The 144,179-nt window shown below is 36.5% G+C and overlaps 2 pseudogenes; one reads left to right on the forward strand and one right to left on the reverse strand.

Moving 5' to 3' along the window:
- Positions 1 to 39,087: 39,087 nt before the first annotated feature.
- On the reverse strand, positions 39,088 to 90,770 carry LOC116143879 (annotated as a pseudogene).
- A 16,143-nt stretch (positions 90,771 to 106,913) lies between these two features.
- Positions 106,914 to 108,869, forward strand: LOC116143828 (annotated as a pseudogene).
- Positions 108,870 to 144,179: the final 35,310 nt, after the last annotated feature.

Here is a 144,179-nt window from a genome sequence, read left to right on the forward strand (position 1 = left end):
TCAATAGTTGTTGGAATAGCAAGATCAAGGGCATGATCTTGGAATCGCCATACCACTTGGTAGTGCAAGGTAATTGCAACACTTCTTGGATTCAATTCAACACTAGTGATTTGCAACTAGACTTTAAGGGCTTTGGAACAGTGAATGTTTAAGAGTAACATATTGAAATTAGGAAACAATGTCATGATTACGGTTCCAACATTCAAAATGGTTTGCCCTATTCCTATATGGGCATGTTAACAATGGACAAATTGTATATCCAACCGAGTGATTCTGACAGAGACTAGAAGTCCTTTCCTACCATGGTAAGATAAAGCAATTCTTATAGAACCAAAGTACACGTGAGAGTATCCTTCACGAATCCATTGAGAAATGGAGTCTTGAGGCTGTTCTGCTCAAGACTCTTAAACAAGGCCGAAAATTGTAATTTTTTAGTATTTTAGGCTTTATCTAATTTAAATTACATGATTTTATTTTTTAGCCCCAAATAACTTATAATACAAGTTTTTTGAATTAAAAAATTTTTGGGAGAATTTTAAAAAATTTTATTAAATAAAAATGGGCAAATTGGGCTTTTTTACAAAAAGGTAACCTCTTGTTTATTAATGCCAAAAAAACCAATTAGAATCTCCCTAAGTGGGCCTAGTTCAAATAAGTATTTGGCTTTAATAAGTCCTATTAAATATTACTACCTTCTGCACCGTAACTCACTAAGTTGGCCCATGAAGTGGTTGTTGGTGAAAGGATCGATGGCCTGCCCAAGAAGGAGTGAATTAGATCTTTAAAACTGATTCCAAATTTTGCACAAGATTATCCAATTTTTGCTTCATAAATAGTTAACCAATTTTTGTGCAATTTATGGAATTTGAGCAAATATGAAAACCAAGTCAAATAATTAATTGCAAAAATTAAAGAAAATGGGTAGTAAAATCAAATACTCGATATATAGTGGTTCGACAAACCCACCTACGTCGACTCCGTCAAGTATCTACCTTAAAGATTTCCACTATCTACCTTAATTGATCACTCAACCAAACAAATCCAATACAAATACAGTAAAATCTTTCTGTAATGATACTCTATATAAGAATAATCTTTATATAATCATAAAAAATTATAGTCCCAATTTGAAATAGTTATAAATAAGAATAAACTCCACATTGTAATATCTTATAATTTTTCTAATTCTCATCTTTCCCATCTTAAGAAAGTTGTCTTCACATAGTAACAATTATCTATATATTGCAAAAAAAAATAAAAAATGTTATATTACATTAAAGGTTTAAGATGAAATAAAATATTTATCTAAAGTTGTTTGGGATAATGATTTATGTTTTAAAGTTTTTACCATATCTTTTAACTTGCGGGTACATAATAATTGGCTAACATGAACACCTTTTTGTTTAAGCAAAAATATTTCTAACTTCTCAAGCATATTTAGAGCTTCTCGACATGAAACTTTTTGTATTTCCGTAATATCATTCTTAGGATTATTTTCTTTTTCTTTTTGTCTAATTGCATCAATGATTACTAAAACGATGAATTGAAATTCTAATATATACTACTAAAACGTGAATTATAAAGCAAGAAATCAAAACAATGATTTTTGTAATTACACCTGTATTAAGTTATAACCTCCTTATAGTAATAAATTGGTTTGATCCTAACATTATGACTATAGAGAGGTTTTACTGTACCTTTTCTCCAAGTGCTATTAAACATTTACACACAATTCCTTCACAAAGTGCAATTAACTTCTCACAAACACTAGGACTTACTTTCTCTCACTAGAATAGCCTAAAACTCAAATAGTGAACCACAGTCTCAATAACACAAACAAGGAATGTTACTATACCAACAAGAAACTCTCTCATAAATGCAGATAAACAAGTGTTATCTCACATAACCCAACCTACAAGATTTACAAGTGTCGCAATGGTATAGCTCAAGAATATGAAAGTTCACAAATGAAAACTCAAGGTTTATTGAAACGCTTTGGTTTGTGTATATGCAACTTTAGGCTTGGCAAAAGTAGTTACAAAATGAATAGGGATGAGTTTATACAGGAATTAGTCAAAAACTAGCCATTAGAGCCGAAAAATAGCTCACATAGATTGTTGCAGACAGTATGTAATACTTTCTTTCTAGTTAGTATACTCGCAAAATAATCAATAAAACTCATTAAAAATATGTATAAGAAAATACACATATAAACGAGTAATAAAGTATGGGCCCATATTTAATTTTTCTTTATATACAAATATTTACAAAATATACTCAAAATAGCAACTTGACAGTGTAGCCCAACCCTTCCACCATGTGACGTTTTGAGTGACCACAACTCATCTACTACCTGCAAAAACATTGAAAACAACGGAGTGAGCACTAATTGCTTAGTAAGTAAACCCGCTATGCTACCCTTCTCTCTCCGTTGCTTAAATCTTGACTTTTCTTTCCTTACCACTCATTTCCTAAGTATCCTCTATTCTTTCTCTATTCTTCTCTCTATTCTTTCTCTATTCTTGCTCTATTCTTTCTCATTCTTTCTCTGTTTTGCTCACTGTTTTTCTCTCAAGTTTCTAATTTCTCACTACTCATAATAATGAGCATGGTATTATGCATATACATGATGCAAATGCACAAATGCATAGATTATGCATTTTCTTTTCTATTTTTCTTATTCTGTTATTCTGTTTCTTTATTTATTTCTTTCTATTCTTTCTTTTCTTGCCGATCGAACTCGGTTGAGGCATGGATTTGGAGACTCGGCCGTGTGAGTGAATTCTCTAATTCTTGGTACAATCCTCATCCACACGCACTTCTAACGGACTGTACAATTCTTCTTTCTGAATTCTGAGGTCGCTCACTAAAGGTAGCGTGCATGTGAGAGTGGGACTATGTCACTCGCGGGCTCCCCATCACAACAACCTTCTCTTCTTTTTATATTTTTACACTTCTTTAACGAAAATTTCAGATTTGAATATCTTTAATATTCTCATTTCTTTCTATTTTCTCTTTAACACATTTTAGTGATTTTTCATGCTCTTATGAATATGTATACATGTAGATGGTTTCATGCTTATAATTCTTTCTAAATGCAAATGTTTAAATGCAAGGATGCCATGTAGCATAAAAATAAGTTTCTCTCTACCATCTACAAACTCATATCAATTCATAAATGAATAAAACTCATGCATACACTTCTCTTGGACATTTCATCAAACATATTGCATGCATAATCAAACTCTAATCTGACTACAATTCTATCTCTTTCTCAAGCCACCAATATTTGGCGTAAAACTCCCTCAAGGTGAATTGACTTTCTTGTTGGTTCCCCCATTGAAGAATATCCATGTCAAGTTGCTCCTTCATCGTCATAAAAGTCAAGTCCACCTGTAGGTAGCGAGTCATCTCATTTGGTCTATGTATGTATGTGAGCTAGAGTTGGAGCTTCCGCTACGTCCCACATACGCCCACTTGCTCGACCATTGAGGGGGGGCTACATCAAGGTCCTGATCGCCTCTCCCAGATGTTCCACTTCCATTCCACTTGCATTATATCTGTTCTCATATAAAGAAAAAGCCTATCCAATTTGTTTTTAAGTCAGTCAAAAGACGTATATTCATATTCTAATAATGGCCTAGCTCAGTAATTACAACCGTTAACTACGAGATTTAAACCTAGGATCTAGAAAAGGCCTAATCCATTAAGAATGGAATATCTAACCAATATCTCTTATATTTTTCTTCCATACTTGAACAATTTCACTAAAAATGTTATCATGTCATATTGATAAAAAGTTTTAGCAATTTGAACTAAAATATCTAACACTAAATTAGTAGTTGGATAATAAATACCACTTAATGTATTAGTACATGATAAAAAATTTTAAGAAATGAATAAAAAGTTCCACAACCCCCCAATCATCATAATCGACAACTTCCTCTGGATAGGTCTTCCGGTTGACAAATCTGTAATTGTTTCGCGTTTGGCAAAGCTTTTTCCAACATCAAGTAGGTAGATTCCAACGGATAGGCATGTCTGTACATAACTTCAAAGGTCAAACCGTGGGTCCTCTTGGTTACATATTTGACGTACTCCTGCCATCTTTTTGCTACGCAGACGATAAATCCGATAGCTCTACGCACCCTCTCAATCCTTGAATGTATAGTATCTAAACCTGCTTTAACTATCATTTGATGATGTGACAAGCACATCTCTGGTGATAAAATTGCCTTCACCAAGTGGATCCAATTTCTTTTCAAATAAAGATATTGCCGCGGTGTTAGCAGCTGCATTATCAAGCGTTAGTGCTACAACTCTATCAGTTAATAAATATTCTTGCAAACTTCAAGAATCGTAAAATAAATAGTTTCAGCACTATGTTTTTCATATAATGGTTTAAAACCTATCAATTTTTGTTGTAAACTCCAATTATGTCTAAGAAATGTACTGTAACAGTTAAAAAATCGGTTTTTGATCTACAAGCCCAATGTCTGATAAGTGCAATAGATATATTCCTAAAATTTTGAAATTCGTTTTTAAGTTTATTATTTATTTTGTTTAAAGTTTTAGTATATTCTCTTCTACTTGTATTTCACTAACGGGTATATGCGGACAAATGCAGTTTTAACCATATACAAAAAAAAAAGGATTTTCATAAACAAATGGGAGAGTCTGTAGCAACTATATACTGGCTATTTCCTCTCGTGCAACATGTGTATTGTATTGCCATGTTGAGAGTTGAGGATTGTGGATTAAAATTAAGTTGAGTTTGAATTTTGTCTACCTGATCTGCTTGAAGATGCACTTATTTGGGATGCTTCTTCTCTACGTGTCGTCGCATCGTCGAAGTCCCCTTCTCAACCCCAATAATGTTCGCATAAATTACATACCCACACGATTCTTCCCCCTCCCCATTTGTCTTTGGCCTTTTGATTTGGTGAAGTTCGCCAGACATCGGACACGACCCTCTTTAACGGTCGGGGGGGTTGGGCTATGTCCGTGCCTGTTACTCGCAGTCACATGTGTTTGGCTACACCTCATCCCGCCGAATGTGGTTGTGGAATTCACACTGCATCCTCTGGAGGAAATGATGAAAATGGATTGAAGGCTTCATTTCTTCGGTGGATGGAACGTAAAACTCATTTGGGGAAGACATTATAATTTATGATAAAATAATAAATAATTAAAATGAAAAGAAATTAAATATAATATGAAATTATATGATATTGAAAAATAGAAAAAAATTTGAATAATATAAAATAATATAAATATTATAAATATAATTGAATGAGAAATTGATTGGAGATTTGGAGGAGATTGAAGAATGAAAAATGGAGATTAGAGAATGAAAGAATGAGAGATTGAGATTTGAGAGATTGGTGTGAAAAAAATTAAAGGTTTTAGGGTTATTTATAGTGTAGTTGTGAGGGGGAAAATGAAAAAAAAAAACTTATATATATAAATATAAATGTAACCGTTGGCTGCAACGGTTATAAATTAAATATATATATTTTTTTTAATAATTTTGTAAAATATCATTTTAGTCCTTGAATTTATACTAATTTTAGGGGGTTTAATGTAATTTTACAAGGATTAAATTGATAAAAGAAATAAACTTTTGGGCCCAGGCCTGGGACCGGGCCCGGCCCGGGCCTGGAGGAGGGCCCGGTGAGGGCCCGGGCCCTCTTCCTTAGCCTGGTCCCGTTTTGGGACTAGGCCTCCTAGACGGTCCTCCAAGGACCGTCCTAGGCCCGGTTTTTGGAGCTGGGCTTTTGGGCCCGGTCCCAAATGCCCAGCCTATACATAATCAACTAGGCAAAGTATTAGATTCTTCGATCTGATCAAGGAGGAGAATACTTAGCTTGGAATTCAAGGAAATCCTGAAAGAATATGGGATGTATCTCAACAGATGAAAATTGTGAAAACGTGAAAACTGTGGGGTGTCATTGTAACAAATGAAAATTACAAAAATTGTAGGTGTGATAAACAGATGAAAACTGTACTCGCATAGGGTGGGTGCAGGTGTAATGTTTTTTTACACGTTGAGATAGTCCTTTTGGGCTAGTACCAATTGGACTTGTACAGTTGGAACCAACCAGTACCCACCCAGCTCGCTGGTTTTGCCAGGTCTACCTTAAGGCATATCATTATCTACTTCATAGACAAAAGGTTGACTTGAAGGTTTTGTTGGATGGGTCATTAATTAAGGATAAACATCCAAATGTTAATTATGTGTACTATTGTCTAAATCATAGCTATTAAGGAATAAGTCACAATAGAAAGTATGTGCTATTTGATGTTTCAACATGGAAGAAACAGAAGCTTGAGAGACATCTCTTTTGACTCTTCATACTTGTGTCGATCATCACACTCTTTTTGAGTCTGACATACAACTGTTCAGTATTTCTAAAAGCTTGTATGCACCAAAGGCATCTGGGTGAAACTAGGGGTTGACTGGTTTTTGAAATGGTGATAAAGATGGTTGCTAGTTAGGAGAAATCAAAAGACTAGGCACAATAGGTGTTGTAGGAACAAAAGTGTTGTCTAAGTTTTTGTCTTATATACTTTTTTTGGGTGCTAGTAATTGGGTTTTGAGTGATCTCATCTCTGCATCTTTCTGGAGGAATGTGCTAAATGATTGTAGTAGTTCGGGCCATTTGGAGCAATTCTTATGAAGTTGACCAATTTGTTTGATGAGTAATCAACGTGGTGAAATTCTGACTGTGAATCTACCTAAAGATTTTCCTATGTCTATTTTTTTGTTCAATTTTTGGGCATGACTTTGTTCTATGCTAAGGCATTTTCTGTCTGTCAATAAGAACTGCTGCAGCTTGGATATTTTTTGTGTAGAGCCTCAGCTAGAGTGTTTTGGAAAGAACCAATTTTTGCTGTTGTGTGGCAATTTCCTTAAAAGAAGGGAAATCGGTATCATAGAAAAGTTTTGGCCTAAAGTTTGTGGATCAGTCGTTGGAACATCATAATTGATTGGACTAGAGGATGAGAAACATGAGGAGTCATTATCCTTTTTGTCTTCCTTTACAATCCACTTGAGGGCCTGTTGATAACAAGGTAAAGGTTGTTTAAAATAAGAGAGTGTTGAGGAACTGTAGGAGTTGAAGGTTCAAGATCCTTAAAAGAGTCCCATAGAGTTTAGGTAGGTTTGTTCTAGACTGGTTTGATTATTTGACAAATAGTCAAACTTGCCTAAGTTTCACCAAGGAGGCCAATTTCGGGATCTTCTCAAATCTAGAATAAGATATTTCTGGCTGCATCGACCCTTTTTTCTTTTTCATTGTTGTTGATTTCTTCTAGAAAGATAATATCGTTTTGTTCCTCTGTAGGATCCTAAGACAGTCTGAACATTGATAGTTTAGGTCAAGGGGATTATGACCGATGCTGGATCATACCAGTTATACACAGAAGCTTTAGAAGGTTTGAATGAATGGATTGGAAGTTCAAGTTCACAGACTATTGTAGCAGGTGAAATGGGAGTGTTTTGAATTGAGTCCTATAGAAACTCAAAGGTGGAGCACTGGGGGTTATTGAAGACTTGAATTTGATGGTGGTTGTACTATCACCATTGTCATGCATAGTTGAATCTGTAGACTACTAGAGTTTCTTTCTTGTGAAAACTCGTAACTTGTCACCCAAGAGTCGGGTAATAGTTTGATCAACTCTTCTCTAGAGATCCACAAATAATTATATAATGCATCAATAGTTGTTGGAATAGCAAGATCAAGGGCATGATCTTGGAATCGCCATACCACTTGGTAGTGCAAGGTAATTGCACACTTCTTGATTCATTCAACACGAGTGATTTGCAACTAGACTTTAAGGGCTTTGGAACAGTGAATGTTTAAGAGTAACATATTGAAATTAGGAAACAATGTCATGATTACTTTTCCAACATTCAAAATGGTTTGCCCTATTCCTATATGGGCATGTTAACAATGGACAAATTGTATATCCAACCGAGTGATTCTGACAGAGACTAGAAGTCCTTTCCTACCATGGTAAGATAAAGCAATTCTTATAGAACCAAGTACACGTGAGAGTATCCTTCACGAATCCATTGAGAAATGGAGTCTTGAGGCTGTTCTCTCAAGACTCTTAACAAGGCCGAAAATTGTAATTTTTTAGTATTTTAGGCTTATCTAATTTAAATTACATGATTTTATTTTTTAGCCCCAAATAACTTATAAAACAGGTTTTTGAATTAAAATATTTTTGGAGAATTTTAAAAATTTTTTATAATAAAAATGGGCAAATTGGGCTTTTTACAAAGGTAACCTCTTGTTTATTAATGCCAAAAAAACCAATTAGAATCTCCCTAGTGCCTAGTTCAAATAGTATTTGGCTTTAATAAGTCCTATTAAATATTACTACTTCTTCACCATAACTCACTAAGTTGGCCCATGAAGTGGTTGTTGGTGAAAGGATCGATGGCCTGCCCAAGAAGGAGTGAATTAGATCTTTAAAACTGATTCCAAATTTTGCACAAGATTATCCAATTTTTGCTTCATAAATAGTTAAGCAATACATAATTGCTATTAACTCTCTATTCAAGAAAGTTCTCAAATCTCTACTTGGGTTGGGGTTTACGTACCTTGTGATGGAGAGATCTTACTAGCTCTTCCTTTCTCTTGGTTTGCTTGATTTTTCTGTACCCTTTAAACAATTAAACAATTCAACCAAAAGACCTCAATATTCAAATATACATAAAATCTCACAAAACTTCACATCCAAAGCAAGAATCCTTACTTAGGATGCCTTAGATTGATTTTCTACCCCAATTCACTCCAAAAGCCCTCTAAAAATCCTTGAATAATTGGAAGAGAAATTAAAAGGAAGTAAAAAGGAGAGTGGCGGTGGAGAAGAAGAATGAAGGGTTTGCAATGACTTAATTCTTTTTAATATAATTTATGCACAAGCATTCCCATTTTGCCCTTGCTCTCCCTTAGGAATTCTATCTATATCCTTTGATTCATTACAAATACATGCCCATATTAGTATATTCTCCAAGCAAATTCCTTACATTTTACTCCCCACTTTTCCTACTAATTAGGGGTAGAATGGTCAAATTGCCCTTAGGGATGAAAATATCTAAAACTTAACAAACATTTTGGTTGGCCCGTCGCTGCGGCTAAGAAGCTTCTGTCGCTGCGGCGAAACTGTCCAGCAGCTTCCCCGGCTTCAACACCTCTTCGCTGCGGCGAAGATTCTTCTTCGCCTCGGCGATGCCTGGAACACTAAACTTCTTCTATTTTCAACCAATTTCAAGGCAAGTATTCAACATACCACTCAATCAAAGGCCAACCAAACAGTAATACTAATAAACCGACTCAAATAAGAGCAAAAGAAGAAACATTAGCTACGTACCTCAAGTGGGGCGTTACATGGACCCATTTAACTTCTTGTCTTATGAGGTATGCGAGTCATGCCTATTAGGCAAATTGACCAAGTCGCCTTTTTCTTAACACAGTGAAAAGGCTACAGAACTGTTAGACATCATCAACAGGGATGTATGTGGTCCATTAACAGTTCAACCTAGAGGTGGCTATTCTTACTTAATCACATTTACTAATGATTTCAGTAGATATGGTTATGTCTATTTCATGAGACATAAATAGGAATCATTTGATAGGTTCAAAAAATTCAAGAATGAAGTACATAATTATACCTGGGCAAGGGACTGGTCCCAAATGGGACCAGTCTCTCATGGGCCTGGGACCGGTCCCAGGCCCATGAGAAAAATCAGGACCCGGACCAGGCCTTACTGGTCCCATGGGCCCAGGACCGGTCCTAGGACCGGTCCCATGGGGTTTGGAAAATTTAATTTTCCTCCCTCAAATTTTTTTATATTTTGGGGGCAAAACGAAATTTTATAGGGGGTTTTTAGTATTTTTTAGGGGTTGATTAGTAAGTTTCTAAAAATTTAATTAATTTTAAAAAATAATAAATTAATAGTTAATTTTAATTTTTAACATAAATATAATATTCACATTTCACACATTCACGCTTCACAAATAAACAATTAAATAATTTTTTTATTAAATTATTCATCTTCATTTTCATCGTCAACACTAGTTACATTATTCAAATCTGTATTCCTAAAGAGTTCGAGTAGTTCGGGATCTTCAGGGTGCTGTTGTAGTCTTCTTTCTCCATGAGTCCAATCCCGTAAACACGTTATCACTTCAATCATCTCATCGGTTAAAGAACATCTTCTGTCTTCAACAATCCGACCACTCGTTGAAAATGTTGACTCGGATGCAATTGTAGAAACCGGCACAGATAAAATGTCACGTGCCATTTGGGATATACTGGGGATTGACTTTCTTGTTGGTTCCACCATTGAAGAATATCCATGTCAAGTTGCTCCTTCATCGTCATAAAAGTCAGTCCACCTGTAGGTAGCGAGTCATCTCATTTGGTCTATGTATGTATGAGCTGGAGCTAGAGTTGGAGCTTCCGCTACGTCCCACATACGCCCACTTGCTCGACCATTGGGGGGGGCTACATCAAGGTCCTGATCGCCTCTCCCAGATGTTCCACTCCACTTCCACTTGCATTATCTGTTCTCATATAAAGAAAAAAGCCTATCCAATTTGTTTTTAAAGTCAGTCAATAAGACGTAATATCATATCTAAATAATGGCCTAGCTCAGTAATTACACCGTTAACTACGGATAATTAAACCTAGGATCTAGAAAAAGGCCTAATCCATATAAGAATGGAATATCTACCAATATCTCTTATATTTTTCTTCCATACTTGAAACAATTTCACTAAAAATTTATCATGTCTATATTGATAAAAAGTTTTAGCAATTTGAACTAAAATATCTAACACTAAATTAGTAGTTGGATAATAAATACCACTTAATGTATTAGTAGCATGATAAAAAATTTTAAGAATGAAGAAAAAAAGTTTACAAACCCCCCAATCATCATAATCGACAACTTCCTCTGGATAGGTCTTCCGGTTGACGAAATCTGTAATTTGTTTCGCGTTTGGCAAAGCTTTTTCCAACATCAAGTAGGTAGGTTCCAACGGATAGGCATGTCTGTACATAACTTCAAAGGTCAAACGGTGGGTCCTCTTGGTTACAATATTGACGTACTCCTGCCATCTTTTATTGCTACGGCAGACGATAAATCCGATAGCTCTACGCACCCTCCAATCTTGAATGTATAGTATCTAAACCTGCTTTAACTATCAAATTGATGATGTGACAAGCACACTCTGGTGATAAAATTTGCCTTCACCAAGTGGATCCAATTTCTTTTCAAATAAAGATATTGCCGCGGTGTTAGCAGCTGCATATCAAGCGTTAGTGCTACAACTCTATCAGTTAATAAATATTCTTGCAAAACTTCAGAATCGTAAAATAAATAGTTTCAGCACTATGTTTTTCATATAATGGTTTAAAACCTATCAATTTGTTGTAAACTCCAATTATGATCTAAGAAATGTACTGTACAGTTAAAAAATCGGTTTTTGATCTACAAGCCCAATGTCTGATGTAAGTGCAATAGATATATTCCTAAAATTTTGAAATTCGTTTTTAAGTTTATTATTTATTTTGTTATAAAGTTTTAGTATATCTCTTCTACTTGTAGTTCTACTAACAGGGGTATATGCGGACAAAATGCAGTTTTAACCATATTAACAAAAAAAGGATTTTCAGATAAACAAATGGGAGAGTCTGTAGCAACTATTATCTTGCTATTCTCTTCGTGCAACATGTGTATTGTATTGCCATGTTGAGAGAGTTGAGGATTGTGGATTAAAATTAAGTTGAGTTTGAATTTGTCTACCTGATCTGCTTGAAGATGCACTTATTTGGGGATGCTTCTTCTCTACGTGTCGTCGCATCGTCGAAGTCCCCTTCTCAACCCCAATAATGGTTCCGCATAAATTACATATCCCACACGATTCTTCCCCTCCCCATTTGTCTTTGGCCGTTTTGATTTGGTGAAGTATCGCCAGACATCGGACACGACCCTCTTTGACGGTCGGGGGGGTGGGCTAGTCCGTGCCTGTTGCTCGCAGCTCACATGTGTTTGGCTACACCTCACCGGCCGAATGTGGTTGTGGAATTACAGTGCCTCCTGGAGGAAATGATGAAAAGGATTGAAGGCTTCAATTTCTTCGGTGGATGGAACGTAAAACTCATTTGGGGAAGAAATTATAAATTTATGATAAAATAATAAATAATTAAAATGAAAGAAATTAAATAATAATATGAAATTATGATGATATTGAAAAATAGAAAAAAATTTGAATAATATAAAAAATAATATAAATTATAATATAAATTGAATGAGAATGATTGGAGATTTGGAGAGATTGAGAGAATGAAAGAATGAGAGATTGAGAGAATGAAAGAATGAGAGATTGAGATTTGAGAGATTGGTGTGAAAAAAATTAAAGGTTTTAGGTTATTTATAGTGTAGTTGTGAGGGGGAAAATGAAAAAAAAAAACTTATATTATATAAATAATAAATGTAACCGTTGGCTGCAACGGTTATAAATTAAATATATATATTTTTTAATAAATTTTGTAAAATATCATTTTAGTCCTGAATTTATACTAATTTTAGGGGGTTTAATGTAATTTTACAAAGGATTAAATTGTAAAAGACAAAAAACTTTTGGGCCAGGCCTGGGACCGGGCCCAGGCCCGGGCCTTGGAGGAGGGCCCGTGGAGGGCCGGGCCCTCTTCCTTAGGCCTGGCCCGTTTTGGGACTAGGCCTCCTAGGACGGTCCTCCAAGGACCGGTCCTAGGCCGGTTTTTGGAGCTGGGCTTTTGGGCCGGTCCAAATGCCCAGCTCTATAAATAATCAACTAGGCAAAAGTATTAAGATTCTTCGATCTGATCAAGGAGGAGAATACTTAAGCTTGGAATTCAAGGAATACCTGAAAGATATGGGATAGTATCTCAACAAGTGAAATTGTGAAAACTGTGAAAACTGTGGGGGTGTCATTGTAACAAATGAAAATTACAAAAATTGTAGGGTGTGTTATAACAGATGAAAACTGTACTCGCATAGGGTGGGGTGCAGGTGTAATTTTTTTACACGTTTAGAATTAGTCCTTTTGGGCTAGTCCAATTGGACTTGTACCAGTTGGAACCAACCAGTACCCACCCAGCTCGCTGGTTTTGCCAGGTCTACCTTAAGGCATATATTATCTACTTCATAGACAAAGGTTGACTTGGGTTTTGTTGGTGGGTCATTAATTAAGGATAAACATCCAAATGTTAATTAGTGTTACTATTGTCTAATCATAGCTATTAAGGAATAAGTCATCAATAGAAAGTATGTGACTATTTGATGTTGTCAACATGGAAGAACAAGAAGCTTGAGAGACATCTCTTTTGATCTCTTCATACTTGTGTCGATCATCACACTCTTTTTGGAGTCTGACACAACTGTTCAGTATTTCTAAAAGCTTGTAATGCACCAGAAGGATCTGGGGTGAAACTAGGGGTGACTGGTTTTTGGAAATGGTGTAAAGAGGTTGTAGTTAGGGAAGAATCAAAGGACTAGGCACAATAGGTGTTGTAGGAACAAAAGTGTTGTCTAAGTTTTTGTCTTATATACTTTTTTGGAGTGCTAGTAATTGGGTTTTGAGTGATCTCATCTCTGCATCTTCTGGAGGAATTGTGCAATGATTGTGGTAGTTCGGGCCATGGAGAATTCTTTATGAAGTTGACCAATTGATTTGATGGAGTAATCACAGTGGTGAAATTCTGGAACTGTGAATCTACCTAAAGAGTTCCATGTCTATTTTTGTTCAATTTTGGGCAGACTTTGTTCTATGCTAAGGCATTTTCTGTCTGTCAATTAAGAACGCTGAGCTAGGATATTTTTTGTGTAGAGCCATCAGGCTAGATGGTTTTGGAAAGAACCAATTTTTGCTGTGTGTGGCAATTTCCTTAAAAGAAGGGAAATCGGTATATAAGAAAGTTTTGGCCTAAAGTTTGTGGATCAGTCGGTTGGAACATCATAATTGATTGGACTAGAGGATGAGAAACATGAGGAGTCATATTCCTTTTTGTCTTCCTTTACAATCCACTTGAGGGCCTGTTGATAACAAGGTAAAGGTTGTTAAAATAAGAGAGTGTTGAGGAACTGTAGGAGTTGAAGGTTCAAGATCCTTAAAAGAGTCCCAAGAGTTTTAGGGTAGGTTTGTTCTAGACTGGTTTAGATTATTTGACATAATAGTCAAACTTGCCTAAGTTTCACCAAGGAGGCCAATTTCGGGATCTTCTAAATCTAGAATAAAGATATGTCTGGCTGCATCGACCCTTTTTTCTTTTTCATTGTTGTTGATTTCTTCTAGAAAGATAATATTCGTTGTGTTCCTCGTAGGATCTCTAAGACAGTCTGAAATTGATATTAGGTCAAGGGGATTATGACCGATGACTGGATCATACCAGTTATACACAGAAGCTTTAGAGTTTGAATGAAATGTGATTGATTCGAGATGTGTCAGTCAGAATAGTTGTAGAGGTGAAGATGGAGTGTGTGAATTGAGTCTATAGAAACTCAAAGGTGGAGCACTGGGGGTTATGAAGACTTGAATTGATGGTGGTTGTACTACTACCCTTGTCATGCATAGTTGAATCTGTAGAAACTACTAGAGTTTCTTTCTTGTGAAAGACTCGTAACTGTCACCCAAGAGGCGGGAAAGTTGATCAACTCTTTCTAGAGATCCCAATAATATATAATGCATACATAGTTGTTGGAATAGCAAGATCAAGGGCATGATCTTGGAATCGCCATACCACTTGGTAGTGCAAGGTAATTGCAACACTTCTTGGATTCAATTCAACACGAGTGATTTGCAACTAGACTTAAGGGCTTTGGAACAGTGAATGTTTAGAGTAACATATTGAAATTAGGAAACAATGTCATGATTACGGTTCCAACATTCAAAATGGTTTGCCTATTCCTATATGGGCATGTTAACAATGGACAAATTGTTATCCAACCGAGGTGATTCTGACAGAGACTAGAAGTCCTTCCTACCATGGTAGATAAAGCAATTCTTATAGAACCAAAGTACACGTGGAGTTCCTTCACGAATCCATTGAGAAATGGATCTTGAGGCTGTTCGCTCAAGACCTTAAACAAGGCCGAAAATTGTAATTTTTTAGTATTTTAGGCTTTATCTAATTTAAATTACATGATTTATTTTTTAGCCCCAAAAATTATAAAACAAGGTTTTTGAATTAAAATATTTTTGGGAGAATTTAAAAATTTTTATTAAATAAAAATGGGCAAATTGGGCTTTTTACAAAAAGGTAACCTCTTGTTTATTAATGCCAAAAAAACCAATTAGAATCTCCCTAAGTGGGCCTAGTTCAAATAAGTATTTGGCTTTAATAAGTCCTATTAAATATTACTACCTTCTTCACCATAACTCACTAAGTGGCCCATGAAGTGGTGTTGGTGAAAGGATCGATGGCCTGCCCAAGAAGGAGTGAATTAGATCTTTAAAACTGATTCCAAATTTTGCACAAGATTATCCAATTTTTGCTTCATAAATAGTTAAGCAATTTTTGGCAATTTATGGAATTTGAGCAAATATGAAAACCAAGTCAAATAATTATTGCAAAAATTAAAGAAAATGGATAGTGAAATCAAATACGCGATGTATAGCGGTTCGACAACCCACCTACGTCGACTCCGTCAAGTATCTACCTTAAAGATTTCCACTATCTACCTTATTGATCACTAACCAAACAAATCCAATACAAATACAGTAAAATTTTCTGTAATGATACTCTATATAAGAAATCTTTATATAATCATAAAAAATATAGTCCCAATTTGAAATAGTATAAATAGATAAACTCCATTGTAATATCTTATAATTTTTCTAATTCTCATCTTTTCCATCTTAAGAAAGTTGTCTTCACATGTAACAATTATACTATATTGCAAAAAAAAATAAAAAATGTTATATTACATTAAAGGTTTAAGATGAAATAAATATTTATCTAAAGTGTTGGGATAATGATTTATGTTTTAAAGTTTTTACCATATCTTTTAACTTGCGGGTACATAATAATTGGCTAACATGAACACCTTTTTGAAGCAAAAATATTTCTAACTTCTCAGCATATTTAGAGCTTCTCGACATGAAACTTTTGTATTTCCTAATATCATTCTTAGGATTATTTTCTTTTTCTTTTGTCTAATTGCACAATGTTACTAAAACGATGAATTGAAATTCTAATATATACTACTAAAACGTGAATTATAAAGCAAGAAATCAAAACAATGATTTTTGTAATTACACCTGTATTAAGTTATAACCCCTTATAGTAATAAATTGGTTGTATCTAACATTATGACTATAGAGAGGTTTTACTGTACCTTTTCTCCAAGTGCTATTAAACCTTTACACACAATTCCTCACAAAGTGCAATTAACTTCTCACAAACACTAGGACTTACTTTCTCTCACTAGATAGCCTAAAACTCAAATAGTGAACCACAGTCTCAATAACACAAACAAGGAATGTTACTATACCAACAAGAAACTCTTCATAAATGCAGATAAACAAGTGTTATCTCACATAACCCAACCTACAAGATTTACAAGTGTCGCAATGGTATAGCTCAAGAATATGAAAGTTCACAAATGAAAACTCAGGTTTATGAAACGCTTTGGTTTGTGTATATGCAACTTTAGGCTTGGCAAAGTAGTTACAAAATGAATAGGGATGAGTTTATACAGGAATTAGTCAAAAACTAGCCATAGAGCCGAAAAATAGCTCACATAGATTGTTGCAGACAGTATGTAATACTTTCTTTCTAGTTAGTATACTCGCAAAATAATCAATAAAACTCATAAAAATATGTATAAGAAAATACACAATAAACGAGATATAAAAGTATGGGCCCTATTTTAATTTTTTTATATACAAAAATTACAAAATATACTCAAAATAGCAACTTGACAGTGTAGCCCAACCCTTCCACCATGTGACGTTTTGAGTGACCACAACTCATCTACTACTGCAAAAACATTGAAAACAACGGAGTGGCACTAATTGCTTAGTAAGGAAACCCGCTATGCTACCCTCTCTCTCCGTTGCTTAAATCTTGACTTTTCTTTCCTTACCACTATTTCCTAAGTATCCTCTATTCTTTCTATTTTCTCTCTATTCTTTCTCTATTCTTGCTCTATTCTTTCTCATTCTTTCTCTGTTTTGCTCACTGTTTTCTCTCAAGTTTCTAATTTCTCACTACTCTAATAATGAGCATGGTATTATGCATACATGATGCAAATGCACAAATGCATAGATTTGCATTTTCTTTTCTATTTTTCTTATTCTGTTATTCTGTTTCTTTATTTATTTCTTTCTATTCTTTCTTTCTTGCCGATCGAACTCGGTGTAGGCATGGATTTGAGGACTCGGCCGTGTGAGTGAATTCTCTAATTCTTGGTACACCTCATCCACACGCACTTCTAACGGACTGTACAATTCTTCTTTCTGAATTCTGAGGTCGCTCACAAAGGTAGCGGCATGTGAGAGTGGGACTAGTCACTCGCGGGTCCCCATCACAACAACCTTCTCTCTTTTTATATTTTTACACTTCTTTAACGAAAATTCAGATTTGAATATCTTTAATATCATTTCTTTCTATTTTCTTTTAAACATTTTAGTGATTTTCATGCTCTTATGAATAGTATACAGATGGTTCATGCTTATAATTCTTCTAAATGCAAATGTTTAAATGCAAGGATGCATGAGCATAAAAATAAGTTTCTCTCTACCATCTACAAACTCATATCAATTCATAAATGAATAAAAACATGCATACACTTCCTTGGACATTTCATCAAACATATTGCATGCATAATCAAACTCTAATCTGACTAAAATCTATCTCTTTCTCAAGCCACCAATATTTTGCGTAAAACTCCCTCAAACAATTACCAAACCTGTCCAAAACAATACACTCCCAAATTCTACTCAACTCTTTCTAACTTCAACCAAACTTCAATTAATCACATACAACCAAAACCACTTCTCATGGCTAAATTCTATTCATCAATAATCATCAAACTCATCAATAATTCATCAATCATCAACAATTCTCAAAATCATAAACATATACAAATGTAAAATCTCTACACACTGATTTTCAAATCATAACTTGGGTGGGTTTACTCACCTTGATATGAGCAATCCAACCTTTAAGAATCTTCTTTGATCAAACTCTCTTTCTTAACTCTATGAGCACAAACCATTAAAAAATCAACACTTTAAAAATGAAAAATCACTTCTGTGCAAGGATCTTACCTAAAGTTGCTTGGGATTGAAAATCCACTCAAAAATACTCAAAACTATGAATTTCCTTTGAAGAAGATGAAGAATTTGAGAGAATAGGAGGTGAAAGTGGCGTGAAAAGGGTAAGAGTGGCTAGGGTTCACTTCAATTTGATATAACATAAAATATATATATAGTTCCCATTTTGCCCTTGCACTTTCTTTAAAATTCCATCTATCTGTCTTTGTCAATTACCATAATGCCCTCATTTTTATTGCATTTCCATGAAACTATTCTTTTTCTCTCCAATTTCAACTAATTTGAGTGAAAGATAATTTACCCTTAATGCAAGTTTAAGGCATTTTCTTCACATTTTCCTTAAAATACTTAAACAAACTCAACTAGGTATAGTGTATAAATTAAATTACGTACCCCCATGGGGGGTTACACAGTAAAACTTAAATTTATTCCAAATGGTTTTTCCTTAATAAGTTAAATGTAATTATTTTTAAATTATGATGGTGTTTTTTAACCATTAACTGAAGTGGTAGCAGGGTATGTGCAAGAGGGTGTCTTCCACTATTAAGCCGTGTGAAGGCCAATACTTCTACGGTATGGCATGTGTGACATCAAACATTATTAGGGCATGTTTGTTTTGTATTATTGCACAACAACGTATTGCACTAAGAGTTGAACAATGTTCCACACACTCCATAAAAAAAAGGGTTAATTGACGCGGATATTTGTGAGAGGTTAACTTCAAGAAGGCTTAGATTGACTTCAGCTAGTCAAACACTCTGGGATGATTTGGAAACCCAAATTAGAATCACATTGGCGATAAGTCAAGGGGAAGTACAACTGCAAAGGTGTTAGAAAAGCTAGCAAGAGGATGGCTTGGTGGAAGCTGATAAACTGTTTTATGAAAACGAGGAGTTTAGAGGAACTGCTTTGCTTTATGGAGCAGGAATTAAAAAATTGAGGTAATGAGAAAATCTCATTGTTTGACATGGTAAATCTCAAACTCGAGAATAAATGATCTAATAGTGAAAGGAAAAGCTAACTTGGCGGATTTGGTCCAAGGTTAGCAGTTTATCCTAATGGCGCTATGGAATTGTACGTTCCAAGGAAAATATTTACAAAAGGTTTTGTAGATGTTAGTAAATGGTCCCGTATACGCAGCGGAAACAAAACAAAATTAATTGAGATCGTTTACATGAGCCAAGATCCAGGGTATAATTTTACAATTTATCATAATAAGAATCTGTAGAAATATTAAACATGAGTTAAGAGAAACAAACGCACATTGGAGGCTTCTCCAAATTTGGTCGACGAATGTTTTGCTACGATCCAAGTGTAGGATCAAACCTGTGTAGTCCACACGAAGACAATCTCAAAAGGAAACAAAGAGGGATATGCTAGATCCTCTTTTGCTTCAAGATTAAGAAGAAAACAAAATCAATTGAATTGATTTTAGGCTAAAAAATGTTACTGCCGTGGGAGTGTTTTTCCAAAAGGGCTGTGTGTGTGTGTTTTTTTTTTTTTAAAGAAAAACTCTACTACATTAATTAACACACTTTCTTTTTATAGTAAAAACAATTTGCTAATCCATAGGAAATGGCTTGGGCTTCAACCCAAATGCCCCATGTTGCCAAACACTCCCAATTTGTTATTTTATTTTCCATCATTATCTCAATAAAACAATTAATATATATTTAAAATATATAACATTTAAATAATGATAATATATTTAAATATGTGTGAGCACACATTTAAACGTAATTTCACTTATTTAATTTTTCTAACAAATTAAATAAAGGCTATGACCTTAGCAAATTTAATTACACTGTGAAATTACCAAAATACCCTTTCGCCTTAAAAGACAAAAACGCCTTCTTCTTCTTGGATCTTAAATTGTCTTCTATGTGTGTGAACCAATAGACTCCTCATCATATCGGCAATGTATAGTATCGCGATTAACCACAATTAATCGTCTCACTAATACACAGACCAAGATTGGCCCCTAGCAAGGCATCACGGCCATCCGATAGATTCAGATTCAGAAAGTAGCTACTGTCAACGATAGGTTACCGTGCAGTTCGATCCTTTCATCATACGTTATCTCGATGAGACAAAGGCATAGAAATAGTGTCAACCTTCGGTTACTCTCGATATTATTTATTCAGTCTCTGGACCAATGACCCGTATTATAAACTGGATAGAGCAACAACTCAATCCCACTGTGGCATAGTTTTAGTGTCATGCCATATACTGAATTGCGCGTGAGATAACTTTCTCCTATAACAAGAGTGATGAATCCTTGTCAATCCACCATAGTCTTGTACACTCCTTGATGCAGCCAATCACCGTATTGATAGCTCTGAAAAGACTGCGTTAGGGAGTGGCAAACTACATCAATCGGTGCACAAGGCGCTTGGTGATCTAAGTCTAAGGATCAATGCACCACCATTCATTAGAGGATTTGTTTCATAGACACTAGGGTTACCATCATATGGAATCCTCTGGTGGGTCAGTCCAGTGAACTTGCTGCAGTGTAATCGCCTACAACAAGCACCCATGTGTTGCACCAGGTTGTCACCAAACAACCTTGACAAGTGAGATCAGTCACTGCCTTTCGACAGGGTCGTTCAACACTATGATAGCCTTACCGTATTATCTGTGCCCTTACTTCAGAATAATACTAGGGCTACGGATGTTTCTAGAATGGCCACCATATGTGCTCATAGGGTTCTCACTATCAAGATTTGAAACACTTGATACCCTTGTCACGGTTCTACCATTCTAAGGACATATATCAATACATATTGCAATAATAATGATTTACGCGATATAGAATAAGAATGCCTTTTATTGATTAATGAACATTATTACAAAGAGTCAATTTCACAATAATTGATTGGCTCTAGGGCACCTACTCCAATAGTAGAAACCTTTTGAATAGAAGATGGATCGATACAATGGAAATTGATGTACAGGAAGCGATGGTGGACCCAAATATGCCAGACACAGTTAAACAAACGTTCTGTGTATTGAATAGAAAGGTTGACACTTTCACTTGCATGATTACTTCCGCATTGCAAGAGAACTATAATGTTCAACCTGTACAGATATGGGAATTTTTTGTAGGAGAACCATGGTACCGAATTATGTTAGATAACGAGGTAAGAATGAGTTCTTATGCATTAGAAGAAATTCAAAGGAAAGAAGAGGAAGACTGGACCAGGTTGCATATTACCAAATTACTACTGGTTAAATCCAAACTGGAGGAGCTTGTTAAAGCAAATGCTACTATCCATATCCATAATAGGATAGTGGTAGTTTTACTAGATAGGTATGCGACAATCCATGATACACTTTTCAAGCATAACCAAGCCTAGCTAAGAACGTTTGATTGAACCCTTCTATCAAAGCAGGCTTTAATGGAAAGTACTATTGATCTTCTAAGATTGGTCTTAACCAATGACCAGAAAGCCCAAGAAGATGAGACTCTAAAAGATTTTATTGATCTTATAGAAGTGGATAACTTCAAAGATTGACAAAAATCTAGAGGATGGAGATTTGGACAACCGAAAATGTCCAACACGTAATACGCTAACATGTATCAAACAAGCGGAAGATAATGCTTGGACATCCAGGATTTTGTCGACAGAATTCAACGATCCAAATTAAAAGAAGGCATTGGATGTTGTCGTTTGTAATAATATCTTAGTGTGTAAAATATGTAATAATTTATCTTTGTATGACATGTGAACCCCAGTGTCATTATCTTTAAGATACGTATTATTTTCTTATTAGTTTGTTAGTCAAGCCCTCTTTAGTTGACTAGACCTTTTGTTTTGTTTTGTTTTGTTCTACAGATTCAATTCGTTTGAAATCCGGACTTCTCTATATAAAGATAAGCTTATGTACATTTTTAATCAGAGAAAAATTAATAATATTTTCAGTTTGTGAAATATTCATTCTCTCAATCTCTTGCTTTACTTTTGAATTGCAAACTTGAAGCAAAGAAAAAAGGTTCATTCAAGAAGATTGATACCCAGGTATGAATTAATCTTTAAAACTGAATCTATGTGTTTTTCTCTCAAATTAATCAACTAGGTTGTTTAGTTATTAATTGTAATAATATTTGTTAGACTGGGTATAACAAATATTATGTTGGGGTAAATGGTATCAGAGCATTGGAAGACGGGGGGTATTTAGGCCAAATACTTGTTAACCTGTTAACAAGTTCTATAGCATGAATAATGATTCTAATGATGAAGTCTTTATGAATAAGACTTGTTTTCATTTGGATCATGGACTCGAGGGAAAACCGGAGATCAGTTTGTTAAATACTGTCATTGATAAGTTAGAGCTTTTGACCCAGAAGCTTGATAACTTAGACATGAGAGTGAATTATATGGTGTATCGTATATTTGCTCTAAACGAAGAATTGATCCAAATCGAAAAACAGAATGAAAAGGTCAATTCTGCACATCAAAAGGTCAAGACACTAGAACACATCCTAACTATTTTACTAAGCCAGTAAAATAGGAGATGTCTTTGGTTCTAAGTGACATTGAGCAAGTGTGGCCTATTGAAGGGTATACAGAATAAGAGGTTAAACGGGTTGTGTTAGACCTCTGTAACGGAAACCCAGATATTCGAGAAGAGTATCTGACTTTGCTAGGAGTAAAGCGACTTTTGGATGTTATCCAAAAGGCCTTTAGTCAAGGGTGCACAAAGATTTTGTGCTTTATCTGCTGAATTTTGACCATTGAAGTTGCCGAGTTGGAACTTCAGAACAAGTGGTTAGAGGAGGCTGAGGCGGTAATTCCTTATTGGTACAGCAAATCCCAATCAGATCCAGATCCGGATCTTGAGCCATATAAGGAGTCAGACTTTGCAGTTAGCTTAAGGATTGATTCAGATTGACCATGGGTGGTCAGGACGTTCTAGATCAGTTTGCAGCAAGTCTGTAGGAAAAATATCCTGGATTGCCTCTAGGGTATACAGAGTTCGTGGCCAAAGAAACCCAAGGTGATTGGGAAAAGGCGGAAAAGCTCTTTATGAAAGGAGTAAAGGAAGAAGACTTTATTTCTAAAGCGGATGACAAACAAAAGGTTGATATTCCAGAAATTTCTACCTTTGATGCTAAAAGAATCAGCAGGTATTATGGGAAAGAAATGAAGAAACAAAGGAAATGGGAAGAAACTGGAGGTTTGAAAATTACTCCAGGACCTAAAAAGGCGAAGCTCGATGAGCTAATCTCTAGACTCAAGGAATCTGAGTTTAAAGATGACCCGCTTGAAGGAATTCGTAACCCTTTAAATTCTTTCAGAGGATTTCTTAAGGAAATCTCCAAACCCGAATATAAACAAACTTATCCCACAAAGATAAGGTCGGAGTTTATACCTAGAGGAATACCTAGAATGGTGGAGATATCATCCAGTGGAAGTTTCCTAAACATCGATTGTGTCACGAATGTTACGGATGAAATTGAGGCATGGGAAACTATTAACTGGGTTCATGTGCAAAATAAGGGTTTTGGATTCAGTGATACTTATAGATTTCTAAGATCCATACTGTAGGGAGCTATAGGATGCTTCTGGAGAAATTCAAAAGCTAGTACGGGTCTGTTAGATACGGCGAGGGACTTGCAGAATGCAAAGGCTATTTTTGCACTCTTCAAGGATATGCTATGTCGAGAATTTATTGAGATAACCATAACCAGTAGGAATCTCATAGAGGTAGTTGCCTTAGAAGCTTTGACAAAGCTTAGGCTTTGTGACATGTGTCTGTTTGAAAATTTCATCTGCGAATATAAATAATATTTCTATTAGTTGCCTAGTGGCACACAGGAAGTCATGAAAACTACTTTCTTTGCTAAGCTTCCCCAAGGATGGGATAAGGCAGCAAACGAGGCATTTAAGCTTCTAGTCGAAAAGAATCAGGTTGTTGATTCTTTGGGAGGAAGGATAGAAGTTGTTAGACAACTTGTGAGAACAAGACGTTTGAACGCGAAATTGGATAAAGAGGCCAAAAGACTTGAGTTCAATGAATCTTGTTGTCAAAACTTTGATGGAGTGCCAAGACAATATGGCTGTGAGTTGAGGAGTTCGACTAAACATCAAGGTTGGAAAAACCATATAAAACAGAAAGAATCATTCGATAAAAAGAATTTTAGGCCGAAACGTTTCCATGATATGGTAAAAAGACATGTTACTAATAAATTGAATCTTCTTGATCTTGGAAGGTTGATTAGGCGAACAGGGAAAGGTAGACTTAATGCTAAGGAATGCAGAGCGCGTAAGTATTATGCTACCTGCCCATCTGGCAAAAACACAAAAGATTGTAATTGTTGCTGGATTTGTGGAAGATTTGGATTCTTCGGAGGATGACTCAAAAGGTATGACTTTTGAGGAACAATCTTCAACACATAGGTATGTTCATGCAAAGGACTATAAGTCTTAGTGAATATCCTAGGAATAGCGGAATTGGTGATGAGGATGATCTTATCCCAATCAGAAATGAAGATGAAAATCCTAACTCGGTAATTAGTTCGTCATCTAATTACGAGGATCATTCGGGTAACCTAGATAATTGGGTAATTCCGAGGTTAACACCTAGAGAAGTTTTCGAGAAACGCTCTAAGTGGTTATTTAAAGCTGAAGGCTTGGAAGATGTACACGAAAAACCTGTTCGTGTAGCTTTATCTTTGCCTCGAGAAGGTGAATTGGTACTGTCGAACGATGAGTGGCTACGGAAGGTTAGAAATCTTGCCAAACGGGCAAATAGCAAGTATAATTATGTACAACTTGGTGTTGTACAGATACTTTCGTGGAGGAATGAATGTACCAGTTCAGGTTGCTTTACTGGACAGAAGATGGCTTACGTTTGAAAAAGCTCTAGTTGGCAGTTTTCATGCTAACCTGGCTTTGGATGCCTACGGGATTGTTAAACCAGGATATATGGTTAGTCTCCAGGATCCAAATCTTAAACAGATTATGGTTCTTTGAATTTATACTTCAGGGCTAGAAGACTTATTGGCTTCTAGTGACGGAATAATAATTAAGTATAGATTGATTTATCTATTGATAAATTCTGTTAATCCTATACGAATGAACTCCAGTGCAGATACTGAGGTTCATGGCCCAGGATAGGATTTTGTAATTCCAATTCGACCTACGGTAGTCAACACTAAGGCTCTTGCGCGGCCGAAACTATGGGTTTTAGAATATTCGACGCATCCCAGCGTGGTGGAATTAAACCCAAATGGGGGAATTCAAATCCAAAAACTTGATAATGAGGTTGAAGTTACTCTTCCTACGCCTAGAAATTCGATGTCTTTTGAGCAGAATGAGGAAATTCAACCTATCTTATCAAGGAAAAATATACGGGAAACAGAAGACACTGCTAGTGATGCTGGGAGCAACAGTAGTAGGAAAATAGTTGGATATAAATCTATATAAATTCCAGTATATGAAGACGAAACTCCAAGCACGAAAATGATGATGAGTTATGAAATGCATTGTCATACAATAGTTCAAGGAACTATTGACACTTGGATTCGTGCTAAACTATGTTTTCCAGAATATGAGGAATATACTCTAGATGTTCTTGTAGACACAGCAGCAACCAAATGTATTGCAAGAAAAAAATGTTTTCCAGAGGAGCTTTGGAAATCATTGGAAAGACCAATCCTAAATACGATCGCAGATGGAGGTCAAAGTATGATCATTGATGTGGTCGAAAACGTGGTTGTACTATTAAACGAGAAAAAGTTTACTCTAAGGGAAGTCCTAATAGTGGATTACTTAGAAGTAGATTTTATTCTTGGGAATAGCTTTCTGTGAAGGCAAGCAGAAGTTAGACCATTTACTTAGGATAACGACCACATTATCCTTGGAGGTCATAAAATCCCTATTCTTGCTAAGCCTGAAGTTTCGAAAGTTAAAAACGATTTTAGACTGGTGAAACTAAGGCAAGAAGTAGATCACATTGTCTTCCAAATTTTGGAAAAGGAAAAATGGTGGTTGAAAACTTCTAAAGTAGAAGGAGTGGATGAGGCTTATAATGTTTTCTTTTAGAGATTGTATCCTAGTTATCATACAAACCGGATTGCATGGGGTATATCGCAGGAGGTTGGTCCCTTTGGTGCATGCCCTGAGAGGACAGATAAATCAACACATAAGGAGATAATTTTGAAGGCCGAAAACAAAAGCCAAAAGAACTCTTTAAGGATTGAGGAACTTGTAAAATCCTTTAAAGAGAAACTTTCTCCATGCTTTGATGATCAATCGTTAAAGCTATGGGAAAGGAACGGTATATATGCTTCGCTTAAATTAAGGAAGGATGATGATACGACAACTACCAAATCCTATCTTTATACTCCTGATGCAGAGGAGGAATTTAGCAAGCAAATACCGGAATTGCTGGAAAAGCAATTAATACGCTCTAGTAAAAGCCCACACTCTTCGCCAGTTCATGGTCATGAATAGAGCTAAACGGGAAAGAGGAAAAGTGCGGATGGTTATCGATTATAGGCAATTAAATGATAAAACTATTGATGATGCCTATAAGATATCAAACAAATCAGCTTGTTTAAATAAAGCTAGATTTGGAAAAATCTTCTCAAAATTATATCTAAAGTCAGGTTTTCGGCAGATCAGAATGGGGGAGTCAAACATTCCTTTGATGACTTTCACCTGTTCGAAAGGATTATTTGAATGAATGGTTCTGCCTTTTGGGCTTAAATAGGCACCATCAATATTCCAGAGGAAAATGGATAAAGTTTTTGGAGACTTATCTAACTTTTGTGTAGTCTATATCGATGATGTTCTGGTTTTTAGTAAGACCAAAGAAGAGCATGTAAATCATCTTAGACTGGTGATCAAAAGGTTCCTTGATAATGGAATGATTCTATCTCAAAGAAAGGTAGAATGGGTTAAGAACAAGGTGAAGTTCTTAGGCGTTGAGATAGGTGAAAGAGATATTCAACTCTAAGAACATATCTCGAAGAAGTTGCTAGAATTTTTAGATATGTTGGAAGATAAGCACATGTTACAGCAATTTCTTGGATTAGCCAATTATATGCACGAGTATGTTCCTAATCTTGCGAATGTAATCAATGGCTTAAGGCTAGTGATAAAGTGCCCTGGGTTTGGACACTTCAAGATACTAACTGTGTTAAGCGGACCAAAGCCTTAACAAAGCAATTAAAACCTTTAAAACTCCCGGAAGATGAGGATGTGCTTATCATAGAGAGCAATGCGTCTCACTTGTATTGGGGAGGTGTGCTTAAGGCTAAGGGTACTGATAATATTGAACGGATTATTTGACATGCGTCAGGAAAATTCCCTCCTACTGAGATAAACTATCTTGTTCATGAAAAGGAAGTTTTAGTAGCGAAAGAATATATTGACCGATTTTGATTGTTCGTAATCAGTCAGGAATTTACTTTCAAGACAGACTCTAAATATTTAAAAACTTTTATGAAACTGTCTTTAAAGGATGACGAAGCTAGACTAATCAGATGGAAGATTTGGTTTGCAAATTATAGAATCAAATTTGAATATATTTCTGGTAAATCTAACTTTGTTGCTGACTTTTTTTCTAGACATTTCTCTGAAGAATTACAGGATAATGGCAGACAAGAAGGAAACTGGAAATCACTTCTCATGCTCCAAGTGTAGACAACGAGGACACTTGAGAAGGAATTGTCCCTTGAAGATAACTTTGGCTCCAAGGGTTACTGCTAAAAAAGAGAAAACTGTAGATAAGCAGGTGATCTCTACTCCTAAGCAGGTTACTGCAGCAAAGCAGGTTAAAGAAGGAAAGAGTTGGGAGTATGACTGAGATACTTCGAAAAGAAGAAACCCAAAATTTCAACACTTTAATGGTACTTCTACAAAGGAAATTACTTCTGAAAAGGAGGTTACTCCTAAGAAGGAAAAACAGAAAACTCAGAAGAAAGCAATGGTTTGCTGGTCTTGTAAACAGGAAGGACATTAATGGGCTTATTGTCCACTGCCAAAGACAAAAGCTTCTGAGGATTCATCATCAGGCACTGCGAGTGTGGTGATTCCACACACTCCACAAAAAAAGCGGTTAATTGACGTGGATATTTGTGAGAGGTTTAGCTTTCTAGAAGGCTTAAGATTAACTTCAGCTAGTCAAACACTTCGGGAGGATTTGGAAACCCAAATTAGAATCGCATTGGGTACAAGTCAAGGGGAAGTACAACTGCAGAGGTGTTTAGAAAAGCTAGCAAGAAGGATAGCTTGGCTAGAAGCTGATAAACTGTTTTATGAAAACGAGGAGTTTAGAGGAACTACTCTGCTTTATGAAGTAGGAATTTAAAAAATCAAGGTAATGAGAAAATCTCATTTGTTTGACATGGTAAATCTCAAACTCGAGAATTTAAATGATCTAATAGTGAAATTAGGAAAAGTTGACTTGGTGGATTTGGTCCAAGGATTAGCAGTTTATCCTAATGTGCTATAGAATTGTACGTTCCATGGAAAATCTTCAGAAAAGGTTATTGTAGAAACCTTTTGAATAGAGGATGGATCGATACAATGGAAATTGATGTACAGGAAGCGATGGTGGACCTGAATATGTCAGACGCGATTAAACAAACGCTCTGTGTATTAAAAAGAAAGGTCAACACTTTCACTTGCATGATTACTTCTTCATTGCAAGAAAACTATAATGTTCAACTTGTATAGATATGGGAATTTCTTTTAGGAGAACCATGGTACCGAATTATGTTAGATAATGAGGTAAGAATAGGTTCTTATGCACTAGAAGAAATTCAAAGGAAAGAAAAGGAAGATTGGACTAGGTTGTATAATACCAAATTACTACTGGTTAAATCCAAACTGGAGGAGCTTGTTAAAGCAAATGCTATTGTCCATATCTATAATGGAATAGTGGTAGTTTTACTAGAGAAGTATGCGACAATCCAGGATACACTCTTCAAGCATAACCAATGCAATAAAGAATGCTACTAGAAGGGTTTGATTTAGCCCATTTATCAAAGCAGGCGTTAATGGAAGGTACTATTGATCTTTTGAGATTGGTCTTAGCCTATGACCAGGAAGCCCAAGAAGATGAGACTCTGAAAGATTTTATTGATCTTATAGAAATGGACTTCAAAGATTTATAAAAATCTAGAGGATGGAGATTTGGACAACCAAAAATGTCTAACACGTAATACGCTGATGTGTATCAAACAAGTGGAAGATAATGCGTGGACATCTAGGATTTTGCTGACAGAATTCAACGATGCAGATTAAAAGAAGGCATTGGATGTTATGTATTGTTGTTTGTAATAATATCTTGGTGTGTAAAATATGTAATAATTTATCTTTGTATGACATGTGGTCGACATGTGGACCCTAGTGTCATTTTCTTTAAGATAAGTGTTATTTTCTTATTAGTTTGTTAGTCAAGTCATCTTTAGTTTACTAGACCTTTTGTTTTGTTTTGTTTTGTTTTGTTCTACGGATTCAGAGAATCTGAGTTTAAAGATGACCTCCTTGACGGAATTCGTAACCCTTTAAATTCTTTTGAAGGATTTCTTAAGGAAATCTCCAAACCCGAATATAAACAAACTTATCCCACAAAGATAAGGTCAAAGTTTATACCTAGGGGAATACCTAGAATGGTGGAGATACCATCTAGTGGAAGTTTCCTAAACATCGATTGCATCATGAATGTTACGGATACAATTAAAGCATGGGAAACTGTTAACTGGGTTCATGTGAAAAATAAGGGTTTTGGACTTAGTGATACTTATATATTTCTAAGATCCACACTACAGGAAGCTACATGAAGCTTCTAGAGAAATTTAGAAGCTGGTATCGGTCTATTAGATACTGTGAGGGACTTGAAAAATGCAGAAGCTATTTTTGCACTCTTCAAAGATATGCTCTATCGAGAATTTACTGGGATAACCATAACCGGTAGGAATCTCGCAGAGGTAGTTGCCTTAGAAGCTTTGACAAAGCTTAGGCTTTGTGACATGTGTTTTTTTGAAAATTTCATCTACGAATATAGACGATATTTCTATCAGTTGCCTGGTGGCACACAGGAAGTCATGAAAAATACTTTCTTTGCTATGCTTCCCTAATGATGGGATAAGGCAACAAACGAGGCGTTTAAGCTTCTAGTCGAAAAGAATCAGATTGTTGATTCTTTAGGAGGAAGGATAGAAGCAGTTAGACAACTCGTGAGAACAAGATGTTTGAACGCCAAATTGGATAAAGAGGCCAAAAGACCTGAGTTCAATTAATCTTGTTGTCAAAACTTTGATAGAGTGCGAGGACAAGTTGGCTGTGAGTTGAGGAATTCGACTAAACATCAAGGTTGGAAAAACCATATAAAACGGAAATGATCATTCGGTAAAAAGAATTTTAGGCCGAAACGTTTCCGTAATATGGTGAAAAGACCTGTTACTAATAAACAAAATCCTCCTGATCATGGAAGGTTTATTAGGCAAACAAGGAAAGGTAGACTCAATGCTAAGGAACGCGGAGCGCGTAAGTATTGTGCTACCTACCCATTTGGCAAAAACGCAAAAGATTGTAATTATTACTAGATTTGTGGTGACAAAAATCATTTTGTAGATAAATACCCTCATAAGGGAAAGAAGAAGGTAGCGATAAGATTTTTGGAAATCAACGCTGAAAGTCAAACTTCTGAATTTGAGCCAGTTTAGGGATATGAAATTGATTCAGATGATGAGGTTTATGAATTAATTTCGAATTACTCTGAATATTCGGATTCTTCGGAGGATGACTCAAAAGATATGACTTTTGAGGAACAATCTTCAATGCATAGGTATATTCATGTAAATGACTAGAAGTCTTAGTAAATATCCTAGGAATAGCAGAATTGGTGATGAGGACGATCTTATCCCAATTAGAAATGAAGATGAAAATCCTAACTCGGTAATTAGTTCGTCATCTAATTACAAGGATCATTCGGGTAACCTAGATAACTGGGTAATTCCGAGGTTAACACTTAGAGAAGTTTTCGAGAAATGCTCTAAGTGGTTATTTAAAGCTGAAGGCTTGGAAGATGTACACGAAACACCTGTTCATGTAGCTTTATCTCAGTCTCGAGAAGGTGAATTGGTACTCTCGAACGATAAGTAGCTACAGAAGGTTAGAAATCTTGCCAAACGGGCAAATGGAAAGTATAATTATGTACAACTTGGCGTTGTATAGATACATGTACAAAGATTATTCTGTGGAGGAATGAATGTACCTATTCAGATTGCTTTACTGGACAGACGATGACTTACGTTTGAAAAAGCTCTAGTTGGCGGTTTTGACGCTAACCTGGCTTTGAGAGATGCCTATGGGACTGTTAAACCAAGATATATGGTTAGTCTCCAAGATCCAAATCTTAAACGAATTATGGTTCTTCGAATTCATACTTCAAGGCCAAAAGACTTAATGGCTTCTAGTGACGGAATAGCAATTCAGTATAGGTTAATTTATCGATTGATAAATTTTGTTAATCCTATACGAATGAACTCCAATGCAGATACTAAGGTTCATGGCTCGGGACAGGATTCTGTAATTCCAATTCGACCTATGTAGTCAACGCTAAGGCTCTTACGTGATCGAAATTATGGGTTTTAGAATATTCGACGCAACCTAGCGTGGTGGAATTAAACCCAAATCGGGGAATTCAAATCCAGGAACTGATTTTTTAAATTTAAGCATGAGTTTGGTTTGTTTTCACGGGAAAGGAACTGCATCAAAATTTAAAATATTTCAGTACTATTTTACAAAAATTAAGCCCATATTCCCACGTAGGTTTAGTCTACACAGCCTCATTTTCACAATTTTTTTTCAAAATACAATTTTTTTTCGACATTGATTTTAATTTTTTTTTTTTAAATTTGAAAACCACCAACACTATTGGGTAGATCACAAGCTATTTTATCCAATGATGGTAACAAGGAGACCGTCAGCAACGCGATTTCATCGAAAATTGCTAGAAAAAAATTGATCTTTTTTTTTGAACTTTCCAGCTAAACGGAATTATGAGAAGTGCCCTCGTTACCACCATTGGGTAGATCGTCAAGCCAACTACCCAATGGTTCCGACGATGTCGTCGAACACGCTTTTGACAACTTTGTCGACAATTATGCCAACCACTTCTATTTTTTTAATTTGAAAAATTTTTATTTAAAAGATTTATTATCATTGATTTGAACCTTTTTAGATTTTTCAATATTTTGTTTTTTTAAATAGTTATTACTTTTATTTAAATAATTAATTATCTATTTAATCTAGTGTTGTACAAAACTATTAAATTTAATTCACTCCAATCCTATGCAATCCACTCTAATCTAAAAAAAAAAAAAAAATTAGTTTTGTCGATAATACACGCCAAAATGTACCCAAAGTGGCTAAATATCATTGGTCTTATCTTGTGGGTGGCAAAAAGACAGGTAACTAATATCCACCCCACTGAGAGATAGTGAAATATATTAGACATAGAGGGGGACAGGACCGGTCCCAAGCAGGCCTAGGCCTGGGCCTGTAAAGGGATTGGTCCCAAATGGGACCAGTCACTTATGGGACCTGGACCAGGCCTTAGGCCTGGTAGGGACTGGTCTTATAGGCCCAGGACTGATCCTAGGACCAGTCCCATGGGGCTTGGATAATTAATTTTTCCCCCCTCAAATTTTTTTTTTTATATTTCAGGGGCAAAATGAAATTTTATGGGGGGTTTTTAATATTTTTTAGGGGTAAAATTTATAAATTTTTTAGACTTGGAAGATTTTTTTTTTTTTTTTAATATAAATTTTGTAAAATGTCATTTTAGCCCTCTTAATTTATATTTATTTTCAAATTAATAAGGGGTTTTATGTAATTTGGCAGGGGACTATATTAAAAAAATACAAATTTTTTTGGGCCCAGGCCTAGGACCTGTCCCAGGCCCGAGCCTTGGAGGAGGACCCAGTAGAGGGCCCGGGCCCTCCTCCTTAGGCCTGGTCCCTAGGTCCGGTCCTCTCGAGGATCGGTCCTAGGATTGGGTTTTCGAGCTGGGCTTTTGGGCCCGGTCCCAAATGCCCAACTCTAATTAGACACATTCATGATGATAAAAAAAGATCAGAGTATTCCCTATCAAGATTTGAGACTTTTTTCAAGAATGTAAATCATAATTTTAAGGGTCAAATAATAATCAAAGGAGTTATCTATATTTCACTATCTTTGAATGCATTGGAAAATAATAACCGATAGGGTTCGAGGTCATATAAGATTACGAGGATAATTTTCGTTTAATTTTCAATATTCTCTTGTTTGGTTTGCAAGTAATAAAATATTATAGATATCTTTTTGTTACAAATAGTGTTTATTGTTATTAATATATGTAGTAGTCACATTACCCCCCCAAGGTGTGTTATTAAAAGATTATCGAGGTAATCTGAATTTTATACCTATTTTGCCTTTAATTAAAATACCATTTCGAACACAATTATCATTAAATGTCTACCAAATAACCATTAACCGAACCCCCTATGTTTGAGAATTTAGCTAAAACACCCCAACCACAAAAAAAACTTAAAAGTTAACAAAATACCCCTAGCCACCTAAGACCACCACCGACCGACAGCCACAATCGCCATAATGATGTACGACTGGTGGGATTTGACCAGTCGTGTGTTGGTAAGGCCGTTTCTATGGTCGTTTCACGACCACATATTTGGTCGTGAAACGACTATAAAAATGGCCTTACCGACCCACGACTGGTCAGATCCCGCTGATCGTGCATCATTACGATGACTGTCTGGTGGTGGCGAATAGTTGTCAGTATTGGCGTGGGGTGGATGAGGGTGATTTTGCTACAAATTAAAGTTTTAAATGGCTATGGTGTTTTAGCAAAATTTTAAATATAGGGGGTTAAAAGAAATTATTCAAAAAATAATATTATATTAATATTTAAAAAAGAGGACAATTTAGTATCTATATTATATACCCACCCATTTATCATCCTAACCAAACCCACAAATTTATTCCAACCAACCAAACACATTTCCTTAAACATTCTCAATAATCTTCAAGATAATCTATTTTTCCATTAATATAACATTCTCTTAATCAAATGCACCTATAGAAACACTATATAAACCTCTCCACTCTTTGCAAAGTTTTTGTACTAAATTAAAACGATGGTGCCAAAAGAAGAAATAACATGTCAATCCTATATTTTATCTGTTTTTTCATGAGTAATACTACGTTTACAACCCAATCTCACAATCTTCTCTTGCAACCCCAACATGGTTGTTAAGTTGACAACTGTCACATTAGCTCCACCCACACCCAAGACACTAAATGACTCTAACTAGACACAAATGGTTGTTTTTTTATAAAGGAATAGTCGTTCCTTCATCCTGTTAGGATTTAATCGATAGAGAATGCAATAGAAACGAAAAGCTTTTTCAATTAAACCTTTAAACCCAACAAATCCGTATATAGATTGTTATGTTTACATGCATTAAAACATAATCCATTTGAGGATTAGATAACATACCAACGTTTGGAGGCTTCTTCACGTTCAAATTTTGTTACTGTTCATCATCATTGTTTATAGCACTGTTCACCGTCATTGTTCACATACTGTTCATGAGCACTGTTCATAGGCACTATTCACCATCATTGTTTACCGAACTGTTCATTTTCATTGTTCACAAGTATTGTTTATCAAAAAAATTTTTTTCACAATCTGATTCAAAAGAAGAATTGAACCAATGAAGTCGACACAAAGGTAAGAACAACAATCCACAATCAAGGATGTTGCTAGACTAATTGATTGCAAAAAGGTTGAATGAAAAATTGAGAGAAGAAAAATTCTCTCAATTTGTTTTGGGCGGCTAGGGTTAAGAAAATAATAATCTCTCTTATTTTTTCTTTTCCTTTTCTTTATATACTAAGGGATAGACAATCCCTCACTTATTATAGGAAATAACACTATTCTCATAGGAATAGTACTTAAATAATTATATACATTTATTTAATTAAATATATTTCATGTTAATATCAATGTTTTAAATTAATATTAATACACTTATAATTTTGCTAAAATTCAATTTCAATATAAATACTGAATACGAGCAACAATCTCAATGAATTTAATCACATAGCAAAATTACCAAAATACTCATTTCATCTAAAAGACAAAATTGTCATTATGTTCATCATTCACTTTAAGCTACCTTTAATGTGTGTGACTGATAGACTCTTTATTATGTTGGCAATGACCAAAATTGTAATTTAACACCAACTAATTAGCCCTTCGTACACCAACCAAGATAGACCTCTAACAAGGCCTCATAGTTACCCAACAAATAAAGATTTTGCAAAATAGCTACTTGTCAACGATATGGTTATCGTGCAATCAAATCATTCCATCATCAGTTATCCAATCAGGCTAAGACATAGAAATAGTGTCAATCTCAGATATTATCCTAATGTATTAGTATCTAGTTATTGGATCAACGACCAAATTAAAATTGGCTTGAGCAACGACTCAATCCCACTATGGCCATAGATTTATGTTTCGTATCCACTTAACCAAACTGTGTAGTGGGATAACTCTCTCCTGTACCTAGGAGTGATGAATTCTATATTGATCCACCATAGTCTCATTATATTTCTAAATGCAGGTAATCACTACCGTTCGAGTAGCCCTAAATAAGACTATGTTAGACTAATGTCAAACTACACCAATAAGTACACAAGACACTTCGATATTCTCAAGTCTAAGGATCACATGCATTACCATCCGTGAGAGGATTTGTTTCATAGATACTAAGGTTATCATCCACATGGAATCCTCTGGTGGATCAGTCTAGTGAACTTGTAAACAACAAACACTCATGTATTACATAAAGTTGTCACCAAACAACATTGATAAGTGAGAACTATCACTACCTTTTAATAAGATCGTTTAACGCTATGATAACCTTACTATATTATCTATGCCCTTGTTTAGAATAATATTAAGGCTTTTTGAACCTTTTTAGAATAGTCACCACATGCGATCATAGGGTCCTCATAATCAAGATTTAAAACACTTGATTCCCTCATCACGGTTCTACCACTATAAAGGCATATATCAAATCATATAAGGATATAATTTACATGATATAGAAAGAATGTCTTTATTTGATAAATACGATATTATAAAGAGTCAAATATGATTGGCTCTAGGACACCTACTCTAACAATTCTTTCATAAGAAATAACAATTCTTTATGAAAGAACAAATATTCCTTCACAAGAAATGGTTGTTCCTTATCAAGGAACAATGATTCCTTCATAAGGAATAGTTGTTCCTTATGAATGGAACAACAATTCTTAATTAATGAACGATCATTCATTCATAAGAAACTATCGTTCATATTCAGTCAAAGTCGTCAGTTGACATGATAGTGTCAACTCTGCTGTCATGTTAGGGTTGTAAGAGAAGGTTGTGAGATTAGGTTGTAAACGTAGTATTTTTGTTTCTTCATCCCTAAATTTCTTATAGTTATGCAAATTATGATACAACCTAATTTGGTGAAAGAGTTGTAGTTTTAAGGTAGACCTTGGGACTGTGGACTAGACCTGGCAAGCAGGCAAGTATGAGCCGGCTAAAGACAAGTATGGGTCAAACGGGAAGAAAATGTAAACGGGTAAGGGTGAATAGTACCCATACTCGGTCATGTAGGTACAGGTGGACCTACGGGTCACCCGTTTCCCAAATTTGTTTTTGCTTTTTAATTTTTATGCACAATTTTTTAAATTTCAGGTAATATGTTCATTTAACTTGAAGTGATGCCCTTTGATGCAAACATGAAACCAGGACATGATCTACAAAAATGCTTTATTTGTTTTCCATGCCCTGTGCGATTGCTTAAAAGTTTTAATTAATGATTGTTCAAAAGGAACAACTTGAAGAACAAGCACAACTGTGAACTGGAAACTGGAAAAGGTTGACCACGAGAATGCATCAAAGGTGTCAGAAATGGCAGAAAATAATGGAAAATTAGCAAAAGCATAGCAAGAGTTTATATCTGTTTAGTTTCAAAGTACATGGAGATGAGTGTAATAATAATGGAAAATTAGCAAAAGCATAGCAAGAGTTTATATCTGTTTAGTTTCAAAGTACATGGAGATGCATATGTAAACTTAACCTAAAATCAATATTTAAAAATTTTAAGTAGCTAGATCAAATAGAGTATCCAAAACCACAAAACACCCCACCCCACCCCACACAACCCCCCCCACACCACCCCCCAAAAAAAAAAAAAATCTAAAATAAACTTGAACCAAAAGCACTCAGAAAATCCAGAAAACCCACATGGTTTTAATTACATGAGAGCATGTGCTTATGATTTCAGCTATCACAGTTCAAAAGGTAAGTGACAAAGAAAACCATATAAAACATAAACTAAGACTAATCCAAAAAATAAAAACTCATACACACCGTTATTATAGGAAGCAATTAGGACTGAGTTGAGATTGAGAGGAGGAGTATTCGGACCTGAAGAGTTGAGGCTGGAGGGGATAATCGGCGGTGAGCGACGCCGGTGATGGGGACGGCGACGGCGTTGAAGTGCGAATGAAATGGAGTGAAGTATGGGTATGGCAGTTGCCGACTAACTAATGAGGAGAGGAAGAGGAGTAAGTAACCTAACCTAGTAAACCACTACCCCTCAGCGTTTTTACCTTTTTTTCTAGGTACCACGGGGGGATACTATCGGTATAGGGGTTAAACATAACGAGTAATATTAGCCTTACAAAGAGACATACAAAAAAGAATATAAAGAGACAAATCGAAGGGGAAAAAGAAGAGAAGTGAGAGGCAATTATGAATTTTAAGGACGAATTTATCTTTGTATACTCTTTGTGGATTAGTATAACTCTAAACATAACAACCTGTACTAGCTTAAATTACTCAGGCATGGGTGGACTGGTAAGCATAGTACATGTTTTACTAGGTCTTCTATGGACCTCTTTGTAAGATTAGTATAACTCTAAACATAACAACCCGTACCAGCTTAAATTACTCAGGCATGGGTGGACTGGTAAGCATAGTACATGTTTTACTAGGTCTTCTGTGGACTACCATATTCGTTATACCTCGCTGGGAAGTTGGAATAGTAATAATAATAATAATAAAAAAAAAACAGTTTATTTGATTTATACATTTATAACCTTGAGATTATCCAAAATCTCCTATAAAAATATTTTAATTCTCTTTTATGGGAGTATTTAATACTTTTTAATAAATATTAAAACATTCATGACATATATGAAATACATGCGAAAAGTAATGATGGTATACAATTTGAAATGTAGATGAAAGGATAATAAGTCTAGAAGAGAATCTTTCTACTACATGGGTCCTCTTCTGTGTCTTTTGTTTTGATAATTCATCCACATGTTAGGTTCGACCCATTAGAGAAAAAAATTATCTAGTTTAGAGAATTAGCCCAACGGCAATGTATGGGACCAGTAGTGAAATATAATAAATTATCAAAATAGACAAAACTGTGAAACACAAAAGAAGACAACCAAGAAAAAAATGCCATTCTTACTTTGACCAAAAGTCCCCAACACTAACCAGAACACCAGTCATAGCACCAATGAGGAGTCATTACACATATCCACCTTGATGAACAAATAACATTCGCAGCAAAAAGTATGTCTAAACAAAGGAAAATTTCAACTTAACAATTCTAGAATAAATCAAACTCTAAAGAGATAAGGTTAAACCCTTATCTTACTAACACTATTATTGTTATGTCGTACCTGCATAGTACCTTGCACTTGACCACGTTGCCAAAGACATAGAAAACCAGGTGCAACCATGATCCGAACCAAGTTGGAACAAATTTCGAGGCCCTATCTCCACCATATCCTCCATGTAAACAGAATCGAACCTCACCCCTTTATCCACCCTGAAGATTGGCAACCCCGGGTGAACTGAGTTGGCCAAAAGGTGCACTAACAACACCTTTTGATCATTAAAGAAAGCCTGCAATAATGACTCAGGCCAAGCTCTATTTCACCCCAACATGGACACATATCGCTCATTTCCTGTCACCAAAACCTACTGAAATCCTCACTGAAATGCCTTGTCCCTTACTCAAAACCTCCTCCCATGTCAACTCTTTAGAACATGAAACGACGCAAAATTAGCTTATCGATCTATCGGGTGGTCAGGATTTGATTTATAGCATTTTTTTGAAACCCAGTTGATTCAAAATCTTCAAAAAAGGCTTTATTCATCAAAGCTTCAAGATGAAAAACCAGACTCTTTGGGTTCTTAGAGAAGGAAATCCTTATATCATAAGGTTGAAGAAGCACTGATATTCTCTCGTACATTTTGTTCCCATGTGCCTAAGTAGCATAGTAAGCGATCTGCTAAAAAGCCGAACTGTCGAGCGAGCTTCAGATACAAAATAAAAAATGCTCTGTAACTTTACCATTACCAACCAGGAAATCATGATTCTTAATTTTATGGATAGTACTGTTGCAACTCTTTTCAAATTTATAGGGCGAATTGCCGCTACATTCTTCGAGTCCAGACTTCAAATTGTGGCAATAAACTTCAAGTTGTTAAGCTTCTTCTCTAGTCAGCCATTGAGTACTTGAGTCTGGAAGCTTCCGACAATGCTTCATCTCTCTTTCTTGTAGCTTGAATGAGCTTATTTGAAAGCTCTGCGACAGCGATTTTCCATTGCCTCCTTCTGGCAATCGACGTGTTCTTTGATTTCGGACTCTTTCTTCCTAAAGATTGAAAAATTGATTTGAAGATAGCATTTGGGCTAGCAATGAAGGATGAGTTTTGTTTACAGTACTAGCATTGGTGTTTCCGTTATCTAAAGGAACCACAGAAATCTTCTGATCACGAGAGTGCGGCCTGCACTTGTTGCAAGAAACAGAAGAACCATCTTCTTCTTCACAAGACTCGTGCCGTTTCTGGTGCTAGATTTGTAGATTTTGTCACTTGGATGATGAAGAGGTGTTGGGTGGGTGCTTATACGTCACTCCATCGCTGTGCTTTGAAAGTTGCTCTTCTCTTTCACATTCTTGAATCTGCAGTCAAGAAACAAATTCATAATGAGAATAGGAATAATGTTAAAAGACTTCTATATAAAATGCATGGATTATGTTAGTTTCTTGAGAAATAAAGAGAGAACTTACGGGGTGAAATGTGGGGAGTGGTGAGGAGAGGGGGGGGAGGGGATTTGGAGGAAGAAGAGGGAGAAGATGAGGAGGAAGGAGCCATGTTGTCTTGTAATAATTTTACAAATGACACATATATAATTATACGTGGAGTAGTTTGCCTATCTGTGCAAGTGTGCAGTGTTGGATATTGTGAATCTAATCCATCTCATGTTCAAAGGTCTTTAACTCGTCGTCTTGTAATCATGTTCAGAATCAGAGTAACGTTGGTAAAAGTGATTAAGTAATACCACGCGCTGTTATGAAGATGAAGTGCAATACACTATTCATACGCGGGATATCACTTGTCAGTATCAAACAGCATTCAACTATATCCAATATTCCAATTATATAAATAGTAATTTATTTCATTCAACTATATCCAATATTCAAAATATATAAATAGTGTAATTTTATTTCATTTTAGCGACGACATTCTTAAAAATGGGTATAATTAGAGGATGCCATAACCATTTTCAGAACTTGATTGTCAAAGGACTTTTTTTTCAAAAAAAAATTCGCAACCACATGTCAGTTAACGGTAAATCACCGTCAACATTTAACTTAATTTCCTAAAATTACTTAAATACTCATTCATATTATCATTATGATGTCATTTTTAAAGTAATAATAATAAATAAATAACATATGTATAATTATGTAAGTTAAAAAAATAAAAAAAATATTTAAAAAAATTCAAAACTAAGATGAAAAAAAATAATAAAAAGTTTTTGTCAATGAATGTCAATGAAATGAAAGGTACATTTTTATACACAATAAAATCCTTAGCAAGGTTAATGTCAATTGTGTTTTTATTGTTAAGCATCCTCCAATTGTGAATTTTACTTAAAAAGTGTCACTAATCGTCAGCTTCTTAAAATTGTGGTCTCTAATGTGTAATTTTGAAAAAAGTATCCTCTAGATAATATATAATACCCTTAATTTATATTATTGAATGACATAAATTTTTATTTATTATTATATTAGTCATTATATATTTTGGTAAAAAAAAAGTCATTATAGTAATAACTAGGGAAATTGCTTAATACCCTATTTAATACTACATTAACATGCCCATTATTTATATACATCATAATATTTCTTGTGAAGTGTGTGTCTATGTTTTTACTAAGTTGTAGTGCCGATATTAGCAAGGGTTAATCAAACTATTCACCCCGGAGAATATTTCAAGCATATATTAAATTAATACATAAAACCCTATATGACAAATTCCTAGAGGGGGACTTAAAACAACAACAATGATAAGCAATGAATGAGAATGAGAATGATCAACAAAGATAAACAATGGTGAACAATAAATAAGAGAGCAATAAATATGAACAAGTGACAATAATTTTCAGTAATATGCAAGGAAAATAAATGAGTTGAGAGAGAAGAAATGCTCAGAGGTTATAGTATTCGGAGCTATATCCGTATGTTCTGTCTACACTTCTTCAAGGCAACCGCCTTAAAGTTTTACTAGAATCAGATTTCGCCTTTTACACTAATTTGATAGGATTTTACCTCTACAATAGTTTGATAGGATTTCACCTCTAGAATTACAGGATTTCGCCTACAGATGGTTGAAATAAAGCTTGTGAATAATTGCCTCTTAAACAGGCTTAAAACACACAGTAAGAGCAATGCTTCAAAGGTTTTCAATATGATACAAGAGAGTAATAAGGATTTGAATTTTTAGCTCAAAGTATTATGTGATATGTTTTTTTAAGACTTTTGTTTCTCTGATATTCTCTTTGTCTTTCTTTGCAATAAAACACTTTATTTATTACTTGTCTCTCCCTTGAAGTAAAGAGTCGTTGCTACATTTAATGCAAATGAGAAAGCTGCAGTACCAGAGAACGGGCGTTCCACCATCATGAACGGACGTTCCCAACATAACATATACTTTGCTCATCTCTAGGGTTATGGAATGATCATTCCATCGCATACGGTCGTTCCACCACTGCAAACGGTTATTCCACCATGAGGAACGGTCGATCATGGCTCCTTGAAAATCCATAAAATTCCATAAGGATGCACGACTTCCTGAAACGTTGACATTATGCCAAGAACAATCTTTTGAGTGGGAATGGTTATGCAACATGATCGTCCGCTGAAATACTTGAACTTCAACTTGATCTTCAAGGCTTGTTCTTCAAGATTGTCAAAAGGCGCGAAAAAATTTGAATTTTGGTACTTTGACTTTTCAATTGGTCAGAACAGTCTGCAGCTTATAATACCACTGTGAGCGGCTTCACATCATTTTGGGCAGAAGAATGCATGATCATATGGAACGTGGTCGTGCTGTGAGGAACTTTCATTAGGAAACTGTATAACTGCTGGGCCCAAAATTTTCTTGTATTATGTATACATTCTTGTACAAAAGAGTATCATTTACAAAATGCCAATCAAAACAGGGGACAGTGTGGCTATTGCTCCTCGCTTGCCGACGCCCAACGGACTGCAACATCACCTAGATCCGCAACCACAAGGAAAATAATGAGTGAGCACAAAATAATGTTCAGTAAGTAAGTCCTCTACTTGTCTATCCCCGTAACTATTCTCTTAATTCTTTCCTTACACTATTTCTGTTTCTCTACACAACTTTCTTTTTATTAACCTCTAAAATGTCATGACCTTATCTTGCCGGAGGCACGGCGGGGGGAGTTCACACAGTACCACCACTCTTCGTGACTTTGGGTGGAGATACACAAAGCATCAACCCATTTCTCATAACTATCGGGTGGAGATCACAAGCGTCAACCCGTTTCCTCATAGCTCTATGTGGAGATCACAAAGCATCAACCCATTTTCCATAGCACGGGTGGAGATCACAAAGCAATACCCGTTTTTAGTGCTCTTCTCTCTACTGTACTCTAGCACTAGCACTAGCACTTCCATTCTCTTCTCTTAGAGTAGTTCATTCACAAAGTTTTCTACTCTTTCTTAAGTCACTCCTCAATGCAAAGAATGATGGATGGTTCATTTCCCCTAGTGCACTTATGAGATGCCAACATGTAATATTGCAAGAATTTAAGCTTGCTACTATACTCAAACTCTTTTAGGCATTTCATCAAACAACTCAAGGCATATAAATACTTTCTATAACAAAGCTCTATTTCTTCTCTAACCATCCCAAATGGGAGAAACTCCTTCACATAGCTATAAATCCTGCCAAGGAATAACACTTCTAAAAAGGTTTACTCAAAACCTTCCAAACCTTATTCAAATTTCCAAACCTTATCTCAACTACATTTCTCATCAAATATAACACTTCTTTAAATGAAGTGTATTCAATCACAACATGGATAATTAATCTCAATTTCATAGCATATAACAGCACATCAATGCATACATAGCATTAAATCTCTACTCAAGTAAGATCTCAAATCAACTTGGGTGGGGATTTACTTACCTGTAATGGAGAACTCTCACTAGTACTTTATTTTCCTTGCTTGCTTGACTTTTCTCTACCCTTTAAACAATAAAACTATACAACTTAATATACAAATATACACAAAGCCTCACATCCAAAGCAGAATCCTTACCTTAGGATGCCTTAGCTTGATTTTCTACTCCAATCACTCCAAAAAGCCCTCTAAAAACCTTGAACTAATAAAAGAGGAGTTGAGAGGAAATAGGAAAGGAGATGGCGGTGAAGAAGAAGAAGAAGGTTTGCAATGACTTAAATCCTTTTAACTAACTATGGGCAAGCATTCCCATATGCCCTTACTCTTCCTTGGGAATTCCATCTATATCCTTTAATCATCAACAATCACCCCCACCAACATATTTTCAATAAATTTTCTTACATTTACTCCCCACTTTTCCCAATAAATAGGGGTAGAATGGTCAAATTACTTAGGGAAGAAAATATCTAAACTTCCATAAATTTTTCAGCCGACTCGTCGCCGTGGCGAAACACTCCAGTAGCTCACCGCGGGATAAAACACCTTTGCTGTGCGAATCTTCTTCTCACCCCAGCGAAGCCTGTAACCCCAAAATTTCGCCAATTCTTCATAATTTCCAGGGCAAACACTCAACCACACCAATATCTCCATTCAACAGGGCCAACCAAAACATATTAATAATAAACCGACCAAATAGAGCAAAATAAGAAACATTAGCTACATACCTCAAGTAGGGTGTTACAGAAACTCTATGAAACTAGGACGGTTGTTCTTTCTTCCTGCACGGTTAGACCAAATGGGAAAATTGCCTTTTTGTGTAGTTATGACTCTTATTATACTTTGCATGTTTGTTAAAAACCAATAAACTCTTTGATTTGTTTTGGCACATCAAAACACATGAAGGCTCAACAAACATATATTTCCCTAGCATTATAATAGTTATATTATAATGAGATATATATATTAAGCGATTATGATAAGGAAATATGATGATAAAAAATTCTCCTGGATTATCTCCTAAATAGAGAAATCCTCACCCCACTACTTTATCATGCTAATCCCGTACCATGTAAGGACTCCTACATCATTGAGGAAACTCAATCCAAGTCAATCTCCTTCATCTATATAAAGGACAACCACACTAGGTTTTATTCACTTTAAGCCTTCTCAATTAAGCCATAAACTCACTTACTACTTATTTTCGTCTGAAATACTCAATTGACTTATGTGTCGGAGTGCCAACGTTAGCAAAGTTGACGGTGCACCGTTGACCTACGTTTCCTCCGTTGTAGTGTTTCTTTGACTCTATGGCAAAGGCAATTTCCGAAGTTTGTCAAACCACACCAATAAACTAAAAGTCAACCTTACAAAGGGTTTTTTGGGGATTCCATGTTTGGTGCAAAATCTTGCATTAACAGTTGGCACCATTTGTGGGGATTCCTATAAAAAGCCAACTTTACTGACTAAATGGCATGGTTACTCATTCAACCAAATCTAATTGCATTGTGCCCCATTAAAAAATTAATTCCCTTTATATATTTTCTTATTGGATTACTATCCCTCACCTCCCTTGAAGTTTGGGATATAATCAGTGCCATCCTAGATGTATAAAAATATTGTCCATAACCTCCCTGACCTCCCTACTGCTCCACCCCCCACCCCCAATTTTCATTAAATTAATAGCACCTCTCTTATCCTTCATTTACTAACAAAAAAACCATTAACAAAAAAACTAAAATTTCAGTGTTACCCTTATTTTGCCCATTCCCTTTATTTTTCTTGATTCTTCTCTCCCAAAATATAAGAGTTTTCTTGTATCCATCCTTATTCATTAACAAGAAAAACACAATCACAAACTTACAAGGTCCTCATCTCTCCCATTCATACACCTTAAATATTTTGTCCATTATCAATTGCTTTCTCTCTTTCCTTTTGTTGATACGAAAACTTGTAGCAACCAGACAGATTCGATTGACCTTGATGGAATCGGAACCGATGTGTGTGTGATTTAATGAAAATCAGCAATGCAATATGAAAGTGTGTTAAAGTAAAGAACACAAACAATTTTTAAAATGGTTCGGCAAGTTAGAACTTAAGCCTATGTCCATTGTTCCCTTATTGCGTTATAGAGCTTACAAGAGAAATAAATATAATGCCTAGAACAAATTGCTAACCCTTTTCTCATAGTTTGAGGAGGTATTTATACAAGTTTTAGTAAAAGGAAAGAGAGATAAGTTCGAGATTGTGATCAGATTTGGTATGCAATCTTGTGATCTTCGTGATTGAGCATTGAGATTGTGCCGCCAACGGTGTTGATCTTATCCCTTCCGAAATATCTACAATTGAAGCTTATCTTTGATCTGTTGAACAACTGTTAGGATTGGTCGTGGTGACAAGCTTCAACTGGATCGAGGTTACTCTGGATTGTACTGATCTGGGTTGAGCTTGTTCTTAGGTCGAGTTAATTCTAGGTCAAACTACATCTCTGTGAGCGTCTGAGGTTTATTAAACAATTAATGAAGGGAATTTTTTGCAAGTATATTCTTTGGTTTTTCTCTATTGCTATTTATAATTCCTTTGCGAAGTCATAGAAGTCCGTCTAACCAAACTAATTAATAAAGTCGAACTTTGCTCTTAAGTTATGTTCTAAGAACTTTTCACCGAACTCTTGGGAGTCTTTCTTGTGATGACATCGAGTTAGGGTTAGTTACCTGTCTCAAGTCTTAGTCGACAAGTTATTTTTTACTTTCTCATTGACATGCTTTTCTTAGTTGTTATCTGAGTTTCTTTTTCATTAGTTGACGAATACACCCTTGAGCTCGAATTATGGCTTAGCTATACAACTAGGCCGCTTTTCTAGCTTCAAACTTCAAGTTTTTTCAACAGTAACCATTCTAATTGCGATCTCAATGAACACTTAAAATACAAAATAACATATTGAATAATACTTGTTATTTATTGAAAATATATCAACCATAAACGGCCTTACAACTTACCCTAACAATTAAAATCAGAAACTTGAAATTAACAAACTAGACCCGAGCTACTCATTTATAATACATCGGTAGATGTTTGGCGTTCCATGCTCGCAAGATAGCTATGCCATTTAAATACTCCAGTTGAAAGGTTCTTGATGCGAGCTTCTCTAAGATCCTGAAAGGATCTTCCCATTTGGGCCCAAGTGCCCCCAAGTTCACATCTTTTGCTCCGGGAACAACTTTTTTTAGGACCAGCTCCCCAACCTCAAAATTTATGTTTTTGAATTTCAATTCGAAGTATTTTTTCACTTGTTGTTGATATGAGGCTATGCTTAGTTGGGATTTAGTTCGATGCTCCTTAACTAGGTCTAACTTTAAGCTTAAGAGCTCTTCATTGCTATATTTGTCAAAGATTTCTCTCTGCAATGAACTTACTCCAACTTCAGCCGAGGCCATTGCCTCACACCCATAAGCGAGTGAGAATGGGGTCTCGTCTATCGAGCTTCTAGTCATGGTTCTGTATGACCATAAGACTTTGGGTAGCTCGTCCGACCATCTCCCTTTGAAAGAGTCAAGTTTTTTCTTCATAATGTGCTTGATCACTTTGTTTACCGTTTCGACCTGTCTATTGGCTTGAGGTCGATAAACGACCAAGAAACTTTTCTTTATGTTGAGCCAAAACAATTGGAAGTCCTCACAATCGAATTGCTTTCCATTGTCAGTGATAATGGTGTGCGGGATTCCGATCCTACAGATAATACTTTTGTAAACAAAGTCCTTCAGCTTGTTCAACATTATTGTCGCCAAAGGCTTGGCTTCTGCCAACTTAGTGAAATAGTCGACTACAACTACTGCAAATTTCACTCCCTCTTTTTCCTGACGTAGCAGGCCTATCAAATCAATTCCCCATATTGCAAATGACCATGAGCTTGTCAAAGTATTTAGCTCTTGGGGTGGAGCTCGCGGAATGTCGGCAAACCTCTGACATTTATCACATTTTCGAACAAAATCGGTTGCATCCTCATGAACTGTTGGCCAATAGTATCCTTGTTGAAGTACTTTGTATGCCAAAGATCGCCCTCTAGAGTGATTTCCATAGATCCCCTTGTGGATTTCTCTCAGGATATAGTATGCCTTTTCATGGTCAACACACCGCAAGAATGAAGTGTTGAAACCTCACTTGTACAACTTCTCATTAATAAAGGTGAAGCGAGTTTACTTTGCTCGGAGGGTTCTGGCCTCATTTATCTCTTCGAGGACTATTCTGTCTTTCAAGTAGGCAATGATTGAATCCATCTAGCTATACCTCTACCCTATTGCCATTATTGCGTCTTCTGATACGAGGATGCCGGGACTTGGTAGAAACTTGACTGGAACAGAGTTTATAGCTTCCTTACTCATTGCTGAGGCCAGGAGAGCTAAAAGATTGGCCATTGAATTATGTTCCCTGGGAATTTGCTGCACTATATACCTCTTGAAAGGCTCAAGCTCGGATTTTACCTTCTAAAGATAGGATGCCATTCTCTCTTCCTTAGCTTGGTATTTCTTGGAGATCTGATGTACGACAAGCTGGGAGTCACTGAAAACCCTGATTGATTCTGCCCCAATCTCTTTGGATTGGCGAATTCCAGCGAGCAAGCCTCATACTCTGCTTCATTATTTGAGGTGAAAAACCGAATCTAACTGCAACCTGAATTGGATCCCTCTCGAGACCTTCGAGCAAGAGCCCTGCCCCCTAATCCTTTTTCATTGGAGGACCCGTCCAGATACAAAGTCCACTGTCTAATTGTCAAGTTGTTCTTTTACAAAACTGCTTCTAGCAAAAGTGCTCGCTTCAGGCGAGCTTAAATCCCCTTTGGGTTGGTAGGAGTATTCTGAGATAAAGTCGACCAATTCTTGACCTTTGATTGTAGTTTGCGAGAAATACTTGATGTCTTATTGGCTCAACTCCATTGTCCACCGAATCAATCTCCCTGATGCCTCAAGCTTCTGCATCACTTTTTGAGTGGGAAATTAGTTAGCACATGCACAGTATGCACTTGAAAATATGGTTAGTTAGCACATGCACAGTATGCACTTGAAAATATGGTCGCAACTTCTTGGCCACCACAAGGTGCAAAAGCGAGCTTCTCTATCTCTGGGTACCTCGTTTCAACATCAAGCAACCGCTTGCTCAAATAGTAAATGAGCCACTGAACTCCCTCTTCCTCGCATATTAAAGCCGCACTGATTTGCGAAATGTGAGACCAAGAGATATAGCAGGAGGGGCTTGCTTGGGACGAGCTTTGATAGTAGTGGAGGTTTCCCTAGGTGCCTCTTCAATTCTTGGAATGCTTTCTCGCACTCTTCTATTGACTTGAAACGCTTATTGCCTTTCAGGGTCTTCAAAAATTGCAAGCATCTATCAGTTGCTCAGGAAACAAACCTGTTGTGCGGCAACTCACCGTATCAAGCTATGAACTTGCTTTGTCTTGGTTGGACTTTGCATGTTTAATGAGGCCTGAATTTTATCTAGGTTGGTCTCAATGCCTCCCTGGTTTACTAAGAATCCCAAGAACTTTCCCGAGCCAACTCTGAAAGCACACTTTAGAAGATTCAGTCGCATTCGGTATTTTCTGAGGATACTGAACATCTCCCCTAGGTGATCGATGTGATTCTTTGTAACCTTTGATTTAACGAGCATGTGGTTTATGTACACCTCCATGGTTTCGCCGATTTGCTCAGCGAACATTTTATTCACTAAGCATTGGTAAGTCACCCTAGCATTCTTTAGTCTAAATGACATAACCTTGTACAATAGATCCCCCATTCAATAATAAAATAGGTGTGTTCCTCATCAAGCTAGTACATTGGGATTTGGTTGTATCCTGAGTACGCATCCATGAAGCTCAATAGTGCGTTCCTTATTGTCGCACCTACTAGTTTGTCAATCTGGGGTAGCGGAAAGCTGTCTTTGGGACATGTTTTATTGAGATCTGTGAAATCAACACAAGTCCACCACTTACCATTTGATTTCTTCACTAATATAGGGTTGGCGAGCCAATCTGGATGTTTTACTTCCCTGATGAAGTTAATATTCAGGAGTTTATCAACTTCATCCTTGAGTGCTTGAGATTGCTCGGAATCCATCGACCTTCTTTTTTGCCTAATTGGTTGGGCTTTTGGGCAAACGTTCAAATGGTGGCTTATCATCTCGGGGCTGATCCCTACCATGCTTGCATGCACCCAAGCAAACACATCGAGGTTTTTTTTAAGAACCCCACCAACCTATCTGCCAACTCACTATCCAGATTATTTCCGATCTTCAGAATACGAGTTAGATCTTTCTCGCTGACAAGAACCTTGTGTGGCTCTTCAGTTGGCCTAGGTGCCGGTTCCTCTTTATGGATGCGAAGATCAATTGTCCAGGGCTAGAGCTTAGGCTCTGTGTCTGTAATAACCATGGTCTTCGGAAGTGACCATTTTTTAGCTACGATCAATGCTTTGTTATAACACTGCTTGGAATCTTTGTGGCAGTTCTTTACCACTTTAATTCCACCTAGAGTGGGGAACTTCATCGCCTGGCATCAAATCGAGGAAACTACATTCAAGTCGTCCAGAAGCAGTCTTCCCAATATAACATTATAGGTGGTTGGGCAGTCAACCACCAAGAACTTTGCCAAGATTATCATTATCTATGGCTCTTCCCCAAGAGTCACGGGCATGTCTATTGTCCCTTTGGAAACTAGGCTATCTCCGGTGAACCCATACAATGGTGATAGGCATTTTTTCAAATCTTACTTAGTGAACCTCATTTCTCGGAAAGCTCCCAAGAAGATGGCATTGAATGCATTGCCATTGTCTACCGTTATCCAGTAAACCCTATTGTTACCAATCCTTACCGTAATTACGATCACATCATGATTATGGCAAGGTACCAGGTCGCCTTTTTCTTTTGTTAAGCCTATTACTTCACCTTTGTCTTGGATTGCTTTGGCGGCCTTGCTTCGTAACTCAGTACTTGGGTAACTGAGTCTGTCCTAGCTTCTCGCGCATATTGCTTGTGAGCATGACTAGAGTTGCCTGCAACTCAAGCCCCCCGTAGATCATTCTTACCATGACGTCATTGACTGGTGAGGGTGGTGGAGGTTGTTCGCTCTAGTCATTCTGCTTGTTGCAAGCTTGGTTTTCTTTGAAAAACTCTTTCAAATGACCCCTCTTTATGAGGTCTTTGATTGCATCTTTTAAAGCTTTGCAATTGTTAGGTGTTGTGCCCGATATCCTTGTGGAATCTACAATACATTTCCTTGGCATTTCGTCGCTTAGGACGAGAATCCCTCTACCGACCACGGTTTTCATTCTCCCCCTTAGGCTGCTTGCCTAGTCGCCTTCCAAGATTGGCTTGTTCCTAGGATCCACCCTCGTGAGCGAAATGTGCCCGTTCTCATCGGGGATGACAATCGCTCCTTGTTGTTGACGAGCCATATTGGTTGCCAGCTGAGTTATTTAGCTTGTTGGGAGTAGGCTATGTGAAGTGTGGCTGATTGAGGTTCTGGTTGACTTGTTGCTTGTTCCTCAACTCTGCCACATTCTATTGCACCACCTATACAAATAGCGACCTTATCATTTCCATCAACTGGCCATTTTCTAGGTTAGAGGTCCCTACCCCTAGCTAATTGATGTCCTACTACGCTGGTGGTATTGGTGGTCGGCCATGAGCAGCGATCTAATTCACCTCTTGGTGAGTGGCTTCCACATTGTCATTGTTTCTGGTGGTTGCCTTGGATCTCGTACGAGTCATTGGGGATTTCAGGTGATCAGTTGTTCATTGAAATTGACTATCTTTGCCAAAAATAGGAGAGCTAGTCGAGGGCCCTCATTCTAGAGTCAAAATGTTGATACGAAAACTCGTAGCAACCAAAGAGATCTGATTGGCCTTGAAAAAATCGGAAACAATGTGTGCGTGATTTAATAAAAATTAGCAATGCAATATGAAAGTGCGTTAAAGTAAAGAACACAAACAATTTTTAAAATGGTCCGGCAAGTTAGAACTTAAGCCTACGTCCATTGTTCCCTTATTGCATTAGAGAGCTTACAAGAGGAATAAATATAATGCCTAGAACAAATTGCTAACCCTTTTCTCATAGTTTGAGGAGATATTTATACAAGTTTTAGTAAAAGGAAAGAGAGATAAGTTCGAGATTGCGATCAGATTTGGTATGCAATCCTGTGATCTTCATGATTGAGAGTTCAGATTGCGCTGCCAAAGGTGTTGATCTTATCCCTTTCGAAATATTTGAGATTGAAGCTTATCTTTGATCTGTCGAACAGTTGTTAGGATTGGTCACTGTGACGAGCTTTCAACTGGATCGAGGTTACTCTAGACTGTATAGATTCTAGGTTGAGCTTGTTCTTGGGTTGAGTTGATTCTGGGTCGAACTACATCTCTGCAAGCTTCTGAGGTCTACAAACTTTCTAGAAAAATCACACACAGCACCTTTGGTTTTTTTTTTTTTTCTACTTTTGTGCCCATTTAATAATCTAAATAGTAGGTGAAATTAGAAGAAAAATGGTGTTGTTGAAAAGGAAAATGCCACCTATGGTTGGTATATTGTGTAGTCAATCATGTAATGAGCATGAATCGCAGAATGGAGTGTATCCGTTGGGTTTAAAAAATGGAGCTCAACTACTTCAATTTAAAAATAATTGAAGCTAAGGTGTTACATAGTGGAATTAAAATTGGTGGAAAGGATTCAATGTTTGTTGGTAGTGCCTTGTCTTGCATTTGAGAATTGTTTGTAGTGTTGGGTTCTAATTAACAAATGTCCATAGAGATGAATAACATATGAACATAAATAATACCACACAAAGGGGCGTTTGGATCATATAATGTTTTATTATAGGAGTATATTATATTAACTAAAAGAAAGATCACCTTAAAGATTAGTAGGAATGTTTAGAAAATGTATTTGGTTGGCTTGAAAAAATTGGTGAATAATATGTTTGGTTGGGAGGATAAATGGCTGGGTATGCTATATAAAGTACTAAAGTGCCTTCATTTTTAAATATTAATATAATAGTATTTTTTATTATTATTTTTTGAATCATTTCTTTTAACCCCCTGCATTTCAAATTTTGCTAAAACACCCCAGCCATATAAAACTTTAATTTGTAGCAAAATCACCCCCACCCACCCTTAAGCCACTGTAGGCAGCTAGCCACCACTGCCGACCACCGCCGATAGTCAGCGGAATGGAGCACGACTGGCCGTATATGGCTGGTCGTGCATTGGCAAAGCCGGAAATGACAATAGAAATGTTAGATCTAGTCATTTCCAAGGCCTTATTGGTGCAAGACTGGCGAGATCCCATCGGTTGTGCACCATTACGGCGACTGAAGCAGGCGGCTAGCGGTGGTGAGTCACGGCCGGTGGTGGTCTTGGGTGGCTGGAGGTATTTTTTTAACTTTAAACTTTTTTGTGGCTGGGATGTTTTAGCTAATTTCTCAAATATAGGGTGCTGGGCTAATTGTTATTTGGTAGACATTTGAGGGCAATTGCGTCCGAAATGGTATTTAATTAAGGGCAAAATGGGTTGAAAAATCAAATAACCGCGGTAATGTTTTAATAACACCCCCTAACAAGGTAATAAGATTACCCCCACATTACCAACAGTAAACACTATTTGCAATAAAAAATTACCGTAATATTTTATTATTTGCAATCTAAATACAGGAATATTGTAAAATTAACAAAGATTACTGCCGTTATCTTTTATATCCCCGATCCAAACGGCTCCAAAGAGACATGATATTTACAGGTTTAGTATAACTTGCTTACATCTACGGATGAGAGAAATCCACTATAATTTCATAAATACAATATACAAGAATACATAACACCATAAACCCAACACATAAATAACAAAGCGGAAACAATCCTAGTTTCTAATCATGCTCAACCCAGTTTCTAAAGCATAAATAATCCTAGTTTCTATTAGCACTCAATCCATAGTGATTAATATCTTTTGGGTAATGCTATGCGTACTAACGGATTTTACTAACCATAGTACAGGTATCAAACGCATAGTACGGATACTATGTGTGATTTTAACAAAGGTTAGTATACTGGTTAGTAAAATCCGTTAGTACGCAAAGTATTATTCATATCTTTTACATCAAATACTCTACCTTCTCACATCCTCCCATATCCTTGATCTAGTTCTTAACCCTATATTTATAGGTGATACATGCGATATTCTGTTCTTCATAGGAATCTTACTCTATTTTAATAAGACTCAAAATTCTATCCCTAATAGGATTCACATCCTTAAAACATTTGTCTTCCTCTTTAAAATAACTTCTTAAAGAGATAACAAATTTACAAGGAAAAAATTAGGAAAACGAGCCACATATCTCAACACATATTGTTTATGTGATGGTGAAGAATATGAGTTTGGCTTTTGGTGATATATATGGGTGTATCCCAACTGTAGGAGATGAACCAAAAGATACTATTTTTAATTCTTTGTCTTCAAAATTTCGCTTCTTTGCCTTCAAACTGTACTCTGTCTCTTTTCTTTCTTTGCGCTTATTTTTTTTTTTTTTTTTTTCTCCTTTACTTACGAAATTAGTCTTGGTCAATTGTTTTGTACTATTACTTCACGGAGGAGAGGGGAGGTCTGAGAGGATTAAAGAAATGTGAGGGGAGGTGAGGAACAATAGTTTTTACATGTGGGGTATCAGTGTTCAAATCCCAAACCTCAAGGGAGGTGAGGGACAATAAGCCTGTCTTATTCCACTTTCAAAATATTTTGTATTCTTAGCTTTTAATTTTTTATTTGTATATTACACTCCTTTTTTTTTTTTTTTTTTTTTAATTTCATCAAACTATTGCTATAATTAAAAAAAAAAGTTCGTTAGTAAGCTTTAATGCACATGTACATAATCATAATTCGGTTTTTATTTTCATTTCTTTATTATTTATTCCTTTCTTTGTTGGAATTAATTATTGATATCTCAAAAGTTATTGGAACAATTTATATTTTTTTGAAAATTCATTTTAGTGTATGATTTTTGAATAGAGTAGAAAGTAGAACCATATCAGGTATGATATAATAAGAATATCCTCCTAAGTTGTTTGAAATAAAAAAAATTCCCCTGTCTTTTGTAAACTATTAGTGAATTTTTGAAATTTGTATTGTTATAAGCTAATAAATATTACCAAATACCCTCCTTCTATTTGTTTTAACATCTAATTTAGTGGCATAAAAATTTCTATTATTTCTAAAACCTAAGGAGCATTTTGTTATTTTTATCAATACAGTCTCTAAGCATCATAAACACTCCCAACCAGTGGCGGATCCAGCCACTTTTTGGGTGGGCCATGGCCCATCCTCAAATTCTTTTTTTTTAATATTAATATGTATAATTTATATATTTTGGCCCACCCTAACCAAAATATTAGTGGATAAAAATAGTAATGTATAATAAATTTTTATTTTGGCCCACCCTAAAAGAAATTCTTGGATCCGCTACTACTCCCAACAAAACACTTCTTTTATGAATTTTTTTGTATCCATTTTCTATATTTTTTAAAATATAAAAGATATTAGAAAATACAAAAAATAAAAATATGTTTGACATGTTTGTCTGAAAATAATATTTGAAAACATGAAAAATAAAAACGTGTTTGACATGATTGTCTAAAAATATAAAGATTAAATAAAAGCTATGAAATTTATCATCTACGCAACTGATAATATTCCTCGAAGTACCACTTGCTTTGTGAGTTTCGAAAACTTGTCTTAAACATGTCAATGTTTTCTTACCATTTATAATTTAGTGTTAAAAATCTTCATTTAAATGAATTTTTTTTTTTTTTTTGTTTAAAGAGAGAAAAGAGAAAATATAAAGAAAGAAAGAAAGAAAGAGAACAAATAATTTTTTATTTAAATTTTAAATTTTTAAATAAAATGCCAAAGCTTTTTTACTATTTCCCAAAAAAAAAAAAACATAAAACGCTAATTTTTTTTTTTTTTAAATTTGTATATACAAATATTATTCAAAGTAAAAAACAATGTAAAGCGTGAGAATCTGATATAATTCTAAAATTTGCGGAAACAGAAAAAACAGTGAACTGAGTGATCACAATCTGTATTTAAGAATATGTTTGTGTAGGTATTCTCATTTATGACCATCTTTAATTTGCATCTCAAATCCTCAACTATCGCATTTATTCCAAGGTTGCGGTGGATGTAAAGGCACCAACCAAGTCTGGAGGGAGATAGCGAATGCAAGAGCAGCATGTGAAGTTAATAAATGAGACGATGGGACTCAGACTCTCCAGAGTAATATTCAAGTGGTCCTCAATTATTTAATTTAATGATCGAGATTGATAAATATGTTGCAGCAAAGTCTAGAAGCTGCCTTGTGAAATGTATCATGAGTATTATTGATTTAGCGAGCCTCACGTGTTTCTGTCCCCCACTTTTCCTTTCTCTGCAGCTGCTCTTTTATAGTTTCACGCTGGTCCGAAGAAAACCCCCTTCTATGTCCCATTCAACTAACACTTTCCGTTTCAAAGTTCAAACATTCTTTCCATTTAGAATTCTGGAGATATGCATGATTAATTGCTCCTGTTAATTAATTATTATTTTTTACCCCAAAAAAGTTATATACAAAATCTTGCACGTATGAAATAACTTGTTACCAGATAAATTAATATAAAAGTTAACTTAATAAACATATATTAAATAAGATTTAATGACGTGATACCAAAAAGTATGAACTTAAATCATTTACCCATTAAAATGGCTTAACATAAAACGAATTATTGCAAAGTATTATATATCTCTATATGATTATCAGAAACTTTCTATAAAAAGGATAATAAATTTCTTAAAATGTTAAAACAAAAGAGTTAATGACTTTTTCCCACCCAAACAAAAAGCTTAATAGCATTTTCCCACTCTCAGACTTTTAAAATACTATTTTAATACCCAAAGCACAATTTTGTTAATAATGTTTATTCTGAGGAAGAGCAAGATAGTCAAAAGTCTGTTATAAGTGAAGGCAGAATAATCAAAAAATATTTTGCATCTGAAATCAAAAAATAAAATTCCAGAAGACAACGAATGGTAGAGGGCGGCGATTCATGATCTACAAACGGTGAGTAATCAAGTACTGGGATTTGAGGGGCTTTGAAGAGGGAAGATCAGAGGTTTAAAGTGTGGTGAAAGATTGGATTTTGGCCCCCGGAATCAAGCGGAATCGGCACAAAAACAATGAAATCCTAGGTGATGAAGAGTGGCAAACAACGTGCAATTGGCATGGGGAAGATTGAGGGTTTTGGAGATGAGGGGTCGATGAGTTGATTGGGTGGTCTAAAAATGGATTTTTGACATCAGAATTAGCCGAAAAAGGGCAAGAATCGTGCGAACCAACCGTGTTGTTCTGCTCGATTTTGTTACCCGCAATCATCCCTGTCACCACCAATCAACTCATTGGATCTTTCTCTCCAAAAGCCCCAACATTTCTGATCCTGTTTGCTCACCAATCGCCAGCGATTAAAGCTCCCTCACCCTAGGGATTTTCGAGTTTCGATCGATTAATTGGGTTTGATCTGATCAATTTTTGTGTTTGTTGGGTTGAAAGACGATTGAAGAATGTTTATTTGTAGTATTTGTGGTTTTTTTATTGATTTTTTGGTTGCCGACACTCCCCAATGTAAGTAGCAATTGCCAGCAATGGAAGAGGTTAAGAAGAGAAGAAAAAGAGAGGTCTTTTTTTTTTTCCCTTCTGTAAATCATTGTATTTTCCACCCAAACTAGAGAGAAACATAATATTGGGTAATAAAAGGTATTTTAAAAGTCTAATGGTGAGAAAGTGTCATTAAGTTCTTTTTTTTTTTTTTTTTTTTTTTTTTTTTTGGGTGAGTCGTTAACTCAAACTAGAAAGACCAGATGACCAGGATGAACCTACCATTGGGCCAGTGGGAGCAGCTACATCCACTGAGCCCAATGTAACGTTTACTTTTTTATTTATTATGAAACATGTTAACATGTGTAATTAATAACTTATTAGTATAATGTCAATTAATAAAATTAAAATATTGCTATTTCTTTTTATTTTAGAAATTTTGTGCTAAAGAATATAAGCGTAAAATATAAATATTAATCACTTATAACATTTATATTATTGATCTTATTAGTTTTATGTATGATAAGACATAATATAAATATTGTAATGAATAACTATCAAAATAGTTTTTTTTTTTTTTTTTTAATATATATCAATAACATTGATATGATGTAAAAAATATATATATTATTGAAATTAAAAAGGCTTTAAATAAATTTATTAATGTTAAAGTTAATCAAAATATGATATTATTATTTTCCAGAGCTATTCTCACTCAAAAAGTTTTGTAAGTTCGTCATTGAAATTGGCCTAAAAGAAAAAGAGAATTATGCAATCTAATAAGTATGGTCATTTCTTTGCCTAGGTAACCAAGGTGAAATTTAATTAAGGTTTTGTCTCTTTTAATGTAATCAAAGTTAACACATATAAGGTTGTTATCGAGTCAAGTCGAGTTTTTGGCTAATCAAGCTAAGCTCAATTAAGGGTTTGGCAAGCTCAAGTTTGAGCCGAGCCAGTCGAGCTTCTCATGGCCTGGCTTGACTCGAGCTCATTAAGGGTGTAGGGCTTTTTGAGCTTGAATTCAAGCTTGATAAATGAGCTCAAATTCGAGTCGGCTAGACAAAGCTCGCAAAATTCAAAAGAAACTGGTGGGGACCTACATGTATATTCGGTGCCAAGCTTTCAATTTCAATGCTACAACCTATTTGGCAAACACAACAACTAAACTTGCATGTATTTGGCAAACAACTCAATCTCAACAAAAATCATTTCATCATACTATTTACCATTTACCATACTGGTTCTGTTACAACAAATTATGAAGTTTTTGTTTGGTTCACTTTACTTATTCATCTTTCATCAAAACAAAATGGGGACTATATACAAATTTAATCCCAAAACATCAAAATCTAATGTTTCAACAAAATATGGCTGTATGTTGGGCAGCTACATCCCAAAACCATTCTTGCCCCACTCCTACAAACAAGTGAAGCACATAAGTACATAAAGATGAATATGCAAACCCAAACAAAAAATTAATTAAGTCAGACCTGCACAATCCTGTTGCCATAGCTAATGACATGCAGGGAATCAAACAATCTACTGATTCCCATCAACTGACGGGATAGGAAGAATAATCTCCAAGCGGTCTTGCTTTTTCTGAAATAAAAATTAAGTTTAGGTTAACATAAAGTAATTGTAAATATTGAATTGCACTAAAAATATAATCAGTGGAACCTACTTTGCACCATTTCTTCACTCCGTTAAGCCGACACCTATCACATCCACATAAAAGCATTTCCACCATGTTGGGAGACAAAGAAGCTCAATAAGTGTCAATAACCCTACTCCCGACACTGAATGCAGACTCTGAAGCAACTGTAGTGATCAGGATGGCTAGTATCTCACGAGCCATCATAGATAATATAGGGTACTTGGTTGAATTTGTCTTCCACCATTATAAAGCATCAAATGACTCATGATCCCCCACACACTTATGACACCCCTCTCCCAAATAATAGTCCAGCTCAGACTTACTTGGCTCAATAGTCTCAACCACGTCCAGAAAATTGCCAAAATTATCGCAACTCGCGACTCCCCTAACCGTTGCCTCCTCACCAACAGCTCCAACTCTATTCCCTACTATTGGAGGCCCCCATAGGCAATCAAGCTTTATTAGCTTCAACATACTCCCCCTATAGCTTATACAATGTATCCCAAACAGTTATAGTATTTGCCTGGGCTTCTAACTCAGAATACATGTAACACCCCATTTGAGGTACGTAGTTAAGAGTTGATGAATGGCTTGAATGTTTATTGATTTATCCTCATTTGAGTCTGTATGTTGTTATTATTGTTTGGTTATCCTTGGATGAAAAGGTGCCTTGGTTTGGTTGAGTGATTCCCTGAAAATTTGTAAGACTTGGAGATATTTTAGGGTTACAGTCTTCGCCGGGTCGAAGAATAATCGCCGCCGCGGTGATGAGGAGGTGCTACAACCCGTGTAGCTTCTGTGAGACTTCGCCGGGGTGAAGAAAATAGCTTCGCCGCGGCGAAGACCCGGCTGAATGTTCCCCTTGAGTTTTTGAGAATTCTTCCTTTTGAGACTCAATGACCATTCTACCCCTTTTTAAGCAGGAAAAGTGGAGAGTGAAATGTAAGGAAATTGCATGGAGAATAGCTTGATTGGGGTTGTGTTTGCAAAGAATGAAAGGTCTTAGATGGAATTTCAAAGAGAGAGTAAGGGTATTTTGGGAAAGAATGGAGAAAAATGTGTGATATTAAGGGTTAGCTTTAGAAACCCTTTCATTTTGTTTCTTCACCACCGCCTCTTTCATCCCTTAATTCTCTCAATTTTTTCATTCAAGTTTCCAAGGATCTTTGAAGAGCTTTTGACTAGAATTTGTTACAAGTTGATCCTAAGCACTAAAAGGTGAGAATCCTTACTCTAAAAGCAAATTTTTCTTATTTGTTGAAAGAGTGGGATCCTTATTAAGTTTTGTATTGAAGGTTAAGAGAAAGTGTCAAGCCATCAAGAGTAGAGAGGTTTAGTGGATTCTACTTGTGTCCAAGGTAAGTAAATTCACCTAAGTTGTGATTTACTTGATTGATGATGTGTAGAGATTTTTAGATATGTGCTTGATGCTTGAATTTCTATGTGTAAAATGAGTTGATGAATTCAAGGTTGTTATAAGAAAGAATTTCCACCATGAGAAGGGTGGATGGTATTGTTAAAGTTGGGAAGAAGTGTGAATAGAATTTGAAGGATTTGAGAAGATTATTTGAAGTGTATTTTTTCCTTGCAGGTTGTATGATGTTTTAAAGGAGTTGAACTCCTATTTTGGATGATTAAGAAAGAAGCATAATTAAAGTTAGAATAGAGTTTATGTATGCACACATTTTGTTTGATGAAATGTCTAAAAGAAGCATGAGTAGAAGTAGAGAACCTTACTTTATGCAACATAGCATATTTGCATGTCATGAATGCATATGAGAAAGATTTTAGGCATGAGCCATCCATATGCATATGTTTAATTAATATGAGAAATGAGAAAGAAACACTCTATGAATAGAGATAAAGAAAAGAACCAATTCTCTTAGAGTAAAGAGAAAGAAAGAGCTAGCACTAGAAGATAAAATGATTATTAAGTGCTACAGAAAAGAAAAGAAAATAGGTGGTGCGATGGGGAACTCGTGAGTGTAGAGTTACCCTCATGTAAACCGTTATGAGAAAGAATGGTCTCCGCCATGAGAGAGCGGAATGCATGTAAATCGCTATGAGAAAGAGCGATCTTCACCATGAGAGAGCGGAATGCATGTGAACCGTTATGAGAAAGAACGGTCTCTGCCATGAGAGAGCGGAATGCTTGTAAACCGCTATGAGAGAGAGAGCGGTCTTCGCCATGAGAAAGCGGAATGAGATTGAGAAAAAGAAAAGAATAGAAAGAAAAGAAAAGAACGAAGAATGAGAATTTGAATTTGAATTAAAAAATTGATAAGAATACCAAGAGAATTTATGAGTAATGCATGGGGATGATAGAGTAAGAGATTTTTACTTACTGGGCATCTTTGTGCTCACTCCGTTGTTTTCTTTGTTGTACAGGAAATAGGTGAGAACCTGGTCAGATGGACGTCGGCAAGCGGGGAGTCTTGGCTGCACTGTCCACTGTTTTTGTTTTTTTGAGAGTCTTGTACACATGATGTTTTGTTTTGTAAAGAATGTAATTACTAAGTAAATAAAATTTTTTGGGCCCAACTGTTTTGATAAATATGCTATTTTTTTTTTTATTAATCTATATTATGATTTTGGTAGAAGAAAGTAGTTGTTACAATACATCTTGGGGAATGCCCACTGAATTACCCTCATTTTCAACTGAGGATCCAATACAACAGCCACAAACATCAGCACATTACATTCCCCCCCAATATTTATCGAACTTCTCCTTCATCTTCCTTACCATGTTTCCAATAAACTCATCTTCATCTTCACTTTTACTATCCAACATCATTTTCACTAGACACACCTCCTTTAGAAATAAATTAGATGTCGGATAATCATTCCCTGAAATGAGATTGATTGTACCACTAAAAACCTTTAAAATGTCACACACTTTCTTCTAATCCTCGTCCTGCAGACAATAATGATAACTTGTATCCCTTTCTTTCAATCTGGGAAAAAAATTTGAACTTAATTTTCATTGCCAACATTTCATATGTCGAATTCCATCTTGTTTTACAATAAAGAATAAGCTTTCAAAATGGAAATTTAAATTGTTGAACAATCTCGGAAAAAACCTTAATCTTACTCTCTAAAGCATTGATATATAAGACACTCTCATGGATGTCATCAATGATAGGCCTAATCCGGTAAAGTCCATCTTGAACAATGTTGTTCAAGATGTGGGCACAACATCTTGTTAGAGTAGGTGCCCTAGAGCCAATCAATTATCGTAAAACTAACTCTGTAATAAATGTTTATTTATCAATAAAAGGTATATTCTTCTATATCATGTATGTAATGATATATGTCCTTAGGATGGTAGAACCGTGACAAGGGTATCAAGTGTTTCAAATCTTGATAGTGAGAACCCTATGATCACATATGGTGGCCATTCTAAAAACGTTGGTAGCCCCAGTGTTATTCTGACCAAGAACACAGATAATACGGTAAGGCTATCATAGTGTTGAACGACCCTGTGGAAAGGCAGTGATTGATCTCACTTGTCAAGGTTGTTTACCGACAACCTGGTGCAACGCATGGGTGCTTGCTAGAGGCAAGTTCACCGGACAGATCCACCAGATGATTTCATATGGACTGTAACCCTAGTGTCTATAGAGTAAATCCTCTAACGGATGGTGGCGCATGTGATCCTTAGACTTGAGATCACTAGAGCGCCTTGTACGCCAATTGGTGTAGTTTGATACTAGCCCAACATAGTTCTATTCAAAGCTATCAATACGGTAGTGATTGGCTACATTGAAAAGTGTATCGAGACTACGGTGGATTGACAAAGGATTCATCACTCCTAGGTATGGGAGAAGTTATCTGACTGTGTTATTCAGTAAATGACAATGACACTAAATCTGTGGCCACAGTGGGATAGAGTATGCTCAATCCAATTTAATATTCCTGTCATTGGTCCAATAACTGAATACAAACATGTCGAGGATATTTGAAGTTGACACTATTTATGTACCTCAGTTTCAATGAGATAACAGTTGATGAAATGATTTGATTGCACGGTAACCATATCGTTGATAGGTTGCGGTTTCGCTGAATCTGAATCTATCGGGTGGCCATGATGCCTTGTTAGGGGCCATTCTTGGTCTGTGTGTAGTGAGATGATTAATTGGTGTTAATCGCGATACTACACACTACCGATATGATGAGGAGTCTGCGGGTCACACACTTAGAAGATAATTTAAGAATCAATTTGTGAGAAGGGTATTTTCGCCTTTCAGGACGAAAGAGTATTTTGGTAATCTCATAGTGCAATTAAATTTGCTGAGGTTGTTGCCTGTATTTAATTTTAATATTAAAATTAAATTAGTGAGATTATATTTAAATATATCTATGTATATATTTAAATGAATTATTATTATTAATTGAATGTTAATATATTATTATATATTAATTGATTTTAATTATAATAATAATTAATTAATTAAAATACCATAAAGAGTGTGTTTGGTTGCAAGGGTGAACTAGAGTTGGAGCCTATGGCTATTCCTAAGTAGAATAGGGTTTTAATTGTTGCACTATATAAGTGCAACTTAAAATTAAAACATTAAGTGAATTATTCATTCAATTAAAACCGTAGTCACCCTATCTCTCTCTCTCTCTCTCTCTCAAGAAGAAAACTTTTCTTGTTCTTTTTTCTTGATTCTTGAAGCCCTTGATTGTTCTAGCAAAATAATCAAGGGTTTTGTAGATTATCTTCGTGTGGACTTCCGTGAGTGTGATCCTACTTTGGATCGATTGTGAAAAATCATGTGAATGGTAGGCGGTGAACAGTACCCATGAACAGTAGACGGTGAACAATGTTCTTGTCCGAAATCAAAGATATTTGAAGGAGCCTCCAAACGTACGTAAGTATTCTAATCCTTGAATGGATTTACTTTATACAGATTTTTGTTTATAAACATGTAAACAGTATAATCTATACTCGGATCTAGGGAAAGAAAGGTAACTAATTTACCGATTGAATTTTTGTTTTCCGCTACATATGGTAGATCAATTACTTACAGTGGTATAAGAGCCTCGGGTATTAGATTATATTGTATAATTTATGTTTGATAACATGTTATTGCATGATTTGAAGTGTTTTTTTAAATCTGGAAAAATTATGTATGTTGAATGTCTTAATTAATCAATTGATTAAATAATGTGTCGATTGAATGTGTATTGGTTGGTTGGTATCTTGTTCGAATGTTTAAGTATTCGATTTGATTTGGATCCGTGTCATTATGTGAAAAATTGCAAAAGACGTTATTGTGCCTGATTCACTGTTTTGCGGCATTAGCCATGGCGAAATAACATTACGCCATGGCGAGATGCAAAAAGTGAATCTAGCCGCGATGAAATAAAACTTTGCCGCAGCGACCATGGTGCATGAACTTCGCCGCGGTAAGAAACCTACTGTTCCGTTTTTGCTTTATGTTTTTCGCACAGGGGCTAAATTGCAGTTTTTGAACCTTTAAAGCCAATATTCATTATGCACGTTTAAGGTGGTAACTTGATAATTCAACCCACCCAATTCAAAAAATTGATTGTTTTTGAATGTATGCAATGTTCTTATTTGATAATTGCATGGTGCCGGTACATGAGCCTTAAACCTATTATTTATTTTTTATTGGGTTTGTTTGTAATTTTTATAAACAAAAAGGACCTGCGTGTACTGCCTCTCTCTCTTAAATCTCCATGTATTTCTTCTCCTCATCTCACTCCCCTCGTATGTAACGCGAGGTTTCTATTTTATTGATGTAAATTAGAATAGGTTTTTTTTATTATAAAATTATTTGTAATGATCGTGAAGAAGAAATGAAGGAAGTATGAAGAGGAATGACTTGAAGACCCAAGTTTAACTTTAAACCCTAGGTTGACCTATCGATTCCTCTAGGATCGAGGAAATCGGTTTTAGTGGGCCATGTACCAGCACATTTAATTTTTTGTTTAGAATGCATGCTAAGGTTGAATGTTCAATAAGATGCCAAACAATGTCATTCTAACAAAGATAATAATCTGATGAGACATTAAATAAAAACCCTTAAATAAGATATATTAAGTCACTTATGCCTTCCATCATCATGCTTTTAATCAAACCACTGTTTGTCGGAACCTTGTTCGCCATAGCGAAGGGTACACTTCTACCAGTGAGAGGTTAAAATTCATTGGTGTTTTCCTTAATGATGATGGGTCGACTTAAAATGACAGTTTTGCTTGTTTGCCACAACGAAGGTTGATAAACACGTCATAGGCATAGTAGAGAAGTACACATGTTGAGTGTATGTGTTGACATGTACTGTCCACTCTACTAATACTGGGAATCACACTTGAGGATGATGGCTAGGCCGTTGGATTGTGTGATTGGCTTGTTGGCTTACTTCACATTTGAGGTTGGTAATGGGAGCTATCAACTGGTGTGGATTAAGTTCGTTGGTCTACCTAATCAACCATTTTGGCTAGTTTGCCATAACGAAGGTTTGAAACGGGCCAGATGGGATCTTAGTCCACTAGGAAAGCCAACGAGCTAGTTAATAGTGAGGGCTATTGGCTTGAGGAAAATAGTGGGAGTGTTTTTTTAATAAAAGACCATATTAGGAAATAATAAACATTTTATTGAATTTATTTTTCTAAATTGTAGATTCACTTAAAAATGAGCATTATGAACTTGCAACCGATAATCGAGAAAGAAAATAGGTTGGATGGATCCAATTTCTCGGCCTGGTATCGTAATCTTCAGATTATACTTAAATTCGGAAAGAAATTGTATATCCTTGATAAGCCATACATGGTTGAGCCTGATCTTGATGCCACTCAGGAAGTAAAGGATACTTATCAAAAGTTCCTTGATGATGTTGATAGCGTTCAATGCTTGATGTTAGCATTGATGCACCAACGCTGCAAAAGCAGCATGAGAATATGGACGCTACTGCCATCATTCTACACCTCAAGGAGCTTTACAAAGGGAATGCTCGACATGAGAGGTACAAGGTGTCAAAAGCACTATTTGGAAGTCGCTTGACCGAGGGAGCCCAAGTTGGCCCTCATGTGCTCAAAATGATCGAGCATATGGAGAGGCTTAAGACTTTGGGGTTTAAGTTGGATGCAAAATTACAAGTGGATTTAATTCTGCAATCCTTGCATGACTCTTATGCACCGTTCATAATGAACTTCAATATGAACGTTATGGTGAAAACCCTATCGAAGCTTTTGAACATGCTAAGGACTGTAGAGCAAGACTTGAAGAAGTCTAATCCTGTTTTACTGGTAGTTGCCAGTAAAGGAAAGGGTAAGGGCAAGGGAAAGGCCAAGGCCAATCCCAAGCCCAAGCCTAAAGGACAGGATGCTCTCAAGCCTGCGGGTGGCATTGGGAAAGGTGGGAAGGTAGTCTGCTTCTATTATGGCAAGCCTAGCCACTAGAGGAAGCACTACAAGGCTTTCCTCGCAAACAAGAAGAAGTCAGATGCTTCGACTTCAGGTATGTTTATGATTGAGATTAACATCTTGGGTCATTGACACATGATGTGGTACTTACATTTGTACTGATGTGCAGAGACTAAGGCAGAGTAGATTGCTCGCCAAAGGAGAAGTGGACCTACGAGTTGGAAATGGAGCACATGTGGTTGCATTAGCTGTAAGGACTTATTGTTAGCCTTTGCCTTCGGGCTTATTATTTCAACTCAAAAACTGTTATTTTGTACTTGCGATTTTGAGAAACATTATTTCAGTATCTGCTTTGGATAATATAGAATATCGTTTTGAGATTTCTAATGGATTGTTGCCTTTAGTTTGAATGGTATTCTATTTGGAATTGCAAGGTTATATAACAGATTATATGTTCTTGATTTGAAAATTAAGGATTGAAACTAAGAAAGCTAAACATAGCGAACAAAACCATAAATACCTCTAGCATTGTAGATTGGGTCATGTTAATCAGACCGCTTTGTAAAACTTCAAAGGTATGGAGTTTTGGACCCTTTTGACTTCCAGTTATTTGAGGTATGCAAGTCATGCCTTTTAGGCAAGATGACCAAGTCACCTTTCATAGGACAAGGTAAAAGGCTACTGAACTATTGGGCATCATCCATAGTGATGTATCTAGTCCACTAACAGTTGAAGCTAGAGGTGGATATTCCTACTTCATCACATTTACTAATGATTTCAGTAGATATGGTTATGTCTACCTCATGAGACATAAATTTGAAGTCTTTGATAAGTTCAAAGAATTCAAGAATGAAGTACAGAATATGTTGGGAAAAAGTATTAAAGCTCTTCGGTCGGATCGAGGAGGTGAATATTTAAGCTCAGGGTTTTCTGAATACTTGAAGGAATGTGGGATGGCATCACAACTCACCCCTCCATATATAGCCCAACACATTGGAGTGTCTGAAAGGAGGAATATGACCTTACTTGACATGATTAGGTCCATGATGAGTTTTAGTGATTTACCTGCATCATTTTCGGGTTATGCCCTAGAGACTACAACTCACATTTTGAACTATGTGCCATCAAAGTTTGTAGACAAGATCCATTTGAACTGTGGAATGGGCGAAAGCCCAATTTGTCTTATCTAAGGATTTGGGGTTGCGAAGCTTTTGTCAAGAAATTGACTTTGAACAAGCTGGGCCCAAAATCCTAAAAATGTATATTTGTGGGGTATTCTAATGAGACCGAATGATACTATTTGTACCATCTAGAAGAGCACAAAATTTTTGTTACTCGTACTGGTGTCTTCTTAGAAAAGGAATTTTTTCTACAAAGTACTAGTGGGAGAAAAGTAGAACTCGATGAAGTTCTAGGGCCACAAGATATACTAGACAAAGGATGGGAAGATGTGCCACAAGCAGTGGTTGAACATCAAGAGAAGGTTACTCCATAACTTGTGGATCAAAGTGAACCACCTTAAGTAGCATAGGAGATACATAGATCTGGGAGAGTACAACATGAGCCTGACAGATACGGTTATCTTGTGACTCAACATGGTGACGTACTTGTCTACCAAGACGATGAACCCAAAACCTACAAAGACGCTATATCGGATCCAGATTCCGTTAAATGGCTTGAAGCCATTAAATTTGAGATGGACTCCATGTACTAGAACCAAGTATGGTCTCTGGCAAAACCACCTGAAGGGGTAAAATCCATAGGGTGTAAATGGGTCTTCGAGAAGAAGATTGACATGGATGGCAAGGTGCACACTTATAAAGCACTATTGGTTGTCAAAGGTTTCAAGCAAATTCATGGTATTGACTATAAGGAAACCTTTTCATCGGTTGCCATGATTAAATTCATCCAGATTATGCTTGCGATTGCCGCATATCATGATTATGAGATTTGGCAAATGGATGTCAAAACGGCTTTCTTGAACAGAAACCTTGAAGAGGATGTGTATATGACACAACCCGATGGTTTCGTTCTTGATAGGCAAGCTAAGAAGGTATGCAAGTTGCAAAGATCCATTTATGGACTCTAGCTAGCTTCAAGAAGTTGGAACATTCGTTTAGATGAAGCCGTAAAAGAATTTGGTTTTATCAAGAACGAAGACGAGCCTTGTGTTTACAAGAAAGTGAGTAGGAGTGCAATGACATTCCTAGTGTTGTATGTCGATGACATACTTCTGATTAGGAATGATATACCGAACTTGTAGTCTGTAAAGACTTGGTTATCCAAGTTTTTCTACATGAAAGACTTAGGAGAAGTAGCCTACATCCTCAGAATAAAGATCTATCGAGATAGATCACATAGGTTGCTTGGCCTAAGTCAAAGTACATACATTGACAAGGTACTGAAGAGATTCAGTATGGAAGAATCCAAGAAGGGATTCCTTCTGATGTCACATGGTGTCTATCTCTCTAAGGATATGTGCCCTAAAACACATGATGAGAGAGATAGAATGAAGAGGATCCCATATGCGTCAGTAATTGGATCTATCATGTATTCCATGTTATGTACTCGAATTGATGTCTCATGTGCGTTAAGTACTTGTAGTAGATATCAATCGGATCTAGGTGAGCGTCACTGGATAGCTGTCAAGAACATCCTTAAGTACCTGAAGAGGACTAAAGACATGTTCTTGGTTTATGGAGGGAAAGATGAGCTCACTGTAAGAGGATATAGTGATGCTAGTTTCCAAACAGATAAAGATGATTATCGATCGTAACCAGGGTTTGTATTTTGTCTCAATGGGGGTGCAGTGAGCTGGAAGAACTCCAAGCAAAACATTGTAGCGGACTCTGCAATGGAGGCTGAGTATATTGCATTATCCGATGCGACTAAGGAGGCAGTATAGATTAAGAAGTTCATCACCGAACTTGGTGTGGTTTCCATGATTGTTGATCAGATATATGTCTTTTGTGACAATAATGGAGCAATTGCTCAAGCAAAGGAACCACAGTCTCACCAGAAGTCCAATCACATACTCAGACGTTTTCATCTCATCAGAGAAACGGTTGAGAGGAGAGATGTACATATCAGTAAAGGGCATATTGATGACAATCTTGTTGATCCACTGATGAAGCCTTTGTCGCAGTAGAAGCATGAAAAACACTTAAGGTCATTCAGTATTAAATACATGAATGATTGGCTATAATGCAAGTGGGAGATTGTTAGAGTAGGTGCCCTAGAGCCAATCAATTATTGTAAAATTGACTTTGTAATAAATGTTTATTTATTGATAAAAAAAGGCATATTCTTCTATATCATGTATGTAATGATATATGTCCTTAGGATGGTAGAACCGTGACGAGGGTATCAAGTGTTTCAAATCTTGATAGTGAGAACCCTATGATCACATATGGTGGCCATTCTTGGAACGTCTGTAGCCCCAATATTATTCTAACCAAGGACACAGATAAAACAGTAAGGCTATCATAGTGTTGAATGACCCTGTCGAAAGGCAGTGACTGATCTCACTTGTCAAGGTTGTTTGCCGACAACCTGGTGCAACGCATAGGTTCTTACTAGAGGCAAGTTCACTAGACAGACCCTCCAGAGGATTCCATATGGATGGTAACCTCAGTGTCTATGGAATAAATCCTCTAACAGATGGTGGCGCATGTGATCCTTAGACTTGAGATCACCAGAGCGCCTTGTGCACCAATTGGTGTATTTTGACACTAGCCCAACATAGTTCTATTAAGAGCTATCAATATAGTAGTGATTGGCTACATTGAGAAGTGTATCGAGACTATGGTGGATCGACAAAGGATTCATCACTCTTGGGTATGGGAGAAGTTATCTCATTGGGTAATTCAGTAAATGGCAATGACAATAAATCTGTGGCCACAGTGGGATTGAGTTGATGCTCAATCCAATTTAATATTCCTGTCATTGGTCTAGTAACTGAATACAAACATGTCAAGGATATATGAGGTTGACACTATTTATGTACCTTAGTCTTGATGAGATAACAGTTGATGAAATGATTTGATTGCTCGGTAACCATACCATTGACAGGCTGTGGTTTCACTGAATCTGAATCTATCGGGTTGCCATGATGCCTTGCTAGGGGCCATTCTTGGTCTATGGGTAGTGAGATGATTAATTGGTGTTAATTGCGATACTACACACTACCGATATGATGAGGAATCTGCGGGTCACACACTTAGAAAATAATTTAAGAATCAATCTGTGAAAAGGATATTTTCGTCTTTTAGTATGCAAAGGTATTTTGGTACTCTCACAGTGCAATTAAATTTGCTAAGGTTGTTGCCTGTATTTAATTTTAATATTAAAATTAAATTAGTGAGATTATATTTAAATATATATATCTCTGTATATGTTTAAATGAATTATTATTATTAATATATTAATTGATTTTAATTATAATAATAATTAATTAATTAAAATACCATAAAGGGTGTGTTTGGTTGTAAGGGTAAACTAGGGTTGGAGCCCATGGCTATTCCTAAGTGGAATAGGGTTTTAATTGTTACACTATATAAGTGCAACTTAAAAATTAAAACAAATAATTATTCATTCAATTAAAACCCTAGCCAACTTATCTCTCTCTCTCTCAAGAAGAAAACTTTTTTTGTTCTTCTTTCTTGATTCTTGAAACCCTTGATTATTCTAGCAAAATAATCAAGGGTTCTGTGGATTATCTTCATGTGGACTTTCGTGAGTACGGTCCTACTTTGGATTGATTGGCAAAAAATCATGTGAACAGTAGATGGTGAACAATAGACATGAACAGTGTTCATGTCCGAAATTAGAGATATTCGAAGGAGCCTCCAAACGTACCGAAGTATTCTAATCCTTGAAAGGAATTACTTTATATAGATTTTGTTTATAAACATGTAAACATTATAATCTATACTTGGATCTTGGCAAAGAAAGGTAATTGATTTACCGTTTAATTTTTGTTTTCTGTTGTGTATGGTAGATCAATTACTAACAATTCCCACGCTTTTCTACGAGTTAACCCACTGTATAAATTGGGCTACTTTACGAACAAGGCTATCCCATGAAGCTGGGCCTTGCCACAGGTCCACTTGGGCTCTAGCCCATTAGACTCCTCCTCACTTCAAAATAGGGTTTGGAGTCCTATCACCTTCCTAATTAATCCAAGATCTAGTATCTTACATGAATTGGTACTCCTAAACTAATAAAAGCAAGTAACATGATTTACTTCCCAAATTGGACTTCTATTCTATGTAGGACTCAAAATTCTACAAGGATTCTAGTCCCTTGGGTTCACTATAAAAATAGAGGCCTACCATCTCATTAGGGATGGAATACCAATATCACCTACTTGCTCCTACAAGTTCTTGCTCTCAAGAACCATCACCTCCCCTTGTTGTAGTTTTAAAACTCTAATTAGATTCTGGTAATATTCACCTTCTACCCTCACTAAATTGCCTTTCAAGCCTTTTTTACTTGAGCATTAGAGTGCCTATGGCAGACACCACACCGGTGTCCCCTGTAAGGTATGTGCTTAACTCTTTGTGTGTGTAGGTCCATAGATCATCAATGGCCTCAACCTCATAAGATCTATCCTTTCCGTAATCATAGATTTTACTGTCTATAGTTTGGCGCCCATCGTGGGGCCTCTAACAATAATCAACCTGGCAACGATCTGCTCCACAAGGACATCATGACTGAATCCACATAAACTGCTTCACCAGACCTCATGGCTCCGGTCGCAACCCTCACCGCCTTAATGCAACAACACATAGACAAAGTCACTGCCTTGGAAGAATGCCAACATCGGAGCCAAAATCTAGACCCTACGAGATAAGGTAAATCAATTTTACTCCCTAAAATTTCCACCAAATCAAGTGCCTACCAACAGCTTCCGCATTCCCATAAACCCCATGTAACCGCTTATGACTCTCGATCCCAAATCCAACCTTTCAAACCCACATTCTTCAAATCTCCAATCAACCCTAAACCATGATTTGACTCTGCTCGGCTCACTTCCAGCCACAGATAACCATTCCCACTTAACCATGCAAACACAACCCTTGTCCAAGATCTCCCAAACATCATAGGCCCTAATGTCCAAGCAACTCAAATTCAGCCATTCCAAGTTACAACAAGCCTCAACCATCCCATTCATCACCATATGATCAATCTCTATTCCTAATCAACACTACTAGGCTTGGCTCATCTATAGGAACCATGTAGTGGCAAGCACAGAATAACAAAAAAAAAAAAAAAAAAAAAAAAAAAATTCTTGCCATGGCATGATTCCATTACCCAAGATCATGATTCAGACTAAATAATCAACATATAAAACCATACAAGGTTATGTGATTTACCTCCGTTGGCGGCTCCTCCTTTGTATCTTTCAAAATAGTCGCTATCAATCCAACGTAGGATTAAGTCCATTGGTATCCACACGAAGGCAGGCTTGGGATCATCCTAGGATTGACTGCTAGATCAATCGGAAGGCTTAAGTGAAGGTGGCAGAAATTTTTGTGAGAAAAATTCACACAAGGTGGCTAGGCTTTGGCATGAATGGGAGAGTTAATTTTGTTATTCAATTTGCAAAAATTAACTTTATGGGAATTACTCTATTAAATCAAAAGCAATCTCAAATAAGAATCCAGTAAGGATTGTAAATCCTTAATTCCTATTTGGATTTGATTACAATCCTTTTAATTCCTATTTGAATTGGATTGCAATCCTTGATATAAGGGATTTGAAAATCTCTTAAAGATATTCTCCTTAAATATGAATCCTAATTAAATAAATATTCTTATTTATTTAATTCCTATATAAATACATATTTTAATTAAATAAGTATTACTATTTATTTAATCCATATACATTCATCATATTTAATATATGGGTTTTAATATATATTAAATTAAATTAAATATATATTCTTCATATTAATTAAAATTAATATTATTCCAATTTTGTTAAAAATTCTCCCAATAATTTGGATAATGGTGTCAATTTGTTAGCCAAATCACCAAAGTGCCATTTTCTCCTATAATGATGAAAATGCCCTTGGACTCCCAAATTACCGAAATACCCTTTTCAACCTAAGGGCAAGATTGTCCTTCCATTTCCATTTCTCACTTAACTACCTTCTATGTGTGTGACCCGAAGGCTCTTCACTTTGCCTGCAGTGTCTCGATAACTAATTAAGCATCAAGCTATTAGTGTTTTCTTATACCAATCAAGATTGACCTCTAGCAAGGCACATGATTCCCCGGTAAGTAAAGAACAGTGATTTAGGCTTACCTTGTCTTTGGTATAGTTATCGTGCAATTCGATTTGTTTCATCATCTTTTATCTCATCAAAGTTTGAGGTACAAAAATAGTGTCTACCTCAAGAGCTACCTTGACATGTTCTATATTTGGTTCTTGAATCTGACAACTATAAAATTGGATTCGAGCACTAACTCAATTCCACTGTGGCCACAGATTTGAGGTCGTAGTTCTTTAACCAAATATCTCGCCGAGATAAAATCTCCTGTAACTATGAGTGATGAATCCTTTGTTGATCTACCATATCCATAGTGTATTTCTTGATGTAACCAATCACCACCGTTCTGGTAATCCCTAAAAGAGACGACGTTAGGCTAGTGTCAAATTATAACGATATTTACACACGGCGCTCTGATGATCTCAAGTCGAAAGACCACATGCACCACCATCCGTAAGAGGATATATTCCATAGACACTATGTTTACCATTTCGTGTGGAATCCTCTGATGGGTCAGTCTAGTGCACTTGCACAAGCAAGCACTCATGCATTGCACCAGGTTGATGCCTGCAACCTTGACATGTGAGATCTTTCACTACCTTTCGATAGGGTCATTCAACGAGATGATAGTCTTTCCATATAATTTATGTCCTTGGTCAGATTTATACTATGACTACAGACGGTTTAAGAAGGGCCGCCATTTGTGCTCATAGGGTTCTCACAATTAAGACTTATAACACTTAATTCCTTCGTCACTAGTTTTTCTAAGGACATATACTATTTTATTTATGCACAGTAAATAGATGCTATAGTATATATGCTCATAAATAAGGGATTCCTTTTATTCATTTATTTGAAATGAGTTTATAAGAGCTAAATCGTTGGCTCTAGTACACCTACTCTAACATCATCACCACGGGCCAAGTGGCATTCCAAATAACCCAATGATCATACATGTCAGTCAAAACACCTGTTCAGTTATGCTTGGCTCAGCTCATCCCAATGGGGCGAGTGGCATCCCTAATCCCCGTGTAAACCTCCATGCCCCACAAAACACCCATTCGATACCACTCAGCTCGGCTCATCCTAACATGCTAAGTGGCACCCAAAACCCACATGTAACCTTTAATACCAACTTAGTGTCTACTGGAACACCTCTCGAGCAAGCGTTGGCCAAAAGATTGGCTAACATGGAAGCCATGATGCAATGCATCCCCAGATTACCAACCCACATCAAGAAAAGTTTGCCCCAAAGCTACGTCGACTCACCCTTTGTTGACTTTATTGCCCTCGTAAAGATGCCCAGAAAGTTCACATTCTCTAGCATGAAGCTCTACAATGGCACAACCAACCTAGACAACCATATCCCCTCCTATAAACAAAAGATGTTTACTGCCACCATCCTTCAGGACTAAGAGAAGCTTGCATGTGTAAGAGTTTTGGTTCAAGCATGATAGGACCAACCCTCCAATGGTACACAAGCCTTCCTAACAACTTCATTGCCTCCTTCGCTCAACTCATTGACACCTTTATTGAGCAGTTCTCTAGTAGCAAGTGCCTTGAGAAATTATTTTGGTGACTTGTTCTCTAGTAGCAAGTGCCTTGAGAAATTATTTTGGTGCCTTGAGAAATTATTTTGGTGCCTTGAGAAATTATCAACACCAGGGAGAGCCACTTCAAGAGTATGTAAGCCGCTTTAACAAAGAGAAGATCACTATCCCCAAATTGCAACCAAAAAAAGGTTGCGGATGAATTTAGAAAGGGACTCGTCCCTAACAGTGAGTTCTACAAAGAACTCACCAAGTTCTATTGCACCACCATGGAGGATGTCTTGGCTCGAGCCATGGTCAAGACAAGGTGGGAAGAAGATGAGGGTAACCGAGCTAAACATTCGACATATAACATGTTAGGATAGGTGCACTAGAGGCAATAATATTAACTCTTGTAATATTATATTTAATATCAATAAAGGCATAAATTCTATATCGTAGCATTTATATATATATGTGTGTCTGAGTGTGTGTGTGTGTGTGTGTCCTTAGAAGGGTTGAATCGTGACGAGGGAATTAAATATTTTAAATTTTAATTGTGAGAACCGTATGATCATGTTAGAGTAGGTGCCCTAGAGCCAATCAATTATTGTAGAATTGACTCTTTGTAATAATGTTCATTAATCAATAAAAGGCATTTTATTCTATATCGTGTAAATCATAATTGTATGTATTGATATATGTCCTTAGGATGGTAGAACCATGACAAGAGAATCAAGTGTTTCAACTCTTGATAGTGAGCACCCTATGATCACATATGGTGGCCATTCTAGAAATGTTCGTAGCCCCAGTATTATTCTAACCAAGGAATAGATAATACAGTAGGGCTATCATAGTGTTGAACAACCCTGTCGAAAGACAGTGACTGATCTCACTTATCAAGGTTGTTTACAGACAACCTGGTGCCACACATGGGTGTTTACTATAGGCAAGTTCACTAGACTGGCTCACCAGAGGATTCCATATAGATGGTAACCCCAGTGTCTATGGAATAAATTCTCTAATAAATGGTGGTGCATGTGATCCTTAGACTTGAGATCACCAAAGCGCCTTGTGCGCCGATTGGTGTAGTTTGACACTAGCCTAACATAGTTCTATTTAGAGCTATCAATACATTAGTGATTGGCTACATCGAGGAGTGTATCAATACTATGGTGGATCAACAGAGGATTCATCACTCCTAGGTACGGGAGAAGTTATCTCATGGCGTAATTTAGTGAATGGTAACGACACTAAAGCTATGGCCACAATGGGATTGAGTTGTTGCTCAATCCAATTTATTATTCCGATCATTGTTGTAGCAATTGAATGCAAAAATATTGAGGATAACTGAGGTTAACACTATTTTTGTACCTTAGTCTCGATGAGATTGATGCATTGAAACTACAACATGCATAAATAGCAAGTGCACTAATTGCACAAAGTAATAAAGTGATGAGTGAATATCGTTCCCACGAGGATTGGTTGCTAAGCACTAAGTTTTCTACTATTTTCAAGTTGAAGCAATCGAGATGTTTGGATTAAAGGGAGAAAATTAAACTTAAAACTAAAACAAGATTTCTAAATATTCAAAACTAAATTATGAAAGCAAGATTAAAAACAAGGTAATATCAGTTTAAAACAACGGGTAGGGTTTTGATTTCATTCGGACTCTATGGATTAAACCTACAAATTATGCTATTTCCATATTCACATGCATTGATTGTAAATCAAATTCTCTAAATTGTAAACATACCTTCTCAGGCTATGTTTTCCTACATTTCCCTATTAAGCTTCCGTACCCAACAAATTGAAGATTAATAGTTCTAAGCTCATTAAGCACCTGGAATCCTAGATTGATTTCATTGATTCTTAAATCTATCTCTAGCATTTAATACTAAAATGGTGATTACACAAGAAGCATAACATAAATTATTTCTCAATCTCATCATGTTCATCAATTAATAACATTAAAAACAGAATAACCCCACAATCATTGCAATAGCATATGAAAATAATAAAAATCAATTGCTTAATCCATGAGAATCTGAACTACATCAAAACCCTAACCCAAAATGGGTTAGTTCATAGCTAAATCAACAAAAGAAACGAAAAACCCAATGTTCAACATAATGAAAATAAGAGAAAGGACAAGAGATCTCCCCAAATGATGAATCCACTAGTTTTAATCTCAAATCTTCACCCTTTTCAATCAAAGTTTGCCCAAAATCAACCTAAGGAAATGAAAATAGCTGCTCTCTACTAAAACGACCCCTTAAAAAATGACTAAGTTTCTCTTTTATACCTTGCCCAAAAACCTAGGAAAATGCATAAAAAATGAAACTGTGCGTTTTGGAATTCGCAGACTTCGCCGCGGCGAAGAAGTATTCTCGCCGCGGCGACGAAGTGAAATAAAACTCTCGGGCGCAACTCTCTTCGCCGCGGTGAACCTTCATGTGGAATTTTAAATTTATAGAATTGCCCTCCGCTTGCTTCTTTACTTGAATCTTCGATCTTCGACGCTCTCCTCATGGAAACAAGCTTCATAGTGCTCCACTGTAATAGCCACTTTCTACTCAAATACTCATAATGAAATACATATAAAATAATGTAAAGAAATTGGGCCCAAAATTTTCTTTTTATTAAATATATATATATTCTTTACAAACATATACATTTTTACACAAACTTATAATGTATACAAAAGATATTAAAACATGGTGGACAGTGTAACCGCTTCCCCTCGCGTGTCGACGTCCATCCGACTGCGTCCTCACCTGGATCCTGCAAAACATAGGAAAACAACTGGGTGAGCACTAAATAATGCTCAGTAAGTAAATCCTCTACTCATTTATCCCCGTAACTCTCTCTCTCTAATTCTTTCCTTACTACTTTCATTCAACTTCTCTTTGGTACTTCTCTCTCTATTTCTCTTTCTCTTTCTTAGAACTCTTTCTATTACTTCTCTTAGTAAGTCACGACCCCATCTTACCGGGGCACGGCCGGGACTCGCTCCCACTCTACGTGACCTCTACTCATTCTAGCCGATCAGACTCGGTTATGCATGGATTCGGAACCCTTGGCCATGTGAGTGTATAATCTCTCTCTCGGGTACTCGAGTATAGCCCTCATCCGCATGCACTCTCACGGGCTACACCACTTCTCTATCTCATACTCTGCCCTCTTTTCAATGCGGCGTACATGGGGAATACTCTACCCATTACTCACGGGTTCCCCATCGCACAACCTACTCTATTCTCTTTCTCTAACTCTTAAAGTAGCTTATACTCAAATTCTTTACTATGTCTCAAGCTATTTCATAAGTGTATAAACAATTGTGTATAGCTAGCTCATCTCACTAATGCACTTATGAAATGCTAAATACAAGATTTCCTCAAAACAGTCATTCTGCACAAGTCACACTAAAAAGGCCATAACTTGCGTTTACACCTCGGATTGCTACGGTTGTGGTCTCGTTTCGAAGCTTAGAAACAGGGCTATAACTTCTATGTTTCGGTCTCAGCCCAGTTCAATCCGTAAGATACCCAAACATTACTCACAAAGTCACGGCTGTGACAGGGCAGTTTCTCACTTAGGCATTTATCAAACAACTCATGTGCATACCAAAGCTCTAATTATCTATAACTCTACTCTTCTCTTAACCATCCAAAATGGGGAAAACTCCCTCATATAGTCATAATTCCTGCCAAGGAAAACACTCCAAAAAATATTCATACACAACTCCTCCAACTTTAACTCAATTTCACTCTCTCATCACACATCAAAAACACTTCTCATAATTTAAGCATACCACAACTATGACTAAGCACACATCTCATCTCAATTTTTCAGTAAGTATAACATACTCATACATATAAATCTCTACTAAATCTCTACTCAAAGATTTCTCAAATCTCAACTTGGTTGGATTTACTTACCTTGTGGAAAGGTGACTTCTTTAGCACTTTTCCTTTCCTTTGTGTCTTCTCTTCCTACAACCCAAAACAACAACAAATAATATAACCAATAAGACTTCACTATAACTATAAGAAAACTCACATCTAAAGCATGAATTCTTACCTTAGATGCTTTAGATGAAATCTCTACTCAAAATTACTCAAAAGCTCTCTTAAATCCCTTAGAAATCTTGGAAGATTGGATGGAGAAATTGAGAGAAATTAGGCAAATGGAAGAGGCGGTGGAATGGAGGAATAAAGGTTTCTCTACACTTTAACTCTTTTTAGCTCATAATATAAGCATCCTTTCCCATTTTGCCCTTGCCCTTCCTTAGAAATTCCATCTATATCCTTTGATTCTTTTCAAATACACCCCCATCCAAACACAATCTCTACTCAATTTCCTTACATTTACTCCCCACTTTTCATACTAATTAGGGGTAGGATGGTCATTATGCCCCAAAAGAAGAATTCTCTAGAAAACTCAAGAAACTTTGTATTAGGCTCGTCGCCGGGCGCAAGCACTTTCCGTCGCCCCGGCGAAACAGGGCAGAACCTACCCGTGGGTGCAACTCCTCCTCACCGCGGCGAAGCTTCTTCTTCGCCCCGGCGAAGATTGGATTTAAAACTTCACCAAAATTCAACCAATTTCAAGGCAACCATTCAACCAACTCAACATGACAACAAACAAATTCAATTGAAACTGAAACAGTAAACTTTTAACTAATACAGCAAATCTTAAGTACGTACCTCAAGTGGGATATTCAATTCTCCCCCCTTTAAAGAATTTTGTCCCCGAAATTCACACGAATAACTCCGGGTACCTTCTTTGCATGTCCTGTTCCGTCTCCCATGTGGCTTCCTCTACTTTGTGAGTCCTCCAAAGAACCTTCACTAATGGAATACTCTTGTTCTGGAGCTCTTTAATCTTCCGATCTAAAATTTGTACAGGGCGCTCCTCATACACAAGATTCTCTACGAGGTCGACATCTTCTATACTCAAGATGTGGGAGGGATCACTTACATACTTTCGCAGCATTGAGACATGGAAGACATCATGTACCTTGTCCATACAGGTGGTAGTGCCAATCTGTAGGCAACTTTCCCAATTCGTTGCAAACCTTAAATGGACCAATAACCTTGGTGCTAACTTTCCTTTATTCCAAGCGCATTACTCGTTTATAAGGGGAAACTTTCAAAAATACCTTATCACCCATTTGGAACTCCACTTCTTTCTCTTTAAGTCGGCATAACTCTTCTGTCTGTCTTGGGCTTGCTTCATTCTGTTTCGGATTAATCTTACATCCTCTATCATTTTCTGAGTCATCTCTGGCCCAAGAGCTGACTCAACTCACTCCTTTCTCCAATCTCATCCCAATGTGTGGAGACCTACATCGTCTACCATACAAAGCCTCGTAGGGCGCCATCTTTATTGTAGACTGATAACTGTTGTTGTAGGCAAACTCCACTAAAGGTAACATTTCATGCCATGTCATTCTATAATCCGTACAGCAGGCTCTCAACATATCCTCAAGCACCTGATTCGTTCTCTCTGCTTGGCCATCTGTTTGAGGATGAAGGCTGTACTGATGCCAAACGGGTACCCAAATTTCTCTGCAAACTAGTCCAGAAAGCTGAAACAAATCTCGAATCTCTGTCTGACACTATTCTTGGGCACACCGGTAACTGGCTATCTCTTTCATATAGATCTGAGCCAACTGATCTAGGTGGTACTTTCCTTTACTAGAAGGAAACGGGCGGACTGTTAATCTATCCAAATCACCCAATAGCATTATAACCTCTCTGTACTCTAGGGAGACCTGTGATAAAATCCATCGAAATACTCTCCATTTCCATTTTGGAATCTAAGTGGATGAAGCAACCCTGACGGCCTTTGGTGTTCTGCTTTTACCTGCTGACAAACCAGGCACTTAGCTACAAATTCTACGATATCCTTCTTCATACCAGGCCACCAGTAGCTTTCTTTACATCTTGATACATCTTGGTTGCTCCAGGATGAACAGTGTATGGTGTGTCATGAGCCTCTGTAAGTATTCCCATTCAACTCATCATTTAGAGGGATACACAACCGATTCCTAAAATAGAGGATACCATCCCGTAAGTGGAACTCCGTTACCTTGCCCTCCTGCATTTGTTGAACTATTCTCTGACACCACTCATCAGCCACTTGGTTAACTCTGACTTCCTCCAGTAAGGTGGACTGACTTCTAACCTGGCAATCCTTTCCGGTATTACTTCAACTGTTCTTACACAATTCTTTTATCAACTCTTTCTGCCTAGTGAGCCGGGACAAATTCTTTCTGCTCAAGGCATCGGCTACTACGTTGGCTTTCCCGGTTGATACTAATCTCACACTCATAATCCTTAACCAGCTCTAACCAGCTCTAACCACCTTCTCTGTCTCATATTCAACTCCTTTTGGTGAAGAAGTACTTTAAACTCTTGTGATCGGTGTAGATATACTCTTGGCACCATAAAGATAATGCCTCCAATCTTTAAAGCGAAGACCACGGCTGCCAATTCCAGGTCATTCGTAGGGTATCTTGTCTCATACTCTTTCAATTGCCGAGAGGCATATGCTATTACCCTACCTAACTGCATTAACATAGCACCAAGTCCTTGCAAAGAGGCATCCTAAAATGTCAATCTACCCCTCCTGTGGTAACACTAACACTGGAGCTGTTTACCTCTTCTTTAACTCTTGAAAACATTCCTCACAATCTCTGACCAAATAAAAGGAGTCTTCTATTTGGTAAGAGCTGTTAATGGTTTAGCCAACTGGGCGAACCCTTCAACAAATCGTCTGTAGTAACCTGCCAGGCCTAAGAAACTTCCGACCTCTTTTACTGTCTCGGCCTCTACCATTCAAGGATAGCTTTTATCTTGCTCGGATCTACTGAAATCCCTTCCTTCGACACAGTATGGCCCAGAAATATCACTTGATTGAGCAAAAACTCACACTTTGAAAATTTAGCATACAACTGCCTTTCTCTCAACCGTTGCAACACTATTCTCAATGTTCCTCATGCTCCTCTCTCGACTTAGAGTAAACTAGGATATCATCTATGAAAACCACTATAATTGATCCAAACAATCATGGAATACCCGGTTCATCAAGTCCATAAAAACGCTGGGGCATTATTCAACCAAACGCATCACTACAAACTCATAATGCCCATACCTTGTATAAAGCAGTCTTAGCTACATCCTCGCAGCCACCTTACCTGATGGTACCTTGACCTCAAATCAATCTTGGAGAACACCGCTGCTCCCTTCACTGATCAAATAAGTCATCTATTCGAGGTAACGGTACTTATTCTCATTGTCACCTTATTCAATTCTCTATAATCAATACACATCCGTATGATCCGTCTTCTTCTTCACAAACAAAATTGGGGCTCCCCAAGGGAATGACTCGGTCGGATAAAGCCTTTATCTAAAAGCTCTTGGAGTTTGCTTCTTTAATTCTTGAACTCTGCTGGGGCCATTCGGTAAGGGCTTTAGATATAGGTGCTGTTCCTGGTGCAAGTTCAATACTAAACTCAACCTCTCTTTCCGCGGCAACCTGGTAAGTCTTCCGAAACACATCCAGTTCTCGAACTATGGCACCTCTGAATTTCTGACTGCGAACATCACCACTCTGTACTACATGAGCAATGTATCCAGAACACCCCTTTCTCAACATCTTCCTAGCTTTTATACTACTGTCAACATACTCAACCGATGGCCCTCTCCAAAACTAAACTTATCTCCATTATCGAGATTAAATCTCGCTTTCTTTTTCTGACAATCAATTTTCACTCCATTCCTCCCTAAGAAATCCAAATATCACATCAAAGTCGGGCATTCGAAGACTATTAAGTTACTACCAACTCTCGACCATGGATCACCACAGACTCTCCTATTACATCTCTTGAGTCAAAACACTAACCCCATCGGGCAACTCTATCTTAATGGTTGACTCACTTTAACAGGTTTCAAATTTATCTCTCTATCATTCCAGAGTATAAAAGAATGAGTGGCTCCAGAATCAATCAAAGCATATAAAGAAACAGCATGAAATAACAACTGACCGGTTACAGCTGATGGACTGGCCTCGGCCTCACCTTGGGCCACTGTAAAAACCCTGGCATTTGTACCTCTAGGGGTCTGAGCCGTCGGTGGAAGGGGAGCTTTACAATCCCTCCACATATGCCTGGCTGTCGGCATCTGTAACACACGTTTTGATCCCTCAAACACTCTCCTGGATGGTTCCTCCCACATTAACACAAGGGGAAACCCTTCTGTTCTGGGGCGCTTGTACTGCCGATCTCTCATATTCTTCCTTGGTTGAAACTTCTTCTTGGCCCTGACTTCTCTATTCTTTGTGACATCTACTCTCTCCCTCTGTAAGGTGGTGGATGGCTCACTAGGTGCTGTTAGAGCCAACCCTTCTGCAATATTTTGTTCACATAGATCTCTGCCTTTAAAGCCCGTGCTAGAGCTTCACGTAGGTATGAGGGGGCTCGACTCCTGTCATTACATCTCGAGCAACATCTGATCTCACCTTGCACAAACTTGTCTCTCCTTAACTCCGGTGTATACACTATTCCGGTGCAAAGCGAGCAAGGGAATTAAATCTTACCGAATATTCCTTTACAGTACTAGTCCCCACTTCAGGTGAATAAACTCTTGGACTTTCTCATGTATCGATCTTTTGTTCTGTACTCAGCCTCAAACAACCTTCTGAATTCCTCCAAGTCATCGAGGCTATATCGTGAGTCTCCTCCATTAATTCCCACCATATCCGGGCATCTCCCTTAAACAAGAAACTAGCATATCTGATCCTCTCTCTATCATTCAGGGGAAACAGTGCCGCCGTCCGCTCTACGGACTTAAACCACTCCTCTGCCTCTAGCGGGTCCCTTGTACCCTTAAATGCTGGCGCTGATGCTGATTTACAAGCCCTAAATCGGACACCCCGAGTCGTACTGGCTGAGGTACCGGCCCTTCTCGCTCTTGTCTTGGAGGCGGTATTCTACTGGGAGTTTCGGTTCTCTCCTGAACAACTCTTCCCTGACTCTCCGCTAAAACCTGCTGTACAATGGCTCGAATCCTCATCTCATCAAGGGTGGGGGAGTCAATTCTGGTGGTCGAGGATTCTCCCTCATTCATCACACTTTTCCCTTCCTTCTGTACTACGCCTCATCTACAACAACCATACTTGATCAATTCAAAAGACACTTAAAGTAAGGAAAGAATTACCTTACACAGTCGGCTATCGGACATCATAGCGAGAAAAGGCACACTGTCAATCCCAAAAATCTTGGCTCTGATACCAAAAATGTACAGCCACTTTCTACTCAAATACTCATAATGAAATACATATAAAATTTAAAGAAATTGGGTCCAAAATTTTCTTTTTATTAAATTATATATATTCTTTACAAACATATACATTTTTACACAAACTTATAATGTATACAAAAGATATTAAAACATGGTGGACAGTGTAACCGCTTCCCCTCGCGTGTCGATGTCCATCCGACTGCGTCCTCACCTGGATCCTGCAAAACATAGGAAAACAATGGGTGAGCACTAAAATAATGCTCAGTAAGTAAATCCTCTACTCATTTACCCCGTAACTCTCTCTCTCTAATTCTTTCCTTACTACTTCTCATTCAACTTCTCTTTGGTACTTCTCTCTCTATTTCTCTTTCTCTTTCTAGAACTCTTTTCTATTACTTCTCTTTAGTAAGTCACACCCCATCTTACCGGGGCACGGCCGGGACTCGCTCCCACTCTACCTGCCTCTACTCATTCTAGCCGATCGGACTTGGTTATGCATGGATTCGACCCTGGCCATGTGAGTGTATAATCTCTCTCTTGGGTACTCGGGTATAGCCCTCATCCGCATGCACTCTCACCGGCTACACCACTTCTCTATCTCATACTCATGCCGCTCTCTCAATGCGGCGTACATGCGGGAATACTCTACCCATTACTCACGGGTTCCCCATCGCAACCTACTCTATTGTCTTTCTCTTAACTCTTAAAGTAGCTTATACTCAATTTATTTACTATGTCTCAAGCTATTTCATAAGTGTATAAACAATTGTGTATAGCTAGCTCATACTCACTATGCACTTATGAAATGCTAAATACAAGATTTCCTCAAAACAGTCATTCTGCACAAGTCACCTAAAAAGGCCATAACTTGCGTTATACACCTCGGATTGCTACGGTTGGAGTCTCGTTTCAAAGCTTAGAAACAGGGCTATAACTTCTATGTTTTGGTCCAGCCCAGTTCAATCCGTAAAATGCCAAACATTACTCACAGTCACGGCGGTGACAGGGCAGTTTCTCACTTAGCATTTCATCAAACAACTCATGTGCATACCAAAGCTATAATTATCTATACTCTACTCTTCTCTTTAACTATCCAAAATGGGAGGAAAACTCCCTCATATAGTCATAATTCCTGCCAAGGAAAACATCCAAAAAATATTCATACACAACTCTCCAACTTTAACTCAATTTCACTCTCTCATCACACATCAAAAACACTTCTCATAATTTAGCATATCCAACACTATGACTAAGCACACATCTCATCTCAATTTTTCAGTAAGTATAACATACTCATACATAATAAATCTCTACTAAACTTTACTCAAAAGATTTCTCAAATCTCAACTTGGTTGGATTTACTTACCTGTGGAAAGGTGACTTCTTTAGCACTTTTCCTTTCCTTTGTTGCTTGTCTCTTCTCTACAACCAAAACAACAACAAGAACAATATACAACCAATAAGACTTCACTATAACTATAAGAAAACTCACATCTAAAGCATGAATTCTTACCTTAGGATGCTTTAGATGAAATCTCTACTCAAAATTACTCAAAGCTCTCTTAATCCCTTAGAAATCTTGGAAGATTGGATGGAGAAATTGAGAGAAATTAGGCAAATGGAAGAGGTGGTGGAATGGAGGAATAAAAGTTTCTCTACACTTTAACTCTTTTTAGCTCATAATATAAGCATCCTTTCCCATTTTGCCCTTGCCATCCTTAGAAATTCCATCTATACCTTTGATTCTTTTCAAATACACCCCCTCCAAACACAATCTCTACTCAATTTCCTTACTTTTACTCCCCACTTTTCCTACTAATTAGGGGTAGGATGGTCATTATGCCCCAAAAGAAGAATTCTCTAGAACTCAGAAACTTTGTATTAGGCTCGTCGCCGCGCGAAGCACTTTCCGTCGCCCCGCGAAAACGGGCAGAACCTACCCTGGGTGCAACTCCTCCTCACCGCGGCGAAGCTTCTTCTTCGCCCCGGCGAAGATTGGATTTCCAACTTCACCAAAATTCAACCAATTTCAAGGCAACCATCAACCAACTCAACATGACAACAAACAAATTCAATTGAAACTGAAACAGTAAACTTTTAACTAATACAGCAAATCTTAAGTACGTACCTCAAGTGGGATATTACATCCACTCTGCTTCAGAACTTTCCCACTTCTGAGATCCGCTCACTTCTGAGTCCAAAACTCCAATTTGCTCATTATTTGCATAAAATGTCCTTTTAGCCTGAAACACAAAATATAAAGAATTAAGTAGCAATTCAGGTCAAAATGAACTAAGAAGTATCTGAAATTTGACTAAAAGTCTAACAAAAACAGTATAATCCACAGTTATCAAATATCCCCAAATTAAGACATGCTCGTCTCGAGCATAAGGTACAAAACTCAACGAAAGAAAACACAAACAACCAAAAACACAAAACATACACAACAAAAATAAACAAAATGAACAAATAAAAATAGACTCAAACTCAACAAGAATTGCCTAGAAATTACACAAGTCTCAAAGGTTGTGTGAAAAATTATTTCAGAAAATGTTCAACACTCCAAAGTTATAAGCTACATCGACTGTCTTCCTCAATCAGTCCACCGGAGTAGGTGATCCCCACTTCAATCCACATTCCAACTTCCCGGATTATTTTATGCAGAAATGAAAAGTTTATCAAATGGTGGCAGACTCCATAAGCCTAAATATCGAATTACTCTCCACTAATGTAGACTAGACATCGCTAAGAATCAACAGGTCTTTACAAGCTTTTAACGTTAGGCTCGGGTGGTGGGTGATGCGTGTTTCTTTCAACATGCAATATGTAGCAAGTATACTAATCGCACAAGTAATATAATGATGAGTGAGTATCGTTCCCACGAGGATTGTTAGCTAAGCACTAAGTGTTCTACCGTTTTCAAGTTGGAGCAGCCGAAATCTTTGGATTGATTGGAGCTATTTCTAATTAAACTGGATAATAAATTTTAAACTAAAGTTAACTATGAATGCAAGATGAAAATCACAGATAGTAATCAATTCAAGTAAAACGGGTAGGGTTTTGACTTCATTCAGATTTTATGGGTTAAACCTAAAAATTACACTACATTCACATTCATATGCATTGGTTGTAAACCGAACTCACTAAGGTGTTAAACATACCTTCTCAGGCTATGTTTTCCTATTCTTCCTTTTCAACCTTCCGCACCCAACAATTTGAAAGTTAACAATTCCAAACTCATTAAGCAAAAGAATCCTACAATGATTTCATTAATTCTTGAATCTATCTCTAGCATCCAATACTATAATGGCGTTTACCCAAGAAGCCTAACATGATTCATTTCTCAATCTCATCATGTTCATCACATAGAGCATTAAAAACTCAGAGCAAACACACAATCAAAGCATAGTCATATGAACATAAAACAATCGATAACTTAACCCATTAAAAATCCGATTTACAATCAAAACCCTAATCCAAAATGGGTTAGTTCATAGCTAAATTAACACTACAAAAAACGAAAAACAATAATATTCAAGTTCAACATAATGAAAAGTAAGAGAAATGACAAGAAATCTCCCCAAATGATGAATCCCTTGGTTCAAAATCAAGTCTTCACCCTTTTAATTGCTAAATTTCTCCAAACTTAATCAAAGAAAATGCAAAAGATGCTAAACCTACTTCCTGAACTACCCTTGGCAAAAAGGTTAAGTGTTTCTTTTACACCTCGCCCCAAATTTTTCAGAAAAACCCACATAAAGTAAAACTGGGCGTTTTACAAAATTGGAAATTACGACTGTCACCGCGGCGAAGAAAGAAGCAGACTTGTTCGTGTCTGGCATACTTCGCCGTGGCGAGGGACAAGTCTTTGCCGCGGCGAAGCTTCTTGAAAAGTTCTGAATTACAGAACTGCCACTCTGCTTGCATCTTCGCTTGATTCTTCGATTCTCGGTGCTCTCCCTTTGGAACAAGCCTCATCGTGCTTTATCCTGCTTCAGAACTCACTTAACTTCTGAGATCCACTAACTTTTGAGTCACAAATAACTGATTTTGTCCTCATTTGCTCAAAAATTTCCATTCTAATCTGAAACACGAAATGTAAAGAATTAAGCCAATTCAGGTCAAAATGCACCAGAAAGTACCTGGAATCCGAATAAAAAGTCTAATGAAAACTATATAATCCACGGATTATCAAATACCCCCAAACTAAAGATACGCTCGTCCTCGAGCATACGGTATAAAACCAATGAAAACAGAAACACAAACAACGAACAAAAACACAAAACGCATACAACAAAACTGGAAAATGAACAAAATCAACAAGACTCAAATTCAACAAACAAATTGCCTAGAATTTGCACAAGTCTCAAAAGTTGTTGAAAAATTATTATAAGGAAATGTTCAACACTCCAAGAAGCTATAAGCATTATCGACTGTCTTCCTCAATCGGTCCACCAACTAGGTGATCCCCACTTCAATCCACATCCCAACTTCCTGGATTATTTTATGCAAAAATGTAAAGTTTATCAAATGGTGGCAGACTCCATAAGCCTAAATATCGAACTACTCTCCATTAGACTGCGGAACATCACCACTCTGTACTACATGAGCAATGTATCCAGAACACCCCTTCTCAACATCTTTCCGCTTTTCATACTAATATCAACTACTCAACGATGGCCCTCTCGAAACTAAACTTACTCCATTATCGAGATTAAATCTCGCTTTCTTTTCGACAATCAATTTCTACTCCATTCCTCCCTAAGAAATCCATACTCATCAAAGTCGGGCATATCGAAGACTATTAAGTAACTACCAACTCCGACCATGGAATCACCAGACTCTCTATTAACATCCTTGAGTCAAAAACAAACCCATCAGGCAACTATCCTAATGGGCTGACTCACTTAACAGGTTTCAAATTAATCTCTCTATCATTCCATGAGAAATAAAAGAATGGTGGCTCCAGAATCAATCAAAGCATATAAAGAAACAGCATGAAATAAAAATGACCAGTGACAGCTGATGGACTGGCCTCGGCTCACCTGTGCCACTGTAAAAAACTGGCATTTGTACCTCTAGGGGTGAGCCGCGGTGGAAGGGGAGCTTTACAATCTCCCACATATGCCTGGCTGTCGGCATTGTAACACACTTTGATCCTCAAACACTCTCCTGGATGGTTCCTCCCACATTAGACACAAGGGGGAAACCTTTGTTCTGGGGCGCTTGTACTGCCGATCTCTCTATTCTTCCTTGGTTGAAACTTCTTCTTGGCCCTACTTTCTTTCTTTGTGACATCTACTCTCTCCTCTGTAAGGTGGTGGATGGCTCACTAGGTTGTAAGCCAACCCTTCTGCAATATACTTGTTCACATAGATCTCTGCCCTTAAAGCCCGTGAAGAGCTTCACTGTAGGTATGAGGGGGCTCGACTCTGTCATTACATCTCGAGCAATATTGATCTAACCCTTGCACAAACTTGTCTCTCCTTAACTCCGGTGTATACACTATTCGGGTGCAAAGGAGCAAGGGGATAATCTTACGAATATTCCTACAGTACTAGTCCTCTCAAGTGAATAAATCTTGGACTTCTCATGTACTCGATCTTTGTTCGGTACTCGGCCTCAAACAACCTTCTATTCTCCAAGTCATCGAGGCTATATCGGGTCTCCTCCATTAATTCCCACCATATCCGGGCATCTCCTTGAAACAGAAACTAGCATATCTGATCCTCTCTCATTCAGGGGAAACAATGCCGCCGTCGCTTACGGACTTAAACCACTCTCTGCCTCTAGCGGGTCCCTTGTACCCTAAATGCTGGCGGCTGTTGATTTACAAGCCCCTGAATCGGATCACCCGAGTCTGTACTGGCTGAGGTACCGGCCCTTCTCGCTCTTGTCTTGGAGGCGGTACTTATTGGGAGTCTCGGTCTCTCGAACAACCTCTCCTGACTCTCCGCTAAAACCGTGGTACATGCTCGAATCCTCTCCATCAAGGGTAGGGGGAGTCATTCTGGTGGGTGGAGGATTCTCCCTCATGCATCACACTTTACCCTTCCTTGTTACTACGCCTCATCTACAAAACAACCATACTTGATCAATTCAAAAGAACACTAAAGTAAGGAAAGAATTACCACCGTCGGCTATCGGAGTCTAGCGAGAAGAATGGCACACTGTCAAATCCCAAAATCTGGCTCTGATACCAAAAATGTAAAGCCACTACTCAAAACGATAATGAAATACATATAAAATAATAAAGAAATTGGGCCAAATTTTCTTTTTTATTAAATTATTATATATTCTTTACAAAAATATACATTTTACACAAACTTATAATGTATACAAAAGATATAAAACATGGGACAGTGTAACGCTCCCCTCGCGCGATCCATACCGACTGTCCTCACCTAGGTCCTGCAAAACATGGAAAACAAGGGGTGAGCACTAAATAATGCTCAGTAAGTAAATCCTCTACTCATACCGTAACTCCTCTCTCTAATTCTTTCTTACTACTCTCATTCAACTTCTCTGGTACTTCTCTCTTTTTCTCTTTCTCTTCTAGAACTCTTTTCTATACTTCTCTTTATAATCACGACCCCATCTTACGGGGGCACGGCCGGGACTCCCCCACTCTACGTGACCTCTACTCATTCTAGCCGATCGGACTGGGTATGCATGGATTCGGAACCCTTGGCCATGTGAGTTATAATCTCTCTCTCTGGGTACTCGGGTATAGCCCTCATCCGCATGCACTCTCACGGCTACACCACTTCTCTATCTATACTCATGCGCTCTCTCAATGCGGCGTACATGCGGGAATACTTACCCATTACTCACGGGTTCCCCATCGCACAACTACTATTTCTTTCTCTTAAATCTAAAGTAGCTTATACTCAATTCTATACTATTCTCAAGCTATTTTAAGTGTATAAACAAGTGTGTAAGCTAGCTCATTCACTAATGCACTATGAAATGCCAATACAAGATTTCCTCAAAACAGTCATTCTGCACAAGTCACACTAAAAAGGCCATAAATTGCTATACACCTCGGTCTACGGTTGGTCTCGTTTCAAAGCTTAGAAACAGGGCTAAACTTCTTGTTTTGGTCTCAGCCCAGTTCGAACCGTAAGATCCCAAAATTACTCAAAAGTACGGCAGTGACAGGGCAGTTTCCTTAGGCATTTCTCAAACAACTCATGTGCATAAAACTACAATTATCTATAACTCACTTTTTTTAACATCCAAAATGGGAAAAACTCCTCAATATCATAATTCTGCAAGGAAAACACTCCAAAAAATATCTACACAAACTCCTCAACTTAACTCAATTTCATCTCTCATCACACATCATAAAACACTTCTCTAATTTAACATATCCAAAACTAGACTAAGCACACATCTCATCTCAATTTTCAGTAAGTATACATACTCTACAATATAATCTTACTAAATCTTACTCAAAAGTTTCATAATCAACTGGTTGGATTTACACTTGTGAAAGAGGTGCTCTTAGCACTTTTCCTTCCTTGTGTGCTTGTCTCTTTCTACAACTCCAAAAAACAACAAGAACAAAACACATAAGACTCACTATAATATAAGAAAACTCAATCTAAAGCATGAATTCTTACCTTAGGAGCTTTAGATGAAATCTCTACTCAAAATCAAAGCCTCTTAAATCCTTAGAAATCTTGGAAATTGGGGGAGAAATTGAGAGAAATTAGGCAATGGAAGAGGCGGTGGAATGGAGGAATAAAGCTTTCTCTACACTTACTCTTTTTAGTCATAATATAAGCTCTTTCCCATTTTGCCCTTGCCTTCTTGAAATTCCATCTATATCCTTTGATTCTTTCAAAATACACCCCATACAAACACAATCTCTACTAATTCCTTCATTTTACTCCCACTTTTCCTACTAATTAGGGGTAGGATGGTCATTGTGCCCCAAAGAAGAATTCTTAGAAAACTCAAGAAACTTTGTTTAGGCTCGTCGCCGCGGCGAAGCATTTTCCGCCTCGGCGAAAAAGGGGAGAACCTACCCTGGTGGCAACTCCTCCTCCCGCGGCGAAGCTTCTTCTTCGCCCGGCGAAGATGGATTTCCAAACTTCACCAAATCAACCAATCAAGGCAACCATTAACCAAATCAACATGACAACAAACAAATTCAATTGAAACTGAAACAGTAAACTTTAACTAATACAGCAAATCTTAAGTACGTACCTCAAGGGGATATTACACACATCTGCTTCAGAACTTTCCCAACTTCTGAGATCCGCCACTTTGAGTCCAAAAACTCCAATTTGCTCATTATTTGCATAAAATGTCCATTTTAGCCTGAAAACAAAATATAAGAATTAAGTAGCAATCAGGTCAAAATGAACTAAGAAGTATCTGAAATTTGACTAAAAAGTCTAACAAAAACAGTATAATCCACAGTTATCAATATCCCCAAATTAAAGACATGCTCGTCTCGAGCAATAAGGTACAAAACTCAACGAAAGAAAAAACACAAACAACCAAAAACACAAAAACAACACAACAAAAATAAACAAAATGAACAAATAAAAAATTAGACTCAAAAATCAACAAGAATTGCCTAGAAATTACCCAAGTCTCAAAGGTTGTGAAAATTATTATCAGAAAATGTTCAACACTCCAAGAAGTTATAAGCTACACTCGATGTCTTCTCAATCAGTACCACACTTCTTTTCTCTTTAAGTCGGCATAACTCTTCTGTCTGTCTTGGGCTTGCTTCATTCTGTTTCGGATTAATCTTACATCCTCTATCATTTTCTGAGTCATCTCTGGCCCAAGAGCTGTACTCAACTCACTCCTTTCTCCAATCTCATCCCAATGTAGTGGAGACCTACATCGTCTACCATACAAAGCCTCGTAGGGCGCCATCTTTATTGTAGACTGATAACTGTTGTTGTAGGCAAACTCCACTAAAGGTAACATTTCATGCCATGTCATTCTATAATCCGTACAGCAGGCTCTCAACATATCCTCAAGCACCTGATTCGTTCTCTCTGCTTGGCCATCTGTTTGAGGATGATAGGCTGTACTGAATGCCAAACGGGTACCCAAATTTCTCTGCAAACTAGTCCAAAAAGCTGAAACAAATCTCGAATCTCTGTCTGACACTATTGTCTTGGGCACACCGTGTAATCTGGCTATCTCTTTCATATAGATCTGAGCCAACTGATCTGAGGTGGTACTTTCCTTTACTAGAAGGAAACGGGCGGACTTAGTTAATCTATCCAGAATCACCCAAATAGCATTATAACCTCTCTGTACTCTAGGGAGACCTGTGATAAAATCCATCGAAATACTCTCCCATTTCCATTTTGGAATTCTAAGTGGATGAAGCAACCCTGACGGCCTTTGGTGTTCTGCTTTTACCTGCTGACAAACCAGGCACTTAGCTACAAATTCTACGATATCCTTCTTCATACCAGGCCACCAGTAGCTTTTCTTTACATCTTGATACATCTTGGTTGCTCCAGGATGAACAGTGTATGGTGTGTCATGAGCCTCTGTAAGTATTCTCCATTCAACTCATCATTTAGAGGGATACACAACCGATTCCTAAAATAGAGGATACCATCCCGTAAGTGGAACTCCGTTACCTTGCCCTCCTGCATTTGTTGAACTATTCTCTGACACCACTCATCAGCCACTTGGTTAACTCTGACTTCCTCCAGTAAGGTGGACTGGACTTCTAACCTGGCAATCCTTTCCGGTATTACTTCAATCTGTTCCTTACACAATTCTTTTATCAACTCTTTCTGCCTAGTGAGCCGGGACAAATAAGCTTTTCTGCTCAAGGCATCGGCTACTACGTTGGCTTTCCCCGGTTGATACTTAATCTCACACTCATAATCCTTAACCAGCTCTAACCAGCTCTAACCACCTTCTCTGTCTCATATTCAACTCCTTTTGAGTGAAGAAGTACTTTAAACTCTTGTGATCGGTGTAGATATTACTCTTGGCACCATAAAGATAATGCCTCCAAATCTTTAAAGCGAAGACCACGGCTGCCAATTCTAGGTCATGCGTAGGGTATCTTGTCTCATACTCTTTCAATTGCCGAGAGGCATATGCTATTACCCTACCTAACTGCATTAACACAGCACCAAGTCCTTGCAAAGAGGCATCCGTATAAATATCATAATCTACACCCTCTTGAGGCAACACTAACACTGGAGCTGTTGTTAACCTCTTCTTTAACTCTTGAAAACATTCCTCACAAGCTTCTGACCATATAAAAGGAGTCTTCTGTTTGGTAAGAGCTGTCAATGGTTTAGCCAACTGGGCGAACCCTTCAACAAATCGTCTGTAGTAACCTGCCAGGCCTAAGAAACTTCGGACCTCTTTTACTGTCTTCGGCCTCTGCCATTCAAGGATTGCCTTTATCTTACTCGGATCTACTGAAATCCCATCCTTCGACACAGTATGGCCCAGAAATATCACTTGATCGAGCCAAAACTCACACTTCGAAAATTTAGCATACAACTGCCTTTCTCTCAACCGTTGCAACACTATTCTCAAATGTTCCTCATGCTCTTCTCTCGACTTAGAATAAACCAGGATATCATCTATGAAAACCACTATAAATTGATCCAAACAATCATGAAATACCCGGTTCATCAAGTCCATAAAGACGGCTGGGGCATTAGTCAAACCAAACGGCATCACTACAAACTCATAATGCCCATACCTTGTACGAAAAGCAGTCTTAGCTACATCCTGCTCAGCCACTCTTACTTGATGGTACCCCGACCTCAAATCAATCTTGGAGAATACTGCTGCTCCCTTCAACTGATCAAACAAATCATCTATTCGAGGTAGCGGGTACTTATTCTTCACTGTCACCTTATTCAATTCTCTGTAATCAATACACATCCGTAGTGATCCATCTTTCTTCTTGACAAACAAAATTGGGGCTCCCCAGGGAGAATGACTCGGTCGGATAAAACCTTTATCTAAAAGTTCCTGGAGTTGCTTCTTTAACTCTTGAAGCTCTGCTGGGGCCATTCGATAAGGGGCTTTAGATATAGGTGCTGTTCCTGGTGCAAGTTCAATACTAAACTCAACCTCTCTTTCCGGCGGCAAACCCGGTAAGTCTTCCGGAAACACATCCAGAAATTCTCGAACTATCGGCACCCTCTGAATTTCTGACTGTGGAACATCACCACTCTGTACTACATGAGCAATGTATCCAGAACACCCCTTTCTCAACATCTTTCTCGCCTTTACACTACTAATCAACATACTCAATCGATGGCCCTCTCCGAAACTAAACTTATCTCCATTATCGAGATTAAATCTCGCTTTCTTTTTCCGACAATCAATTTCTACTCCATTCCTCCCTAGGAAATCCATACCCAAAATTACATCAAAATCGGGCATATCGAAAACTATTAAGTCAACTACCAACTCTCGACCATGAATCACTACAGACTCTCCTATCAACATCTCTTGAGTCAACACACTAACTCCATCAGGCAACTCTATCCTAATGGGCTGACTCACTTTAACAGGTTTCAAGCTTAATCTCTCTATCATTCCATGAGAAATAAAAGAATGCGTGGCTCCAGAATCAATCAAAGCATATAAAGAAACAGCATGAAATAACAACTGACCAGTTACGGCTGATGGACTGGCCTCGGCTTCACCCTGTGCCACTGTAAACACCCTGGCATTCGTACCTCTAGGGATAGGAACCGGCGGTGGAAGGGGAGCTTTACAATCTCTCCACATATGCCCTGGCTGTCGGCACTTGTAACACACATTCTGATCTCTCAAACACTCTCCTGGATGGTTCCTCCCACACTTAGCACAAGGGGGAAACCCTTCTGTTCTGGGCCGCTTAAACTGCCGATCTCTCCTATTCTTCCTTGGTTGAAACTTCTTCTTGGCCCTTACTTCTCTGTTCTTTGTAACATCTACCCTCTCTCTCTGTAATGTGGTGGATGGCTCACTAGGTACTGTCAAAGCCAATCTTTCTGTAATGTATTTGTTCACATAAATCTTTGCCCTTAAAGCCCGTGCTAGAGCTTCACTGTAGGTATGAGGGGGCTCGACTCCTGTTATTACATCTCGAGCAATATCTGACCTCAACCCTTGTACAAACTTGTCTCTCCTTAATTCCGGTGTATACACTATTCCGGGTGCAAAACGAGCAAGGGAGTTGAATCTTACTGAATATTCATTCACCGTACTAGTCCCCTGCTTCAGGTGAATAAACTCTTGGACTTTCTCATGTACTCGATCTTCTGTTCGGTACTCGGCCTCAAACAACCTTCTAAATTCCTCCCAAGTCATCGAGGCTATATCATAAGTCTCCTCCATTAATTCCCACCATATCCGGGCATCTCCCTTAAACAAGAAACTAGCATATCTGATCCTCTCTCTATCATTCAGGGGAAACAATGCCGCCGTCCGCTCTACGGACTTAAACCACTCCTCAGCCTCTAGCGGGTCCCTTGTACCCTTAAATGCTGGCGGCTGGTGCTGATTTACAAGCCCCTGAATCGGATCACCCCGAGTCTGTACTGGCTGAGGTACCGACCCTTCTCGCTCTTGTCTTGGAGGCGGTACTCTAATGGGAGTCTCGGTTCTCTCCTGAACTACTCTCCCCTGACTCTCCGCTAAAACCTGTTATACAATGGCTCGAATCCTCATCTCATCAAAGGTAGGGGGAGTCAATTCAGGTGGGTTGGAGGATTCTCCCTCATTCATCACACTCTTACCCTTCCTTCTGTTACTACGCCTCATCTACAAAATAACCGTACTTGATCAATTCAAAAGAACACTTAAAGTAAGGAAAGAATTAACTTACACAGTCGGCTATCGGACGTCATAGCGAGAAGAATGGCACACTGTCAAATCCCAAAATCTCGGCTCTGATACCAAAAATGTAATAGCCACTACTACTCAAAAGTTATAATGAAATACATATAAAATAACATAAAGAAATTGGGCCAAATTTTCTTTATTAAATATATCATTTTATACAAACATTTACAAAATGTATACAAAAGATCATAAAACATGGGACAGTGTAACCGCTCCTCTCGCACGCGACATCCATCCGAACTGTCCTCACCTAGGTCCTGCAAAACATGGAAAAACAAGGGTGAGCACTAAAATATGCTCAGTAAGTAAATCCTCTACTCACAGCCCGTAACTCTCTTCTCTAATTCTTTCCTTACAACTCCTCATTCAATTCTCTTTGGGTATCTTCTCTTTTCTCTTTCTCTTTCTCTTAGAACTCTTTCTATACTCTCTTATAATCACGACCCCATCTACCGGGGCACGGCCGGGACTCACTCCCACTCTACGTGACCTCTACTCATTCTAGCCGATCGGACTCGGTTTGCATGGATTCGGAACCCTTGCCATGTGAGTGTATAATCTCTCTCTCTCGGGTACTCGGGTATAGCCCTCATCCGCATGCACTCTCACGGGCTACACCACTTCTCTATCTGATACTCATGCGCTCTCTCAATGCGGCGTACATGCGGGAATACTCTACCCTACTACGGGTTCCCCATCGCACAACCTACTCTATTCTCTTCTCTTAACTCTTAAAGACTTATACTCACATTCTTACTATATCTCAAGCTACTTCTACATAGTGATAAACAAGTGTAGAGCTACTCATGCTCCCTAATGCACTAATGAAATGCCAATACAAGATTTCCTCAAAACAGTCATTCTCACAGTCACACTAAAAACGCATAACTTATGCTATACACCTCGGTTCTACGGTTCTGGTCTCGTTTCAAACTTAGAAACAGGGCAACTTCTTGTTTTGGTCTCAGCCCAGTTCGAACCGTAAGATCCAAAAATTACTAGAAAGTTACGGCAGTGACAGGGCAGATTTCACTTAGGCATTTCCTCAAACACTCATGTGCATATAAACACCTACGAAAATTACTACTAAACTTCATTTTCTAGCCATCCAAATTGGGAAAAACTCCCTCAATACCAATCCTGTCAAGAAAGCACTCCAAAAAGGTTACACACTCTCTCAAACTTCATCTCAAATCATTCTCAATACACATTAAAACACTTCTCATAATTAATCTCCAACACTACAAAATAGCACTCCATCTCAATCATTTCAGTTGATCATACTACATACTATTAATATCTCTACTCAAAGCTTAGTCAAACTCAATTGGGTTGGATTTACTTACCTTGTGCAAAGATGCTTCTTAGCACTTTTCCTTCCCTTGTTGTCTTGTCTCTTCTCTACAACTCAAAACAACCACAGGACAGCAACAACCAATAAGACTCACTATAATAAAGAAAACTCACATCTAAAGCATGAATTCTTACCTTAGGAGCTTTAGATGAAATCTTCTACTCAAAACCCTCTTAAATCCCTTAGAAATCTTGGAAAGATTGGTGGAGAAATTGAGGAATAGGCAATGGAAGAGGCGGTGGAATGAAGAAATAAGGCTTCTCTACTTACCTTTTTAGTTCATATTAAGCCATTTCCATTTTGCCTTGTCCTTCTTGAAATTCATCATATCCTTTGATTCTTTACAATACACCCCATCAAACACAATCTCTATAATTTCTTTCATTTTACTCCCCATTCCTACTAATTAGGGGTAGAATGGTCATTGTGCCCAAAGAAGAATTCTCTAGAAAACTCAAGAATCTTGTTTAGGCTCGTCGCCGCGCGAACGAATTTCGTGCCTCGGCGAAAGGCAGAACCTACCCTGTGCAACTCCCTCCTCCGCGCGCGGCGAAGTTCTTCTTCGCCCCGGCGAAGTTGGATTTCCAACTTCACAAAACTCAACCATTTCAAGGCAACAATTCAACCAACTAACATACAAACTCAATTAAGTTAAACAATAAACTTTTAACTAATACAACAAATCTTAATACGTACCTCAAGTGGGATATTACATAATGCATATTCCTTTTTTATGCCATTGTAGATATCTTCGACTAGTGATAACAAACACCCACTTTTGACACTTCACATGACACTCAAGCACTTACACCAAGACCACCCATACCTTCAGGTCCTAAACATGCAAAATCTACTACTAGTAGAAAGAATACGTCTGAAATATGGGATCATTTCACCAAAAATGAGTGTGAGATAATAAGATGATTTACGGCAACATGTAACTATTGTGGGAATGTTCTTGCTGTCCAAGTAAAAGTGGTACAAGTTTTCTAGTAACCACTTAGGTAGGTGTAAAAAGTATCCTTTGAATGTGGTGGATAAGAGACAAAAGACATTATTCTTTCAACAAGTATCACGTGACCTCTCAAGTGAGGCTGCCACCTCTACACAATCGAACTTGTTGTCATGGAAATTTGATCAAGATTTAATTGGAAACTATTCCCAAATATCATTATCGATGGCTACCGTTTAATTTTGTGAGCATGAGGGGTTTCGCCGTGTGATGACTACGACACAGCCTAGATTTCAAATGCCCTCCCGTAGGATTGTGGCTACTGATTGTTTCAAGATTTATCTTCAAGAGAGTGAAAAGCTAAAGAAGTTTTTTAGTAAGTTCAATCACACAGCTTTCTCACTACTGATACATGGACAATTGTCAGAACCTCAACTATATGTGTCTTACGGCTCACTTCATCGATGACAATTGGCAACTACACAAAAGGATTTTAAACTTTTGTCCTATAAGTAGTCATAAAGGCTTAATAATTGGGAAGACAATGGAGAGATACTTACTTGATTGGGGTATTTTCTAAAGTATTCACAGTAACGGTCGACAATGCAAGTTCCAATGATGTGGGTAAAGCTATCTTAGGACTCAGTTATCAAGTTGGCAGGGAAATGTCTTGGTGGTCATTTCTTCACATGAGATGTTGTGCACACATACTAAGTTTGATGTAAGAAGGGGTTAAAAAGTATAGATGACTCCATATTTAGAATTCGTGCTGCTGTAAATTTGTGAGGTCTTCTCCGCAAGGTTAATAGTTTATGGAGTGTGTGGAGAAAGAAAAAATGAAAAGTAGAGTCATTGGTGCTTGATGTAGAAACAGGTGGAACTCTACTTATTTGATGTTGGATACCGCAGTTTTAATCCGAGAGCTTTGAATTTAGAAATAGAAGATAGTAAGTACAAAGATGAGCTTTCTAGTGGGATAGGTCAAAGGATTTGCCTACGTTTAGTGTATTGGGAATATGCCTGTACTTGTTACCATTTCTGAAAATTTTCTATGATGCTACCATACGTGTGTCCGACTCTTTTATGTAATTGGTAATGAGTACATGCGACAGATATATAGCATTGGGATGAAGATTTCAGAATGGTCTCATATTCCTGATCTACTTAAGTTCTATGGCCATAAAGATAAAGGGAAAATTTGACAAATATTGGTCAATGTTGATAATATCAACATAATGTTATTCATTGTGGTATATGTTGAAATATCAACATAATGTTATTCTTGCGGTTGTTTAGACCCTAGGGACAAGTTAGAATATGTTAATTGGGTGATTGATGAGTCCTTGATGTTTTTACTGCTGATAAGTTAAAGAACAAAGTGATGGAAATTTTTGTCTTTATTTAACCATTACAATTTTGTAAGGTGGCTGGGCCTCTTACTACACAGTCAAGTTAGCAATCTTCACGTGCAACTGCAGTTGATCATGGTGATGGTGATATTGATCCTCAAAATATCTGAGGGTTAAGTTTAAAAGAGAAAGATTGAAAGGCAAGCTAATAATCTAAATCAGAGTTGGATAAGTATTTTGCTGATGACGTTGAAAATGACGATGACAAGACATTTGATCTCTTGAAATGGTGGAAGATGATTCAACAAAATATCCAGTTCTCTCTTTATGGCACGCATGTATTGGCTATGCCCGTTTCAACTGTTGCATCTGAGTCGGCTTTTAGTACGGGGGTCACGAATTGGATCCATTTCGTAGCTCCCTTACTACGAAAATGGTGGAAGCTCTTATCTGCACACAGATTGGATTTGGACTACGCGTGCACCATTAGCCATTGGACACCTTGGATGAGTTAACGAAAATTGAGTCGGGTAAAATTTTTGCTTTACTTTCAATTAATTATTATGTATGTGTTGGATTTGTTAATTTACTTTCAATTATTTAATTATGTGTTTATCCAATTTTTGCGGAATTTCCATCTTTCAGAGTAGAAAGTACTCGTCCTCAACTAAATGATTGAAGGCAATCCAAATTTCCAATAACAGGGTATATACTATGACTTTATTTAGTTTCATTGTTCTTCTTCATTTATTAATCTAGATTTGATTGGACAAACTTATAAAAGGAAGAAATTTAAAATGGAAGCTACCTAACAAGTTGTGGAACTTTTTTTGTTTTGACAGTTACTTTTGACAATGGATTGGCATGTGCTTGGAGTTTGACGGTTGACAATGGATTTGTTATATTTATATTTGTCTTTATGAACTTCGTTTGTGTCTTCTAAGTTTGCATTCATTATTTGATTTGGAAATGTGCTTGTTGTGTACTTAGGCTTGTTTTGTGGAAATGTGTTTGTTATGTTTGTTTTGTGGAAATGTGTTTGTTATGTTTTTTTGTGAAATGTGTTTGCTAGTTTAATCATGTGTTTGATTTAGTTTCTAGAAATATGTTTCTTATTTTATTCATGTGTTTGATTTGTAATTTTAGGGTGGAAACTAAGTTGGCAACAGGGGACTATTTTTTAATTTGGATATGTTTGATTTGTAAATGCCTTTGCATTTTATATTTGAAAACAGAGTTTGTATCATGTATTTGTTTTTGCAATCTTTTATTTGTAATTTTAAATTATTAATATTTGATGTACATTAAAATTTTATGAATTCAAATTATTCAATTACAATAAATATAATTTTAATTCAAGTAAAAAAAAAAATGGAAAAAAAAATGGGCCAAAGAGGAGTGTGACCGAATTGGGCCAAAAAAATGCAGTCCATAATTCATAATTGAGCCAAAAAATGCAGTCGATTAACCGAACCGAATTTTCGGTTCGGTTTATAACCGGTTTTAACCGAAATCGGACCGGTTTTGATTCAATATTTTTTTGAACCGAAATTCAGTTCGATTTAAGAATCTGGTTAACCGGATTTTTCCACCCCTATTTATTGCCAACTTATCCCAAATGAGTTTGGGTTATGCTACAAAGGCTTATCTGAGTGAGTTTTGTTCTACCACAAAGGTTGTCCCAAGTAAGTTTTGGGTTCCTTTATCTCCATGAGAATTTATCTCTTATAAAATTGATGCGCACTAAGATGTGTTTTAGCAAGTGTATGCACTAGTCACAACAAGTAATAAAATGATAAGTAAAATATCATTCCACGAGAATAGTGTTACTAAGTATTGAATCCCTAGCTTTAATACTAATGAAGAATCAAACAATCAAGTATGAAATATTGACAATCTAAAGAAAAATTCACAATTAATAAAAATAAAAGAAAATAAAGCAAAACCCAATATCGCAATCAACAAACAATGATAAAAAACACTAGGGTGTTTGATTTCACCTAGTTATGCTAGTTCAATTTATAGATTCTATTACCCAAGCTCTAATTCCTTTGGTTAAAAATCGAATTCCCTATGATGTTTGGTACTCCTTCTCAGGTTATACCACCCCACCTCTTCCTACTAACCTTCTGAACCCATAAATTGAGGTTCAATAGTTCCAAGTCTCTTAAGTTTTGTGGAATTCTACCTAGATTTCAGAGATTGCGTTTATCTATCTCTAGTTTTCGCTTAATATATGATGTTTATCCCAAGAAGCACATATCATGAATAATTTCTCATTCTCATCATGAACAACACATCATTTGAATGATGATCAAATATCCAAAGACAATAAGCATAGAAGAAATAAACACAAATCATGAAATTAGAACTAAAAGCAACTCAAATCATATAAAAAATTGAACTATTGTATCAAAGGTTACATCAAAACCCTAACACAACAGTTTAGCTAATGCTCAAAATTGAAATAAAACAAAAGGAACAAGAAGAATCTAGGTTTATTATTGAAAATGAACACAAAGGATGAAGAATCTTCTCTAGATCATGTTCAATCTTTACTTCTCTTCTTTTTCTTTGTTGATTTCTTCACAAAAATGAACCAGAGACCTTCCAACTTCTCTTTCCCTTCATTTTCATTCCAATTTATACCCCTCTCACTTAAGGATCAAACCCTAGCAAGCCAAAATGTGTCATTTTTTTTTTTTTTTTTTTTTTTGCATCAAACGCAATTTGGCTGCAACAAAACTTTTTCTTTACCGCGGAAGCTTAAATAGCCAAAATGAGCATGATAGCGTTTGAATCTGGAAAAGTTGTAAACATAAGAATTGTATCCCTTTCAATTATATTTTAAATCGTTCAAGAATCATCCCAATCAGAGGTCTATAGCTCAAGTTATAGCCAAAATATTGAAGCATATTCTAAAAGATGTTTTCTTCATTTCGCAACATGCTGTTCACAATTTCAAGCCAAGGTTTCACCCTCTCTTAGTCAAAATTAGGAAAAACCCAAAACATGAAAGTTGTATCTCTGCTACTTAGCTTTCTATAGCTTCTAAATTCAGGTGATTTTGAGTTGTAGAACTGAAGTTACGCCATTTACCTTCAAAACCGTCATTTATGCTCAAATTCATTGTTTTAGGCCCGGAAAGCACAAATAATATAATTAAATATCAATTATGATCCAAAATATATGAAAAGTATTTTAAATCCTATTGAAATTCAATGCAAAATCATTATGAAAAATAGGATTATCAAAAATCCTTTTATTTTAATAATTGTTTTCTCAAATGAACCTAGACACAATTTAGTCTTCATTTATTTCTTCTATTATTTTCTTAATCTTTATATAAATCCTTACTAAGAATTGTCTCTATTTTCCCTAATTATCTCTCTTTAATTGTTTTCTGATTATCTCTCTTTAAATATATTCTTTTAATAATTATTAAGACTTCTATTGCGCCTATTTTATATCATATTTATTACTCTTAAATATATTTTGTTAATTATTTTATTTAATTAATTTTTTTTTAGGTGAATAAATTTGGAAGAATGGAGAAAAGTCTGTAATTCAAGTCAATTACATTAGAAATAAAGTCAATCTAAGTTGAAGAGAAGAAATTAGGCATTATTTGGGCCAAGACAATTAAAAATCCAAGTAGAGATTGAAGCCCAAGGAGAAAAATATGAGAAGAATAAAATAAAAGGATCAAAATGATATTGTTCTATGTGAGTTTTAAGCCAATAATTTTTGTTGGAGTGAACCCTGTCGGCCCAACTCATCATTATACAGATTAGTGATTTCTTTGTATTACTTGATCTCTATATTTATGGTCTAGTCCCTAGTTAGTATATACAGGTATGGTAAAAAAACAGTACGAGAATTTTACGGGTATAATAGGTAAATAGTAAAAAATATATTTGTAAAAATTCGGTCATAAAATTCGGATACAGAAAAAATATGATACGGGTATATACGAGTTTAATATGACACATTGTCAATAATACGTTTTGAAAAATACGGTAATATTAATCCTATTTTTAGCACTTTTCATGGGCCACTTGGTTAAAATCTATATAGCATTTCAAATATACGGGTACAGCAAAAAAAGGGTATAGGAATTTTACGGGTATGATACAGAAAATGGTGAAAAATACGTTTATAAAAATTCGGCAAAAATTCAGATACGGGAATAATTCACGAATAATACGGCTAAGGCATATAATTCGTGAATAACACAGCTGGACTTATAAAATACGGTTGTTCGTGAATAATACATGAATTATACGGGTGGGCGTATAATTCGCGAATTTACTAACTAGGGTCTAGTCAACCAAATTAAAAAAAAAAATGATGAGGAAAAAAAGAAAAAAAAAAAAAAAAGAAAAATGTTATTGCTACGTCTAGTATAAAGAGCAAGTTGATATGGATGACTGATTAGTTTTCTAGGAGATGATAATAAGGCCATCTTTGATCCGTTTGAGACTTTCTTGTCAACCTTTTTATTATTATTTTTTCTCTAGTTGGCACTTTTGAGCCTTATTTTTAAGCTTTTTCTTTTGTTAACCAATCCACCGTAACCTACTCTAATTATGGAGCATCCACCCCATTTCATATTCATCCATTACCCAATTTGTTTTTAGAAAGTTGAGATGAATATTTATTATGAAGAAAATGGTGAAAAAAAAGAAGGAAAATTAAAGAAAAAAAAAAAGAGTGTTTTTAAAGTTTTATATTTTACTCTCTAGTGAAGAAAAGAAAGAAAAAAAAAAAAATGCAAATTAGTGAAGAAATTGAGAAGAAGATGGATAAACCCTAAAGTTGTGAAGAATCATTTCATCCTTGTTAAAAGTCCTTGATTTTAGGGAACTGTGGTCTGAAATTGAAATTAGTGGTATGGATTAGAAGATGTAGGAATAAGAAAAAAAAAAAGATAAAAAAAGAAAGAAAGAAATATTTGGTTTGACTCATACTCAATTCGCAATGAGATCATTTGTTTTTTTTCTTTCTAAGCTACGGGCTTTATGTTATTTGATCTTGGGGGCGGGTGTGCGACATTGTTCTTTTATTTATTTTTGCATTCCTATATTGTGTGAGTAAAAACATATTTCTCTCTGTATATAAATATTTAACTTAAATGTGAAATGTTTGTATTTATGTGATTGAACACATCCACCAAACATCATCTATATTGTTATCAATATGTGTCATTAATACTAAAAAATATCAAACGTCAATTACATTAAACCATATGTAACCAAAACTCTTATATATCAACATATTCTACACATCATCACCAATTATATGTAGTCAAATATACATATCTCATATTATCATCAATTGTATACAATCACATATCGAACAATCTTCTAATATATCAAAATCTAGCAATTTTAGAGTTTTAAAACTCCTACATGTTAGTTAATATATTTTAACCATTAATTGTATTTTGTTATAGAAGTGAACAAATTATACAATAAAATTGTGTTAAAAAAAATAGGGGTTGTTAACACACCCTACACAGATACCTTAACCATTTTAAATGCATGGTTTTCTTTCATTAATTAACATAATAAAGTCATGTTGACAACATTCAGGATTTTCTATTTATATAGTTATCTTTTGTTGTTACTCCACAGAAAGTAATGGCTTCAATTATCCTCCTCCTCCTCCTACTTCTCCCTGTCCTCTTTCTTCTTCAAAGCCTCAAGAAAAACAAAAGAGCCAGCATTCGTTTACCGCCTGGTCCCAAAGGTCTTCCCTTAATCGGAAACTTACACCAAATTGATAACTCAAAACCTCACTACTCTCTTTGGAAACTCTCCAAACAATATGGCCCCCTAATGTCAATGCGTTTTGGTTTCGTACCAACTCTAACAGTTTCCTCAGCAAAAATGGCAAAAGAGATATTCAAAAACCATGATCTTCAATTTTCTAGCAGACCTATTTCGCTTGGCCGCCAAAAGTTATCTTATAATCACTTAGATTTGGCTTTTACGCCATATAACGATTATTGGAGAAAGATGAGAAAAGTATGTGTCATACATCTTTTCAGTTCTACGAAAGTGCGGAGTTTTCGATCAATCCGAGAAGACGAAGTTTCTCGCCTGATAGAAAAGATATCAAAATCATCGGTCGCTTCTGAACCCATCAACTTAAGTGATCTAATGATGTCTGTCACGAGCACAATTATTTGTAGACTTGCTTTTGGAAAGAGATATGAGGATGAAGGAATTGAAAGAAGCAGATTTCATGACCTTTTTAATGAAACCCAGGCCTTATTTGTGAGATCCTTTTTTTCGGACTATTTTCCTGTTATCGGGACATGGCTTGATAATTTACAGGAAACATTGGTCGCCTGGAAAAGAACTTCACGGAATGGGATAAATTCTATCAAGAACTGATCGACGATCATCTCAATCCACAGAGAGCGAAAACTGAGCAAGAGGATATTATTGATGTTTTACTTCAAATTCGGAAAAACCGAGGATTCCGATTTGATCTGACTTGGAATCATATCAAAGGACTACTCATGGTAAGTTTTCTCTATCTCTACACGTATATAATTGGGTTATTCTTTAGTCAGGCGGTGCACATGGTTAAATTCATCTCATTCGACTGAAATATGCAATGGTGTATATTCACACTCGTAACAAAATTATATCAAGGTATTCTGATTAAAGCGGTTACCGATAATATGATATCCTTTTTTGTCTATATTTTTTAAAGTTTTTCAGATATATCTTAACTAAGAGGTAAGAATTGATAAAAGTTATTTTTGTTGTTTTAGCCAATTCAGATTAGCATAACAGACATAATCTTTTACTCGGGACTCTTAGGAGTCGGGCCATATATATATATATATATATATATATATATATATATATAATTATATATATAAATATCAACTATAAGATAAGAATTGGAAAACTAATGATTATTATTTCTCTGCAGAGTATTTGTTGCTGGCACAGACTCAAGTGCATCTGCAGTGGTATGGGCCATGACGTATCTAATGAAGAATCCAAGAGTGATGAAGAGAGCTCAAAGAGAAATTAGAAATTTAATAGGAACTAATAAAGGTTTTGTAGATGAAGATGATGTTCAGAAACTGACTTATCTCAAAGCCACAGTGAAAGAGACAATGGATTGCAACCAGTAGGTCATTATTAGTTCCAAGAGAAACCATTGAAAATTGCATTGTAGATGGGATTGAATAGCATCTAAAACAACGGTTTATGTGAATGCATAGGCAATAGGAAGAGATCCTGCAGTTTGGAAAAACCCTGAAGAATTTGATCCTGATAGATTCATTGAAAGCCCTATTGACTTTAACGGACAACATTATGAACTAAGACCATTTGGTAGTGGCAGAAGAATTTGTCCAGGAATGCTCATGGGAGTTGCAACACTGGAACTATCACTTGCTAATCTTCTTTACAAGTTTAATTGGGAAACGATTAGTGAGGAAGATTTAGATATTGATTCTCTGCCTGGTCTTACCATGCTCAAGAAGAATCCTTTGTGGCTTATGCCTAGGATTTATCTTTGATATATCCAATTTACCATGCATGCACAAAAATAATGTCAATCAATTTTAGATCGTGAGCAATTATGTTTTCACTTTATTTTTCTTTTTTAATCTTTTATGTTTTTATAAGAGTAGTATTACTCTTACAAAATTTGTATACAAACTTAAGCATAAAAGTGACGTGGTATCACCCTTAAATTGACACAATTTATCTTGAAAAAGCTCAAAGTCAAACTTAGCCATCATGAATTCATGTGTAAAGATATTAAAAATTCCGAAATTAAATTAATTTTATATTTAATTTTGAAATTATCTAATACTATTGGCTCCCCACCTTTTATCTTTTTTGATATCTTTTACAATTATTTTTCTAATTCCAATTTATCCTCTCACAATTAATAAATAGGACAAAAAATTAAAAATAATTAACAATTTGTTTTTTTTTCTAATTCCAATTTATCCTCTCTAACAATTAACAATTAATTAACAATTTGGTTAGACTCATACTCAATTTGCAATCAGATAATTTGTTTTCTTCTTTCTAAGCTATGGGCATTATGTTCTTTGATCTTGGTGTGAGCGTGCTATATTGTTCTTTTATTTATTTTTACTCACACTTCTATATTGAGTGAGTGACATTTGTTATATATCTTGGGTATTTTCTTTTAAGAGTGCCATTATCATCTATTCCTTTATCAGATATGGGGTTGACATGTCTTTATAAAGATGATGTTGAAAGTGAAATCAGAAAACATTGACGTATCTGCCTAAAATTAAAACACACATCAAGCCATTGATTCCCAATCAGATCTCACGCCTCTCATTCAGCCACGTCTACAATAATATAAAAGCAGCCTATTTTCCCTAGATTTCAAGTTAAACAAATATTAGATATTCTTTCTCTTTTGCTCATGTTTTTGCTGTGTTTTGAGTGATTATTGCTCTATATTTTTCTGCTCTTCTTTAAAGATATGTTGTAATCAATTGAGTGTGGCTGAAATTCACTCTTAGAGGGTAGATTGCTCTCGGGTTAGGGGTCTCCAGGTTAGAGTTTCTCCTAGGTTTGATTACGGTTATGTTTTGTCTTGAGAAGAGGGATTTTAGCTTGTGTAAACAAATTGAGTCTTGATTGATTGTAACATGGATATTTGAATCGATTAGTGCAGAAAGCCCCATCAGTTGTGAAGCTCAGTGTGAATGTAGCCTATTAACTCTTGAATAGGTGAATCACGGTAATTCTTGTGTGTTGTTTATGTGTGTTTGCTTTGATTTGTTTGCAAGAACTGTTCTAGGTTGTTAATTGGATCAAGTCATGACAATGGTATTAGAGCTAGAAGTTTTAGGGTTAGTCTTTCTTGAATTCTTTTGGGTAAATCAAATTGAACTTTTGGGATTTTAGGGTTTTGTAGAAATTTGGTGCTTTCTTGATCTGATTGTTCCTTAGCACTCTAGGGCTCTTAGATCTTAGATTTAAGTCAAAAGATTCTCTGATTCAAAAATTTCTCTTGAAGATCTAGGGTTTACCCAAATTTTATGGGGGTTTTGAAATTAGACTACTCCTAGATAATCTAGGGTTATTGCTTCGTTCAATTAGTGTTTCAATCGTCTGAGAACAAAATCAATTCATAGATTCTAGGAATCTTAGAGTGATTCTCAACACTGTCTGACAAACACCTCACCATGAGTACCACACGGATGGAAATTTCCCAATACGATGGGAAAATTGACTTCAATAGCTAGAAGAAGAAGATGAAGGTATTACTGTCGCATAACAAGGTTGCAATTGCTCTAGACAAAGACTCAACAAAGTGGCCAGAGGAAAAACTGAAGAAAAAGGCTGAGGTTGATGAGGAAGCCTACAATCTGATCGTGATGAACCTTTTGGACAATGTGTTGAGGAAGGTAGACGGCATGGAAACTCCTCTCACCTTATGGGGTAAACTCGAAACATTGTATGCTTTATAGTTTGCTCCAAATTTCGTTTTTCTTAAAGGTGCATTATTCTCTTATAAAATGGATAACTCAATGTCTTTAGAGGATAATCTAGACAAATTTTTGAAAATGACTCTAATTCTAAAGGAACAGATCAGGAGTTAGGTGATACTAGTTTAGCCATGATTTTATTGAATTCCCTAACTGATGAGTACCTGGTTGTTAAAAATGTACTTCAATACACTGGTACTGTACCCAGTGTTGACCTAATAATTACTGGATTAAAAGCTAGAGAATTAGAGTTAAAGGTCTAAAAGAGGAACGACAATAATTTGTTTGTGAAGGGTAAAGTAGACTCAGGGCAGTCAGGGTATAACATGCAACGTAATAATGGCTCAAAGAATAAGAAGAAATGGAAAGGTGTTAGTAAAACAAAATGGGAGACTAGGAAGTGTTTTTACTATAACAAAACTACGCATTTAAAGAAAAATTGTTGTGGATCAAAAAGCAAAAACAGGGAAACACTGAGAGTAATGTAGCCTCCACTAGTGAAAACATTGTTGTCTCAAATGTCTTCACCGTGTCTAGATCAGACCAGATTTAGAAGTGGGTCCTATACTCTGGTTGTTCCTTCCATATGAGCCCAAATAGGGAGTGGTTTCAAGAGTTTAGAGATGATGAGCATGAGACTATCTTAATGGGTAATAATAATGCATGTAAGGTTAGAGGAATAGGTAACATAACCTTAAAACTAGTAGATGGTAAACTGATAATGCTATCTAAGGTTAGGTTCATTCCTGAACTAAAAAGAAACCTAATATCCCTAGGAACTTTAGATGAAGTTGGCTGTTGTTATAGGGCAGAAAATGGTTGCATCAATGTATACAAGAATAACAACTTAGTGCTAAGGGTGCTGAAAGAAATGGGTTGTATATTTTGCGTGGGGACTATTACTCTGGGAAAAACAATAGTGCACCGATTTCTTCAAACCTGAATGCAATAGAAAAATGACATTTAAGATTAGGTCACATGAGTCAAAGGGGGTCGGATATCTTAGGTTAATAGGGGCTGTTTGGCAAAGATACTATTAAATCTCTGGATTTCTACGAAACATGTGTGTTGGGCAAGCAACACAAGGGTAGTTTCACAAAAGGAACCTATCTAGCAACTAATTGTCTAGAATACCTTCATGTTGATCTGTGGTGACCTGAACAGGTTAGGTCCCATGGAGGAAATAGTTATTTCCTCTTAATTGTGGATGATTTCAATAGAAAAGTCTGGGTTTACTTACTTAGATCTAAGTATGAGGCCTTAACCAAATTTTAAAGCTAGAAATTGTTAGTGGAGAATCAAATTGTTAGAAGGGTTAAGGCTCTTAGGACTAATAATGGCCTGGAGTTTTGTAATGAAAAATTTGGTAAGTATTGTAGTGACTAGGAAATCCTAAGGCATAGGATAATTAGAAGAACACCTCAGCAAAATGGTGTTGCTGAGAGAATGAATAGAACTCTCCTAGAGAAGGTAAGATGTCTTCTGTTTACCTCAGGTCTACCTAAGTCTTTTTAGGAAGAAGCCCTTACCACTGCTTCATACTTAGTAAACAGAAGCCCATCTAGTGCCATAGATTTTAAGTGCCCAGAATCAAAGTGGTCAGGGAGAGATCTGAACTTAAGCCATTTGAAAATCTTTGGGTGTGCTGCTTATGCACACACAAATGATGGAAAGTTAGAACCTAAATATATAAGGTGTGTATTCCTAAGATACCAGGAAGGAACCAAGGGTTATAGACTATGGGATAGGGATACACTAGGGGTTAAAGTCATAATTAGTAGAGATGTGGTGTTTAATGAGAATATTTTTTCAAAGTCTACTATTAGGATTGAAACTGATCCAAATGACAATGCCACTAACCAAAATCAACTGGATGTTACTCCAATTGAGGTGGAGTCAACACCACAGAAAACTGAACCATCTCATCGAGATTTGGAACCTGAACCAGAGGCTGAAACCATACCACATGACCCTGTTCAAGCTGAAGATGTAGAAGAACCTCAACAAGATGACCTGTCCCATTACCAACTAGCAAGGGACAAAACTAGAAGGGAAATAAGAACCTCGACTAGGTTTTCATATGCTAATTTAATCTACACAGCTTTGCTTGCAGGTACAACAGTCCAGAGGTCTGAACCAGAAACATATGATGAGGCCACAAGGTCCAAAGAGAAAGAGAAATGGAAATCAGCAATGGAGGAGGAGATGCAGTCCCTAAAGGTAAATGGCACATGGTTTTTGGTCCCTAAACCCAAAGACCATAAACATGTGGAATGCAAATGGCTATTTAAACTCAAAGAAGGTATGTCTCCTACTGATCCTCCTAGGTATAAGGCCCGTTTGGTTGCTAAGTGCTACACTTAGAGGGTTGGGATAGATTTTAATGAGATTTTTTTCACCTGTTGTCAAATTTAAAACTATAGCAGCACACCATGATTTAGAAATTGAAAGTTAAAACAACTTTTCTACATGGTGAACTCGAAGAAAAAATCTTTATGACTCAACCGGATGGATTCTTAGACAAAAAACGGCCCAATCATGTTTGCATGTTGCATAAATCATTGTATGGTCTAAAGAAATCACCTAGGCAATGGTAGAAACGGTTTGAGACCTTTATATTGAGTATTGGATTTTCTAGGAGATAACTACTTTTGTTACGCTTCCATTGATGATATGCCTATTTACTTGCTTTTATATGTTGATGATATGCTCCTGATTAGTAAGTCTGAATCTATGATAAGTGAATTGAAATCAAAAATGAATTTTGAGTTTGATATAAAAGATCTAGGGTGTGCCAAGAAGATGTTGGGAATGACAATAGATAGAATTAGAAAAAAGCATGAATTTAAAGGTTCATTAATTGTCATATCTGAAAAAACTGGTCATGAAGTTTGGCATGTCTGATTCTAAACCTATTGGTATGCCCTTAGCAAGTAATTTTATCCTAAGTAAATTACAATGCCTTAAATCTGACACAGAGATAATTAGGATGTAAAATATTCCTTATTATAATGTTATAGGGTCTATAATGTATAACATGATTAGTAAAAGGCCTGAGTTAGCATTTGAAATTTCATTACTTAGTCGGTTTATGTCAAATCCAGGCAGTGAACATTAGGTTGCATTGAAATGGGTGTTGAGATATCTTAATGGCCCTTCACATGTTGGTTTAAATTACTCTAAAAGAAGTGACTCACTTGATCTTGTAGGTTTTATAGACTCTGATTTTGCAAATGACAGGGTTAAAAGGGAGTCTACAACATCCTACTACTTTACCCTAGGCAGAAACTATGTTAGCTAGAAGTCACAACTGTAGCCACTTGTAGCCCTATCCACAATAGAGGCTGAATATGTGGCAGTGGCTGATGTCGAGGCCTTGTGGCTCCAAGGAATCCTGAAGGAAGCTAAGCTAGTAGACAGTGTTGCCACTATGTATTTAGATAGCTAGAGTGCTATCCACCTGAGCAAGAACCCTGTCTACCACGAGAGAACTAAATATGTAGATGTTAGATTTCATTTCATAAGGGATCTAGTTACAAAAGGGGTAATTGACCTCAAGAAAATTCCAATCGAAGACAACCCTGTTGATATGGGCACCAAAGTAGTTACAACTACAAAATTCAAGCGTTGCTCGGATTTATTTCATATTGCCAAGAAGCCATGGAAAGAGTTGAGAAGCAATCTGATGATTGGGTCCTCTACACTATTGAAAGCTGCTACATTACTTCAAGAGATCTGACTTCAAGGTAGAGATTGTTGAAAGTGAAGTCAGAAAACGCTGTCGTATCTGCCTAAAGTTAAAACACACATCCAGCCATTGATCCCAATCAGATCTCACGTGTTTCATTCATCCACGTCTACAGCAACATAAAAGTAGTATATTTTTCCCAGATTTCATGTCAAACAAATATAAGATATTCTTTCTCTTTTGCTCACGTTTTTGTTGTGTTTTGAGTGATTCTTGCTCTGTATTTTTCTGCTCTTCTTTAAAGATATGTTGTAATCAATTGAGTGTGGCTAAAATTCACTCTTAGAGGGTATATTGCTCTCTGGTTAGGCGTCTCCAGGTTAGAGTTTCTCCTAGGTTTAATTACGAGTCTGTTTTGTCTTAAGCAGAGGGATTTGAGCTTGTGTAAAGAGATTGAGTCTTGATTAAGTTGTAACCTGGATATTTGAATCGATTAGTGCAGAGAGCCTCATCAGTTGTGGAGCTCAACGTGGACGTAGCCTATTCACTCTTGAATAGGTGAACCACAGTAATTCTTGTGTGTTGTTTATGTGTGTTTACTTTGATTTGTTAGCAAGAACTGTTCTAGGTTGTTAATTGGATCATGTCACAACAGATGACTTGATTTATGTAGCTTTGATAGTGTATATTTTTTTTCCAGGGAAAATTAATTAAAATACAATTTCAAGTTTGAAATGAATTAAATAGCCATGAAGTTTGAAACTCTTTACTAAATGACCATTCGCTTAAGCGATATATGCTTATCTATAAACTTATCTCTTAAGCGATATGTGTTAAATCGCCTAAGCAATAAAGTTCATAAGTATTTAATTTATTCCAAACTTGAGATTATGTTTTAATAGTCAATCCCTTTTTTCCATGAGTTTAATTGACTTTTATGTGTGTTTTAGTTTAAATAGAGAGTGTTGTTTTTCTAAGTTGAGATTAATTCTCTTATACATGAATTTGTTGTTTATTATTGATTTGATGTAATAAGTTATTGTCTAACACATGAGAAATTTTCTTTTATTTTTCTTTAGTTTGGTTTTTATTATGTTTTTGAGTCATATGTGATATCGTAGTAAACCTTCATGAGACTACAATTCATCCACTAGGGGGATTTAGAGGTTTAAAAGCTTGTTGTATATGCTAAATGAAATTGAGATTTCTTGCGAAAGTGGTGTACGTAGTTGAGATTTTATATTTCTCGGTTTGTAGTTTAATTTTGTTCGAGAACTAGCAAAATCTCGGTTTGGGGGTATTTGTTGGGCCTATTTTAAATCATATTTATTATCCTTAAGTAAATTTTGTTAGTTGTTTTATTTAATTAATGTTTATTTTTGTGTTAGGTGAATAAATTTGGAAGCATGGAGAAAAGTCTTTAATTCAAGTCAATTGCTTTAGATATAAAGTCAATCTAAGTTAAAGAGGAGAAATTAAACTTTATTTGGGCCAAGACAATTGTAGATCTATGTAGAGATAAAAGCCCAAAGAACAGAATGAGAGAAAAATAAAATAAAAGGATCGAAATGATAGTTTTCTTATAATTGCAAGCCTAAACCGTGAAGGAATTGGAAAAGCTTGGTGTGCATTTAATTACATGGGAAACATTCCTTGTAAGGAATTGGAAAAGCCGAAAACGGCCAGATCCATGGCAGCTAATGGCCAGATTTGTGGCAAATCTAGCTATTAACAGCTAGATCTATAGAAAATTTGGCTATTAACGGCCATGGATCTGGCTGTGACGCACGACATGGGAATAGATTTGGCCATTAACGACATAATCCATGGCGCACAATGGCCACAGATCTGGTTGTCAACGGCCATTGGTCTGGCTGTTTTTGGCTAGATCCATGCAATCTGGCCATTTTTCAGCCATTGATCTTGCTAGAAATGGACAAATTCGACCGGTCATGCACTATTCCAATGACTGTCGACGGCGACTGGCGGTGGTGGTTGCCAGCCAACAATGGATTGGGGTGGGCCAAATCCAATTAATAATTGAGATAGTGGCATCCTTTGTCAAGAGACATAACAAAAACGTGGAAATCAAAGCAGCACATTATATTGCTACAATACGAAGGCAAATCTTTACACACTAATAAGAAAGATCTAGTCTCGTATACACAATTCAGTCACAAATAGTCAAAAATTTGGAACTATTGATCACTATAATTATATTATTAAATAATATTTGAAAGTAACATTGCCAATAGACCCGTTTTCTAAATTTTGATTTCTTAAAATATGTTTCATTATATATATATTATATATATTATATTATAATTATATATTATATATAATATAAATATAGATTGTGTAAATCATGCACTAATAACATAAATTATTGATGCTATTGTTTTCATGGACTTTTTAATGATTTTCAATTTGTCTTTTTCAAATTACTCTTTGGCCTATAGGTTTATATATATCATCCCATTAAGGGTGCGTTTGGTTAGGGCTGTAAGAAGATAACACCAATAATTTATCTTTGATTCTGGACATTCCCATGTTTGGTTTTGAAATAATAAAAGATTTCGGTAATATTGTAAAGCCAATAGTGTTTACTGTAGATGATATAGGAGGTAATTAGATTACTAGCTATCTCAAGGGGTGTTATTACAAGATTACCGAGGTAATCCACTATTCATACAAATTTTACCCTTAATTAAAAAACACTTCAAACTCAAATGCCCTCATATGTCTACCAAATAACAACTAGCCCAACTTTGCAAAATGACTTCTATAACCTCATACATTAATTTTTTGGACATAAATGTCCCTCCCTATTTATATGAATACCACCCAAAATTAGTCACCACTGCAAACAATTGCCGACCATCGGCCACCACCACCAACAATATCGAAACGGTGCATGACCTTCTGGATCTGGCTAGCTGTGCATCGATATGGCTGTTTGTGACGAGATCGAAGGCCGAAAATGACCAGATGGTTATGGATTTGGCCGGAGACAGCCATATCTAATATGGTCATTAAATACTAGAATAGATCTAGTTGTTAATGGTCGTGGATCTAGCCATTTTTTACTAGGTTGGCGCACGATTGGCCAAATCTGGTTGGTTGTACGCTGTTCCAACGACTACTGGCAAGCGTCGACGATGGTGGCTAGCGGTTGGCAATCGTTTGCAATGATTGGGGGTATTTTGATTTCTTAAAATATGTTTCATTAACTATTTTTTTTTTTTTTTTTTTTTTTGTGTAAATCGTGGACTAATAACCTAAATTATATATGATGCCATAGTTTTCGTGGACCTTATAACAATTTTCAATTTGTCTTTTTCAAATTACTCTTTACCCTATAGGTTTATCTACATCATCACATTAAAAGCATGTATCATGTTCTAATATTAAATTAGTAATCTCTTGGCTTTAATAACCTCAATTAGTTATAAATTTTAAGGGTTTACTTCACATCCGTTTCGTTGAAAAAGTACAAAAAAGTGCCTATATATAATAATAATAATAATAATAAAACCACTTAAAACTATCAAACTTCCGCTTACAATTTTTTTCAAAAATCCCTTTACAAGGGAAAAACTAAATAAACGCTAAGTTTTAATCTAAATGTAGGTGAAATACATTCACAAACAAGTTTGACATTGATTAAACTTCTGATTCATAGCTATTAAAATTATGTGATTATTCTTAATAATTTAATTTATTAGTTTGATTATGTTAGGGTAGGTGCCCTAGAGCCAATCTAATTGTAGTAATTGACTACTTGTAAAAACATGTTAATATTAATAAAAGGCAATTCGACTATATTATGTCTAACTATATTATGTAAATCATATTTTGCATATGTTATAATAGATGTCCTTAGAATGGTAGAATCGTGACGAGGGTATCAAGTGCTTTAAATCTTGATTGTAACAACTTTATGATCACATTAGATGACCATTCTAAAAATCGTTCGTAGCCCCAATATTATGTTGCAGTAAAGGCACAGATAATACGGTAAGACTATCATAGCGTTGAACAACCATATCGAAAGATAGTAACAGATCTTGCATGTTAAAGTTGTTTGGTGACAACTTGGTGCAATGCATGGGTGCTTGTAGTTGGTAAGTTCATTTGACTAAACAACCAAAGGATTCCATATAGATGGTAACCCAAATGTCTATGGAATATATCCTCTAACAGATGGTGGTGCATATGATCCTTAGACTTGAGATCACTAGAGCGTCTTGTGTAAATATCGGTGTAGTTTGACGTTAGCCTAATGTAGTCCTATTTAAGGTTATCAGTATCGGAGTGAAATACTACATTGAGAAGTAACTATAGCTATGGTGGATCGAAATAAGATTCATCACTCTCGGGTACAAAAGAATTTATATCGCTGAGTAATTCGGTAAATGACAATGACTGTAAAACTATGGCCACAGTGGAATTGAATTGGTGCTCAAGTTCGATTAAGTCGTTAGTTTGAATTACCGAATACGAACATATCAAGGTAGTATATTTGAGTTGGCATTATTTTTGTGCTTCAAACCTTGATGAGATAATAGTTGATGAAAGGATTCGATTACACGGTAACCATACCATTGACAGGTAGTTGATACGTTGAATCTGAATCAATCGGGTGGCCATGATGCCTGGCTAGAGGCCAATTAGGGTCGGTGTGTAATGAAACAATTGATTGAGTGTCAATTGTGATCTTACCTACTGTCGATATGATAAGGAGCCTATGGGTCACACACTTAAAAGACAAATCAAAGAAGATTTGGAGTAAAGGCAATTTCGTCATTTCAAGGAAAAAGGGCATTTTGGTAATTCTTATGGTGCAATTAAATTTGTTGAAGGTTATCACTTGGAAGGTTGATGCCTATATCCAATTTAAATATTGGATTTTAAATTGTAAGATTACATATTTATTCAAATATATATATTTGTGTACATATATTAAAAGAATAAATTATCATTAATCAAATTAATATATCGGTGTATATGCATTTTAGATAGTGAATTATTATTGTATGATTAAAGCAATAATAATCAAATACCAAACCGACATTTTCTTGGACACTAAGTAACGTCTAATTATTTATTTATAAATAATGGATATTAGTGGGAATATTCTTGGAATACGCCAATGGAATATTAGGGTTGAGGTTTGCCTATAAAAAGGGGTCTTAACCTTTATTTCCCAATTAGCTCATTGTTGTCTCCCAACGCAAGCGGTGTTAACCCTGGCCACATGCAAGCTTAGGCTGTGCGGCCTTATCCATGGCCTACCTGTGGCAGGCCAAGTGTGTGCAACCGCTCGGGAGATTGTTAATGTGCGCAACCTAGTAGGAGAAACATGTTTTCAGGTTGTTAAGAGGTTGTCAGTTGTTGCTAGTAACAACGTGGTCGATTGACACTTTCTCGCGAGCTTTCCTATGGAGTTGGAAGGGTAATGAGACTTCTCACGTTGTTGCGAGAGAAGGGTCGTTTGGGGATTGTAGAGTGGGTGTTTTGCCAAGCCATCTAAAGGGAGCAGTTGACACTTTTTTGGATTGTTCAATTTTGATTGAACTAGGCAGGGATTGAACTTCAAAGTTTGCAAGTTTAGGGACTAATTTGAGATTCTGATAGTATTCAAAGGGTAATCGTAATTCCAAATAACAATAAAAAATCGATGCTTTATTTTTTATTTTGATTGACAATATGCAAATGCCATGATGGTTGAGATTACATGGTGTTGGCACATGAGCCTAAGACCTATGGGATTGTTTTAATTTTGGCAATGAATGGTTGTAAAATTATATTTTATTAAATAGGACCTGCATGTCTTACCTTCTTCTAATAATGTCTTTGTAATTTATTTTGTCATCTAATTCTCCTCGAATGTAAATCGAGCTTCCTTTCCTTTGTAATTGTATTTATGATGTAAAGAAAATTATGAAGAAGAATTGAAGCCAATCCCGAAGATTTGTTTTAATAGGATCCTTAGGTTGACCAACCGATTCCCGTTGGCTTGGGGAGATTGGTTTTAGATAGGCCATGTACCAGGACATATTTATTATTGTTGTAGAATGCATGCTAGGATGTTTTTACAGTTTGGAAAGCATGTCAAAACAATAATGTATGATGAGATGTAATAACAAATATTAAGTCAAACAAAGAAACCTAATGCCTTGAATTTAATAAAACCACTATTCGTTGTTACCTTGTTTGCCATAACGAAGGATATTCTTCTACCAGTGGGAGGTTAAAAGGTCATTGGAGTTTTTCCTTAATGGTGATTGGTATGACTTAACTGAGTCTGCTTTGCTTGTTTGCCACAGCAAAGGTTGATAAGTACACTAAAGGCTTAATAGAGAAGTATACTTACCAAAGTATACATGGTGGCATGTAGTGTCCACTCTATTAACCTGAGAATTAGACTTGAGAATGATGGTTGGTGCTGTCAAATTGTGTAATTGGTTTGTTGGCTCAATTTATATTTGAGGATTAATGGTTGGTGCCATTAGCTGGTATAAGATTGAGTTTGTTGGCCTACCTAATTAACCCATTCTGGCTTGTTTGCCACAGCGAAGGTTTGGAATGGAATTAATGGATCTCGGCCCACTAGAAAGTCCAACGGGCATTCTCGAGTTTGATAGTGAGAGCTATCAAGAATTGAGTAAAATAGTGGAAGTAATTATTTATAAAGGCCTTATTAAATAATTTAATTAACATGTTTTAATTTTACTAATTCTACAATTGTAGATTCTAAAATGAACACGTCATCACTGCAATCGATCATCAAACTAAGAAACAAGTTTGATGGTGAGAATTTCATTAATTGGTATAGAAGTTTCAACAATATACTTAAGTCTAACAGTGGATTATATACCATCGAACAGGCTTTGTCACCATAGTCTGCTAATAGTTCCATCCAACAGAGTGGGTAAGTTTATGTGAAACATACACACGATGCTAACATTGAACTTACGAGGCATATCGTGTTAGCATCAACAACACCATTATTGCAAATGCAGTATGGGAATATGGATGGTCTACCATAATTTATACTCTTTGGAATAAGGAGAAGTATAAGGTGTCACAGTCACTATTCAGATGCAAGATGGATAAGGATGCTAAAATTGACTCTCATATACTCAAGTTGACCGAGTATATGAACACGCTTGAGATTTTGGGATGTGGACTTAATGAAGGCTTAGCAATAGACCTGACATTACAATCCTTGCCAGATTCTTATTCTCACTTTGTCTATGACTTTGTCAAAAACAATGAGAAGAAAAACCTTCCTGAGCTTCTGGATATGTTGGAGGCTACTGAGCTATGCATGAATATGTCTAAGGCATTGATGTTAGTTAAAGCTTACTCAAGTGCATATGAAAAGGCTAAGGAGTTATTGAAAGGAATTATTGTGGAAAGGACGAACGTTTGTCCTCACTATGGGAATCCCTGTTAGAGTAGGTGCCCTAGAGCCAATCAATTATTGTAAAATTGACTCTATAATAAATGATTATTTATCAATAAAAGGCATATTCTACTATATCATGTAAATCATATTATAAGTAATGATTTATGTCCTTAGGATGGTATAACCATGACGAGGGTATCAAGTGTTTCAAATCTTGATAGTGAGAACCCTATGATCACATATGGTGACCATTCTAGAAATGTCCGTAGCCCCAGTATTATTCTAACCAAGGACACAGATAATACGATAAGGCTATCATAGGGTTGAATGACCCTGTCGAAAGGCAGTGACTGATCTCACTTGTCAAGGTTATTTGTCAACAACCTAGTGCAACGCATGGGTGCTTGCTAGAGGCAAGTTCACTGGACAGATCCACCAGAGGATTCCATATGGATGGTAACCCTAGTGTCTATGGAATAAATCCTAAAACGGATAATGGTGCATGTGATCCTTAGACTTGAGATCACCAGAGCGCCTTGTGCACCAATTGGTGTAGTTTGACACTAGCCCAACGTAATTCTATTCAGAGATATCAATATGGTAGTGCTTGGCTACATCGAGAAGTGTATCGAGATTATGGTGGATCGACAAATGATTCATCACTCTTGGGTACGGGAGAAGTTATCTCACTAGGTAATTTAGTAAATGGCAATGACACTAAATCTGTGGCCAGAGTGGGATTTAGTTGATGCTCAATCCAATTTAATATTCCTGTCATTGGTCCAGTAACTGAATACAAACATGTCGAGGATATCTGAGGTTGACACTATTTATGTACCTCAGTCTCGATGAGATAACAGTTGATGAAAGGATTTGATTACACGATAACCATACCGTTGATAGGCTGCGGTTCCGCTGAATTCGAATTTATTGGGTGGCCATGATGCCTTGCTAGGGGCCAATCTTGGTCTGTGTGTACTGACACGATTAATTGGTGTTAATCGCAATACTACACACTGTCGATATGATGAGGAGCCTACAGGTCACACACTGTCGATATGATGAGGAGCCTACAGGTCACACACTTAGAAGATAAGTTAAGAATCAATTTGCGAGAAGGGTATTTTCATCTTTCAAGACGAAAAGGTATTTTGGTAATCTCACAGTGCAATTAAATTTGCTGAGGTTGTTGCCTGTATTTAATTTTAATATTAAAATTAAATTAGTGAGATTATATTTAAATATATCTATGTATATATTTAAATGAATTATTATTATTAATTGAATGTTAATATATATTATTATATATTAACTGATTTTAATTATAATAATAATTAATTCATTAAAATACCATAAAGGGTATGTTTGGTTGCAAGGGTGAACTAGGGTTGGAGCCCATGGCTATTCCTAAGTGGAATAGGGTTTTAATTGTTGTACTATATAAGTGCAACTTAAAATTAAAACATAAAAGAATTATTCATTCAATTAAAACCCTAGCCACCCTATCTCTCTCTCTCTCAAGAAGAAATTTTTTTTTGTTCTTCTTTCTTGATTCTTGAAGACCTTGATTGTTCTAGCAAAACAATCAAGGGTTCTATGGATTATCTTCGTGTGGACTTTTGTGAGAGCGATCCTACTTTGGATCAATTGGCGAAAAATCACGTGAACAGGAACATTGAACAGTAGATGGTGAACAGTAATAGTGAACAGTATATGGTGAACAGTAACAGTGACCCATAGACTGTGAACAGGAGATGGTGAACAGTAACCATAAACGGTGTTCCTGTCCGAAATCAAAGATATTCGAAGGAGCCTCCAAACGTACATAAATATTCTAATCCTTGAATGGATTTACTTTATACAGATTTTTGTTTATAAACATGTAAACTGTATAATCTATACTCGGATCTAGGCAAAGAAAGGTAATTGATTTACCGATTGAATTTTTGTTTTCTGCTATGTGTGGTAGATCAATTACTTACAGAGTCAACATAGGATGCATATGGTTCATATGGTGTATAAGCACGAGACTAGTCATGTCTTGTGTAATAAGCTGGTTTGATCATATGTTATTCATGTGTGAGGACAAGTGATGTCAAGATGGGATCCGTTAAGTCAAAATAGTCTAATCTCGAGTTCCCAGACAAATGTTAATAAACATTGGAAAAGGGAAATCTGTGGCTAGAGTATAATAAATGTCAGATGAAAAGTAGTTTCATGTTGACGAGTTCCATTGTATCGATTGACAATTCGATTAAAGATTAAGTTAAGGGTTTTGACATACCATGAACCATTCTTAATCGGGATTAGAAAATGGAGGGATTTTACTACATGGTACGTACGATCAGAATAGGTTGATTGAAGTTTGTACTTCAATGTGGTTTACGGGTTATGGAACATTGCTAGACGTCTACGATAATCAGTGGGAGTTTCGATTATAAAGAGTTATAATGAAACATATCAGAATCCAATATTGGGCCCACGACTAGATCACAATGAATCAAAATGGTCACACATAAAACCGAGCTCAAGGAGAGAGTAATACATATTGTTAATCGGATTACTGATGTTCGGACGTAAACAGTTGCATCTGAATTAATGTATTGGTGAGAAATAATTATCCATGGATAACTAGCACTAACCAAGGGTAATAAGGATTTATTAAATATTATTATTGAATCGGATTCAATAATGGGGACAAAAGTGCATTGGTTTTATTCTAAAGAGTTAGAATATTTAATGGGATTAAAATTTGGGCTAATTATAAATTAACCATAAAACCAAAGACTTGACATAAATGCTATTTTCCAAGATTAATTTAAAATTGCACTTTGTGCCCATGGTATATAAAACAAGTGTTATACCATTTTCATTGAATTGAAAAATTTAAACAAAATCACTCTCTCATTTTCTCTCTCACTCTCTCGGCTCTCTCTTCCTTGACTTGTGTGGATCACATTTTGAGGTTCTTCAAGTTCACTTGAAGAACTAAGACTCCAAGAAACAAGATTCAAGTGTTGAACAGCAAAGGAGTAGGTAATATTCCATCCTTACCTTGAAATTTTTTGAGCTTATGTGTTATGTTTGTGTTCTGCCTTGCATCCATCATCTTGTTCATCATTTTTACACATTTTCCATGTCCAAAATGCTTAAATCCCAACAATAGGCTGCTAGGCCTAAGTCAGAGTACAAATATTGACAAGATGCTGAAGAGATTCAACATGGAAGAATCCAATAATGGATTTCTTCCAATGTCACATAGCGTATATCTCTCTAAGGGCATATGTCCTAAAACTAAGAGAGAGATAAGATGAGGAGGATCCCATATGTTTTCGCTATTGGGTCTATCATGTACGCTATGTTATGGTACTAGGATTGATGTCTCATGTGCCTTGAGCACTTGTAGTAGATATCAATCAGATCCAAGTGAACAACACTGGACAATTGTCAAGAATATCCTTAAGTACTTGAAGAGAACAAAGGATGCATTCTTGGTTTATGGAGGGGATGAAGAACACACTATCAGAGGATACAGTAATGCTAGTTTCCAAATTGATAAAGATGATTTTAAATCGCAATCAGGATACGTGTTCTGTCTCAATGGGGCTATAGTGAGTTGGAAAAGCTCCGAGCAAAGCACTGTAGCAGATTCTACAATGGAAGCTAAGTATATTGCATTGTCCGATGCGGCCAAAGAGGTGGTTTGGATTAAGAAGTTCATTACTGAACTTGAAGTGCTCCCGAGCATAGTTGATCCAATAGAGCTCTACTACGACAACACTGGTGTCATTGCTCAATCTAAGGAACCATGACCTCATCAACGATCCAAATACATACTTAGAAGTTTCCATCTGATCAGAGAGGCTGTAATGCCCACTTTGAGGTATGTCATTTATATATGCTATTGGCCTTTAAGGTTGTTTGTTTGTCCTTAGTTACGTTTGTATATTGTGAATAATGCTTGGTTTCCGTGAATTTGGTGAAGGATTGGCGAAATTAGAGAATTACAGACTTCGCCAGGGCAAAGAATAAACCTCGCCGTGGCGACGTACGTTCTGTAATTTTTCATCAAGGCGAAGAAAAATCTTCGCCGGGGCGAAGAGCTGGCTAAAAAGTGGTAAAGTGAAATTTTTCCATAGGGGTAAAGTGACCATTCTACCCCTAATTAGCAAGAAAAGTGGGGAGTGAAAAGTAAGAAAATTTCATAGAGAATGCATTGGAAATAGGGGTGTATTGTAAAGAATTAAAGGGCAAAGATGGAATTTCTAAGAAAGTGTAAGGGCAAAACGGGAAAGAATGTGTTTTTAATGAGATATTAAGGGTTTAGTTTTACAAACCCTCCTATTCTCTACACCCCACACACCACTTCCACTCTCCATTTCTCACATCTTTTCATCAAATTGCCAAGGAAGATTTAAGGGCTTTTGGTTGGATTTTGATAGAGATTTGATCCTAAGCATCAAAAGGTAAGGATTCTTGTTATAAATATGAGATTTTTGTAAGTGTTGAATTCTTATAAAGTTTATGCTTAGGGTTTGAGAGAAAGAACAAGTCTACCAAAGATAGAGAGATTCTTGTGGACTTACTCAAGCACAATGTAAGTAAATCCAACACAAGATAAGCTTCAAATAATCAATTTGTGTAGAGATTTTATATACATGTATATACTTATAATTTTGAGATTGATTGTTGAGAATGATGTTTTTGATGAGTAGGTTTAAGCCATGAGAAGTGGTGTTGATGTTATGGTGATCAAGTGTAGTTTGTTTGAATTTAGAAAGACTTTGAGTAGAATATTTGAACTGTGTTTCTTGGCCAGGTTTAACTTTGTTATAGAGGAGTTTTACTCCAAGAATGGATGGTTTATGAAAGAAGTAGAAATTTACCAAAGATAGTATTTGGGTATGCATGCATGTTGTTTGATGAAATGCCTACGAGAAGTGCATGTATGAGTAGAGAAAACCTTACTTTGTGCAACATTACATATTTGCATTACATGTTTGCACTTATAAAGAATTATAAGCATGAGCCATCCACATGCATATATTTGCATATGTATAAGACTTTAAAGACTTAAAGAAAGAATAAAGAATAAAGAATTTTAAGAATAAAGAGAAAGAAAGAAAAGCATTAAAGAAGTAAAAGAAAGAAAAGTGCTAAAGAAGAGAAAAGAATAGGTTGTTGCGATGGGGAACCCGTGGGTGATAAGAAGAAGAAATTCCCACATACACGCCGCCTTAAGTGAGTGGCCTAAGAAAAAGAAGAATTTGTACGGCCCGTAAGAGTGTATGTGGATGAGGGCTGTACCAAGAAGAAGTTCCTACATGCACGCCACCTTAATTGAGTGGCCTAAGAAAATGAAAGAATTTGTATGGTCCGCAAGAGTGCATGTAGATGATGACTGTACTCACTCACACGGCTAGGGTTCCGAATCTATGCATCAACCGAGTCCGATCGGCAAAGAATAAGAAAGAATAAGAATAAGAATAAGAATAAGAATGAGAAAGCATGAGCAAGAAAAGAAAAGAGAGAGCAAGAAAGAAAGGAATAGAAAGAAAGAAAAGAAACAGAAAGAAAGAAACATAGAGAAAGAAAAGAAACAGAATAAGAAAAAGAAAAGAAGAAAAGAAAAGGCATTTCTTTGCATTACTGCATGTGCATCTCATCCATGCATGTTACCATGAGTTCTATCATGGTTAGTGAGAATAAGAAAGAAAGAAAGAATAGAGAAAATTAGAAAGAAAGAACAAAGAAAGTTAGAATGGAAGAACTGTGAGAAGTAGAAACAATGAAAGAAAAGAGAAAGAACAAGTGAGAATGAAGAAGAAAAAGAATAGAGTAAGGAAAGAACTCACGAGTAAGTTGTGGGGATGTAAGAGTAGAGGATTTACTTACTGAGCAATTAGTGTTCACCCTGTTGTTTCTCCTTGTTTTGTAGGAAATAGGTGAGAAGCGGTCGGATGGACATCGAGAAGCAGAGAGACATGGCATCACTGTCCACCGTTATCAAAGTTCTTGTATATGTTATTTTGCTATGTATGGAATAATATTTTATAAGTAAAGAATTATATGTTAAATAAAGAAAATTTTGGGCCCATTATTTTTCATATTATATGTACGTATGTTTTTCACAGTATAATTTCCAAGTATACTAGTTAAGAAAGAAGTTATTACAGAGGCGATGTGCAGCTCTACAAAGTTCCTACTGAGGACAACATTGCAGACCCAGTAACGAAAGCTCTGTCGCAACAGAAATATGATAAACACTTAGTATCATCCGGTACTAAATACATAAATGATTGGCTATAATGCAAGTGAGAGATTGTTACAATCTAATTGTAGTAATTGACCACTTGTAAAAACTTGATACTAATAAAAGGCAATTTGACTATATTATGTAAATCATATTTCGCAGATGTTATAATATATGTCCTTAGAATGGTAGAATCGTGACGAGGGTATCAAGTGCTTTAAATCTTGATTGTAAGAACTCTATGATCGCATTAGATGACCATTCTAGAAATCGTTTGTAGCCCCAGTATTATGCTGAAGTAAAGGCACAGATAATATGATATGGCTATCATAGCATTAAACGACCCTATCGAAAGATAGAAACAGATCTTGCATGTTAAAGTTGTTTGGTGGCAACTTGTGCAACGCATGGGTACTTGCAATTGGCAAGTTCACTAGACTGACCAACTAGAGGATTCCATATAGGTGGTAACCCCAATGTCTATGGAATATATCCTTTAACGGATGGTAGTGCATGTGATCCTTAGATTTGAGATCACTAGAGCGTCGTGTGTAAATATTAGTGTAGTTTGATGCTAGCCTAATGTAGTTCTATTTAGAGTTATTAGTACGAGAGTGATTGACTATATTGAGAAGTACACTATGGCTATGGTAGATCGACATAGGATTCATTACTCTTGGGTACAAGAGAATTTATCTCGCTGAGTAATTTGATAAATGACAATGACTGCAAAACTGTGGCCACAGTGGAATTGAGTTGGTGCTTAAGTTCGATTAAGTCGTTAGTTTGAATTACCGAATATGAACATATCAAGGTAGTATATTTGAAGTTGACATTATTTTTGTACTTTAAACCTTGATGAGATAATGGTTGATTAAATGATTCGATTGCACAGTAATCATACCATTGACAGGTAGTTGATATGCTGAATTTGAATCTATCAGGTGACCATGATTTATAGCTAGAGGCCAATCAAGGTCGGTGTGTAATGAGACAATTGATTGAGTGTAATTGCGATATTACCCACATTCGATATGATAAAGAGCCTACAGGTCATACACATAAAAGACAAATCAAAGAAGATTTGGAATAAAGGCAATTTTGTCATTTCAGGGTGAAAGGGTATTTTTTGTAATTCTTACGATGTAATTAAATTTGCTGAAGGTTGTCGCTTGGAAGGTTTTTGCCTATGTCCAATTTAAATATTGGATTTTAATTTGTAAGATTACATATTTATTCAAATATATATATTGGTGTATATATATTAAAAGAATAAATTATCATTATTTAAGTTAATATATTGGTGTATATAGATTTTAAATAGTGAATTATTACTGTATGATTAAAACAATAATAATAAAATACCAAACTGACCTTTTCTTGGGCACTAAGTAAAGTCTAATTATTTATTTATAAATAATGGATATTAATGGGAATATTCTTAGAATATGCCAAGGGAGTATTAGGGTTAGAGTTTGCCTATAAAAATGAGTCTTAACCCTTTATTTCCCAATTAGCTCATTTTTGCCTCCCAAGCTAAAGTTGCAGAGAGAAAATGTCTTAGAAATTTTTTTTCCCTTTTTCTTTGAACCTTCACTCTCAAACTAGCAAAGTGATCGTGTGGGTATTATTGTCTTTGTGTGGATCACCGTTGGTTCACTTCTCTTCTTGAAATGGTAACGTTTCTACAATCAAAATCGAAAGAGCCTCCAATTGAAGGTTTGATTATTACGATTCTTTAATCTCATCTATATGTTTGTTTTGAATGGGTTATTAACATTAATCTGTGATCTAGGATTAAATGGGTTTTGAATAAAATTTTTGTTTATTATTCCGCATATTCGATTAAATCCCTACAGATTAGATTTATGTATTTGCTAACAAATTTTTGTTAATGTTAATTTTTTTATTAAATAAACTTTTCAACTGTCTATTAAAATAAGTTGAATTTTTTTTATGTAAATTCCTTCTATTAAAGCGCTCTATTTGGTAATTTGATATTGTAATACTTTTTTTTTTCTGTATTAAGAGAATCAATTACTCTGATATATATAGCACATAACCTCTCAGATAATATTGCTAAAGATCATCTATAATCTCTGCAATATTGTGTGAAAAACAAACAGAATCTGAAAAAAAAAATAATAAAAACTGAACTGCTTACTTCATTATGCTGACATAGCAAGATTTATATACAAAGGCAAAACAAAATTCGGAATTTAAGGAAGATATGAGCATGTGACTAGAAGAATTTCTCCAACTAACTTGTTAACTCTGCATGTTTACAACTAACATAACTAACTAGGTTAAAATTCTTCTTTAACAACTTCCCTCAAGTAGTATATCATCTTTTGTTGATTTCAATGGGGAAAGGACTACGTTAAGTTTATCTCTACGACTGTGAACTTTGGTTGTCGATGGAGCTTTAATATGAACATCTACAATATGAAATTTAGTAGGCATATATTGGATTGCATGTTGCTTCGCTTTGACTTGTCCCTGAATGTAATGAACATCAAATTCCTTTTGCTTAGTGTAAGCATACAAAATTGGATTAGCAAGCAAAATGACAACTATTATCGCACAAAAATCAAAATCACATGATTTGAAGAACATGCAAGTTGAATTCCTGAAAATAGATTCTTTAGCCAAACTATTTCTATAAACACTTGTGTTATAGCTTTGTATTTGGGTTCTGTAAAAGATTAAGCAACTGCTCTTTTGCTTTCAAAAACACCACTAAACCATATTCTTGCCACAAGAAAAACCACAATCACTTGTTGACCTTCGGTCTGTTATTTTTTCCAATCCAATTTTCATCTACATACGCCTCCACTTTCGAATAGCTACTAAAGTAAATTGAAACCCTAAACCAAAGAGGGATTTGCTAGATCCTCTTTGGCTTCAAGATTAAGAAGAAAGAAAAATCAATTAAATTGATTTCTAGGCAAAATGAATCTGCTGTGGGAGAGTCAATATTGGGGCTGCTGTGTTTGTTTTTCAAAGAAAAAACCACAGTAAAAAATCACACACTTTTCTTTTTATACTAAAAACAATTTGCCCTAATCCCATACGGAATAGGCTTGGGCTCCAACCCAAACGCCCCATGTTGCCAAACACTCCCAATTTGATTTATTTTATTTTCCATCATTATCTCAATTAAAATCAATTAATATATATATTTAAATATATATTAACATTTAACAATAATGATAATATATTTAAATATGTGCGAACACATATTTAAACGTAATTTCACTTATTTAATGTTCGAACAAATTAAATAAAGGCTACGAACTCAGCAAATTTAATGCACTGTGAAATTACCAAAATACCCTTTCGCCTTAAAAGACGAAACGCCCTTCTCTTTCTTGGATCTTAAATTATCTTCATGTGTGTGACCCTAGGCTCCTCATCATATCGGCGTGTATAGTATCGCGATTAACACCAATTAATTGTCTACTAACACAGACCATGATTGGCCCCTAGCAAGGCATCATGGCCACCCGATATATTCGGATTCAGCAAAGTAGCTACTGTCAACGATATGGTTACCGTGTAATTCGATCCTTTCATCATACGTTATCCGACGAGACGAAGACGAAATAGTGTCAACCTGGTTACTCTCGATATTATGTATTCAGTTTGGACCAATGACCATATTATAAACTGGATAGAGCAACAACTCAATCCCACTGTGGCCACAGTTTTAGTGTCATTGCCTATACTGAATTACGCCATGAGATAAATTTCTCCCATACCGGGAGTGATGAATCCTCTGTCATCCACCATAGTCTTGAACACTCCTTGATGCAGCCCATCACCACCGCATTGACAGCTCTGAAAAGAACTGCGTTAAGCTAGTGTCAAACTACACCAATCGGTGCACAAGGCGCTTCGGTGATCTTAAGTTTAACGACACATGCACCACCATTTGTTAGAGGATTTGTTCCATAGACACTAGGGTTACCATCCATATGAAATCCTCTGGTGGGTCAGTCCAGTGAACTTGTGCGTGTAATCGCCATAGCAAGCACATGTTGCACCAGGTTGTCACCAAACACCTTGACAAGTGAGATCAGTCACTACCTTTCGACAGGGTCGTTCAACACTATGATAGCCTTAACGTTTATTGTGCCCTTACTTCAGAATAAACTGGGGCTACGGACGGTTCTAGAATGGCCACCATATGTGCTCATAGGGTTCTCACTATACAGATTTGAAACACTTGATACCTGTCACGGTTCTACCATTCTAAGGATATATATCCATACTATTGCAATAAATGATTTACACGATATAGAATAAGATGCCTTTTATTATTGATTAATGAACATTATTACAAAGAGTCAATTCTACAATAATTGATTGGCTCTAGGGCATCTACTCAACAGAGTGTAATGGCGACATGTAGTGTCCACTCTACTGATATTGGGAATCATACTTGAGGACGAGGCTAGGCCGTTGGATTGTGTGATTGGCTTGTGGCTTACTTCACATTTGAAGTTGGTAGTGGGAGCTATCAACTGGTGTGGATTAAGTTTGGGCCTACCTAATCAACCCATTATGGCTTGTTCGCCACATGAAGGTTGAAATGGGCCATATGGGATTTCAGTCCACTAGGAAAGCAATGGGCTTTCCCGAATTAATAGTGAGGGATATTGGCTTGAGGAAAATAAGGGAGTGTTTTTTTAGAAAGACCATATTAAAAATATAAGCATTATATTGACTTTACTTTCTGAATTGTAGATTCACTTAAAAATGAGCTATGAACCTGCGACTGATAATCGAGAAAGAAAACAAGTTGGATGGATCCAATTTCTCAAACTGGTATTGTAATCTTCGGTCATACTTAAGTCCGAAAAGAAATGTATATCCTTGATAAGTCATACATGGCTGAGGCTGATCTTGATACCATCAGGAAGTAAATGATACTTATCAAAAGTTCCTTGATGATGTTGATGGTATCAATGCTTGATGTTAGCATCGATGACACCAGTGTTGCAAAAGCAGCATGAGAAATGAACGTTGCTGCATTATTCTACACCTCAAGGAGCTTTACGAAGGGAATGCTCGACATGAGAGGTACAAGGTGTCAAAACACTTTTTGGAAGTCGCTGACCAAGGGAGCCCAAGTTGGCCATGTGCTCAAAATGATCGAGCACATAGAGAGGCTTGAGACTTTGGGTTTTAAGTTGGATGCAAAATTACAAGTGGATTTAATTCTGCAATCCTTGCTTGACTCTTATGCACCGTTCATAATGAACTTCAATATGAATGCTATGGTGAAAACCCTGTCAGAGCTTTTGAACATGCTAAGGACTGCAGAGCAAGACTTGAAGAAGTCCAAGCCTGTTTTACTAGTAGCTGCCAGTAAATGAAAGGGTAAGGGCAAGGGAAAGGTCAAGGTCAAGGTCAAGGCCAATCCCAAGCCCAAGCCTAAAGGACAGGATGCTCTCAAGCCTGTGGCTGGCGTTGGGAAATGTGGGAAGGTAGTCTGCTTCTATTATGGCAAGCTTGGCCACTGGAGGAAGCACTGCAAGGCTTTCCTCACAAACAAGAAGAAGTCAGATGCTTCGACTTCAGGTATGTTTATTATTGAGATTAACTACTCTCCTTCAACATCTTGGGTCATTGACACAGGATATGGTACTCACATTTGTACTGATGTGCAAGGACTAAGGCAAAGTATATTGCTTGCCAAGGGAGAAGTGGACCTACAAGTTGGAAATGGAGCACATGTGGTTGCATTAGCTATCGGGACTTATTGTTTGTCTTTGCCTTCAGGGTTATTATTAGAACTCAAAGACTGTTATTTTGTACCTGCGATTTCTAGAAACATTATGTCCGTATCTGCTTTGAATAATATAGGATATCGTTTTGAGATTTCTAATGGATTGTTGTCATTTAGTTTGAATGGTATTCTATTTGGAATTGCAAGGTTATATAACAGATTATATGTTCTTGATTTGAACAATAAGGATATTCTCAACGTTGAAACTAAGAAAGCTAAACATAGCGAACAAAACCATACATACCTCTAGCATTGTAGATTAGGTCATGTTAATCAAACCCGCATTACAAAACTTCAAAGGGATGGAGTTTTGGACCTTTTGACTTCCAGTCATTTGAGGTTTGTGAGTCACTCCTTTTAAGCAAGATGACCAAGTCACCTTTCACAGGACAAAGTGAAAGCGCTATTGAACTGTTAGGCATCATCCATAGTGATGTATGTGGTCCACTAACAGTTGAAGCTAGAGGTGGATATTCCTACTTCATCACATTTACTGATGATTTCAGTAGATATGGTTATGTCTACCTCATGAGACATAAATATGAAGTCTTTGATAAGTTCAAAAATTCAGGAATGAAGTACAGAATATGTTGGGCAAAAGTATTAAACCTCTTCGGTCGGATCGAGAAGGTGACTACTTAAGCTCAGGGTTTTCTGAATACCTGAAGCAATGTGGGATAGTATCATAACTCACCCCTTCGTATACACCCCAACACAATAGAGTGTCTGAAAGGAGGAATATGACCTTACTTGACATAGTTAGGTCCATAATGAGTTTTAGTGATTTACCTGCATCATTCTAGGGTTATGCCCTAGAGACTGCAACTCACATTTTGAATCTTTTGCCATCAAAGTATGTAGACAAGACTCTATTTGAACTATGGAATGGGAGAAAGCCCAATTTGTCTTACCTAAGGATTTGGGGTTGCGAAGCTTATGTCAAGAAATTGACTTTGAACAAGTTGGGCCCAAAATCCTACAACTGTATATTTATGGGGTATCCTAAAGAGACCAAAGGATACTATTTCTACCATCCAGAAGAGCGTAAAATTTTTGTTGCTCGTACTAGTGTCTTCCTAGAAAAGGAATTTTTTTCTAAGAAGTACTAGTGGGAGAAAAGTATAACTCGATGAAGTTCTAGAGCCAAAAGATATACTAGACGAAGGATGGGAAAATGTGCCACAAGCAGTGGTTGAACATTAGGAGGAGGTTACTCCAAAACTTTTGGATCAAGGTGAACCACCTCAAGTAGCATAGGAGCTACGTAGATCAGGGAGAGTACGCCATAAGCTTGAGAGATACGGTTATCTCGTGACTCAACATGGTGACGTCCTTGTCTACCAAGACGATGAACCTAGAACTTACGAAGACGCTATATCGGATCCAGATTCTGTTAAATGGCTTGAAGCCAAGAAATCTAAGATAGATTCCATGTACCAGAACCAAGTATGGTCTTTGGTGGAACCACCTGAAGGGGTAAATCCCATAGGGTGTAAATGGGTCTTCAAGAAGAAGACTGACATGGATGGCAAGGTGCACACTTGTAAAGCATGACTAGTTCACAAAGGTTTCAAACAAATTCATGGTATTGACTATGAGGAAACCTTTTCGCCGGTTGCCATGATTAAATCCATCCAGATTATGCTTGTGATTATTGCATATCATGATTATGAGATTTGGCAAATGGATCTCAAAACAACTTTCCTGAATGGAAACCTTGAAAAGGATGTGTATATGACACAACCCGATGGTTTCATTCTTGATGGGCAAGCTGAGAAGGTATGCAAGTTGCAGAGATCCATTTATGGACTTGAACAAGCTTCAAGGAGCTGGAACATACGTTTTGATGAAGCCATAAAAGAATTTGAATTTATCAAGAATGAAGATGAGCCCTGTGTTTACAAGAAAGTGAGTGGGAGCGTAGTGGCATTCCTAGTGTTGTATGTCGACGACATACTTTTGATCGGGAATGATATACCGAACTTGCAGTCGGTAAAGACTTGGTTATCCAAGTGGTTCTCCATAAAAGACTTTCGAGAAGTAGCCTACATCCTCGGAATAAAGATCTATCGAGATAGATCACATAGGTTGCTTGGCCTAAGTTAGAGTACATACATTGACAAGGTATTGAAGAGATTTAGTATGGAAGAATCCAAGAAGGGATCTTTCGATGTCACATGGTGTCTATCTCTCTAAGGATATGTGTCCTAAAACACACGATAAGAGAGATAGAATGAAGAGGATCCCATATGCGTCAGCAATTGGATCCATCATGTATGCCATGTTATATACTCAGATTGATGTCTCATGTGCATTAAGCACTTGTAGTAGATATCAATTGGATCCAAGTGAGCATCACTGGATAGCTATCAATAACATCCTTAAGTACCTGAAAAGGACTAAGGACATGTTCTTGGTTTATGGAGGGGAAGATGAGCTCACTGTAAGAGGATACAGTGATGCTAGTTTCCAAACGGATAAAGATGATTATCGATCACAATCAGGGTTTGTATTTTGTCTCAATAGGGGTGCAGTGAGCTAGAAGAGCTCCAAGCAAAGCACTGTAGTGGACTCTACAACGGAGGCTGAGTATATTGCATTATCCGATGCGGCCAAGGAGGCAGTCTGGATTAAGAAGTTCGTCATCGAACTTGGTGTGGTTTCCACAATTGTTGATCCGATAGATGTCTATTATGACAACAATAGAGCAATTGCTCAAGCAAAGGAACCACGGTCTCACCAGAAGTCCAGACACATACTCAGACATTTTCATCTCATCAGAGAAATGGTTGAGAGGAAAGATACACATATCAGTAAAGTGCATACTGATGACAATCTCGTCGATCCACTAACGAAGCCTCTATGGCACTAGAAGCATGAAAAACACTTAAGGTCATTCGGTATTAAATACATGAATGATTGGCTATAGTGCAAGTGAGAGATTGTTAGAGTAGGTGCCCTAGAGCCAATCAATTATTGCAAAATTGACTCTGTAATAAATGTTTATTTATCAATAAAAGGCATAATCTACTATATCACGTAAATCATATTATATGTATTGATATATGTCCTTAGGATGGTAGAACCGTGATGAGGGTATCAAGTGTTTCAAATCTTGATAGTGAGAACACTATGATCACATATGGTAGTCATTCTAGAAACGTCTATAGCCCCAGTATTATTTTGACCAAGGATACAGATAATACGGTAAGGTTATCATAGTGTTGAATGACCCTTTCGAAAGGTAGTGGTTGATCTCACTTGTCAAGGTTGTTTCCTGACAACCTGGTGCAACGCATGGGTGCTTGCTAGAGGCAAGTTCACTAGACATACCCACTAGAGGATTCCATATGGATGGTAACCCTAGTGTCTATGGCATAAATCCTCAAATGGATGGTGGTGCATGTGATCTTTAGACTTGAGATCACTGGAGCGCCTTGTGCACCTATTGGTGTAGTTTGACACTAGCCCAACGTAGTTCTATTCAGAGCTATCAATACAGTAGTGATTGGCTACATTAAGAAGTGTATCGAGACTATGGTGGATCGAAAAATGATTCATCACTCCTGGGTATGGGAGAAGTTATCTCACTGGGTAATTTAGTAAATGGCAATGACACTAAATCTGTGGCCATAGTGGGAATGAGTTGATGCTCAATCCAATTTAATATTCCTGTCATTGGTCTAATAACTGAATACAAACATGTCGAGGATATCCGAGGTTGACATTATTTCTTTACCTCAGTCTTGATGAGATAACAGTTTATGAAAGGATTTGATTGCACGGTAACCATACCGTTGACAGGCTGCGGTTTCGCTGAATCCAAATCTATTGGGTGGCCATAATGCCTTGCTAGGGGCCAATCTTGGTCTGTGTGTAGTGAGATGATTAATTGGTGTTAATCGCGATACTACATACTGTCGATATGATGAGAAGCTTATGGGTCACACACTTAGAAGATAATTTAAGAATCAATTTGTGAGAAGGGGATTTTCGTCTTTTAAGACAAAAGGGTATTTTTGTAATTTCACAGTGCAATTAAATTTGCTGAAGTTGTATATCTCTGTATATATTTAAATGAATTATTATTATTAATTAAATGTTAATATATTATTATATATTAATTGATTTTAATTATAATAATAATTAATTAATTAAAATACCATAAAGGGTGTGTTTGGTTGCAAGGGTAAACTAGGGTTGGAGCCCATGGCTATTTCTAAGTGGAATAGGGTTTTAATTGTTGCACTATATAAGTGCAACTTAAAATTAAAACATAGAGGAATTATTCATTCAATTAAAAACCTTGGGCACCCTCTCTCTCTCTCTTAAGAAGAAAACTTTTCTTGTTCTTCTTTCTTGATTCTTGAAGCCTTTGATTGTTCTAGCAAAATAATCAAGGGTTATGCGGATTATCTTCGTGTAGACTTCCGTAAGTGCGATCCTATTTTTTATCAATTGGCGAAAAATCATGTGAACAGTAACCTTGAACAGTGATCGGAATAGTAACCGTGAACAGTATCGTGAACAGTATCGTGAACAGTGTTCCTGTCCGAAATCAGAGATATTCGAAGGAGCCTCCAAACGTACGTAAGTATTCTAATCCTTGAATGGATTTATTTTATACAGATTTTTGTTTATAAACATGTAAACGGTATAATCTATACTCGAATCTAGGCAAAGAAAGGTAATTGATTTACCGATTGAATTTTTTTTTTCCGCTGCGTATGGTAGATCAATTACTTACACCCAGCAACAACAAAAAAATAGCTTCACTACTAGCAAAGAGCAAAGGATACAGCATTACAAAAGCTGCTGCTACCACTCCAACCTACCCGACCAACACTCCAATGAGCAAAACACTACTGTAACGCCCCGCTTGAGGTACGTTGTTATTGTTTCCTCTTTTGCCCTTAATCGAGTTGGTTTTGTTAATATTGTTTGATTGAGTGTTGTGTTGAATGTTTGCCCTGAAAATTGGTTGAAAACAGAAGAAGTTCAGTCTGCCGTGCCTCGCCGGGGCGAAGAAGAAGCTTCGCCGCGGCGAAGATGTGTTGAAACCAAGGGAAACTCCCTGGACAGTTTCGCCGCGGCGACAGAGGTTTCTTCGCCGCGGCGACAGGCCGAATAAAAGGTTGATTGAGTTTTAGATATTTTCTTCCTTAAGGACAATTTGACCTTTCTACCCCTATTTAGCAGGAAAAGTGGGGAGTTAATTGTAAGGATTTTTCATGGAGAATAGGTTGAGTTAGGGGTGAGTTTGTAATGAATCAAAGGATATGGATGGAATTCCCAAAGTAGAACAAGGGCAAAATGGGAATGAGTGTGTTTATATTTCATTAAAAGGAATTAGAATCAAAGAAACCCCTCATTTCTTCTTCTCAAACGTGACTCTTCATTCTTCTCCTCTCAACTTCTCTTTTCTTTTGATCAAGGATTTTCAAGGGATTTTTGAAGGGATTTGGGGTAGAAAAGCAACCTAAGGCTTCCTAAGGTAAGGATTTCTTCTTAAGTTGTGTGATTTGGGAGTTTTAACCCATATTGAAGTTTGAGGGTTTTCATTCTTTTGGTTAAGATTAGAGGAGAAATCAAGCTAAACAAGTGAAAGGAAGAGTTTGTGAAGTCTCTCCTTAACAAGGTAAGTAAAACCCAACCCAAGTTGAGATTTATGAATTTTCTTGATTAGGGTTTTGATAGAAATGATGTATGTATGTGATGTGCATGTAATATAGCATGTATGAAGGATTAAATAGAGATTTCTATGCTTTGTGATTGTTTATACCTTGCAAATTTGAGAAATGGGTTGTTGGTTTGGCAAGGTAGTTGAGATGGAATTTAAGGGGTATTATGTATTCCCTTTTTGGAAGTGTTTTCTATGGCAGGTTTTGTGGCTTTGTGAAGGGGTTTTTCCCCATTTTGGATGGTTAAGAAAAGTTTTAGAATCATGGCTATGATAGAGTTTTATAGTGCACATGAGTTGTTTGATGAAATGCCTAATAGAGGTTTGAGTGTGAGTAATGAACCTTAATTCTTGCAACATTGCATGTTGGCATCTCATAAGTGCATTGGTGAAGTTGAACCATCCATAGGCACTAGTTGTACATGGAAAAGTGACCTAAGAAAGTGTAAGGAAATGGTTTATGCAATTACCCTATGAGTAGAGAGCTTAGTGGGTAAAATTACTCTAAGGGTAGAGAGCATTGAAAAATGCTACAATAGAATGAATTAGAAGAGTAGTATAGTTGGGATGATGCTTTGTGATCATCACCCGACCGTTATGGGAATCGGATTGATGCTTGGTGATCATCATCCGAATAGCCCTTAGAGTGATGGGTCGATGCTTTGTGATCGTCACCCGATGAGTAGTAGAGATGGGTAGATGCTTTGTGACCGCTACCCGGTTAGTGATAGATAAGTAGGTTGATGCTTTGTGATCATCATCCGACATTTAGTAGAAACGGGTTGATGCTTTGTGACCATCACCCGATAGTGACTAGAGACGGGTAAATGCTTGGTGATCGTTACCCAAAATTCATGAGGAACGGGTAGGCGCTAGGTGATCTCCACCCGATAGTTAGAAAGAACCGAGTTGGTGCTTTGTGATCCTCACTCGGTAGTCACTAAGAACGGGTTGGTACTGTGTGAATTCCACCCGATAGCCATAGAGAGTGAGATGGTGCTGTGTGAACGCCATCCGGCCGTACCTCCGGTAAGATGAGGCCATGATGTTATTAGAAACAGAAATAGAATCAGAGATAGCATAAGGAAAGAATTAAGAGTTATTCATACGGGGACAGACAGATAGAGAGTTTTACTTACTGAGCATTATTTTGTGCTCACCCCGTTATTTTCCTTTGTGGATGCAGGTTCTAGGTGACGTTGCGGTCGGAGGGGCGTCGGCAAGCAATGAGGAATAGCTACACTGTTTCCCCTGTTTTGTCTTTTAAAATACATTTTAGTAAACAGTACTTTTTATGTATAAAAGACACATGAATTGTAATGAAAAGAAAACTTTGGGCCCAACTTTTCTATTATTATTATGCATGCATTGTACAGTTTTCAGTAGATGTTACAACTACACACTACAAAAACTGCAAATGCACAACCTACAACCAACACTTTACACACTACACAAACTAAAAATGCAAAACCTGCACCACTAGCCCACTAAATACTGCACAAACTACACTTGCAGCCTATTAGTCCTCTTTTTTACAGGGGACATAACCCATCAATCCTGCATCTTATATATATCATTAGACGTATATAAAGAAGACAATGCAATGTTAAAACTCAAGAAATTCTATACCTGGGCTTTCAGCAGTAGATTTACATAACCAATTAACTCAACTCAACATCATCATATGCAAATTTAAATTCAATGATATTTGAAATTTCAATCAGTTTCAATAGCCAAAAGGATATACACTTGGTAATTTTATAAAGAACAAAAGATACAAACTAAGAAATGGGGATTCCCCAAAGGAACCAAGTTCCTAAGACATGCCCAAGAGACTAAGCTACACAAAAAAACCAAGAGCAACAAAAGGATATACACCCTTTATACACAAAAACCTATACCTAACCAGTAAAAACACTCGTGGAAACACCAAAAATCAGCTTCCGACAGCTAATCAAAAAATGTACAAGCTACTGAGATGTAGCACCCACTATACAGATTGCTAAAACACAAAACCAAGCTTGCCAAAGCTCACATTAGTAGCCAGCAACCAACCCAGAAAAATCTCACCTACAGCCCACCTGGCTATGCACCTAGAAATAGTTGGCTACTCTTGAAACTAGCACACCAAAAATGAGAAAAAATTCCTGAGCTCCCCCTAAACCACAAACAACATTGCAGTTAGACTACAGGTACACCTGAGGAGAGTCCACGTCCAAGTCTCCTGCAACATATATGTTGAAGTCGTGTTATTTATCAATAAATAGAATAAATATAATGAAATAGTCGACAAAATGGATAATTACTAAGTTTTTACCTTCATGCTTTATCCTCTTTTTCTTGCTTTTGCAATTTCTTCTTTTTTAATTTACTAACATTTTGTTCAAGGCTCAATTGCTTTATTTTGAATGGAGGATGACCTTTGCTACGAACAGCCCATGGATTAAGAATATAACTATTCCCCTCTTTTGAAGCACCATCAATACTTTCACAGTTCGTTCTACTATGAGATGATAAGTTTTCTCCTTTATCATTACCACCAACACTTTCAGTCAATATAAATTTGTTCTTAAGATCATTAATCACGTTCATCACCATATTACAATCATCCTCATTAGTAGATACCAAGTCTGCTACAGTAGAAAATAAATTAGACAATTTATTAGACTGTTGTCCTTCAATATTGGTACTCTAGCTATTGTAACTTATCTTAACCTTTGTATGACATCTGCTTATATTCTTCCATCGTCTTAAAATGTACTTTTCAAGCACATGAGAAATTCTCTTATGAATCAACACCATAATTGCATGTCGACATTGTTAGAGTAGGTGCACTAGAGCTAATAAATTATTGTAGAATTGACTCTTTGTAATAATGTTCATTGATCAATAAAGGCATTTTATTCTATATCATGTAAATCATATCTGTATGTATTGATATATGTCCTTAAAATTGTAGAACTGTGACGAGGGTATCAAGTGTTTCAAATCTTGATAGTGAGAACCCTATGATCACATATGGTGGCCATTCTAGAAATGTCTGTAGCCCTAGATTATTCTGACCAAGGACACATATAATATGGTAAGGCTATTATAGTGTTGAACGACCCTGTCGAAAGGCAATGACTGATCTCACTTGTCAATGTTGTTTGCCAACAACCTGGTGTAACACATGGGTGCTTGCTGTAGGCAAGTTCACTGGACTGACCCACCAATGCATTCCATATAGATGGTAACCCTAGTGTCTATGGAACAAATCCTCTAACGAATGGTGGTACATGTGATCTTTAAACTTGAGATCACCAGAGCGCCTTGTGCACCGATTGGTGTAGTTTGACACTAGCCCAACACAGTTCTACTTAGAGTTGTCAATATGACAATGATTGGCCACATTGAGAAGTGTATCAAGACTATGGTGGATCAACAGAGGATTCATCACTCTCGGATACGAGAGAAGTTATCTCACTGCGCAATTTAGTAAATGACAATGACACTAAAGCTGTGGCCACCGTGGGATTAAGTTGTTGCTCAATCTAATTTATTATTTTGGTTATTGGTCCAATAACTGAATACAAACATATCGAGCGTAACTAAGGCTGACACTACTTTTGTATCTCAATCTTGATGAGATAACAGATGATGAAAAGATTTGATTACACAGTAACCATATCATTGATAGGTAGCTATTTTGTTGAATTTTAATCTATCGGGTGGCCATGATGCCTTGCTAAGGGCCAATCCTAGTCTATGTGTAGTGATACGATTAATTGGTGTTAATCTCAATACTACTCAATGTCAATATGATAAGGAGCCTGCGAGTCACAAACATAGAAGATAATTTGAGAATCAGTTTGTGCAAGGAGTATTTTCGTCTTTTAGGACGAAAGGGTATTTTGGTAATCTCACAGTGCAATTAAATTTGCTGAGGTTGTTGCTTGGATTTAATATTAAATCAAGTAAGTGAGATTATATTTAAATATATGTATGCATATATTTAGATGAATTATTATTATTATTAAATGTTAATATATTTTATTAATATATTTGATAAATATATTAATTGATTTTAATTACAATAATAATAATTAAAATAAAATACAAATTGAGAGTGTTTGGACACAAGGGATAATTTGGGTTCGAGCCCAATCCTATTTCTAAGAGGATTAGGGTTTTCACACATGCACTATATAAGTGCATGTGTGTGTTGAAAAAAAATAGCCTAATTTATTATTATTCAATCATTGATTGAAAAAGGCTGCCTTCTCTCCCTTTTCACACTCTCACGTTTTCCCTTGGTCCTTGAATCAAAGAAAATCTTTGATTCAAGTTGATTCTTGAAGCCAAAGAGGATCTAGCAAATCCCTCTTTGGTTCTTTGGATTGTCTTCGTGTGGATCACCGTTGGTTCAACGCTACTTTGAATCGGTAGTGAATCTGAATCAGGGACAAAGTGAAGGAGCCTCCAAACGTGTGTAAGATCTTTGATCCTTGTGTGGATTATTTATATTTTTTGTAGATTTTGATTTAACACATAACTATATAATCTGTACTCTGATTTTGGGTTTTAAA

Source organism: Pistacia vera, unplaced genomic scaffold (assembly GCF_008641045.1).
Source record: "Pistacia vera cultivar Batoury unplaced genomic scaffold, PisVer_v2 Contig433, whole genome shotgun sequence".
In the NCBI taxonomy this organism is placed as follows: Eukaryota; Viridiplantae; Streptophyta; class Magnoliopsida; order Sapindales; family Anacardiaceae; genus Pistacia; species Pistacia vera.